Here is a 143,636-nt window from a genome sequence, read left to right as displayed (position 1 = left end):
GGACCCTCCCTTTGAACATCCAGCCCAGCACCAGCAGTCGGGGTGCCAGGAGGAGCTGTGCTTCAGTACCAACCACTTCCGAAGCAGCTCGAACCCCCTCATATGCTGCCAATATCTCTTTTTCAGTTGGAGTATAGTGGGCCTTGGATCCTCTGTATCCCCGACTCCAAAACCCTAGGGGTCAACCTGAGTCTCCCCTGGTGCTTTCTGCCAGAGGCTCCAGGTAAGGCCATTCTCCCCCACTGCAGTGTAGAGCACATTTTTTACATCTTCCTCTGCCTGGACTGGCCCAAGGGCTACTGCATGAACTACCTCCCATTTAATTTGTTCAAAGGCTTGTTGTTGCTCAGGGCCACATCTGAAATTGTTCTTCTTCCAGGTCACTTGATAGAGAAGGCTTACGATCAGACTGTAATTTGGAATATGCATTCTCCAAAAACCCACAATGCCTAAGAAAGCTTGTGTTTCCTTTTTGCTAGTTGGTGGCTGTTATTTTGTTAACCACATCCATTGGGATCTGACGACGTCCATCTTACCATTTTATTTCTAAAATCTGGATCTCCTGTGCAGGTCCCTTGACCTTACTTTGTTTTATGGCAAAACCGGCTTTCAGGAGGATCTGGACTCTTTTCTTCCCTTTCTCAAAAACTTCTTCTGCTGTATTGCTCCACATGATAATGTCATCAAGGTATTGCAGGTGTTCTGGAGCTTCCCCCTGTTCCAGTGCCGTCTGGATCAGTCCATGGCAAATGGTGGGGCTGCATTTCCACCCCTGGGGCAATCAGTTCCAAGTGTACTGAATGTCCCTCCAAGTGAAAGCAAACTGTGGCCTGCACAAAGGGATTGAGAAAAACGCATTAGCGATATCAGTTGTAGCATACCATCTGGCTGCTTTTGACTCCAGTTCATATTGAAGTTCCAGCATGTCTGGCACGGCAGCACTCAGCGGTGGCGTGACTTCATTCAGGCCACGATAGTCTACTGTTAGTCTCCACTCTCCATTAGACTTTTGCACTGGCCATATAGGACTGTTAAAAGGTGAACGAGTCTTACTGATCACTCCTTGGCTCTCCAGTCGACGAATCAGCTTATGGGTGGGAATCAGGGAGTCTCAGTTGGTACGATATTGCCTCCGGTGCACCGTTGTGGTAGCGATCGGCACCTGTTGTTCTTCGACCCTCAGCAACCCCACAATAGAAGGGTCCTCTGAGAGACCAGGCAAGGTAGACAGCTGTTTCATTTCCTCCGTCTCCAAGGCAGCTATACCAAAAGCCCACAATGGGGTGCTTTTGCCATTCATTCCCAGTTAGGCTCACCTCGGCCTCCAGTACAGTTAGCTGTTGGGATCCCGCTGTGACTCCAGAAATACAGATGGATTCTGCCCCTTTATAGCTTGATGGCATTAGGGTATGCTGTGCACCGGTGTCTACAAGACCCTTATACTCCTGTGGGTCTGATGCGCCAGGCCATCGAATCCACACAGTCCAGTAAACCCGGTTGTCCCTTTCCTCCTCCTGGCTGGAGGTAGGGCCCCCCTAGTTCTGGTCATAGCATTCATTTTTACTTCTTGTACATATGAGTCAGGAGCTCCTTCATTAAAATAAGGAGTGAGATCAGCCCTTTTACTCTGTCTGGGGAACTGTCCACTGGAAACTGGAGCAGCAATTTTCCTGGAAGAACCCCCTTTGGTCATTGTTTTTCCTTGCAATTCATGTACCCGTGCCTCTAGGGTTGAGGTAGGTTTTCCATCCCACTTCCTCATGTCCTCTCCGTGGTCACGCAGGTAAAACCATAGGGTGCCCGTGGTGTGTAGCCTCTATATCCTCTCTCTTGAGCAGAGAAACGCTGACTCCTAATAGCTGAGATACTGGTCCATGCAGATGGGAAGTAGGACTGATCCTCTTCGAGTTGCTGGACCTTCTGGGACTGTTTCTCCACAGCCAAGACAAGGGAGGAACAGATACTTTTTTCGTGTTCTGGGAGCTGGCTAGCCACTTCATCCACTGTTGGACCCTCTCCATCTTTCCAGGTCAGTACTGCCAATGTGTTGGCACACAACGATGGTGCATTCCGTACCAACTTCCGCCACATGGGTTGTGTGCACCAGACTTCATCTGGATCTTTGGATAACTGCTCATTGTTCAGGTCACCATAAATCACCTCCAGCATGGCTAATTCGCTCAGGTACTGGATACCTTTCTCCATGGGGGTCCACTTCCCGGGGCGATATACAACATCTTCCTTGAAGGGGTATCTTTCCTTCACACCTGACAGGAGTCACCTCCAGACGCTGAGGGCTGGTGCCCCTTTTCCAATTGCTTTGTCAATGCCCCCTTCCCTAGAAAGAGATCCCAGCTGTTTGGCTTCCTTACCCTGTAATTCCAGGCTACTGGCCCTGCTGTCCCAGCATTGGAGCAGCCAGGTGACAACCTGTTTGCCTGGACGACGGCTGAAATCTTTTAGCATATCTCGCAGCTCACTCAGGGATAGGGATCGAGTGGTTTCCGTCTCATCCACAAGTTCTTCCTCTTCCTCTCCTTGTGATGGCCCTGCTCTTTCATCTTCCCTTTCTAAATGAGCTGACTTTTGCTTCCAGGATTTCTTCTTGTGTATAGGGGCGACTGATACCAGCATGGGTTGGTTCCCTGGTTGAACCACAGTGCCTGTCGCAGGGGGGCTGGAGTGACCGCGGTGCCTGTCGCAGCAGGGGCCAGAGCAGCCGCAGCATCTGTCGTTTTGTCACCAAATCCTTGAGGGTTCTGAATAGTGTTGAACAGGGCTCGGTAGGCATGGGCCAGGCCCCAGCACATTGCAATGATTTGTATCTCCTTAGAATTGACAGGGTGACAACATACTTTTTCCAAATATTCTACTAATTTTTCAGGATTCTGCACTTGTTCAGGGGTGAAGTTCCAAAACACTGGAGGTGCCCACCGTCCTAGGCATTTGCCCATGCTATCCCACACACCCTGCCACTCATAACTATCCAGCCTTGGGGCAGATCTCCGGATGATATTCTTAAATTGCTTACTAATCTTGGACAAAATCGAAACAGTATTCCCAAGCAATACCAATAGATGTATCTTAACTACCCAAGGATGTTCAAGATACTGAAAGGTTATTATAACAAAGGAGGAAACATTGTAGAAGAAAGTAGCGAAGGTGCCATTCTGCATTTCCTCCATAAAAAGCCTGTCAGAGGAAGAAGAATAATTGCTAATTGTCTCCATAAGGTGGTACCCGACATACGGTAATGGCTTCAGTACAGCACTTAGATACCAAAATAAACCCAAGGTCACTGTTTTAATAACAAATCTCACAGGCAAAAAAACCATCACCAATCATAGCAGAGCACAGCAAACTGCAAAAACCAACACTGATCTTTAACATGTACAGCAAAGAAAGGAGCATGGTGCAGATCAGGTAAACCAATATCAAGAACAGATTAATCAATATTGTGGCCTGCAACTACTAACAGATCTAAATTCCTTAATATGCTCTGGTTAATCTGTTACTATCTCAAACCTTTCAAGCCCCACGTTGGGCACCAAAAAGGACTGTCATGGTTTAGCCCCAGTTGGCAACTAAGCACCACAGAGCCGCTCGCTCACCCTCCCCCACCCCAAGTGGGTTGGGGGAGAGAATTGGAAGAGCAAGAGTAAGAAAACTCGTGGGTTGAGATAAGAACAGTTTAATAATTGGAACAACAACAACAAAATAATAATAATAACAAATTGTAATGAGAAGGAAAACAACAAGAGAGCGAGACAGGAACAAAACCCAAGGGAAAAAAAAACAGTGATACAACCGCTCACCACTCGCCCGCTGATCGACGCCCAGCCCATCCCTGAGCAGCAATCGCTGCGCCCCCGCCAACTCCCCCCAGCTTTATATACTGAGCATGACTTCATATGGTGTGGAGTAGCCAGTTTGGATCAGCTGTCCTGGCTGTGTCCCCTCCCAGCTTCTTGTGCACCTGGCAGAGCATGGGAAGCTGAAAAAGTCCTTGACCAGTGTAAACACCGCTTAGCAACAGCCAAAACATCAGTGTGTTATCAACATTGTTCTCATACTAAAACCCAAACCACAGCACTATACCAGCTACTAGGAAGAAAATTCACTCTACCCCAGCCAAAACCAGGACACACACTGAAAAACCACAAATCACTCAAATAACACAAAATCACTCTTTATTCTGAAGATGTTTTAAAGCTGCATTGCTTTCCTTATTCAGCTTACAATGTGGCTTCACACCCTCAGTTCAGCTGAAGGATTGAGATGCTACAGCACAGGACAGCAGATACGGTGTTATCTCAAGCCAACATTGTTGCCATTTACAACATTTTCAAGACTTATTCTAGACTTCCTGTTTTTTGAGGGCTACATACCATCACTTTGTTGATAGTTGCCACTCTGCCAGTCTTTATAGACTTCCTCATACCACTGTCATTTGCTGGTCCATGCTTTTCAAGGAAAGACTTTTCCTAGATTTGGTGAGAAAGAAGGACATGGTAAGAAGCATCTTCCTTTCTTCTGTGACTCAATGTGCTGGTTTTGGCTGGAATAGAGTTAATTTTCTTCACAGTAGCTAGTATGGGTCTCTGTTTTGGATTTATGCTGGAAACAGTGTTGATAATACAGGGATGTTTTAGTTATTGCTGAGCAGTGCTTACACAGAGTCAAGGCCTTTTCTGCTTCTCACCCCACCCCACCAGCGAGGAGGCTGGGGGTGCACAAGAAGTTGGGAGGGGACACAGCTGGGACAGCTGACCCCAACTGACCAAAGGGACATTCCATACCATATGGCGTCATGCTCAGCATATAAAGGTGGGAAAGAAGAAGGAAGGGGGGGACGTTCAGAGTGATGGCGTTTGTCTTCCCAAGTAACCATTACGCGTGATGGAGCCCTGCTTTCCTGGAGATGGCTGAACACCTGCCTGCCCATGGGAAGTAGTGAGTGAATTCCTTGTTTTGCTTTGCTTGCATGTGTGGCTTTTGCTTTCCCTATTAAACTGTCTTTATCTCAGGCCACGAGTTTTCTCACTTTTACTCTTCTGATTCTCTTCCCCATCCCACCAGGGAGGAGTGAACAAGCGGCTGTGTGGGGCTTAGTTGCCGTCTGGGGTTAAACCACAACACAGCCATGATTGAAAAATATTGTGGGCATAGCAGAAAACCAAATCAGATAAAATTAATATTTTTTATTGCTAAAATCAAAGGAACAACATATTTCAAGTACTTAGTTGCACTCGTAGCTGTGGTCTAGTGAAAAAAAGGGTAAGTGATATGCATTGCAATTCATACTAGGGAAACTGGTTCCTAAGAACTTGCCTTTAAATTCTTTTCTCTTTCCACATCATCTGTTTTTCATGTGTGTTAAGAAACAAAGTTGTTTTATGTAAGCCCATAGTAAACTCAGGACATTGTGTTGTATTTTTGCAGTGTTGCTTTATTTACATTCAAATTTTATTAATGTTATTATATAGTTGTGGGAATATGTGATGATAGCAATATCAGTATATACATCTGAATTCAAGAAAAGTAATCATTTTTTTGATTTTTAGACAATTTAATCTAAACAAGGTCAGATCCTATAAAAGTAATTCATCACAGGGTTTATGTTCTTCCCTACATAACAGTAGTCGGCAGCCTCAGAGTTCAGGTAAAAGTGTTTTGTATCAAATCTGAAAAATTCCAGATCTCTAAGCCTTTCAGCACATCAGTATTAATGTAAGTAGTAAAACTGAATAAATAGATGTAGTCCTTAGTGCAGAAATGAGGGAAAAGTTTCCAATACTTCTTTTTTTTATTGATGATTGGATTATAGGTGCTTTTGCTTATTTTCTTCTATAGGGCTAAACCACAGAAATGCACAAGAACTGCTTTCTACCCCAAAACCAGAAAAATAGAATTTGGTGAGATTTCCAGAAAGGCAATAACGGTAAATATGTTTGATAATTGATTTCCTCTTAATTGCAAATACCCTGTATTTGCTAATAACTCCAGTTTCTCTGAGCTTTAAGTTCTTAAAATTGTAGATTGTCTACACAAAGGTTGGAACATTGTGAATATGCTTGCTTTTTTTTTTCTTCTTTTTCTCTTTTTCCTTTTTTTAAGAGGATTTTTTGAACACTCAAGTTTGTAGCTTTTTAAATAATTTTATTAACAATTTTAATAGTGTTCTAAAATAATTTTGTTTAATAATTTGTAAATATTCTTTAATTTTTCTCTTTAATAATGCATGGGGCTTTCAGCAACCTAATTTGGAACTAGATGATCTTTAAAGGTTCCTTCCAACCCAGAACATTCTATGATTGTATGATTCTAATTTTAGGAAAAGAAAGTCTTTAACATCTGTGGATTGTGTGATGGTAGTTCCTTCCACAGCAGTGATTATTTTGTCTGCCCTCTAGCAGCCAAAGAGTGACAAACCGGTCTGGCCAAGGCTTTGGCATCACTATTCCATCTCTACGATGAGAGCAGCCTGGTTCCTCATACTCAGGGCAGCAAAATCAGTTTTGTGTGGGCTCTGAGAACTACTTGGAACTAACCGAGGATACATAGCTGCTGTTGTACAATGTCTTAGGAACTGTCAGTCTCTTGCCTATTTCTTAATCCTCTGGGGTTGCCCTTATTGTGTTCCCAGATTTCCCCGGTAGACTTTAAAAAGGTAACATAACATTGAGATGTGACTGTTTTGGGTTTTTGTAAGGAAACAAAAATACCTTGCTGTAAGAAGCAACTTGTGTTAACTATTCAGATGACATTCATGCTTTAATGGTAAGATTATATACCTGGCTATTGGTTTTCTGTTTTGAAGTATATCTTTGTTACCTGTAATATCTGTCATGACAACTCTTTGTTTAATTTTCTCCCTGTTGTAAAAGGTTTTTTTTTTGCTATACGGTCACAAAGGGCCAAATTCTGCTGAGAATGAGACACATGACACAGAGCAGGTATTTGCCTGAAGGCTAGCAGAAAGCAATGCCAGTAAATACTTGTTTATGCTGGAAAGAAATTAGCATTGTATAAGTTCAACATGTAATTTTGTAGTAAATCAGTCATGTATAAAGATAAAAAGGATGTGGAGTCCTTGTTGAATCAGGTGTTACATATCAGGTTGAATTGCATGGGTAAGTACAGAGTTAGTAACGATGGATGAATTTGTGCTTAATTTGCAGCAGTTAAGCAGTGAGCTGATGTTACATACCACCCAAATCAACATCTGCAGCTCATGCCTTGTCTTATTATATACTTGCAGAAGCCAGTGCCAGTCTCCCTATTGTCCACAATGGGAGATGGAAGCTCTTTGCATATTTTCTAGAAGTGAAGATTCATTGTGCCTGGAGAGCAGGCAGAACCAAAAGAGTTCCTCTGGCAGTACAGACAATATAGAGACAGTACAGTGGACTATATTGTATTAAAAAAATTAGCTTGAGCTTTTTCATAGTCATAATATGTAAACATAAACTGCTGCTCAGGTGCAGGTTTTGAGTGAGCTTAAGACCTTCTGAGGAGTAGGGAGTCCTTCAGGTATGTTTGGGCCTACACTTAGCCCAGATGTTTACCACTTTCCATGACTGGCTTTGTGAGAGTATTATGAGGCTTATGATGGCTTGACGAGTGCCTTGGGATCTTTTTTAGAGAGCACTCTAATGCTGTATGGCTCAAAGGCAGGTGGGATCTGTGTGTTGCCTAGATTTGGGCTGTCTTTATAAGTGTGTACCTATATGTGAATAATCTGGGCATCCTGCATCTGCTAAGGTGAACATGTCTTCTCTTCTGCCAGCATTAACTGCTCTGCACTCCAGAATGAGTGCCCCATATACCAGACCTCTTAAGGTATGTTATAAAAACAGTCTAATATTCCATGGAAAAACATGTTCTTCTGACTAAGTGATTGCAGTAGTTCATCCTTTCTGTGACTTTATACAGAAATAGCGTGTAAAACTTTTTCCAGTCTAATATTGATATACTTAGTAATTTCCAAGGGTTTTAGTCTATATGATGATAGCACAAATTCTCTTTTTATATCAGTCTGGAATGGTAAGAAATGAAGATGTCTGTTCTTGACTGTAAGAAAGGATGCTAGTAGCTGCTACACTTGCATTATAATCAGATGTTGAACTATTATGGAGAAACTGGCTCCTTCACAGCTAAAGTAAGTAGGTTGCTGAAATCACATGGTCTCCAAGTTGCAGATGGCAATTACTGGTGCTGCTAGGTTTCATAGAGAAGGATCCAAGTTCTTTGTAAACTTGATCACCAGTAAGTGACATAAGAAGTTAAAAGTCATAAGAGAAATATCAATATATTCAGCTTTACTATGCAGGGCCCCAGTCAGCAGTCAGATCTTTACATCAGTATGGAGCCCATGCACATAAAATTATTAATAAGGTCCATATGAATCTTCACATTTTGCTAAGCTCATGACGTATTCAAAATTAATCTTTGGAAAGAGGGGAGAGATGGAAAGAAAGTTATCTGCTTATTTATAGCTGTAATTGTCAAAGGCACAAGGGTTTTTTTCAAATACTTATACCATCTTTTTGTATTCGAACATGAATGTAAATATTGCAGACTTGTCCCAAATGTTCCTAAATTAGATTCCCAATTACATGAAAATGTTTTTGCACAATGCAAAGTATGTTAACGTGTATGGTGAGATTTCAAGTAGCTTATTTGGATTTGGCTTCAGAATTCAAAGTTGGCTCTATTGTTGGCTTCAGATAGAAGATGATAATTTAGGTGCTTGAGAAGTAATTTGCAATTTTAATGTCTCAATAACTGTTTAAGTAACAATGGCAGAGGAGTAAGGACAAGAGGAAGAGAGCAGCTATAAATAATGGAATTCTAGGGGTTAGATTTTGTTTTGCTTTAAATATTTTCTTGGCTTAGGACCTGTTTTTTTGAGAAAGCATGCCAACATTCAGCCAAACTGCTGTATGTACAAAGTGCTTGAACTGATTCTCCTGCACTGTGTAAGTGGCAGTAAGTGGCAGGAGGCTGAGGTCTCCCAGCTCTGGGACTTTCCTCAGCTCCATGTTACGGCTTTTGGTCATATTGTCAGACTCGTTGGGTTACTTCCATTTTAGTACCCAGGTTTGGAAATTAGGCTCTGTGTCTAGGTGGTGAAGTGGGAGAAAAGGATTTCAGAGGGCTTCAGATTTTATCTTTCTCTGTTCACTAGGGACAGAGTCAAAGGAGATCAGCTACATACTGAGGCTGTATTTCATGAGATGGTTTGAACTGAGTTAACTGCTGGACTAAAATTTAAAGCTGTATTCTACCTGACGTCCTCCCCTTCCCCAGCTTCCATTCCCTACCCTACACCACAGCCATTTGTTTACCTTGAGTCAACTTAGGTACTCATTTCATTACAGAGTAGGTTTGCTTAACTCACTAATGCAGCAAATAGATTTGTTTTTCTTCTTGGATTAATTTAATTCATTCATATCTGATGAAAATGAGTGCCAGAGTCTGTGCAAAGGCAGAGGGAAGAGTGAAATTGTGCAACTGAATACGAAGGGGAAAGAGCCAGGAAGGAAGGAGGGAGTAGAAATAAGCTGTTATTTTGGTTCAGGCATAATGTGAATCCTCAGCCCGTAATCTTAAAGTTAGGTGAGAGGAGTCCATACTACAAGTGATTTATTATTGAATAATAAAAGCATTCATGTTAACAATTAGAAGGCAGTAGGTGTTAAATACTTAGCTAAATTAACTGGATCCTTTTCTGAATTAAAACTGGTTGACTGTGCATAGGAAAAGGATCATTTGAATAAGGAAAGTATTAAGTAGTAGGATAAGGAAGGGACTATCTTTTAATAAACTGCTCTGTCTCTTAGGAATGCCTGTTATCCTGGAGAATCTTGCGGTTGCCAGTTTTAATTGTTGTATGTGAATCAGGCTCTCATGGAAAAAGCAGTTTCAATCCTTCCTTACCTCTCACATGCTTGGTTCCAGACATGCATTCCTGTCTTCTCCTGTAGGCTCTTGTGTATCTGAGCTAACTCGCTAGCTGACCCAAAGGAAGCTGTTCAGCTTATTGGGATGGATTAGTTTTCTGATAGGTCAACAAATTGAATCACGTTGACAGGTAGTCTGATGAGCAAGGCTGAGATTGAAGGAAGTAGGGTTAGCAGGACTATGACTTTCTTTTGCAGCAGTAAGCAGCTAGAATTGGCTAATGATTGTATCATATCATCAGAGCATGAAATAAGATCCTTTTAGTAGAACTGCATGCTTTATAAAAATACACATTTCAATTCTTGTATGTCAGTGTTCTATATTCTGTCTCATTCTGGGTACTGTGACATGGTGGTGAAGTCAGAGCAAATGTATATATATGTATATGTGTGTGTGTGTATTTTTTTTTTAAAGATTGGACTCTGTTTAAATTTGAGAAATTTACACTGATATGCTCAAGCAAATCCTCTACCCTCTTTCCCCACTCTTAGGGTATTTGCATGGAAGACGAAAAGTGAGATTTTTATGGGTAAGTCTTTTCATCCTTTGACTGTTTAACCAGGAATATTTTTATGTACCTACAACTTAATGCAGGAAAGTACTGAACACTTGCCCATATCTAATAAAGTGCCTTAGTATGTACCATATAAAACATGCGTAGCTCTATTGAAGTAATTAAACCGTTACCATTAAACCATGTGCTAAAATACTGAGTTGAGTTGGGTTCAGAAAACTCAACACCTTGCAACATCAAATATAGTCAGACACTTTCTGCTGTTTCACTGTGTATCTTCACTCCTGCAAGAAGATATGTATAAGCAAAATCTACTGTTTTAGATATGCTGGTGAAATCCAGAGTAATGCTCTTATCATGGTATTGGAGAAAACAAAAATGTTAATCTTCAAAATACCTTATTTACCCTCAGAATCTTTCAGAAACATGACGTAGATTCGTTAGTCATTCAGCTATCTAATGCTAGCGTTCCAGCATAATTTGTGTAACTAAAGAGTTTGGCCTTAAAGAGGCAAACTTTTCTTTCTGTCGTGTGAGAGAAAAGAATGAAATGTTCTAGCTTTTCAAAGTGAGCTTCTTTTATCAAGTTGCACAAGTTCCATGCCTGTTGTAATTTTTAAAATGTCTTTGAGATAGATCAGCTAGTGGGTCTTAGTCATAGCCTATCATTTATTTGAGAAGTGCATGCATATTTTTTTCTTACTTTCTTAAAAGCTATTCTGCCCACGTGTACTAAAGCTGCAAATAGCTTAATCCTCTGAAGACAACGCCTTCCTTTTTTAAATCTTCAGGATAAGAGATTCCCTGCCACTGAAGTGTATTGCTCGCATGACAGATACTTCAAGCACAGCAAATAATTGTCATTGCAGGGAAAAAAAGTATTTTGGTTTTATAATGGAGGAGCTAATTTGAAATAGTCTTGTCTTACTGATATCATGTGCTAAGGAAGATCCATAATACTTGACTATGAGTAAGCAGTACACAGAGCAGTTATAAGGTCAAAGAGTTTGAAGGGGCATGTACTGCACTGAATGCTTAATTTACAGAGTACATACTATTGCCTTAGACTTCTCCAAAGCTCCATCGATCAGCCAGCTGGATTGGTAGAGCAGCTGAAGTTTTTTAAAACCTTGGCCAGAGTCACCAGTGCTGATTTTGCACCACTAAAAGGCTTAGGGGATACATATTACTTCTAAATTTTCACTGTTGTTGAAGTGGAAAATGGCCACAGTGAATAGGATGATCTTAGGAGGTGTATACAGTCTCTAAAAAAAATTCCTCCCTTTTTTTACTTCCACCCAGAATAATGGGTTGTTTCACTGGACTTCCCCAGCGTCTAATTTCCTTTTCATTAGGAGGATTGTTGTTAAGTATAAAACCAAAGAGATTATGCAACAGTTCAGAAAGTATGGACACAGATTTACTGTCTTCCAAATGTGTAAGCCCACGCATACGGAACTTTTAAAGTGAATGTTAAAGTTTTTTAAGTGGCATGTGAATAGCATTCTGTCTCTTAAAATGTATTTCAAATAAATGAATGTTTTGCTGACATAAGGAAGAGGGATTTGGAAGGCTTTTAATTTTAGAGCTAGATATAGTTCAGAGAAATGCCTCAGAGTAAGGAGGCTGGTGCCAGTCCACTGCCCAAACTGAATATCTTTTTCTATACTAGATTGAGGGTTAGTCAAAGGATTGATTTACCAGTGTTTCATTTCCAGAGGGCAAAGAGGCAGTGGAATTCCTTTACAATTATTGATGGATTGATTAGATTTAGTGAAACAGAAATTACAATAATGTGATTTATTTTAGAGGACTTCTGGAATACAGCAGCTTCTGTATTCTCCTTCAAGTGAGTTGTTTAAGTGCCAGCAGTAGAATACCACAGGAGGCCGAAGAAAAAATCAACAAGAGAGATGTAGACACAGATAAAGATATTTCTTGAGTAATGTTATATTTTGTTTTGTTTTTAAAAGTAGCCAAGGATTAGCTTGTAGTGAATACGTTTTTTTAAGGGACAAATACTGTGTGTTTTGGTTTTTTGGGTTTTTTTCCCACTGATGTAACCAAAATGGTTGCAATTTAAACTTATTGTCATGGCAGCCTCTTACACAGTTGTACACATTTACTTATAATAGTTACCCTATAACTATAGTGATGGAGGAAGAAGTATTAGAAAAGCATAGTAAAGGTCCCAAATTCCTATTGTAATTAAAATCTCATTTTTAAAACAAAAAGGTTGATTATACCATGAAGATGGCTCAAGGTATTTTTGAATCCAGGAAGAACAGTTTTGAGTCAAATGGGGCAGATTTTATTCTTGGGCAGGACTTTAAGCCATGGGTGACTGAAGTCAACACCAGCTTAACCAAATTTCCTTCAGCACCAGTCACAGCAAAATTATGGATGCAGGTACAAGAAGATACAAACAAGGTTGTTCTCAGTAGTAAAAAAAATTGAAAAACAAGGACACAGAAAAATTTTAATTTATCTGGAAACGGATATGGAGGATATAACATTACGTTCTGGTTAAGGAGACCTCATTCTGGAAATTGCTTTATAGTCTAAGAAATGTTTTATTGCTATAGAAGCTTCAGTTTAAAATGGAGCACTTAAGTCAATTGTGTATGTAAGAGAATATTCCTATGATTTCATGTGAAACTTGACAAATACCTTCTTCCAGTATCATACAGGTCTCATTACAATGACTTCAAGTGAATCAGTTATTTGGGAACTCTGTAGTGTGTAGTTCCATCCAAAAATCTTTGTTACAATGGAAGAAATAAAATATTTTTTCTGTGCTTTTGAATCTTCCTGAGGATATTATTAATTTTATTACATTTTTGGTATTTGTTCTATGTCTGCCTTCATTTAATTTACTTAAAAGTAGAATTTAGTTGTGTTCAGTTTGTACAACTGAGTATACTGTACATAGACAAGAGTTGTTTTTACTATTTTCGTTACAGTTGTGTTTGGGAAGCTAAATAAAAGATCTAAGTCATGTTGTGCTGGACACACTACCAGACCAATACCAAATATAACAACCACTTGCTGAAAATTTACCTACTAGGTGTAAGAAAAGATGCAACAGACAGACAAATATATCCAGAGAGGCTGGTAGGATTAGTTAGCAATAGTTTATCAAGAAAGCCGATACCTTACAGGGTTTTTTGTCTCATTTTATGTTTATTATATACTTATGTTCTTAACATTTGTAGGTTTTCCATATTGTCTGTTATGCATTTAGAGTTAGTACATGAGACTGTACAGTATTTAACATTTTGAATCTGTCACTGATCTGTCTCTTTGTCTCCAGACTACTTTCAAGCCACCTTCACAATGTTACAGATCTCAAGACAGAAAGCTGTTCCCACCAGCTTTATTATTAATGTTACAGAATCAAGGATATCTAAGAGTCTTTCAACTAGCTGCTGAAAGCAAAGAGAATCAATGGTACCTTTAGACTATGACAAAAAAAATGTCGATATGGAAAAATTAAAAAATGTTCATTGTAATGTACAAGAGTTCTCAACTAGGGAAAAGTGTAAAGTAACAGACGTGCAGACAAAATCCTTTGGGCACACCAATTTCCCTAGCTGTCCTTTACAACCTACAGGATCCAAAACTTTTCCCATTTATTAATAAAAGCAAAGCAGAAAAAGATGCAAATTTCTGGAAAATAGATCATGCATGTCTTCTTCCCTTTAAAGAATGCATTCTTTTAACTGGCCTTTACATCAGTTTTCTAAAATACCAGCTAGTATTCATTTAGCAAATATTTAACTGTAAGTGTAATGAACAGCGTTTTCATGAGTATAATGCTAATAACACAGTATAAGTCTCAAGTTGATTTGTGTAGTTTATTGTACATCTGTATCATATCCACCCTTCTTTGCTTCCTTTCTTTTCTAGCTGGCTCCAGTCTTTCCAGCTTTTTCTTTTAAGGCAGTCTCCTAATACCAGCTGAAAGTTAGGTTTCCTCAAGAGTCTAGGAAGAACTAGGTGGTGGTCTATCGAAAAGCCTTGTTCTAGAAGCATATTTAATGCACTGTTTCAATCAGGTCCCATTTAAAAAGTGGCTGTGACTGCTTTAAATAAAGTGCTGATGCCCATGTTTTATGTACTAGCCTGGGGATCAGAGCACTCACCTGAGGGGATGAGCACTTTGAGCCAGTGTTGTTCTCAGCTTGGAGGGGTTTTAAACTTGTATCTCCTGTCTCTGAACTGTCAGTTCGTAGATGACTAGGCTGAAATAGATGAATCATGTAAAAATGGAAGCCACCGTGGATTGTATATGTATCTAGTCTTTGCTTTGATATCATTTGTGCATGATTTGGTTTTAATCCAGTCACTATTAACGCAAAATGCCCTGCTTTATTTTTCTTTGCAATGTTTAAGTGCCTTAAGAGAAGGTATAATTGCCTTTTAAGAGAAGAACTGTGGCATTTGCAAAGTGAACAAAGGTGTATCTTTGCAGTCATGAACTCTTGAGGGGGCAGAGGGTTTAAGCACAGCCTCTTATTAGCATTTCCCAATAGTCTAGCGCTAGGCAGTTCTGCTCAGGATGCTTGCAGTTCTGGACCCTCTTCTCAACCTCCGCACACTCTCCATGCACCATATAGAGAGCCCTAGTATCTAACTTGGCTCCAGATTTCTTTCTGAGGAAAAAGTGCCTAATTTGCAGCTTAAGCAGCTACAGCCATTGAAAGTCTAAGAGCACTCGCTTATACTTGGATGATGATGGCCTATATGTACTGTGCATCTCTATAACAAGTATTTTCAAGCTGAATTTCAAGTAGAATTCAACTGAAATGGGGTTTCATAACTTCTTTGTTCCTCTCTGAAGGTATATGGAATAATCAGAATAAATGTATCTGGAAACATTTTCAAGTGGGAGAAAATAAGTAAATGCTGCAGCTCGTTTTGCTCAGCTATATTGCAAATACATAGGTAAATATAAAAAATATTTATTTATGAATGCCTGCCCCAATCCAGAAAAGACGGACAACAAGGTGATAAATGATAGAACTGTTTTCTGTCCATACATCTGAAGTCTTTCAGAGCACTTTGGTCTTTGAAAAAAATGTGGGTTTTGTTTATTTCTGGGTTGTTTGTTTTGTTTTTTTTTTTTTTTTTAATAAATAGAACTGTGCAAGACTTGAGTAAAATGATGTTGAAGAAGATGATTTGTCATTAACAACTCACTTGCAATATTTTAAACAGAACCCTTAAATATTTAGCAGCATTATTAGTGCAAAAACTGAGCGTTGCTGACTGGCACAGAAGGTGCTAGATCAATGAGTCAGTAATTTGTAGCCAATTTTCCGTGTATGGAAAGCTCAGAATACAGGCAGTTGCACTTTTTTGCAGGCTTAAGGAGTTCAATCATCTTACTGAAGTGTCAGACTAGTGCCGCGGGAGTGTGCAGAGGAAGAGCAGCACTGCCCCTTCAGTTGCAAGAGTTGCTCAGCTTGTCTTACCCCGCTTATACCTGAGGCTGTTTCTAGAAACAGATCTGGATGAAAAAGAATGGTAACAGTTCACAGATTCTGTGTGGATGAGAAAGACCACCAACTGGTGATCCCTTAGTAAGTCAAAAACTTAATGTAGATAATCGTATACATATCAATTAAAACTACTGACTGTGCTAAATGTTTGTTAAGGGATGTATTATAAGGGGCTGTCCCTCCAGCAGCTCTGGGGATGGAGGTACCTCGTGCCTGGCTGCTGGAGCCCAGCCTGGGCTGTCCTGAGGCCTGGAGGTCTCTGCCCCAGGATGGGCGCAGCTGCTGCTTTTCTCTTTGCAGGTTCCACCAGCAGCAAGGCTGAGCATGTGTCCCAGAGACACACACAGAGGACGCTGACATGGCTGGCTACACACGCTGCCATGAGGAGACACTGCCTTCAACAGCACCCCTATATAGTACTGCCGGGACTCACGTAAGTGCCGACAGCCAAGTCCCTTCATCCTCTTCAGCTTGTCAGGATTGAAGCTCACTAGTGAAAACACACACACCTACCACTCACTCTATTCCCATAGACATTCACATAGACATTCACAGATCCCTCGAGCATCAGCATGGCTTCTCTGTCCACTACCCCTGCCCCTGGCTTGTATCAGAAATAGCGTGGCCAGCAGGACTAGGGAAGTGATCGTGCCCCTGTACTCAGTACTGGTGAGGTCGCACCTCGAATACTGTGTTCAGTTTTGGGCCCCCCACTACAAGAGAGACATTGAGGTGCTGGAGCATGTCCAGAGAAGGGCAACGAAGCTGGTGAAGGGTCTAGAGCACAAGTCTTATGAGGAGCGGCTGAGGGAACTGGGGTTGTTTAGCCTGGAGAAAAGGAGGCTGAGGGGAGACCTTATTGCTCTCTACAGCTACCTGAAAGGAGGTTGTAGAGAGGTGGGGGTTGGTCTCTTCTCCCAAGTAACTAGCAATAGGACGAGAGGAAATGGCCTGAAGTTGTGCCAGGGGAGGTTTAGACTGGATATTAGGAAATTTTACTTCACTGAAAGGGTTATCAAGCATTGGAACAGGCTGCCCAGGGAAGTGGTGAGTCACCATCCCTGGAGGTATTTAAAAGACATTTGGATGAGGTGCTTAGGGACATCGTTTACTGGTGGTCTTGGTACTGTTAGGTTAATGGTTGGACTCGATGATCTTAAAGGTCTTTTCCAACCTATACGATTCTGTGACTCTGTGATTCTGTGATCCCAAGCCCTCTTACCTGCTCCACAGGTCTCCTACTCTCCAGCTGGTCCAGCTTGATGTGTGCTAACAAATACACACACACTCATCTCACAGGCACCCTACGCTTGTGGGTCCTCTCAAATACCAGCATGGAATCCTTGCCTGTCTGATACCTGTGGTGGGTTAACTTTAGCTAAAGGCCAAACTCCAGCTGCTCACTCCCCTCCTCAGTGGGACAGGGGGATAAAATAGGACAAGAAAGCTCTTGGGTCACAATAAAGACAGGGAGGTTCCTTACCAGTTACTGTCACAGGAAAAACATAGTTGACTTGGAGAAAATTAATTTATTGCCAATTAAACTAGATTCAGGTAGTGAGAAACAAACCTTAAAACAACACCTTTCCTCCCCTCCTGTCCCAAGCTGAACTTCACTCTTTCAGTCCCAATTCCTCTACCCAATCCTAAGCGGTGCAGGGAGGATGGCAGGTGTATCGTTGGTACACAGTAGTTCCTCTCTCTTCTCCTTCCCTTTCCATGAGCTGCAGGGAAATAGCTGCTCCGCCATGGTCCTCTCCATGGGCTGCAGTGTGGTCCACTGCTCTGCTGTGGTCTCTCTACAGGCTGCAGGGGAGTCTCTGCTCCGGTGCCTGGAGCACCTCTTCCCTTCCTTCTCTGACCCTGATGGGGTTGCTGTTTCTCACACTTCTGTCCTCAGTCCTCATTGCCAAGCAGCGTTTTGACCTTTCTTCAATACATTTTCCCAGAGGTGCCACCGCTCATGCATGTGCATCCCCCCCAGTAGCTGTTTTTTGGGACACACACTGTTCCCACCCCAGTGGCTGTGGCCAAGACCTCCACCCGCTCCAGCTGCTGATGCCACCAGCCAGGGTTGCCTGCATCCTGGAGCTGACTCCGGTTCCTGGCATTGAGTGCAGTCCTGCCTGCTCCTCCAAGTGCTGACACCTCATCCTCATGGTGCTCCCACATGCAGGGTAGAGTGAGATGACGGAGAGATGGTTAAGAAAGGATTCAATAAGAAGATAGGACAGACTGGGCTCATGAAGCTCAGAGCTTGGTCACATCCGTACTGACCGGACAGTGTTTAGATGCAACTGGCTCCTTTCTGTCTATTCCCTCTTTGTTCCTCCCTGATCCCCTGATCCAGGTGAAATAGCAGCCTTCTCGCATCCCACTGAGCACTTCATTCACCCCTTGTACTGCAGACTTGTGCATGAATGACATTTCCAGCCTCTACATGCAGTTCTGGGTGTGTTTTGACTGCTTCTACAGATTGCAGGCAATGCTCCTAAGGTGCTACCTACTGTAACGTTTGCCATCGTTGCTGAATACTTGTCACTCTTGTAGAAAAGGGATGGGGTGGGGGAAGAGAGTGAGGGTCCCCTTGGATCATGTAGATGAAATAAGGAGCGATTGTTTTTGGACAATGAAACAGTAACATGCTGGATACAGGAGCACTTCGGCAGCTCCTGTTTCACCAACCTGTCTTGTGGCTCTGTGGGAATTATGTGCTCTGCTGGTATTCTCCGCTGAGTAACCGCCCTGTCTGCGCAGCCTCACTCTGGACAGGAGATGTAGGCACACTCCTCGAAAAGTGCAGCTCCCAAGTAGTTCTGAATCATTGTGAATATTTTTTTGTGATGACAGTAGCACCCCACATGGCTCCACTCCAGAGCTTGCCCAACATGACAAGAAGCTGTTAAGTTATAAACACTTAGCTGTCTTGTGGTTGATGTGAGTGGCACAGAGACAAGATGTCTGTTGCCTGGTGCAGGCAGTATGACTGCACACTAAGTTAAAAGAGGAGCCATGGGACTATGCTGGCCATCGCCCTTCATCTCAAGACAGCTGGAATAATAGTAATAAGATATGTGTAAGATATGTGTTGGTGAGACATGAAAGTATGTACCACAGGATACTCTTGCAAAATGCAGCGTGAATGTGGCTATTGTGCTCCAAAGAAGGCTGGCACTTCTCCAGTATGGATGTGACAGGGACATGCCTTCCAGCCCAAGCATTGACAAGTTCATCTCAACAAAGTCAGTAAATGTGTAGCCAAGGTAAACATCTGTGTGGAGTTCTGTGCCTAAACTCGTAAACAACAAGTCACAAAATCCGTGTCTGCCCGCTTAGGTATGTCTGGTGATATGCCTGTCCTAACTTTTATTTCCGCATAATGCTCCTTGAACACACTTGAGCAATGATGGAATTATATTAGTGGTGTCTCTTGAAACGGGCCAAGTGTGTAGCCAAGCATGCAAAATTTGTAAAGCCAGAGAGCGATTAAGAAGAAGGGACCTGGGCTGATGGTCCAGAGATCAGGCTTGACCCAAGAGAAAATGGAGAATGGGAAATACTGGATTTTGCTCTGTACCCTAAGGTCTACCTCTGCATTTTATTAAAAATACCTGAGCAGCCAGGCTACCATCCTGAAATGTGCAAGATTTGGACTCAAACCTTCCTGGACTGAGAAATGTTTAGATTTTGGCTTCTCTGTATCTTTGACTAGTGGTCTAATAAAGCTTTAGGGCACAAAGTGTCTATATTACCAAAGTGCAAAAGGAGGCACTTCTTATTGAGCGTTTTTTTAAGAGTCTTTATTCTTAAGATGGAGGGAACGTTGGTAGAAGCAAGACAGTATATAATTTGCTGTCATCTGTTCTTCAGGGATGAAGTAATAAAAATGTCAAACACAAGACAAATGTTGATCAAAATATAGGTAAGGTGTAGTGAGGAACAAGGAATGAAAGAAATCTGTTATCAAGAAATTATTTTCAATAATTATTATCAAGAATTAGAGTCCCATTTGAGCAGGGAGCCTAAGAGCTAGTGCCCATATAAATTTCACATGCATAGATGCGTCTACATAAACAATAGTTTTCAAAAAACGTGGCATGGATTTATAATACTGCCCAGCTTTTATTTGGAATATTAGCCTAATGGGGATTCCGTAACCTGACGTAATAAAAACAATGGATGAATACTGTAATTCCAGGATACAAATTATGTAGGCATGGTAAAGTAGATTGTGCTAGTTTAGATATGATTTACAAAAAAACCTTACTGTCAAATAAAGTAAATAACAATAAGGTTATTGCCTGCTGAACTTAATAACAGGTATTACAGAAGCTGCCTGGACTGAAACACTGTTCCTGCACAGTATACTGTTAGAGCAGTGCTACTAACCACTTTATTTGGAAGGTGACAGAGGTGTGCTAAGAAATACCAGAAACAGTAAGAGATACCGGAAACAGTAAGAGAGAAGAAAACTTAATAAGTGAGTGACATCAGTCATTTCTATGGAAACTGAAGGAGTGTTACCTCAGGGCTTGATGCAGAGACTAAATTTGTAAACACTACAAATAACTGTTGCTTGGAGCAAGTAATCACAGACCCCATAGGAAGAGAAAGAACTCTTGATCCCTTTCCAAGCAGCCACTCAAAAAGCTGCTCTTCAATAGTGGCACAAGTTCAACATCCAAAAAAATGTGCTGTGCTAATGTATAAATAAAAAAGGAACTATATAAAATTAATAAGTCTCCAAAAGGAAATTAAAAGGAGCAGTTGAAAGGGTAGAATCTTTCCAGGCACAAGGAGCTTCTTTAAAAGTAACGTAGGGAAAATTCAGAACAGTACATATTGTGGGATAATAGCTGGAGGTGACTTAGAAATTAAACTTATATTCACACTTTTAGGTAAGGTACAGCATTGAAGAAGATTCCTGGGTGGAATGCAGCTGACATGCAAGGCCATTCCATGGAAGTTCCCTAGGCCTGTAACCTTAGACGTCGGTGACACCAGGGGAGCTTGGTGTACTGACTCTAAGAAGGTACTGTTCGGAGGGTGGAGCGGTGTGGAGACGCCGCGGCCAGGCTCTGCAATTAAATGGGAACTCAAAGGTATTGTGTGTGACCAGTAAGCTGCACATTTGCTACCCTGGGCCAACAGTCTGTCATGCTTCTGACAAAATGCTGTCCTTTGATGAACTTTGCTCATTATAACATTATTATAATACCAAAACACACCTCCATCCCAAAAGCTACCCGCCTCCAAGGTGCGACCACTCTTCACTGAGCTTGTGCTTTGAATTTTTCCTAGCCTATACCTTTAAAGCGAAGCGAGAAAACTTTACACCAATCCTAAACAAAGGTATGTATGACTAGAGTCACTCAAGCTCCACCCAAAAGGTAAAAGATAGTATAAAATGGCTTAAGAGAAAGCGAATGTTAGGGAAGACACCATCGCGTACCACTCTGACGTTTGGGATCAGTCGACAGGCTGAGCCTCTCTTCCCCCCCATCGGGACGCCTTTGGGTAAGAGTCGAACACTTGGTTATTCCAAGTGCCTCCGCGGAAAACTTAGAAATCTCTCTAGAGTTGCTTTATCATCTCTAACACGTTTATAGCTGGCAGTGTCACTGATACTTTTGGTATTTGCACGTGCTTTGCAGACAGTAAATTTATCACCGGTAATCCAAAGAATCTGTGTATCTGTTGCTCTAATAAACTGCACTCTTTATTAATGTGGCCGTGATAGTTCATGCAACACGACTAGACTGGGGGGTGCAGCGCGTTTAAATTAACGCTGTCGCCTTTACTCTCATGAATGGCTGCATATACAGTCCTTAGAAAATAACCGTTGACCAAGTCTGAGACTAGGACTGGACTTAGCCACCCCTAGACTCCTCTCTGAGAAGGAGTTTAGAAAGCAAGGGGGTCCTGTCTGAACCTCGTGACTCAACGGGAGGGTTCCCCCCCCAGCCACTCCTCAGACTCCTACACGACAGTAACTCTTAACGCAACACATATATAAGATATCCCGCAAAATGCCAACTGTAAGAAAACATCTTTTTGCAGCTCCCAATGCAATATTTTTAAGAAAGGTCAATACCAACCTTTTTTAACCAAACATGAGAAGGAAGCCTCCTAAAAAGTCTATGGAGCTGACTAGTAATGGGGATGTGAAAGGACATATTTTGCTCAAGGAATCTAATGACAGTAAAAAAATGAAATGCTTGCTTGCTTGCAGTGGAGTTCATTACAGGGGAACCTACTAAAGGGTGAGTTGGAGGAATTGTCTCAGATCTAAGTTTAAAACAAATAATCCGAAAGAATAAGACTAATATCTGCAACAGTAATCAAACAGTATTCTACAGGGTCCCATAAATTGTAATTGAAATTGAAGTTGCAAAACTACTAACTGTGGTGTGTGCTGAACTGGCTTGCTTGCAGTAGACATACTGGTAAATGATACACTAAGGAGAGTCAAAAGGGCTTTTTGGTAGAGGGACATCATGCTTCTGATTATTCGGTCAACATCACTATGCTATTGTGTAAAAGATCCTTGATCTGCTCACTCCTGACTATTGTGTGCAGGAGCCCCTGTCTTACAAAAGGGTATAGTAAAAATAAAGAGGCATATTCTTAATCTTAGAAAAAATAGGAGAGATATGCTAGAAATCAATAAAATTGTGACTATTTTGGCAAAGGTGAGATGAGAATGGATATTCTCTATTTCTTCTAAAACAAGAACAAGGTGGAAACCCAAATGAACTATTTGCAAGCAGTTTTAAAATCAAAACAAAGCAAATAAACATAGTTTAATTGTGTAACTCACCACAAGAAGTTTTGAAAACCAAAAGGATAAATAGATGCAAAGAGTTGTACAAATTAATGTAAGAAAGGTCCAGAAACAGTTATTAAAAACAGTGATGTGCACATGGCTTTCAGTTCAGGAAATCCGTAAGATCCAGGTCATTGGAACTTGGCAGCATATTGGTTAAAATAATCCATGGAAGTAACATATCTAACTTCTTTCTTATTTTTCCTAAGCATCTGCTACTGATCCTGTTAGACACAGGAGAGTGGACTGGGCAGATCTTTGATCTGGTGTATTTTTATGTATAGATGACAAAATTTAATTGTTATTTTTTAACCAGAATAATTACATAACAATTTGTTCAGTACTGTGATTGATACTGCTCTTTATCTTCCAAAAATAAAGTCTTATTGGAAAATTGACAAACTGGACTCACATGAAAGTATCTAAAATACAAGTATAGTAGATACATTGGCAGAGTAGACATTGTCTTTTACCTGGTTATTAAAAAAATATTGGTAAAGCCAGATCCTAGCAGATGGTGTTAATTGTGTATTCCCTACTTTAAGTGATGTAAAAGGTTTTGCAAGAGCACTGAGTACTTGGGTTCTGGCACTGTCCTACTGAAAGATACTACTATTAGTGGTGAGCAAGCCCTCTCTATGGAGGAGTAACTCCCTGTTCCACCTATGGGCATAACATACCACATATAGCCTCCATATAAACCAGAGAGTGTGTTTTTTGGAATACTTATTCCTTGTGATGGGTAGTGGGACTATGTAAGGTAGCACCCGGCAAGGCATTCCTGGGCATTTTGTTATGAACTGAAAGCCAACAGGTGTTGAGGTGTTGTGACTCACTCGTACCCTGCTTTCAGAGCTGGTGGTGTGGAGCTTCTTTGGCAAAGCATGCATAATTCCCGAGCGTGTTGAAAATCCAAAAACTGGAGATAGGCTATAGAACAAGAGGCTTCTGTTGATACAATTAGATAATAAGTAAGTGAAATAAGTTCAAGGCACAGATTTCTAGGGTAAAAGAATGTTTTTCCTGCTGATGAAAAACAAGAAACCCGTCTTCCAAGACTATTCTCCTCAGCAAAGCAGTTTTTCTTTTTATTCAATGGATTAGAAAACCAGGGAAATAAGTAGACATAAGAATGCATTTGGATTCCAGTGAACCTGCCTGGTACATCACTCTAGAAACAAAATTCCCATTTATACATAGAATTTACAGAAAATAAATTTGCTAAAACTAATCTAAAGCTGACATGATGAAATCCAGAAGGAAAAGGCTTTTGCTGTGATTGTCAGAAATTCATGTTTCCCATTTTTCACTGTGGAACATAAGAAATGAGTCGAACATGCTTTATATTTCCCACAACTAGCAATTTTCTGTCTTTGGAAAGTTTTAGAGGGAGGAGCTCAGAGGTGCTGTGGGAGGGACTAAAATTCATATTAAAGTTTTAGCATGAGAGGGAGAATTGTCAGAGTAGAAGGTTTCTTCTGAGGTTTTGCTTTTTTTTTTCAATTTAGGATGATAAGTATTCATGTTCAGATTCTTCTAATAATTCTTTTTTGGAACTCTGATTGTCAGATTATTCCCAGGATTGAAGAATGTGGACTTTCATGTTCTCAGGTAATCTCTTACTTGTTCCTATTTGCTGCCTATTAATATAGTAGTTGTATGCTGCCAAAATAATTGTAAGAAAAGCAAGAAAGCAAAAATGGAAAAATATTTCAGCTGTCCTGAACATTCACTTTATATTCCTGTCATTCTGAATTAAGTATCTGAAGTGCCAAAGATGACTGTTAGGAAGGGAGTAAGAAAATGCATCTTACGCTATTTCCAACTGCTGTTGTTGGTACCTTTTTTAAATCTGTCTTTTCTATTTGGAAAAAAAAAAAAAAGATTTAGTTCATATTCATTACTTTGGAGAGTCAGTTTTTATAATAGCAGTGGTGCCAAAGAGATGAGGGAGGGAGGAGCGGGAGGTTTCAGAAATTGCTAATTATGTGAGGAATATAAGAAACACTGACTTTCCTGTGAATAAATGAATTAAGTTTGAGAAAGAGTAAAACCTGCTTTTCATTTTGTGGGATGAATGTAACTGCAGTATTGAATTTAATGACTTATGTATGTGCATAAAAGTGGAGTGTGAACTATACCATCTCTTAAATAGCTTTGAATTTTGTATGTTTCCAAATATCCCCACAAAGGGGCAGTATGGAGATATTCTGCTTCTGCTGGCATTCTGAAACTGTAAGAATAGAGTAAACTGAAAGATAAATGAAAAAAAGATAAAATAATAGGGAATCTGACTTTCAGTCTTGGTAGAGGATGATAACTATGTACTTGCTACAGAGAAGTGGAATTGATGGCATGAAAGAATTTGGCTGTCTGTACAGACTTCTGCTTGAAGATGTCAGTGTTTTAGGACAGGCAATGAAACATACTAAAGATTGTCTAAATGTGGTGGCACTACCCAGATATTAAGTTAGTACATGTAGCAGCAATTTATTCTATGTTTTATACGCATATCCTAGAAAATATCAGGAATAAAGATGCTTATAAAATACTAGATTGAGGGAAAAAGAACCTCTCTATATTTAAAGTTTTTTAATATTCCTGCATTCAAATTCTGTAGTCTCTATCCACTCAGATAACGTTTTTAGAATAATAAAATATATTCATAAGAGATTAATCTCTAGAGGTACCTAAGCACTTTTCAAGAATTTTTATGTACTTATGTTTATGAATGCAAATATACATGTATTTTAAATAATTTATGCTCCTTGGTCTGCTGCAATGAGAGTTTAAAATAGAAAAGATTTACTGTTCTAATTTATCCCTCCAAAGAGTGTATGACTATCAGACTCAGTATGTAAAAAACAACAGCAATCTTTTTCAGTGGGATTGATTCAGGCTAGGGGATAAGATTTACCTCTGGGGACCTTAAAGGGCATCTTTCTCCATCGTATCTTAGGTATGTATGTTAAGAAGACTGATTCACTAGATGCCTAAGGTATAGACACAACCCTGAGGTCTGGTAGATTGGATCACTTTCTTTGCCTTCAAGAGTTTGTCTTACAACTTTTCCAATACTGAAGGTTGGATAACTGAGATAGGTGTATTCTTTTTAATTTACAGGGGAAATACATTGTTTCCAGTATAATGGAATCAATCAATCATTTGTGATGTTAAAGACAGGATTTAGTTCATGTTCTCTATGTAATGTTTCTGCTAGTTGTATTTCGTAGAATCTTGAATGCATTAATGACTTTTTAAGACAAAAATGTTTTCTCACTGGGAACAATCATGATCTTAACAGGACAAATTACTGTCAGCATAGTATTTTCAATCTAGTGCAAAGCATTTTAGCTACATGAACTTTAGAGTCTCATGACTAGCTTGTTAGAGAAAACTCCTTCTTCCTTTTCCTTTGGACGTAACTTCAATTTCCCTATATAACTGACCACAGTTTGTTGTCTCAATCCCATTCCTACCTGAGCAACTTTAAAAGTGAGCAGTTTATCTTCTCCATAATTTATAACTCAACGGTCTTTATAGGGGCACTAACCAGGGGTTACAATTTGTCTTTGTCTATGTGCAATATATGTGTGCTGCCTTCTGCTATAGCACATCGGATCACAAAGTAGAGAATTGATGCTATTTTTTCTAGCGATTTTCTTAACGTGATAATGAGATACTGTAATTTTAAAACTATCAGAAGTTTTCTGTAGCTGATATTGCTACAACTGAGTATTATAGAAAATTGTTTCTTTCTTTATGATGTTTTCCCATAAGTTTGTATAGCGGATTTCTCTTCTGCAGAGGTAACCCTGAGGTTGTGTTGTTCTTCATAAAGCAATAGGGGAATGAAAAGCAATTAATTTGCATTTTTCTGCATTTTTCAAACTGTGAGTATTGTCAGAAGGTTTTGAGCAGGTTTAATAACTGAAACTGTTGAGTTTGACCAGCAGACTGGATTTTAAGGTGGCTATGTCCCTTGAATATTTGTAAGCAGTTTTGACCTCCTTGGGTACTCCTTATCAGAGTAAAGCATTGGTTGTACTTAAGAGGGAAATAGTGACCTAACTGTTTTGAGGTATGTGACTTAAAAACCCTTCACACTGAACTGCTGAGATTTTGGATCTTATTACAACTTTATGAATTATTCTTAGTTTACCATGAGTATTCAGCAAGACATCCTTGCATTGCCTTGTATAAGGCAATATCCAGGTTTCATCACTATATCACAAACTGTACTTCTGTTCAGTACAGGAAAGGAAAAAACCAAAAGAACATTGGATGTTTATGCAAGTATTACATGGAAATTTAAACAGCATGAAAATATACAATTGTGGGTTGAGTGATGGCAAAGGAACAACCAAGCTTTTATTATGTATTATGATTTATTTCTCCTTCCTTATTTTAATGGCTTGGCTTTAGAGCTCATGTGACATTCTGGTATTCAAAGGTTAAATACAATGGGTTTGGTCTCCATGCCTCACCCAATAGCAAACACAGTTATCAACCAAGTTTCCCTGTAAAAGCATAGGGGAATCCCAGCCTGCAATTGAAATTGGGTTTGCGCCCTACTCATTTTACAATCCACATTGTTTGCAGGCCGTACACAAAGAAACAGGCTTACACCAAATTTGACTCAACAGCTGGTAAAGATCAAGAGCACTACATTTAAAAAAAACTCTCCAGAAAACTATGAAATAATATTTGTATTGTCTGCCATTAAATGTAGTAATGTTTCCAAAGTCCACGGATAAAGAAGGAAACCCTAAACTGAATCTGGGATTTCCCTGCAATTATAAAGGTTATTGGCAGCAAATTCTTGATATAGCTGCTGCCTGTTCATGCTATTCATAGTTGAAGTATGTGGTGTTTCTTTACTGGATATTTATGCCATGGATCAGTCCATTCTTGCTGCATACTACACACTGCAAAACCTGTGATATAATACAGCCCTTAGGCCACTAACTCAGCTGACATAAATTGCATTCTTTGTTCATTATTAAGGTAAGGAATTCGTATTTTAAAAGTGATCCCAAGCCTCTAAAAAACGGACGTGATAATCTAGGTGACATAATTCAGCTGTTCTCTAAAATCTGTTTGAAAAACTAGTTTTAGACATGGAAAATGTCTAGAGAGACTGATCAGAGACCTGGCTTCCTCAGAGTGAGTGAGAGAGAGAGACACACAGCATGAAGTCCCAGCACAGGACGATGATTCACCACAGACTTTTATGGGTATGCATCGATATACCTGATGATTGGAGGAGATGCTTAAAAATATAAAACATATCATCTGCTAATATTTGGTGAGGCGCAGTACAATCCACGAGAGCATGCCCTAGACAGAAAGCCTGGGTTTTGCATCCCTACCTGTCATTGACTAACTTGTGTGGCCTTATTCAAGTAATTTTCTTTATCCAGTTTTCACAAGTACAAAATAGCACTGACCTTTCTGTGTGATGTGTCTTAATTATGTGTTTTAATTAAGTGCTTTGAATACTACAATTACTCAGTACTCAGTACTCAGTAGTCAAAGCAGTCATACTTAAGGGGCTCAGTCATGTTGACTCACTGTATTAGAGTGATATTAACCCATTTGCTTAGCTATCCCTGCTTGCCTTCTCTGCTGGTAGTCAGGAGAGCTGCAGTTTAGCAAGTTTAGGTGACTTATCTCTTGGACTGTGTTTTACATTCGCTCTTAGGGTCAAAAATAGCTTGGCAATGACATGAGACACTTAGCTTCCATGTTTCCTGCTGTGTCCTATGCTGCTGGTTGGGTGCCATCCCATTTCCTCACCCCCTGAGAAGAAAACAGCCCGTGACAGGTACAAGCAGGGAGTTATGAAATTCTCCAGTGTTCCTCATTATTAGAGCATCTACCACCACTTCTTTCAGGAGAGGTGGAGATGGAGAAAGTGCTGCAATTCAGAACTTGCAAATAATGCAACGGTAGCTCTGGGTTATTTTCTTTCTCTCTTCTCCTTTCCTCAAGAACTCTGGAAAAAGGTTACAAGGTCTCAAAGAGATAAGCCACCAGAGTAACAAGAGCAGAGGCACTACAGACAGTCATGAAAGTTGGGGGCACAAAATTAACAGATGTTGGAACTGGACCTGACAACGTGTCCTAAAACTGAAACACAAGGCAGTGCTAGAAGCTTTACCACTGTAAGACGTCAACATAAGTATGTGCAATCAGTACTTGTAGCAGGAGGTGGATATTAAAAACAAAAAAAAGAGATATATAAGCAAGCTCAGCAGGAGATGGGAGCAGCTGACCTTTATTATTGGCAGCAAATTTTGGCTCACAAATCTATCTCAGCCCTGATCTTAGGGAGGGAAGATATCCTTCAGCTCCACTGAGACCCAAAGATCAGTGGTGAATATTGAGATCTGGCAGTAGGTGCTTTCCACAGCTGCAGACTATTGCTGTCTGACTCACTACTTTGCAGTTGGGAAGCTACTTGTAATTTGATCAAACCTAGGCAGGACAAATTTTTTAGGAGTGGTAACAGCTTTAACAAGACCATGTGGTGTGACCTAGCTGGTATTCTTGCAGTAAGGTCTAGGGTTAGCTTAATTTGTACATTTGCTGGAGCTGGCAAGGCTGTACCTGTTACTTTGTCATGTTTGTTTATACTGTCCCGTTCTTCCTCTCTTGCCAGAATGTCTGTGCATGGGAGAGAACCAGGGATGATCAAAAATGAGAAGGACCAAAAAGAGGTTTTAAAAGACTTCTTTCTAAGGATAGCTTTGGATACTCTCCTGGCTTTTTGGCTCAGCATTGAGAAGCTAGGTCTCACTCCCACATAGGTAGGTAATTTGGACCTAAGAAAGGAGTTTCCTCCTATCTCTGACTGAAAATAATTTGATTTCTGGGAGCTATGAATTCCTGTGCACCATGCTGTGGCTATCAGGCTGTTCAAACCAGGAACCCACATTTGAAGTTCTATGCTTCACGTTACCATCATCCCCACAAGAGATCCCTAGGCTTCATATATCAACATCTGGCACAGAAGTTTTCATAGTAGTTTTCATACTGCCAGGAAAGTATTTTTCCTTGTAAAACCTTTTTTTTCTGATTTTGTTAACACTTATTGGCTGTTTTTTGAAAGCCAGGAAGTTATTTGCCATCTTAAAAACACAAAACAGAAAATATGCCCTGAACAGCAGTGTGTTTCTGAGGAAGTTCCAGACCAGCTCTGAACTACTTGGCTAGGAATGATCGCAGAACTGGTAAATTCATGCATACTCAGATGTGATACGGACACATCACAGCCCTGACCCTACCTTCACAACTGTAGGAATGCACTGGGCCAGAATTTTCTGGGGTCATGAATAAGCTGGAAAGTCACAGTAACTAATGATGCTGAGCACTGGAATAGATTGCCTGTGGAGCTTATAGAGATACCCACACATGCTAAGGAAATATCTCTCAGATATGTCTCAGATAAAGGTCATTCTTCCTAATGCAGAAATGCAGAGTAGATGGCATCTTGAGTTATTTTCTAACCCTAATATCTGTGCTTTCATTCATCATTTTCTCTTTTGTGGGGTCTGAAAATGGTCTTTCAAGTCATATTTAACTTATGCCTTTGGAACAGTCAACAGAGCCTGTCTTGCTGTATTGCATATTCTGCCCTTTCAGCACGCAAAATATGGGACTCACCATGAAAACTGTATGGGACATACAATCTCATTCAGGAAAAGTCTATGCAGAAATGAAGAGAGTTTTAGTTCTACTTTGCAAATGATATGTGGCTCTTTCTCTTGCAAGAAAATGTTTCAACTTAGTTGCTTTGAATATGTGTGGTAAATTTCAATCATTTCTGGAAAGCTGATTGTCTTGGAGTTGCCTCTACTTGCCTGCATATTTTCAGAACGTATGAATCATCTAAACAACATTGTACAGTACTAGATGTGCATTCATTGTCTTTTCTTGGAAAAACTTTGAGGAAATATAATTTATTGCAGTTAATACATTTCACTGTCTCCAGTTCTATTTTTCCCTTTCATCCCTACATATGCAAACTTCCTTGATCTTCTTCCCATTTCCTCATCTCCCTGACCTGCTGTTCTTCCTTCCATGACTGCAATGACAATTTTCTCCATTACTTTTCAAATTTTGATATCTTTGTATTAGAATTTTTCCCCATTTGTGGTTTGGGGATTTTTTAAATTTATTTTTGCAGTTCTCATTATAGTATCATGTTTCATGCTTGGTTTTGGTCAGTAGTATGTGTTCTTTTAATTTTTTCCCCTCATTTTCAGTATATTATATTTATAAATAATAGAATAATTTTTAGAGCATGGTCACATCTGTGTTACCATTCAATCTGCCTTTGTAGTTTATTTTCTCTTCCACTTAGGGGGAAAAAACCACATACACTTTTTAGGCAAATGTGTGGCATAGATGGTTTTCAGTGAGTAAGGGCTATCATTAAAAATGAGACATAGGGTGAAGCAACATATGAAGGTACTGAACACTGATGGTTGTATTAAACTGAGGCCATGTCCAGGAATTATTGCTGCCTCTAGGGACAGCAGCGTGACCAGGAGAGTCAGGTAGAACAATGCTGCTGTTGTAAAGTTAGTAGAATCCTGCCTCTTTGGAATTCCTTCTTTTGGACCTCTGCCTCCTTTAATTGGACTGTGCTAACTGTAGCAACGACAGTATGTGGAAGATACACAAGATAAAGCCAAGCTATATTATTATTCTATAGTTTGTTTTTTTTTCCTTCCCCCCCGCCCCAAACCCCCCCAAAATTATGAGTTAACAGTAAAAAGAGAAATAGACTATGTAATGACTTTTTGAGTAATTATTTTTTATTTTGTATTTTATATGATTTATTCTTCCTTAGCATTTCCAAATTTATTCATAACTAGCTTCTGTATCAGTTATCTCTAACTTCAAATGTTTCAGCTGGAATGCACAGTACAGATATTTTCAGTAGGGTTTTTCTACATGGCAAATTTTGAATGTTTTTTACTTTTTCATGTACTCACACTGCTAGCTCTTTCAGGAAAATGTGTTTTTGGCTTTTGTTGCTCTTGATAGGAGAGGAAAGGCATGTATGCAGGGATTCTGGTATAAGATTTCTGATGTAGGATTAAAACTTTCAGATGCCATAATAATACAAATATGAATAGTTAGGAAATAATCCTCTCTCAAAAATTTTCAAGTATACAGCTGCAAAAAAAGGTTTTTCACCTACATGTACTAAGAAGATTTTCCTCATTTTGCTGTGGCTAGAGTGTTTCTGTAACTCAAGCAAGCACAATTAGAGCTAGTCAGGCATCTTTATCATTAAGTCCTTAATGGAAGGAGTTCCTTAACTGATACTGTGGCACCAGGAAGCAATGCAGTGTCCTGTTGGGACTGTCATCCGAGACTACTCTACCACTGCATTTAGCATGGCCTGAGGGATCATTCGTACGGCCTTACATCCTCACACAAAAACATAACAAGCTAAGGTTAGAATAAAACCCAAGTCAGCATTTAAAAATATTTCTCAGCAGGAAGAGCTATAATCAGGGGTAGTTCCAAGTTTATTTAGGTTTGAAATTTTTCTCTGTTTAAGAAAAAGAGGGAGAAACACCATTTTTATGGCAGCTACAAAACCTAGAAACATGTGCTCCTGCATTTCTCTCCATGGCTTTGAAGGGTGTCTCAGCCCTGACACGTGGCCTCCAAAGTCTTGAAACTGTTATAAGGAATTATCACCATATGTGCTTTCTTGTTCTAAATTTTAGTATGACTTTGTGATCCACGCTGGCAAGGTTGGGATTAGCAAGTTCATTTTTGTTTTTAAGTCCCTCCGCCTCCAACATTTCAGGATAGTATCTGTGCCACATTCATCCATTCTATGACCCTGCTCTTTTCCTATGGTTCCATGTTATTAAATACAGATTAAATAGAGATCATGAGAAAGCATTAGCAACTTGTCAGGGCAGTATGAGAAACCTGCATGCTCAGCATGGTGCTGCCTCAAGTTAGGCAAGGGAAAAAGTTAAGCACAGGATTAGTCTGAACTCCACTCCCTAGAGCCCAGGCATCTGAGTTATGAGCCAGAGTTTGATGTTCTGTCTTCAGGGTAGCTGCTGAGAGCCACTCTTCCAAAGTTTCAGTTTCTGTTTTTTTTCTGATGACTGCTTAAAATATAATGTAAGTGGCCTTTGAAGTAGGAAACAGGTCTCCCATTTGAATATTGAAAGCACTCAGCTTTAAAAGTTACACTGCATCTTGCCTATCCTTCTCTCAGACCATCGTTCTTTCATTTCCTCTCTATACAATATCACTGCTTTGACAGGAGGCCTGGGAAACCCTCTCATTTACTGGGCAGCATGGCAAACAGACAACTTAGAGTTAGAACTGCTTGAGATTAAGGAGGATGTTGAACCTAGCTGTCCCTTGAGGTAAGGACTTGAAAGCTAGAGTATAAAAGCTGGAACATGCCCATATTCTGCTTTCCTCTTCTAATATTTCTGGTTTGAAAGAAGCTAGGCTTGAGCTTTGTTAGTTTGACCTCTGTTACTATTATATCTCCTCCAGCCACCTGCTATGCTGGAGGACGTGGGTGTCTCACAAGGGAGTGTATGCTATCCCAAAGAGCTCTGGCATGAGCTAGATGCCATTCCAGCTTTGTTCTGGTCATCATCTAGACACCAAACTACATGCATCCAGGGAGCTTTCAGATCAGAAGGGGAGGTGCCTAATAAGCTTAGATGCCTCTAGTGTTAGGTGGCAATTAATAGGGTATTATGGATCATGGTGTTTGGCTGAGATTACCATAGTTTGCTTAAATCATGTTTCAGGTACCTAAACCCTCTTTTAGATTTGGCCGACTTAATCTTATTTTGCAAATGACTGCAAACTTTGGCTTCATTTCACTACCAGCAGTAATGCAAAATCTGCACAGAGAAATTGCCTTACTTGGAAATGATATGACCCTTTTCTCATGGGCAAAGCTGAAGTTTGTATAGGTGTATTGGGTTTGCGAGGCAAGGGTTTGGTAGCAGGGGGGCTACAGGGGTGGCTTCTGTGAGAAGCTGCTAGGAGCTTCCCCCATGTCCGATAGAGCCAATGCCAGCTGGCTACAAGATGGCCTCACTGCTGGCCAAGGCTGAGCCTGTCAGTGATGGTGGTAGCACCTCTGGGATAACATATTTAAGAAGGGGAAAAAGTTGCTGCGCAACAGCAACTGCAGCCAGAGAGAGGAATGAGAATATGTGAGAGGAACAGCTCTGCAGACACTGAAGTCAGTGAAGAAGGAGGGGGAGGAGGTGCTCCAGGCACCGGAGCAGAGATTCCCCTGCAGCCTGTGGTGAAGACCATGGTGAGGCAGGCTGTCCCACTGCAGCCCATGGAGGTTAACGGTGGAGCGGATATCCACCCTGCAGCCTGTGGAGGACCCCACGCTGGAGCAGGTGGATGCCCGAAGGAGGCTGTGACCCCATGGGAAGCCCACGCTGGAGCAGGCTCCTGGCAGGACCTGTGGACCGGTGCAGAGAACAGCCCATGCTGGAGCAGGTTTGCTGGCAGGACGTGTGACGCCGTGGGGAATCCATGCTGGAGCAGTCTGTCCTGAAGGACTGCATGCTGTGGAAGGGACCCACACTGGCGCAGTTTGTGATGTGCAGACCGTGGGAAGGACTCATGCTGGAGAAGTTCATGGAGGACTGTCTCCTGTGGGAGGGACCCCACGCTGGAGCAGGGGAAGAGTGTGAGGAGGAAGGAGCGGCAGAGACAATGTGTGATGAACTGACTGCAACCCCCATTCCCTGTCCCCCTGTGCTGCTCTGGGGGAGGAGGTAGAGAATTTTGGAGTGAAGTTGAGCCTGGGAAGAAGGGAGGGGTGGGGACAAGGTGTTTTAAGATTTAGTTTTTATTTTCTTATTACCCTATGCTGATTTTGATTGGTAATAAATTGAATTAATTTTCCCCAAGTTGAGTCTATTTTGCCCATGACGGTAATTGGTGAGTGATCTCTCCCTGTCCTTATCTCGACCCACGAGCCTTTCATTATATTTTTTCTCTCCCCTGTCCAGCTGAGGAGGGGAAGTGATAGAGTGGCTTTGGTAGGCACCTGGCATCCAGCCAGCGTCAACCCACCACAATAGGCAAAAAGTTTTTCCCCACTTGGATCTAATTCAAAGTTCATTCAAATCAGTGGAAAGAGTTTCACTCAACCATAGTCCTCCACAGTTTGTGAATGTGAGCAGGATGGCATTTACCATTTATAAAGGTCACAGTGTACAGCAGAGCACTGGTCTGCTCCTGGGACAGAGTCTAAACATAAACAAAATGAGGAGTTGCCTAGAGCAAAATGGTGAGGGCTTTGTTGTGTGTGCCAGAGCACTGGAGAGCCAGGCCTGCAACATATTCCCTCTTTTGCTGAGCAATAGTGTTAGGATATATGAGAATACAGTAACTGGAATAGAAAAAGATCTTCAGGCCAAAAGAAAAATAAGTATTTCCAAAAGAAATAACCAGTGCCTCCAGCAGCAGCAGGAGGAACAATTCTATCCTGAAGGGTCTCTTCTTATAATCTTCAATTCTTGCCATTTTTTTTCTTTTTCCTTTTCTGTGGCAATCTCACTGCCCACTGGTTCCAGTCACCTGTGAGATTGCAAGTCTCAGTGCTGTCAGTGCTGCTGAGGGATCTTGACTAAGTTTTTCTTGTAGTCTCTTCTGTGCTACAGAGATTATTATACCATCCTAACCTCAAAGCATGGGACATCCATGGTTGTCTGGAGAGCTTGTGGAACCTGTGTCCTCCTGTTTGTCAAGAAATAGCCAAAGTAATGGCTGACTTGATCTGGTGTTGGTTACAGTACTGCTTCTAGCAGGAGGCTGGACTTGGTGACTTCCAGAGATCCCTTCCACCCAAAATTTCTTTGATTCCGTTTTATCATTCTCTGTATGAGATCTCCAGTCATTCACTGAAATAACCATTAATGCTGTGTTACAATGTCCCTGTCTCATTGTTAGACTAGAAGTGCTGATTTGGTAGATTAATTGTCCTTTCAAGTAGCTGAGTGGTCTGAAATTTTTGACACTATATGTATGGGGTGGTGCTGATTTATACCAGCTGAGGGTATGGCATTCAAAGTGCATTTTAATTTTACTTTGTCTATTGTACGCAATTCTGTTTTGTTAACAACTTGTATTAATATTTTAGGAAACACGACATCAAAATGATTGACAATTTTTTTGTTTTATTTTTTCTTTTTTTTGGTTTTATTTCTAAAAAAAAAACTAGAGCATACTGTTGCTTCAGGCAAATTCTGCTTCTAGTCCTGGAGTTGAAGCACACAATAGAACAGGCAGCTTTTATTTCAGATTGTCATAGCTCCCTTTGGTCCAATAAATTTAAAAGCAAGTGGTTTCTATGTAGGTCTTTTTTGTATCACAGCATTATTTTTACATACAATTCACTTAAAAAAAATACAAGGGGGGAATATTCTTCCCAGTTGTGAGACCTCAAAGCAATATTGTTTTGACTGGACACTCACTTATAGGATAAATGCATGTCACTGCAAAGAGTTCCCAGAAATATAATTACTGTGCTGCCGACTCTTTCACTTGTTCTGCTCTGTAAAAGGGATACAGCCGTGCAGCCACAGTAATGGTCAGAAGACGTTATATGGCACATACAGTCCAGCTAAAATATGGGACAGTCCAATTAAAATATGGGAACAGGATTCCTCTGCATCAATACAGTGGAGGAGGAAATACATACTGACTTGAAGACAGAAATGTCTGTTATACCTGAATAGTAGCAGGTAAACGGAAGGACAAAAATCTAAGGGGCCTGAGGGTCTTGTGTCAGTAGTGTGCTCCTGCATTACTGGAGTACTGCTAGACTGTAATGGAAGTGTTGGCCTTGCAACAAACAGCAGGTTGTGGAGGACAGGGTCCGTACATTTGCACATACATGTGAAATGGCAAGTGGTGCAGGAAACAAAAATTGATAAAAGACTATGCTTTAGACCACTGTGAAGCCTTACTGAAGGTTGTCCAATAATCTTCAATAAACCCAATAATCTCCTCCCTGTTTGTTCACTGTCAGTTCACTGTTTAGTGGAGAGCACATCAACATGGGGTTAACACAGGCAGATGTTACCTTGCTCTGTTGGACACAAGCCAGCTCTCATCTAAAAAGTGTGTGACCTCGTTAGCACTGTACTGAGCCTGAGCTTAATATCCTAGTTCTCAGTAGCACTTATCCTCCCAGGTCCAGCGCTGCACTAATGTGATGGGATGGTTTTTGTTCAGCTTGGAACACATGCAGAGAGTCTTGGAGCTGGATAACGCATAGGCATGACTCAGATATTTTCTTTTTAGCATTCTGTAAAAAAATCCAGCAACATCCGGGTGCTCTTGTAGAAGCAGTAGTTCAAAGTAGTCCAAAATAATGCTTTGGCATAAGTTCAGGTGCTTATTTGTTTTCTGCATCGATAACAGTCCAAATGTTTCCTTCTATGATTGCTTAGCTGATCCCATTGCACACTGTTCACATGTATCTGATCACCACATTGTCAGTAAAAGTTGAAGAACAACCTCATGGTTTGCCAAAAATTAAAAAGGATCACCAGTAAGATAGTCTTACCTTGGCAATGAAAGTAATTACACATGACGTCAAAACAAATACAGATGCTCCTCTTGAGAAAAGGTCTTTTGGGGACACTGTATCAGCGGTACTAACTATGAATTTTTAACAGTTCTAACTTTTCATATTATGTGTATTAATCATTATAATTCCTCTGGTTCTCAGTAAATATAACCACAATTTTATTCAATTGCCAAGTGTGTTCTGTAGGCCTATTATTTTTCCTTTTCACTCATTTCCAGTAACATGCTTTTTTGTATAAATACTTGACCATAATATAGTTAAGACTTTTTTTAGTGGGACAGGAATCATTATGTTATCCCTGTGCTTTCTCTTACTGTAAAGAATTATGTTTCCTTACATTTGGTAAGATAAATACAGTGGTGACCTTTATAAGAATAGAATGAGAAAAGTCCTGTGAGGTTCCAATCCCCACCAGTATCAAGGACAGGTAAAGTGCAAAGCTATTATCTCCTTCGCCTGTGAAAATAGCTCTGGAAAAAGGTAAAGCATACTCAGTTGTTTCCATTTGTGAAGTTCTCCCTAAATAGTTTCTGGGGCTGAATGTCTCTATGAAAGAAATTACTGTCATTTTTTGATAGTCTGAGGAGCTTATGATACAGCTCTGAATCCTCTCTCTCTCCATCCAAAGTTCCTGAATTGTATACATCCATATCACTTTGTCTGTGGTTGTCTACTGCTCAAAGACATATTTCTTTATGGAGGTGATTGAGATCACATTAGCATTGTCAGGTTTTACACTAGAGGCCGTTAGAAATCATTTAGGACTCCTATGGCGCAGCATCTGTAGGCTCTTCCCTCCATGAACTGAATGAGGTGAGCAGATGGAGAAAAGAAGGCTGCTGCTGGATTGCTTACATAGAAAGGGCTAAGTAACTCCCTCTCTGTATTGGAGGATAACTACTGATATGACATGGTTGTGGTGCTCCCAATTGAGACAAAGAATATTACCACTTTACAAGGCAGCAAATACACCCTAGTGGGAAACTGCCTTCAGAACAGTGCATGGTTCTGGTCACTCCATTTGGACAGATGCATTAAAGTAGAAATAGCTGCTGAGAAGGGTCATGGTAAGAAGGAAAGCCTGTGTTATTAGAGAGGAATAAAAGAGCTTGGCTTTTATAGTCTTGCAAACAAGCTGAGAAGAGGTATATTACTGGTTGTAGATAAATCAAAAGTAAACTCCAGGGTGGAAAGCATCTATTTTAGCAAAAAGATAATGGGCACAATCAGAAGTCAATATAAGCTAACCATTATTGTGTTTATGTTAGAAATTACAAGATCTGGTGCCAGCAGAGAGCAGGGCTTCTGGAATAGCCTTGGCTATTGGAGCAGTGCACACGAAAGCTCGACTGATTTTAAAATGAAGCTTCACCAGTTTTTAAAAGGGATTAGATGATGTGGTACCTGTGGTTATCAGGGGACTAGACCCAATGATCTGGGAGATCCTTTCTAATTGTGTGCAGAATAAGATGGATTTGTGCAGAGCATCCCCTCTCGACTGGAAATAAAAAACCCCCATGATTAAATTAATCATCTTTATCAGCCTTTTGGCTACAATTTGAGCATCAGTTATTGCAAGACCACACTTTCCCTGTGTTGCAAGAATACGTACAGTCCCATGCTTACTTTTAATGGTGGTCAAACAACAGAAATTGCTGGAAGAGAGGGAAACAGCAGAATATGGTAATGTTCCTTTTTCTCTGCCCTCTCTGACAGTTGAACCTAAAGTAGGAATGTAGGTAATAGCTTTGCCACTGAGGATCTCTCAAAAGGGGGAAAAACTGTTCACTCTACATTCACTGACTTTAATGTAGGCACCTTAATGAATGAATGTTAAGTGTCTGACAACCTGGTCCCAATTAAAGAATACATTTTAAGGCATTTTCAGGCATATTACTATTCCTTATAGAGTTGTGGAAGAACTGCCACCAACTCGTCTATGAACAAGGTACGACAGAGCTAACATGTAGACTGTGAAACCAAATTTGCCTCAGAATCGTTCCTGCATGACAGAAGATTCAGGAAAGAATTTCCACAATTCTGCACTTGATTCAGTGCCTGAAGATATGAGAGGAAATGGGAAGCAGGCCTAATCTTTGTTTCTTTTCCTTGGCAATTTTAATTCATGAAAATACTCTCTGTGCCCCCAAATCCAAGTCTTCCTCTGCTGATCTCACTTTCTTCTCTACAGTCTTTAAACAAAACAATGTGATATTACAAATGGCTTAGATTGAGGGGAAGTTGCTGTTCTAGCTAAAAAGTTGGCACCACACGTTCTATTCAGAATGCTGCATGTTGGTGGTGTCTGTTCAGATAACCTCTAGCTACAGTTGAGTAATACCACAAATGGGGAAAACCCTAGAGAAATAGGAAAATCCCTAACTGTTTGTGCATTGTGTAAGTATATTTTACTTAGGCTCTTTGCCAAAGCAGATATGAATCAAAGATGCTCTCTGTATAGGAGTAAAATGTACTATCATGTTCAGGATCTTATTTTTGCATAAAAGACACCCACGGCATTTGTGAAAGAGGAAGAAAATTTCCATTCTGGTTTTAGTGTCTTGTGTTTTTCTATTGCATTCGTCACTGAAAATTCCTGAACACAAAGGATATAGAAAGTGGGAGATGAACTTGGTTAGTTTATTTGAGTTCTTCTTTTAGACAAATGGTCTCTTTGACTATTTTGCTAAATGATCATAAAAGAAAATACCACTCCCACCCCCCCTTGGTATTGTACAATAAAAAGAAACACTTATTAAAAAAAGGAATTGAGCTGTGACCAAATGCTCACTGTAACTGGCAAGTGTTTGTGCAAATATTTGATTATTTATGTAAACCTTCCCAGCAACTCCTCACCCAGAACAAAACCACGTGCCCAAGAACGACAAAACATCTCCCTACCAGAACAAAAATCACTGATGGATATGTTTCTTTTTTTTCCATGGAGAAGATGAGAAAATAAATGCAAGATGGCACTGGAAAGTGCTCAGATGGTAGGATTCATCTGAGCAAAAGTGAAAAACAATGACTAATTAGGATAGTCTAGAAGGTATAGGAGGATTTCTGCATTGTCCCACAGCCCCCCAGAAGTGCGTGGTTTTTTTTTTCATGTGTGTAACTTAAGATAATTTATTTACATATAATTTGCATTTTTCAGGTGTCATAACAGAGGCTCCAAAGCACTGGCCTTCTTTAAGTAAAAGGCTGAATCCTCTGAGTTTTGTGAGATTTTTGTTGTTTACTTCAATGGGATCTTGCTTTTTTTCTAATGTATTTTTGCACCATGATTGTAACCAGAAAGAACGGTTAGAGAAGTTAGTTCAAAGATGGTGTTCTAAGAAATTTTGACTGGCAATTGGGAACTCTCTCAAGCCACCTAACCAAAATATTTTCAACAGCGTGGCTGCAAAATGGGAAGTTAAAAATACAGAAGTAATTTGCTAAATTATCAACCTCATGAGAGATTAATTTCTTCCAGTAAGCAGTGTCTCAGCAATTAGTTGATCCAACAGTTAGGTTTTCTCACCAAGAAAGCTAGCTCCCTAACTCACTCACTCGATTTTTTGCAGTCATTTTGTATATTTGTCTATTCCATTCCCTAAGGCCATGGAGAACCTCAATTAAAGAGACTGAATTCAAATTGTCCTTCTGCATGGACAGAAGGACAATTGATTAGAAATAATTCAAAATTAGGGCTCTGAAACAGCAGTTAAAATGCCAGTAGTTTCAAATGAGCTGGCATGTTCCACTTTTATTGGTTTAGTGTTGCAGTGAATTATTCAGAAAGCTATGGTCTTCTTTCTGTTGATGAATGTGCATTGGGAGAATCAGCAAACTAGCAATGAAGCTTTTTTTGGGGGCAGAAATAATTCATAAATGACAAATATTTCTATGAACCTGTTACAGCAGAAATGAGGTTGCATCAGTTACATTTTTCAGTCCTTTAGGGGGATTTGAGGAATTTATGAAACCATTGAAATAGAAGTACCCCAGTTTTAGAACAGTTATGTAAAGGAGTTTGATTTTCTTTATAGAATCATGGAATCATAGAATAATTTGGGTTGGAAGGGACCTTTAAAGGTCATCTAGTCCAACACCCCTGCAATGAGCAGAGACATCTTCAACAAGATCAGGCTGCTCAGAGCCCCGTCCAACCTGACCTTGAATGTTTCCAGGGGCATCTACAACCTCTATTGGGCAACCTGTTCCAGTGTTTCACCACCCTCATCGTAAAAAATGTCTTCCTTATGTCCAATCTAAATCTGCCCTCTTTTAGTTTAAAACCATTACCCCTTGTCCTAACGCAACAGGCCCTACTTCTTTGAGTGTTGATGTAATATTGTGTAAAGCAGCCAAAGTAATACCTTTAACAACGTCACAAGTAATTTTTATAATCTTCAGTCTATGAAAGTGTATGACCATCTCTGTCTTATTATAAAAACTGATTTAAAATACCACCTTTTATGCATCTGCACTTTTATGAGTCATAGTGACAAACTGCCAATTGTAAAAGATGAAAGCTTATCTCCAGAAGTGATTATTAAAAATAAAAGTGCCAAAAGGACAAAGGAATGAGAGCTAATACAGGTTAGTTACCGGTCACTGGTTTTCTAAAGCCCTTCTTTAAAAATAAGCTTATCTAGCTAAAAACTTAAAAGCAGCGATGAAGGACAGAAAACACACTTCTCAGGTGCTCTAGGCAGCTGTCACAGGGTAGCTAACATGCTGTCATTTCTCACTTGCAGCAATAATATGATTTTGGTCTACAGCTGTGTTTATGAGGACAGCATTACCTGTGGATGAAAGCCTCATGGAAGACCAAGAAAGAGTTATTTTATGACGTGCTAATGCTTACTCAGGCTGCAGTCTCTGCATTTGCCTACAAGTTGAGAACTTCCAAATGTCCACTGAGAGACTTTTGCTGGCTCTGAAACTCACAGATTGTTGGCTTATTGACAAGATCCTAAAATGTTTTAAAAGGACTGAGAGCTGCCAGTCCGTTTGAGAGCAGAGGAGACAAGGTGGTGCCTGCTCCTTTTGTGGGTGTGACAAAAGTGTCTCTGTGAATGAGACACTGATTTTAAAGGAAAGTAGAGGGGAACATATATGCTGTATACAAAGGAATACTGGTATAAGTGCTATGTCAGAAACTTGCATGCCAGAAGAGCAGAAAACAGTATTTGCTGGCTAAGTAATAGCCTTTCTTTAGAATGTCATGCATAGTAGTCACAATAAGTTTTGTTATTTTCATACTCTACAGAATTTTTGTGTGTGGTTAAGTGTTTATTTTACTGGGAAAATGGATGTAGTCTGTCTGAAAGATAGCTGGAAACTTGTTAAAATCTCAGTGTCAGGTTCACTTTGCCTCTTACAAAAATACTTTCCCACTTGAACACGGTAAGTACTGTGCCTGAGTAATTTCATTTTCAGGATTTTAAGTCAGATAGTTCTCAGAAATAAAAAGGCAAGTCTTATTTCTAAACTTCATTTGCAATTACCGTAATACTTCCTTCCATTGGCCTAGTCTGATCTTCTAAAAATCGTATAATATTCAATAGTGTCCTAGATATCTTCCATTAAAAAATTGCTTGGTTTCTTTGCCCTGATATGAAGCAGTCCATTGTAAAGTTTGACAGAACAATAAATAAGCTATTGGTCAGTGTGAATGGCAGTACCTGATAAAATGTTGTCTGTATTTGATGGAACTGTTACACTTGTTATAACAATTACACCTCAGTAGAAATACATGAAAATAAGCATAATGCTGATCTTGTGCCCCCATACGTATCAGGCTGCCATATGCAGTAGGGATGTGCATTTTCACTGTATTTGAAAATCCTTTTTTTAATCTTGAAAATGATTTCTGTTGTGGACTGTGAATATGTTTACTTGTTTAAGGTATGTTTATATTTGTGTACAATGATTAAGCAATATTTATTTTTATTGTTACCTCAGCTTTTATTTTTTTCTGTTTGCAGGGGATTCATTGTAAAAGCAAACCTTCCAGTGAGTATACATAATTCACATTTTTACTACTTTTGTTTTTGAAAGATAAAGATAATTTATTGCAGATAATAAATCCGCTTTACTGGTGACATCAGATCACTGTCGTGACAGGGTATTTACCACCAGTTTCCTTGTATAAACCATTGGAAATTGGTAGGCTCTGATAAATAATAGGTTAATAATGACTGTGCGTTGTTGCTTTATAATTTTCCTTACCATAAACGGTCATTGGGAGAATTTGCTTAGTCATTTCACATGTTTTTATTGCTTCTACTTATTATTATTGCCTACAGTAATAATACAGGCTCTTGAACTACCTGAGCACTCCTCCAGCGCACACAGTAACTTGATAGGGAGGTACGAGGCAGCTGCCTTGCAGGCAGTCCTCTCTGGGAGGGCAGTCCTAGCTGGACGCCTGGCTCTGAGCACTGCTTGTCTCCACCGTGCTTTTCCTGGATCCATAGACAGGGAGAAGCTGCAATGCTGAGCCACAAGCGTGCGAGGTGCTGATGCTATGGTGTGGGGTGTGAGCCAAACGTCAGCTATCATGAGTCTTACTCTGAAAGCGTGGCATTTATGGGACACGTGTTGAGGTGGAAAGAAAGAACATGGCTGCGGAAGGGATGCAGTTAAAAGTCCCACCTGAAAAAGTCTCTAGTCTTCTGCCGGCGAGGAGAGTGAGCCATTGGTGGCTGGTTCAGGGATTGTGAATGAATCTTTTTAGGGCTGGGCAGCTGAGCTGCTAGTTACACAAACTACGTGGAAGGTAGAAGAAGAAACAGGGGCGTCGACCTTTGCTCTGCCTAGCTGAAGCATGCCTTCGTGCCCTTGAGCAGCACAGGCTGAGGAAACCAAACCCTTCAACCCTGGTCTCAAAGGGAAGGACACCTGCAATACTGTTGGTTATGAGTTAAAATCTGTGCTGGGTATTACACAAATGCAGATCTAGATAGTGGAGACTCACTACAGGTACCACAAGGTGGTGATTCATTCCACCCATCTTAGGACAAGGTGATTTATGTGCTGGGAGGGAGGCAAGAGGGGTTCTCCCTCTCTGTTGACTGCCAGAGGTGCTTAGATGATGCACATAAGCTTAAACTAGATGTTTAGCTCTTAGCTGGATATAGACTTTGGGCGCTGAAGAGTTTGTAAACTAAAGATCCTTATCTTTCAAGATGATGTACATGAAGCAAAGCTGGTTGTAGGTTTTCAGTGCTGCCTGAAAATGACTTATCAGCTATCTTTAATACAAGTAACATGTAGGATGACTCAGCCTTATAGGGGTGATGAAAAAACATTTTTTTAGTCTTCATCCTAATTCACTTGTGCAACAGTGGGTGTATACTCATCTCCATATTTCCTTTTCTATAGTCATTCTTTTTATTATTTATTTTTTGAGGTAAAATTACCTTAAAAGACCTTAACTGTATAATAGAGCACCTTTGCAGTAGTCATTGCTTTTAGCTGCAACAAAAATATGACTTTATTTCCTAGAATTTGCAGCTATCATCTCAGTAGTATTTGGCAATGTAGCTTTGACTCTGCCTTCTCCCTCCTGCTCTTCTAGGCTATTAGTAGTACATAAGGGCTACCGTAGTATTTGCAATTCACTGTAATATATCCAGACATTGATATCAATAAATCAATGATTTTTAAAAAGCCTTACATTCTCAGAAAATGTATTTGGCACAGTATATCACCCTGTTGTCCAATATCCTTGAAAGTTTGAAATATTTTCTGAATGTACAACTGTGAAACCCTTCTAATTTACTGTGCATTGAAATCTATTTTGAAAGAGAGGCTGTCAGTCTGAAATTTAATCCATTTTATAATTCAAGTAAGTACTTTTAAGTAGTGAATTTTGGTATTTATTAACTGAAGTGCACCATGTGGTTGTCTTAGGAGAGCATATCTAATTTGTTTATGAATTTTTTTGAATCATCCTAATGCACAGATGCAGCAGATATTGTGGTAAATCATATGCAACTAGGTTTGAAATGCTACTGTAATCTGTACTCATGGAATGATGCTCCAGTGAAGCAATTTTAGTGTGCTTTAGATATACTTACAGATTTAGCACTGTCAGTATCCTAAGTAGTTCAGATTCTTACAATTCTTGTAGGAAAGAAATATCAGACAAAAAACCAGTTAGGGTTTTCTATTGGGTGTTGGCCTGGACCTGTTATTAATGGGTTTTCTCTGCAATTTTTTTGCTGTTCTCCAATCTAATCTTCTTGCCTGAGGCTTCAAATTATCCATCTAATCATTTCTATTGCGTATTCATTGCTCAGCTCTGGCTTCTATTATCCAAGTGTACATAAGGTGTGTTTTGCTGTCATGACAGTTCTGGGTTGATTGCTGCATCATCAGATAAAAAAATAATCTTCCGTGGTTGAGCCGATGGCAAAAGTACAAGGAAAGTGCCTACATGCTGAATAATAAGCCTTGGCTTCTTTATGCCTGGGCTTATATGTGTCCATAATTAAGGAATCTTCCATTGCAGCAACAATCCCTCTCTCATGTAGGGCTAATTACAGTTATAATTCATAAACATAACATTTAGGCAAGGTTTACTCAGCAGATGGTTTGTATAGCAGGATGTATCGTTATGTCTTCTGGGGTGTAGATCAAACTACTCATGAGAAAACGAAAGAGGTGTGTGTTCCAGAGGAAACTATCTAAGGGGAGGATTGAAAGATGATAAGGTAAGAGTTTACTGAAGAATTAGTCAGAAATGAGTCTCATACTGTGATGATTTATAGAATGAAAATTATTTTCTGTCAGCTCTTCCTTGTATCATATATTTATTGTTATCAAAAATTAATATCCTCATGCATAATATCATCCATTTAAATTATTATTAATGAGTTTTGCAGCATCTTTTGCAATTAACAAAATGTATCATAAAATGAATGGAAAAAAATCCAAAGTGGAAGAGTAATTTAATTTTATCCAGTGTATTACTTATTTGTTCTCAGTTTGAAGGTAGAAACTGTGATCAAGGAGGACAGTGTCCCTGCTTACGGACAGACAGTAGTCCCTGAAACTGTGTTTGTGCATCTGCCTGGTACTGATTCAATGTCAGTAATGCACCTTGGTGTGATTTAGGATTCTCCTGACATAGTTTCAAGCCTGTGACATCTGAAAATACCATACCTCAGGCAGTAATAACTAAGGACTGAATTCAATTAAGTCATGGCAGTCTCCTCTCCTAAAAACAAGTAGGGTCAAATAATATGGTCAAATTCACCCAAACAGAATACTTTTTAAAGAACTGTCAGCTTTGACAATGTACATATATATACATTGCTCTTCCCTTAAATCATTTCTACACAGACATGGGAATGGGCAAGGTTATGGGCCTGGATCAAGAAATTTACACTAACAACCAAGGAATTAATTAGAAACAGTTGCTCCTGGATACCATTTGGTATCCACAACTGCATGTCATACGATGCAGCCAAAAAAATATCTTTTTGAGCAAAGAGACAGAGTTAAAACTAATAATCATTTATCACATTATTAGTAATAATTATCAGGTAGTTCTGCAATATAATAACCTCCCAATTAAGTGTGGGTGGATTGATTGGGTGTTGTACAATAGCTCTCCATCCTGAGATACCTTCAGGATTATTACACCACCCATTCTTGGAACATGGAATATAGTGTTCACAGCTGGCTGCTGTGCACTGTACTTCTTAAGGCTGCCTCATCTCTGTGGAAACATGTTTACAAATTCTTCAAAAGTCAATGTACTCCACTGCTCTTAAAGCCTAATTTGTATATTTTGAATGATCTCTGTTTTTTCTTTGGCTGCACAAATTGTCTTCTCTCATTGCCAATATTACCTTGGTTAATAGAGAGTTGATTCTACTGTCAGTTGAGGTAAAGTGTCCTTGTTTTTCCATTCTTTTCCACTTGGTTCATATCAGCATATCCTGTTGCCTTCAAAAGATGCTTAATGGCACAAAATCAGGATAATGGAGTGGAAATTCAGGTGTGACGCATTTGTCTTTTCTGACTTTTGATATGTATCACGCAGGACTTATTTCTCCTGATACCAAGTGTGAGGGCACCTTAAGGCCTGACAGATTCAACCCAAGGTACCACATTTATGTCAGTCTATCTTCATGTCCTGCATGTATCAGTATCCGATCCTTGACAGTGGGCTTCAGCTGCAGCTGGACACTGTGAAAGTGAGGATCTCATAATACAGAAAGCGGTACTGTATAGGTTAATACACTTTCAGTCTGTAAATTTAGAGCCTTTTCTTTCATTGGAGGGGTTGGAGGGGTAAGTAAGGATAACCTTTGCCCTTCCTCCTCCTCCACATCCTACCTTTCCTCTGGGAGAACTGTGGATGTGTCTTCCATATCAGTCAACGGGCACCCACACTTGATGACAATTCTTGGCTAGACATTGAGGGATGCATCCTTTCCTGATGATCTAAGTTAAGACTGTTATCCTGCATTTTATGGCAAGCACAGTATCATGGCACTGCTCTTTCATACTATGCTCCTCACCATACTAGTTGAACTCCTTCTAGGAGTATGTTAAACAATATGACAATAAATATAAATTCAAATGTTTTTTTGTTCTTCCAGCCTCTACCCAGGGGGAGGAGAACGTGCAGTAAAATACTTTGTTTTACTTGTGTGCCTTTTAACTTTCAAACTATGTACTGAAGTGAGAAGAGTAAGAAGTATTTCAAAGAAATTGCTATGATGTAGTTACAGCTTAAAATGAGGTGTGCTGCATTGTATACCACAAAGCCAATGGACAAAACCCAATTCCCTGGCTATTTGTTCTGATAGTTTCTTGAACTCTTAATTTTTGGGACTATGAACAATGTATGTGAGGTAGAGAAGCTCAAGGAATGCATCGGGGATTAAATCCACTGTACCAACATAAATTCATAAATAAATAACTAATTTCTGTGCAGGGGAGTCTAAGAAGTAGAAAGAGATTAAATAGAGCTAACTGATGAGATCTGGGGCCTTAAGACTGGTTTTTTTCTTTTACATTAGCCTACAGAAGGTGGCTGTGCAAACTGATGTCCTAAGGCTTTGGGATGAGTAAATTTCCATAGGAAAATAAGATGAGACATAATAGCTGTGTTCTGTGTCTACTGTTTAGACCTTGAAGAAGGCCTGGATAATATTTATTCTGCTCTTGCTGTTCTGGTCTAAAGCAGAAGGAAATCCTGTAGGTGTGAGGGATTTTTCCGTGACTAGGAATGCAATGGTGCCCTCTTGTGTGAAAGTGATACTTTAACAGCAGTTGAGACCATCAGCCAATCCTAAAATTAAAATACTACCTATGAAAGTGCTCACAATATACAGGTAATGGTTTTGAAAAAAAGTTTAAAGTAACTTAGTCTAGGCACGATCTAGCAGATCTGATTATTTAAAAACACTATTAGTCTAGGTGTGCTCTGCTAGAGCACACTGTTAGAAGTGTGATGGACTAACTGTGAAGTGTGATGGACTAACTGTGTTAGAAGTTAACTTCTAACACAGTTAGAAGTTAACTGTTAGAAGTGTGATTCCTTCCTCTTGTGGGTTAACTTTTTCCTAAGCCAGGAAATTTATTGTCAAACCCCATCTGTAATGTAGTTCTTTCCACACACCCCCTCCCCCCCCCCCCCCCCATTGCTAGTGAAGCCAACTAGCTATGTTGGCCATGTGAAAAGTCTTTCTTAGGTAGAATACTGGCTTTGCTGAAGTCAATGGTGAGTTTCCTACTGATTTCAATACAGCTGGAGCTTCACCTTTGGTTCTTTCTCTCCCCTAGATATCCTGTGCACAATGAGATTTCTCTGTCTTTGTGTTTGCACTTGCAGGTGGCATTTTTAACAGCTTCTGCCATGATGCTCCTGCATCTTTGTCTTCTGTGGTACTGAAAAGTATGAAGATCTCAACAGTGATGAAATGTGGCCAAGGGAGCCCATGTTCTCTTCATTTAAACATTAAAGGAACTCTGAGTCTGGATGGTAGGAAGCAGATTTGCTACTGAATCATTTCTGTTTACTTTTTGTTTATAGCTGTTCAGCCAAATTTTGTTCCATATTGCAATATTTGTGTCCAAGCTGTTTTCATGTAATTATATCAGAAAGATATTTTTTGTGAAACCATTTTACTACAAACCAGGATAAAGTCGTGACCCTTCTCAAGGGAATGAGAACTGAGATAATGAATTCAAGACAACTGAATTTTTACTTCCAACATAATACACTTAACTGTCCTCTGCCAGCGCCCCAAGCATACTGCTGCCCTTTTCCTTCTTGCTCTGACACGCGTGCATGCACACACACACACGCACACACACTAATTCTGTCTGCCCTGCTAACTCAGACATGAGCGACTGCCCCAACAGAAGGAGAAACAGTTTATGTTTCTGAAGTTACAATTCTGCACTAAAATAAAATGAAAGCACTCAAAGTTTTTGGGCATAGTCAATTTTTACTAACACCTTGCCATTCATGTGCTTAGTGTGTTACCATTTAGATATTTCCTGGTGTGCTTCACTTGGAGTTAATAGGTTCATTTTAAAAACTTGCATAAGATTTTGCATAATTAAAGCTTTAATTTATAGCAATCTGTATTAAATCCTTGCTCCTACCCCCATGTGTCTGTTATTTATAATGCCCCCTTTTTTTAACAGAGATAAAATACATGTGCCTTTCACTTAGAAGGAAAGCTTACGATATGGTATATTTTAATTTATTTTTTGTTTTTCTTAAAGATGCTCAAATTATATTTTTGCAATCTATTCCTAACTCCTTTCAGAAAATATCCGTGGGCTGGAAATATGTGCTCTATCACTGGACACACAGCAATCTCAGTGCACAAATGTGAGATTTGCTAGGAAAAAAAGCAAGATGCTTAATGGAAAGAAGGTAGACTATTTTTTGGGTTGTTTTTCATTAAATGTTTATGAGCCTTTGGAAAAAAAATATATATTTTGTATCTCTCTTATTTTCTTCTCTTATTGAATTTGTGGAAAACTGCAATGGAATGTATGCTTCAGCATTGTCAAATGAAACTCCATAACAAAATGTCCTTTTATAACCTATAAATTAAATTCTCCACCATTTTCGTACTTCTTTCACTTACCTTTTTGCAAGAGAAGATGCCTCTGCAAAGCCTAATTTTCATATCAATCTTGCTAGCTTTCTTTTTCTGCCCACCAAATTGTGGGGAAGCTTTTGTTACTCCAATTGCTAGGAAGCACAATGCCACAGGGTTTTTAAGTGCATACATATGATTTATTTAAGTCCAACCATGTCAATGGAATTTACACATCCAGAAGACAGCCAAGTGCCTAAGCACTTGTGCACATCTGTCCTAAACTCATGGTAATAATTGCAACAGCAGATATGATTTTTTACTAAACTAAACCCAGAAGTATTTGTTACTAAAATTTGCAACTGGGAAAAAAAAAAAGAACCATCCTTGACCAACTGTTTAAAAGACATGAAATTTTGCTTTCAATTACTGGTGGATAACTGTTATTAATCGCATACAAAATGCGTTACTTCATGTGCTTTGTAAATGTTATATTGATTGCACATGTGAAACAAAGTTCTCCCAAACTGCAATTGTAGTTTACGCTCTGTATCACTTGATGATCAAATGTACCCATGGGCAATGCAGGGCCTGCAGTGAACAACTGGTAGCTTTTAGAGTAAGGTAAGTTTATAGGCAAGACTCAACAAGCATATTCAAAGAAATTTTCTTAGTTTCAGTTCAGTGACTACAATGGTGACATAAGGTGCCTTTTACCCTCCGAATGCCTTGTACCCAATAGGAGTATATCCAACATGAAAGCCTATATGGAATTTATTAGTTACTGCTATCAGTGAGGGAATGATCTGCTATAACTGGACCTCAACTTCTGTCTCCTAAATTACTTTCTCTCTCACAGACTATTACTGGAATGAATACATTTGCTGAAGTTGCCATTAAATGCTTAAACAGACATTTTTTCCTATTCTGCAAGTGTTTGTGCTTGTAAAATGCCTACAAACTGGGACTTTTGGTAGTATGAAAAACCTTTTTGCTTTTGAAGCTCAATAAGCATTGGGTACCTGTATTTCTATGCTTTTAGGATTATTTGATAGCTTGTAGATATTTGGATTTCTGGAAGTGAAGAAGATAGCAACATCCTGGATTAGAAGTAATGATACTCTTTGAAATCCTTTCATTAAGTGCTATCTGCTTCTTTTACATTCTTAATGCTACAATATCTGAGACTGCTTAATGGTCCTTGTAAATATAAATAAATCTGAACAAAGAATATTGCTTGCTTAACTCTGATAACCAGTGGTTTTCATGTATTCTGGAAGTCACACACAAACTTGATTTTATAAATGTTTTAAACAGGTACAGGTACAATTCAATTGCATTGAAGTCAATGTAGCACAACACATCTATGTGACCATGAAAACACTACCAAATTACTGTGAAGTCAAGCTGAGTCAGGAATACTATGTTGAAGGTAGGAAAACATCTTAAACCAGATGTTTTTCAAGAAACATCTTTTCAAAGAAAAAAACCAAACCAAACCAAACCCAAAAGACCCAAATGCAAAGCCAAATCACGTTCTGCGATACACTGATCTAACTGATGGTAGATCATGTATTCCAGGACCAGTCTTATTCTACATTTCAATGATTTATTTTGTGCATATAAATGTCTGACTTGCTATAAAAAACAGAGACCAGAGTTTATATCTAAAAGTACATGGAAAACTGAACTACACTATGCATTTGTCCTAACTGGCCTTCTTGTGATTGGCATGTGCTCTTTCTCTGCCTGCAGGTTCAGTCCTGTGTGCTCTCTGTGCATGAGATGGAGCCTCTGCTTCTCTTCATAGTTAGGCCACAGGTGGTTTCAGAGATTGAAGAAAGCTTAATAAGAAAGTGTAAAGAAATTTATTTTTAGTTTCATTAGCTAGCTATTCTATCGCCTGTTTTCATGTACCTGGGTAAGAATAAGGTAGCATTTTTCCATGTTCTTGGTGTAAAGTGCCTACCATATGCATATAAAAATAGATTCAGCACTGTGGTCCAACCGAGAGCTGGTGTGGCTAATGAAGACAAGTGCAACAAATGGTGGGGCAAAAAATGAAATGAGACCCCTTGTTCGGTCTGGTGCCTGGGCTTGTCCTGCCTTCCCATCTCCAGAGCCTGTGGGTGGGCGGCTCTTGCCCTTGCCCCTTGGTACAGTATCATCCCTTGCACACAGTATCAGACACGTTGTGGCAGTTTCACGCTTTCATAGAAGTAAAGCCTTTTTGTATTTAAAAAGCCTTTCTTTTTCTTGATAAATCGCGATTCACTATTGAAGTAGATATGTACTTTGTGAATAAAGAGGGGGGAAAATAAGGTTTTATAAAGTTTTAAGACACTTTACAAGGGTGAGTAAACAAATGAAAACAGGAAATATTTCTCTGGGGAAAAGAACTGTGTGGGGAAAGGAGAGCAAATTGCTGCTCTAATACTGAGTTAAGCAAGGAGAGGTGAAAACAGTAGGCTGCACATTATGAGCTGATTTAGTGTTCTTGAATCAAGATTTAAGTTTTGGAGATACAAATATTAGATATTAGTTCTGAAAGTGTCGCCTGGCCTCTAATTCTGGTAAGCTCCCTGGGAGCTAAATAGGGTGTTTCTTTGTAAGCCTGAAGTAGAGTCAGAATAGCAAAAATACACAGTTCTTTATAACAGAGGAATAAGCCTGGTAAACAACAGGAGTGGCTTTCAAGGAAAGAATAACTGAAATAATAATAATATTAATAATAATAATAATAATAATAATAATTACTTAAATTATTGTTAGGTACTAGGTAAAAAAGTGCAGTGTTATATCCTAGATTGCCACCTTAAAGTGCTGATGAGGTTTTCCAGTAGAAACCCCACACTGATGAGATAGCTCCTTAAGGCAAGTTGTGATATAATCTCTGTATGTGGTAAGGGTACTGTTCTTTTTTCTGTTTATCTAGAAGTGGATGTGAATCTGCCTTTAAAAAGGGGTATAAGAGATAGGTTTCCTGTTGGGAAGCTATTGGATAATTTGGCAGTTTATTTACACAGTTATACAAATAAAGCAGCACTAAAGAAAACTCTGGCTTCTGTTTTGCAGATTGTGGAAACACTGATGTGGGAAAATATATTTCAGCTTGTTCGGGTGAGCTGATCTTCTATACAACTTAAAGCTGTGAGATATTTCTGGTGACCTATACAATGATATGTTTTCATAGCTGACTAAGCAGGGAAAAAAATGGTGATTTACGACTACCACTACTTATAATTACCACGTAGTTGATAGGTAATGTCCTGGAAAATGTGTTTCTTTATATCGACTTGGAAATGCTAGATAGCAGATAAAGATATTGACAACCTATTCGATACTTAAACTTTTGGAAGTAGGTTTGTGTCCTTTTCATGCACTTTGGATTGCTAGTTTTATATTTTGTCTATAGACAGACCTCATAAATATGTTGAAATTGATTTGCCAAACTGCTAGCCTGATTTTGGCATACCCATGAATACAAAAAAAAAACCCATCCCCCCACATATTGTATTTGTCTAATATAGTTGCACATATTCTCTACGTAATGAAATTGGAACCTTGGGATAATCAGCTTTTGTAGTAGTATTAGTGTGTATATTTCAAGTATTTGTACATCCACTACATAACATTTCGAGTACTAAGGTTGAGGTACAATTGGTAGGTGTCCTGGCCTCTCAGTATTGCCAGTGCTAATTTAAAACTGAATAATATTGATATTTATTCTCACAAAAATTATTATATCACATAAAATAAAAATACCTTTAGGAATATCAGGATATGAAAAGAATTAATTCAAACATCCTAGGTAAGAATCTATAGATTTTTAATTTCATCTCTATCAAGTTATGAAATATATTCTGTACCTTTTATAAAGAAATAACAAAATCAGAAATAACGAAGCAATAAAGAAACAGATGTGATACGTTGAATTTTCTTGAATTTTCTTTTTCAGCTGGAAAGTTTGATTATAATGTAGACAGGGCAAGGAAAATTATATCAGTGAATGTATCCAACTTTCTTCGAGATCAAGATTACTACGTTCGCCTGTGCCACAAATGGTTTACCTGTGAAGATGTAGGGGCATTTGCTGTGGTGAGTTAAAGCTCAAAGCAGTTTGTTGAACTGATGGGGGGTGACTTGTAGGTAGAAATGCTCATTGAGTTAATAGTTATAGGAAATGCCCTTCTATATCTTTATTTACTTTGTTAAAAGTCATTTACTGTCCTGGATTCATTACCATCTTTTTCATTACAGATAAAAGGGAAGGAATCTTTAAAATCAGTTTCTCTGAAATATTCTCAGCTACTCCCTTGTCTTTGCATTGAGGTAATACAGTCTGGAATTTGGTATATACTTGTGTTTCTGATTAAAGAAATTTTATCTGGGATTTGTGCTAAGAAAGGAGGAAAAATCTGTAGAAAAAGGCACTAGACCTAAGTTTTTGACTAAGACTTGTCTGACCTTATGATTATGTAAATGTAGAAGAGATTTTTTAGGAAACACTAATTAAAACATGGAGATAAGAAGAAAATGGGATACAATTTACATTAATTTATGGAAAGTATTGTGTAAGATTAATTTGACTGATTTTTTTATAAGCAATGAAAAGACAGAAAATTTAATCTGACTGAATTTCAGCATAGCATTTGATATAGTATTGCATGAGAAACTAAAAGAGGAATTGAGGAAGCTGGGGGTGAGAACAAGATTTGTATGGTAGATAATATCTAGCTGGAGGGCTAACTCAACTACTGTTGAACGGGGCTCTGCTAGTAGGAAGGTTATTTAAGGAACACAATTAGACTAGTGCTTATATAAATGTTTTCATCAATGACAGGGGCACAAAAGGAGGGAATGTGTTAATGAGATTTGCTGATAATACAGTTGAGAGGTGTAATCAAAAAATGGAAGAGGGTCAGGATAACTGGAAGAGACTACAGATCTTCATACATGAAATAACTAAAGGAGGATGAAGTGCAAGTTCATGCACTTGCTCTAATAAAAAGAATTCTTGCTGTAAGATGCGAGTCCTCATTTAGAAATAACACTGAAGGAGAAAAGGTCTGGGTGTAATAGTTCATCACAGGATGATTAAACTAACATGCTTACATGACGTAAACGTGAACAAAGGTCTGGTGAGTTAGATTATTCCAAGCTAACAGGAAAGTATGGGCAAGGCCTTATTTGAAGTACTGTAAGCAATTCTTGTATCCATATTCAAGAAAGATTAATTCAAATGGAAGATGTACATGAGAAATCTAGAATGGTTGGGGAATGGGGAGACTGTCTTACAAAGGAGATTCAAAGAACATGTTTTCATTAGCCTGGTAAAACACAAGAAAAGATAAAATATGTTTGTTGTCTAAGCACACATTAGAAGGGTCACTTATAAGGAAAAATAAAAAAATTTTTTTAAGCTAAAGCCATTCCCATTCTTACCACAAGAATGAAGGGGGATAAAGTTAATTCCATGAATATATTTAGGATAGCTACAGCTTTTTTTCTGATAATCTGAAAAGTGAGATTTTGGAATATCTTTCATAAAAAGGAATAAAAGGTCACCAAACCAATTTAAAATGACCTTGGTAAGATATAAAGATACTATGTGACCTAGTTTCTCAGTGAATTTTGGGGTAGGACTTACCTTGTGAATTAAGATACCTAAATGTAGGTGTCCAGATGTAGATATCTGCATTTGAATTAGATGTCCAAACTCTTACAGTCAATGGAGATCTAGTTAATGCAGTCAGTTACTCAATTGACCAAATGTAGATGGCTATTTTGGGATGTGCTGGATAGCACTGTAGACTCTACTGCTTGCATTGGCTAGGTCTTCATATGGCTACTGTAATAGCAACTTGGGCACTTTAGTGACACTCAGATGTGTATGTTGTAGGCACCTAAAATCACATACCTTAATATGCGAGTTGAACCACAAGGTCTCTTCCAAGCCTAGGGATTTTTTGTATTCCACTCTGAAAGGTATGAGGTCATTGGAAGGATATTATTCCTCTCAGCATATACACAGAGAATTCCACAATACAATTGCTGAGCAAACAGGTGGGAACTGTGAGTAACAGAAACATTTGCACATGAATCTAAGTACTCAGGGTATAGTAACAGCCATGCACATATACTTGCCGATTGGGTTAAGTGTTAGTCCTCAGTTTTTAAGGATACATCCTTTACCATAACAAAGGCCAGGACATCTGATATAATGATTCTTGAATATCTGTTGATACACCTAGAAAGTAATGACACTGCAAGAAATGTAATGAAGATCAAACTGGAAGACTTTCTAAATGAAATTGGGCTAAATATATGAGTTAGAAATAGTAGGAATATAGTGCTAGAAGGGATCACCTTAGTTCATCAGCTCCAATCTCCTAATGATGAACAATAAAATAGATATCTAGTGCAAACCATCCTTTAAAAAAAGTACTTCCAAAGCTTTCTAATAAACATAGCTTCTTTATATTTGGCAGAAAGGTTTTCTGTCACATTCTGTTTGAAATGTTAAAAACTAGTGTATCTGAGAATCTGTAGCTAATGGCCACTTTTTGGGTTGTAGGGTTGGCTGGCAATTCCAGATGCAAGGAGGATACAACTTTGCCCCTTTGAAAATGGCAAGTATTGTGTGATTACTCTTTATATGAGTGATTTTCAGCAGCTCCAGTAGTATGTCACAATTTGAAATTCATCTAAGGTGAAAACCATACATTGCAAAACTTCAAGGAAATTGTTATATTGTTTTGTTATACTGTGGGTAGATGAAATAACTCACTTTCAGACCAAATTGTTCACCAAGTTTATGCCAATATAAACACTAAGTAACTTTCTAGTCATTTCCCACATTTTCTTAAGTCACATGCAAACTGCCCGGAACGAATAAAAGCCACTGAGGTCAGCTTTGAAATGCTGATGTGAGAAGAGGGCTTCAAGGAGAGATTTGAAGAAGTTGTCTGATACCCAACTTAAAGGAGGGAATGGGGAGTTGAAAAAGAAGACAGTTAACTGCATATGGGAGTTCCCATACTTTATGAGAAATTATTCACACAAAGTGTTCTAGCAAAGTCAGAATTTGATCTGAGATGACAGCTGAAAAATAAATTGTTATATTACATAAGTCTTTAGTGAAACTTTTACCAGGCAGATAGAAAAAAGCATAGCCTGAAAAAGTGTTTTGTTGTGTTAAGTCCAACATAAGTACAACAATATTTTTTCCCCAGGCTATGCTAAGAAGCCCATTAAGGGATTTTAGTATTTGATTTAAAAGAAAAAAACCAAACCATGAGAGAGAATAAAAACACCAACCCATAACAGCACATCCAAACTCCATAAAACTGCATAGACATTCACTGCAATCCTTTCACATTCTTGCAGGGCCGATACATTTGTGTTAAAATGGAAGCAATTTCCTCTTTAGTTAGCCCAGCCTTCATTTCTGATTTATTTTATTGTGGCAGAATATAGTGTTTGTGACACTACAATTCCTTTGTAGCAATGGAGTGCAGTTTGACTAAATAAAAAGGGATTCTTTTTTCTCTGTTTATGCAATAGAGAGCACTTATAGGAATGTTCAAGCTCTGTCTGTAGCTATGTCTATGCCATGTAGTCAGATCTGGCTTTCAGGTCATCAAAACAAAGCCTGTTGGACATCTGCAGTATGAAGTCCTAACCTCTATTCTTAGTAGCTGTTCAGCCTGAAGCTGGGTGTCATCGAGCACAGGTTGTTTTCTTCCAGATTTTCTCCTATCTCTATCTATTTCCTGTGCTTGGAATGGTTATGCTTTGCAAGTGCAGGAAACTGGGCTCATGAATCCCATGATTCCTTCCTTCCTTCTGTATTTTGCTTCTTTTCCTTCCCCTCCTACTGCAGTCATTCTCCTCTCTGATGCCATTGAATCAGGACTATGGGGATAGCTGAAGCATAGGTTACAAAGCTTATTTAGTCAGAGAAAAGGCAGTATGTGCTTTGCACACTGAAGCTCCTGAAGCTTATTTCTGTCCATTTAGGAAGTTCCAATGTACAATTACAATTGAAAACTTAACTTATAGCTTTGATATTGATAAGGAAGTGAATATGGGAAATACTGTTTTACAGCTATACTTTTTGTTTACTCGACTATCCTTGCAGGAATCTCAAACAAATTTTTCAGACTCTAGCACCCAGCTATTTAAGTATATAAGGAGTTCCAGCTTTTAAGCCACATTGTTTTCATTTTAAATCTTTCTTTTTCCTAACTGACAGCTCTGTTTGCTGGAATATCTAAAGTAGATTGGTTCTTTTTTTGTCTCATTTATCATTGATGTAATAAAGTTGGGATTATAGATTTAGTTCTGTGGTAGGTGGTAATTAACAGTTGTGTATCAGAAAGAAGCTCCCCTGTGTAATGACTCTTTTGGGTTAATGTAACTAAGAGAAGAAAAAAAGAGGAGAAAACGATGTCTGTTGGTTACTAAACAGTGTAATTATATGAGACTGAAGATGAATGAGCATCTTTATTAGGACGTAAATAAGTAGATGCCACAAAGGAGTAAAAGAGAAGGAAACTCAGGTAATAAGTCAATGAGCAGGCCTGGAAACAAACCTGAGAAGTCTTAATTGTGGTGCTATTCTCTTAGCTGCTAGGATTACACTTATATTATATCTACATTATTACAGACTCCTATAACATTCAAAACATAGCTGTGAAAACTGTCATAACTGTTAGGACCCAGGACTTCGCAGTCAGGTTAAATATTTTCTAAACATTTGCTTCATAGTACATGTCCATTTATTAAAACCAGCATTTTTTTACAAGAATAAACATTTCCAGCAGTTTTTTAAAACAGAATAAAAATTTCCCCCGGTGACTGATGGGCAGAGAATGCACTTGCAGTGCAGCCTACTTAAGAGCTGAGGCGTCATTCCCTGGTGATGCCTATCTATCACCGTAGTGGGATACTGGTAAGACTAAGCTCTCAGGTTGAGTACCTCTGGTAAATGCCAACACTTTGGTGAGATGAATTCAAGTTTTACACTGTTACAATGTGAAACACTGCAGTTCTGATTGGTGAAAATGACAAGGAAATGGAAAAGAGATGCTTTTGGTTTTAAGCACATGTATAGGTACCAGATTTATTAACAATTTTGATTCATTTTTAGACATCTTGAATAATGTTTCCACTCTTTGTGCACAGAAACGAAAGTGCTATGGGATAATATTGTTTACAACCCAGCGACACAAACCCTAGCTTGGGAGCCAGCCTGTCCTGTGCTTGTCATGGTTAACCTATGCAGGTTAATGAAGTCTAACGACCAATGTGAAGATATACAAAACTCTTCCAGAAATTCTCCTGAGAAAGTAAGAGCTATGCAGATTTATTCAAACCGTGAGATTGAAGGCCATGGCCAAAGGCATGTGAAGAGCTAAACTTTGGAATAAGAGCAGTTGCAAATTCCTCTCTTCTCTGATACTTAAAACTACTCATAATCACAGTCTGTTCTTGTACACTAACCACATGATTTATTCAAATACCTCCTATTGACTGACTCACTATTAAGAAATAAAAAGTGGAGATGACTGTGAAGCTAGTAATGTTTGCTAAATTTTTTTGTGTAAATAGGGTCTGCTTTTCATTTATAGTAAAGGCATGATTCATCTGCCCTGACTTTGCTGTCTAAAAGATAGGTGTTCAAGTCTACGCTATTTGTCTCAGATTCCCTTTAAAGTAAGTAAATGAAACAGACATATTGAGAACAACTCTTTCATCTGAAGACAGGCATATAAGAAAGGTCGGAAGGATTTCTCTCTGAAGGTACCTCTTTCTTTTCACTGACTATGATAAGAGTCTATTGTCATTAGATCACATCTGGATGTTTAACATTTAGACACCTAAAATGTAAGTGAGATGAAGCTAAATCTCTTTAAATCTTACTGGAAACATAATGGTACCTTGGTAGGGCATGATTGTTTTATACTCTATTCAGATCTCTCTGAAGTGCCTTCCTCAAACTGGTCCAAAGTCTTGAAATCGTGGGTGTAGAAATATAGATTTCCTCAATTCTTCCAGCACTTACGTTCTAAAGTTGAAAAGAATTTTCATTGCATGTATCTTGAACTGCTTAATACTTCAATCTAAGTCTCATGATGCTGAATGCACTGGACTTATGAGGTTGGTTAGAATTCTGGTTTTCATCTTGAAAAGTAGGTTTCAGGCTTTCCTGATTGTGGAGAGAAGCCAGTAAACTTGGGGTAACAACTGAAAAGGCAAATAAAATCAAATACAAATTCTTAATTTTTGAAACTTTATGAGTATTATTCTGATGACATGATTTGGTGGGGGGGGGCTGACTCAAGACTGTTGAGCGCTTTTTTGATTAGGAACTCCTGGCCAAGTGTTTAGCGGTTGTTCAGATTCACCGTTTTATGGGTTTCAACAAAGCTTTGATCTTGCAAAAACAAATATATTTACTTTTACACATGCGAGTGGTCCCTATGGGATTCATCATCTGCTGACAACAAGTACAGCTCATTGCTTGCAGGAAAGACAAAGAAAAGAAAAAAAAAAACAGAAAGAAAAAAAAAGAAAGAAGCCTAAAATGAGGTTTGGCTGGTAATGGTCATATCTATTACCCAGAACACAATCCAAGATTAGTTTATTACAGATGATGAATGTTTTCCTGTATTTATTAATATTCATGGACAGGATGAATTTTCTCTTTTTTCTAATTCATCCTAAACAGTTTGATATTGAATTTCTTCTATTTCTTGTACTGTAACCCTGAAGAACATCTCTATAGTGTGCTGGAGACTACTGCAGAGATTCCTCACATAGTGCCAGCTCCCCCAGTAAATCCACACAATGCCACACACTCTAATACCATGCACATGTACCGACTTAGGCCCAAAAGCTACATAACTCTTCTCTCTAATTAGGGTGGGGCTTTCTCTGTCGATGGCAATGCTGCCTCCATATCTGAGTGGACTGTTACAGAACTATCTTCTGTGACCCTGTTGTAGACATACCTGAGGACATCCATTATGTTCTTCTCAAAAAAGTTACAGGAAAGAGGTGCTACTTTGGTCACGATGCCATGTGTTGTGTGTAGGGTCCATTGTGCTCAGTCACTTGAGCAACAGTGTTTATTTAAGTAAGATCACTTACACGGGTAGTAATTGTTTGTATGAGACAAGGCTTTTTATGCTGAAGCCCTTGGCGGATAAACAGTTGTTAATCAAGAAAGCAGCATTTTGTAGGTCACTTCAGTGGATGTCTAAAATTCAGTCTACATTTAAGTCTTTTCTGGAACAGGGATATGGAAAATTGAAAAATTTCTGAACTGAAGGCAGAACAACACTTTTGGGTGTATGTTTAAATGTTCTGCTGAGTTGTTGATGAGTGGTAAATAAGGGACTGAAACAAGATGACTGTGTAATCAGAATTTTGCACACAAGCCACCATAGAATCAATTAATTTAGCTCTAATGGGTCAGACTGACTATAAAAATTCTACATTACAGATAAAAAAAAGCAAATTATTCAGTAATCCAAAGTAGCAGTTGTTTCTATACTTACTATTTTATGTGATTAACTTCCTAGGATGTTTATAAAGTAAACAAACCAGTTCCTTTCTCAGTAATCAAACCATGAAAATTTTGGGTAATTGATTTTGTGAAATTAGTTAATGAAACTAGCTAATGCTGAGTGCTCTCTTTTCAAGCAGGTTAAATATTCTCGTGTGGACACTCACCCGAGACTCTGCATGAAGGTAAAGGGATTTCTTTGTAAAACACCTATTAACTGCCCTCTTTCTGTCAGCTCTAAAAAAATGAGTCACTAATGTTCTTTAGGATCAATATGTTGTTTCATAGCTCTGATGAATGGAAAGTATGAATGAAGGAAATCTGAAAGATTAGATTAAAAGGAGGTTCTTTGGAAGTGCAGCAGCAATGATAGGAAACAGGTCAGATTGTGCCTTCCGTTTTCTCTGCTTAAGAAAAGCAGGGAAAAATGTTTTAGGTCAATGCAAACTCTGAAGCATGCACTAAACTTAATGTATAAAGTTTTCCGTATTAAATATTTGGTAATAAAAATGATCGATACACTACATTTACTGGAGTACCTTTTTAAAATTCTAGTTGAGAAAAGAATGCCACGTAAGGTTAATATAGGCATATTATTGTTTTCTTTTAGATTACTTTTAAGTCAGTGGAACTACATGTTTCTGTAAAATCAGCATGTGCATAAATATCTGAAGAATTGAGGGACCTAATTTAAATCAAGGGTTGGAAGATACCATAGACCAGGAAAGCTGTGAATTCACTTTCTGCAACTCTCTGGAATGCACTGGTCATCTCTAGTTGAATCTGTAGCCACAGATTGAAATGGAAAAATCAGTTTTCCTAACAAATTTCTCTGCTTTCAGTTTACAACCAAGCAAGGCTCTTGGGTTAAATGTCCATTTGCTCATGGAGAATTTCCAGGTAAATATATTTTTTAAATTACATAATATGAAATTGTGAAAAATCAGTCACTAGATATGAGCCTTCCTCCAGTAAGCAAGTGAGATATATTCACATCACTGTAGCTTGTAAATTATGGCAAAGAGATTTGTCAGCTTCCTACTTCTATGTATTCCCAGTAGGTTAAGTGTTTATCGGTGCAAAAAGTAACTTGTGGGAACCAAAATAATTACTTGTATATCATTTGGTGGCACTTAACTAATTAAAAAGACATTTATTTTAAGTATAACTATTTAGAATATAATACATGGTCCTTGTACATCTAAAAGTAAGTCTTTCCCCCTAATATCAGCTTGGAAAATGAGAACTGCTGCAGCTGCAGAACAAATACAAGTTTTCTTCACATCCCAAACCAAGGCACAGTTCTCAGTGCTTGTGTGTAACAGGACGCAGCTGGCCTCATGTGAATCTGTTGGGATGCACCATTCAGTCTCTGTGGTTTGTATATATTATTTCTTAAACATTGTAAGACTTTTAATCATATCTAACTGCATTCATTTATTATTCTATTCATCACTCTGCTTGAAAGCATTAATAAACCCACGCATGTACATATTGGAACAATTACTGGAACATTTTTAAAGCATGTAGTTCTAATTCTGATCTCACACTGAAGCAAGAAATAAATAAGGATCCTGAAGTCAAATGAGTCACATCAAAGGAAGTGACTCTTGAGTGGAACCTTAATATTCTTTTAATAATTTTTGTAGTGTAGTATTTCTATTATGTATATAGCAGATGTAGTGTTAGTATTCATATATGGGTCACTAATACAGCTGACCTGGCAAATCTTACATCATGAAATGTAAGACTTGAGGCATAAATCCATGATGATCTTAAGCCACGCTAAATCTCACAGCTGCCAAAACAAACTCAACACACAAAAAAGGTAAGTTTTCAGCCAAATTAGCTTTCTGAGCTGGCTGACTGTGTGACTACACAACTGCTTCTTCCAGCAAAGCGGGGGAGAGAGGGAAAAGATTATGGGAGAATGAGATTTCTGTTTCAGGCAGCAGCTAGTCATGAAATAGGAGCCTCATTCCTCTCTTGCAACTAAGCCTGTATTTTTCAGTGAAGCACTGTGGCTTGCCCTTGCCCTTCAACCCTGCCTACCAGAGTTACCTTGTTGGCTTGACCTGTGATCTGCTGAGAGGTACAGCTGGAAAGTGGGGTCAAAGAGCAGAAGAGTGGCCATAGCATTATTTTTCAAATAGGGTAATATTAGCAGGATAGGTCCTAGGAGATACTAGGACCACCATGCTGAAAGGCATCCTGCTGGTTCAGCAGCCAGCTCCTCGGTAGTCTTATGTCCACCCCTAAATGTGTGCTCCTGCTGTCTGCTCCACTAAGCAGGTATATGAAATGTCATATGATGGATTTTGAGACAGCTGAGAAGTCCAGATGTTGTGATTTCTACTGTTATTCCTGACTGTGCCCACTGACTTCACTCTGCTGTAGGGGGATGTGCTTTAGAAGACACAAGCATGCTGTAGCTCCTACACCTGTCCTCTTTTTAGGATATATTCCAGCTGTACTTCTTTCTTTGCCACTGTATGCGGGTAAATGCTGCGACTGTGACTTTTTCAAGTACCTCTGATACTTTCAGTGTACAGGTTGCACATACCAGGGGGTAGCTGACAAGCAGGCAGCTATGAATAAGGACATCTTAAACTCAAAGGGGTGGACACCAAAAGCTGAATTTATTTTCCAGTGAATCATTTTAGGTCTTTATTACACCTCTGGTGCTGAATGTAACAGAGCAGCTGTTCAAAGCAGAGTTTCCCAACTCAGCTTTGCTGCTCAAGCTGAGGACATGCTTAAGTGGAACATGATAACTGCTCCTGCAGGAGATCCCAGAACTGAATAATCATGGGGAAAGGCCTGGGAAAAAACAGCTATCCTGATTAGGATACACCTTGTGTGATTAACACAGACCACAGAGGGCATTGGTGGTGCTATCAAGAGTCTGTCCTAATGGGGCAAGGTATCTGGGGAAATGCTGTATTACCGGCAGAGATGGAGATCTGTATGGTAGAAGAGTTGTCAGGCACCATGTTCAGTGAACACTTACAGTGGCACTTCCCTTCAACTGGCTTATTTCACAAGAAATCTGTGGAGTTTAGACTTTCTGGTTTTAAAGGTTCCCTGTGTGAATTGCTAAGTGAGAAGAGTAATGGTGGAGCACCAATAAAGCACAGCTAGGTATTGAAGTGTGTGTTTCACAAAGGGCACCGATGCATTTGAAAATGCTGTTTTCTTCCCTGCAGTACAAAGCTGTTATGTCCCCTGCTACTGTGACAGAATGGGAGCCCACATAAATTACATACAGTTCCTGTCTCAACACCATGAGCAATATACACAAAGTTTTCAGCAAGACTTAGCTCTGTGTTCCCAGAAACCAAGGTTCATTCTCCACCTAGTAATCCCTGTTCAGTCATGCTCGAAAAAGAACATAGTCCCCTAATTTGCCCCAAATTATTTTAGGAGTTTGCCACACTAAAAGCAAACTCATGCCATGTAGGATTCATAGCTTTTAGTGAAGTAACTAACATTATTTTGAGGACAAACAATAAACAATCAAATGTTAAGTGTCAGAACAGTCATTTAGGACAATTTTACCCTAAGGCTGAACTTGTTCTCAGCATACAATGTGATGGGAAATCCAAAAGAAATGTAAAGAAAGGGTCATTCCTTCAACTCATGTACACCAGGGAAAAGAAGTGAAGATGCTCATTGGCTAACATGGTGCGAGCAGCCACGGTGGGGAGGGTGTCCTGCCTTATGATGCTTCATAAAATGCAGGAATATTAGCCCTCTTCCTGTGCTGCCCAAACTGTGCTTTGCAAAACTACACTAGCTGCTTATGGTCATTGAGATCCGGGCATATCGCTGAAAATAAATAACCTTCCACAATGAATATATACTTTATTAGTTTTCTGACACAGTAGAACATGTAGCATTACTGGCAAACAAACCAAAGAGCTGGAGAGACACAATACGTTTTCATTGTTCCAGGGTATGGAAAATAATAGTTTTCAATTTTTTTCTTTTCATTAGGGAGATCCTGTATCAATCACTATGTCACGGGAAATCTGTGGGTCAACAATTTGCATTCAGGTATGTGTCTTGATTTTGCCAGGTAATCTGTACAAAATAAACAAATCATCAAAAAAAAAAAAAAAAAAAAAAGAAACCCAGCAGGCACTCTCGCTGTTTTCTCCTCCCAGCCAAATCTGATTACTGTGCAAGTGGAGTTGGCAAAGAGCATTATTTATAGCTTGTCGTGCTGCCACCACCTCTTGTTGCGATGACATTAATTAACAGAGAAGTTGCTCTCCATGATCTTGCTCCTTTGTGAGTGGCAGATAAAAGGATATCATGAGGAAATTGCTAATCCTGTCTTTATATGTTCCTTTGTAATAAAAAGTTCCAAGGTATCAAAAGATCCAAGTAAATCACAGATGAATTTTTTAAAAATTGACATTAACTAGAAAAGGTTAGGCATATAGCAAACAGCACAGTAAATGCATAGTATGCTAGAATTAGCACTCCTGAAAGCAGAGCTGAGCAAATTATTTCTGACATTTTTGCACACTATTTCCATAGCTGAACTTCATTAAGGCAACATTAATAGACAATGAGCATGAAGCTGATAGGTTTATTCCTCTCTGGAGTTAATGTTCTCAGCAGACACCAGGACAAGAGAGACTGACAGCCGGAGCTCTGAGGCTCCAGAAGCTGCCCTGGACGACCCTTGTCAGCTTCACTTTCTGCTGCTAGGAAGAAAGGGGCAAGATGAAAGTGAGATTGACAAGAGTCTTCTGGGTAATGAGACTTGTTCTTTCTCTAGTGAAAAATCAGATTTGGTGGTAAAATTGATGTTTTCCTGCATAAATCGTTTATTTTGTAAACAAGACATTATCTGTCAGAATACAGTTCTTCCCCCCCAAAAAAAATCTGATTAGCTTTATCATTTAGAAACCTAAAAGTGATTGCAACTCACTAAATACACTAGACCAGCACTCTCCATATGCATTTATTTAAAACCGGATTTAAAAATATAGTCACTTGAGTAAACTAATAAAGCAATCTCATTTTGTCAACACAAGTGTTTAGTAACAGTTCTGCTGAAAGGGGAATAAGCCTCAATTCTTTCTTTTAAAAGGGCTGGAGGACAGATGTAGATTATTCGGTTCCACTGCAGATCTGTGATATCCACTGTGGTAAGTATGAATGACAACAAAGGAAGAATTAGGTCTTGACTGTATAGAAGAGAGCATCTCAGGTGAAGTGTGTTTTCATTGGGAAACTGAGGTGGGATTCACCTGACTGAATGTAGGTGTCTGCATGTGAGCTAGATATGCTCAGCTTCCTTTATAGACAATGGACTCATATACCTCAACTAGCTTTTAATTAGCTACTGCAAGGGCAACTTGTGTGGCTGTCGGTTTTCTCTGCTTCCTGGGTGAATTTTCCATCCTGTGCCAAGTTCTGCATGCTATACCTATATTTACCTTGCTGTTGGTACATGAGGTAACTAGTTAAAAACAGTCCTTGGCAAGTAGGCACACAGTGCTGTCATTGTAGTGATTGTAGCACAGCCCTACTGTTAATTCCCCACCTCTGCAAATGGGACAGTAGTATTTCCCTCCACTGCAGAAGTATGGTGAGGATATTATTATGATTTGAGGTACACTCAGATATGCTTATGGACTCAGAATATTCTGAAATCTCCAAGCCCTGAAAGTAAGGCGTTGTAGAAGTTAGTGAGTTCAGAGTGAACTAAGGCTGTGGGGTTTATGGTGAAGAGCACAGGAGTGGATTGACTAGTTTAGAACTAAAAAGTCTAAAAGGAGTCAAGCTGAGAGAACAGTCAATGTGAGCATTGCCAAAAACACCTCCCCTAACCCACCCTAACAAACAACCTCCCCTCCCAGTTCATTGTAAACATACTGATTCCTATGACAGAGTTTCTCTGTTTAAAAATACCTGTCAGTTAACTATAGCTTCAGATTTGGAAGCCTGATACTAAAAAGGAGTGGGCTTGAATTTGTAGTCTGAATGTAGATCTCTCTGCAAGCACTTGCATAATGCTAGTTCAGGTTTCTTCTCCACTTAAAAACTCATAACAAGCCCACTCAAGGTGAATCAATTAAATAGAATGTTGTGATTCATGTAGTCTGGATGCATTTTCCTTATTCATATTTTCCTTTTAATAAATGTGAAGGGTATGATGAAAGCATGTGAAATAATGAAAAGCTCTAGAGATTGCAGTCTGGGAATTTCCCTCTGCCTTATAGTAGGAGAGAATGGGTCTGTGTATTAAATGAAAATGGTGGAACACTGAAAACTGAGTAAAGAACTTTTTGGGTACAGGATTTGATTTAAACGTGGAACTTTTTGTCACAAGTTTTTGTTCTGATCAAGGATTTGTGGAGATTCAGAAAAAAAATCTGAGAAACTGTGTGCATATCAAGAATACCAGAACTGTAATATGTGATCACTACGTTTGTTGTATAGAGAATATTAACCTCATGCTTCATGGATTCTGCCATACTTTATATTTTTGGGATAATACGGTCCACATTAGCAGGTGGATAATTCCATCTCTGCTTGCTGACCAGGAGGGGGTTCCCAAAACCTCCCTCTGAGGCAGATGGTACAGGTCAGTGTCAGAGATGGGACACTGAACTAGGTGGGTTCAACTAATGGCTGTAATTGCTGTGTTCTTAATGACTTGTCAGGAGCCGTCAACTGCTTGTCATGTGTAAGATTTTTAATGTAACAGTAATAGCGTTACTACTAAGGACTTCTGTATTCTTAAATGCTCATTTTCTATAACAAAGATATTTTCTCAAGCACGAGCTTCTCCAAATCAGGAGATGATGAAAGTTTCCTAAAGACAATGTCATCGAGAGTGATAATTCTTACACTTGGATGCTGTTGTGTTTGAACCTAAGATGTTAAGAAAAAAAATCCACATAAAGCTGAAGGAAGTATTAAACCTAATATTTGTCCATAATTTGTGACAATTTGGATTATACAAAATGTCAGACTAAATGAGAAATAATCTTATAATGGCATAGTGAAAGTAGTGAAAATATTTACTGCATACATCTTTGTAAAATAGAAATTTACATTAAGTATCACTGTTAAAGATACCAAACAGTGTCAGTGTGTCTGAAAGAGCCATGATGTTATTAACATGTATTTTGTTATTTAAAACCAAGATTCCAGTTATTACGATATCTACTTCAAAAAAAATCAGTGTAGCTAACCATCATGAAGGCTACTCTCTTTCCAGCTGCAAGAAGAGTTTTCTGGCATGTAGAATGCATTATACCGCAATGCATTGCATTTTTCTATCAGTAGCTGTGCTTTGGAATTAGAATGGCTTAGCCTTATTTGCTCTACAGAGGATGGAAATGGGAAAATCCTTATTTTTTTGCATTTAATAGCATTGACCTAGAGACAAAACTTGGTGTTCTTTTTAAATTTTATTTTTCCTTTGGCCACTTTTCTGGATTCCGTTTAATATAGCCAAACATTTTGAGACATTATTTCACCTATTAAAAAAGAAACTTATCTATTCTGAATGCAACAATAACCCAAATCAGTTAATTTGAGAATAAATATGTGAACCATAATGAAAACAAAATGGCAACCTATATTTGAACTTGTTTCTTCAGATTTTCGTGGTCAGACATATGGTGATGGAAACCCAGCAAAGGCCATGACCCACAGGTATCCATCCAATGTATAGTTTAAAACATCTTTGAGAGTTGATAGAGTTGTTAATCCTGAAAACATATCATTGGCCTCCCTAAAGAACAGGAGCAATGTCTGAGTGAATTGTGTACTAGCCAGCAGGAATATCAGGTTCCTCTCTCTCCCCTTTCCTCGTCCCCACTGAGGACTCCTCTTGCTCTCTCTCTATTGCATCACAGTGCAGTCTGACATCAGAAGTAACTGCCTTGCTGCCAAAGAAGGACAAAGGGAGACGAATAACCAGTGGAAGTGAGAATTTTGTAAAGTAACAAGAAAACCTTCAAGAGCCCTGGAACAATCTCAGATTCGCTGAGCATGACATTCACATTATTAGCACCTGGCCCCTGCTTTCTCCCTGACATTTGCAGGCAGATCAGTCCCCTCTGTGCTCTCACGCATTAGACGTGTCTGCTCAGCTGTTCCAGTGCTTCTTTTCATTCCCACAGCCCTTTGCAAAACACCTGTTCCTAGGTTGTAAACCAATCAGTAATTAATGCAGCCCATGGATGTATGATTTGGTAGACCCTGAGCTCTTAAAAAAGCTCTTCCTTTAAGGATACCCTTTCAGAGGCAACCTAGAATAGTGGGAGCAACCTAGAACTCTGGAGAGAGTAGAGATGCTCTGAAAAGCCCTTGTTCAAAGATGGGAAAAATATGCAGCCTTGCAGAATTTATACAAGTCATGTGGTTGAGAAGGGGCTACCATCTTTGCTTTGAGGCAGTCTTTGGCTTTTCCCCTTGTCAGAAGATACCATTCAAAATAAAGTATCTTGGTTTTGTTCATTTGTTCATGTGAGTGCTGTTTGGACTGTGACAGTCAAGTCCACAAGCTGTAGACAAATGGTCAGATTTGTTATGTAACTCCAACTCTATATGAATGCAATGAACTCTCTCACACAGAGAGAAAAAAAGCCAATCTTCTTTCCTCTTCTGTTTTTCCCCTAGAGTGAAGAGTGTGCATTCCTTGCATTGAATTTAACAACACATTTTCAAGGTCCTTAGTATCTTCTCAACATCAAGCTGTATTTTGGTGTAACTTCTAAATCTTGTCTAACTGGTAATCTCTCATGTTAGTAGTTTCTGCTAATTACTGTGAGATTATTCTTATGAGTGAAGAATTTAGCAAGTTAAGCCTATTCTAACATGTCCAAAAGAAGCTGGATTATGATTTCTCAGTTCCCAGTATTTCAAAACAAAAAATGTCTTAGATCACTTAGAGAATTAGGTTCACATTTTCCTTCTAAATTAATATTTTATATACAATATGCTATAAATTACTACTTTCATAGTACCTTGTGTGCCTATAGAACAAATATTTCAGATTTTCTTACTTGTAACCTTCGTTTTTAAACCATAAGCAAAAGTTTTTGAGACATGAAGAATGGAGGAAGTTTTCTCAGCTTTGTTACATTATCCTTCTTTGTAATTTCCTTTGTTTTCTGATGCCATTCTGATGATCTTACCGTGACAGACCATAATCCTTAAATATATCTAACAACTGCTTTCAGTGTTTGCATTTGTATTTGACTTGGAGATAACTTTCCTATGTGTCTGAGGAGGTACAAGTCTTTGGTTTGATAGCTATTTAAAACTGTCATGTGGAAATCCAGCCTAGAAGGAAACAGTTTAGTGGAAATAATTGAAGTATTTTTTTTCCATTATATCAGTATTTATACTCGATTGTTGAGAATAATATTACACACTGTACTGATTATCAAACATTTGGCCTTTATTTCATGGGATACTCCTGTCAAACACCTTACTTCCTGTTGTGTAACAAGGAAATAAATTTGACTAAAAGATGATTAATAGCAAATCCTAAAACCATGTGGAATTGCTCATGTGGGATCAGCAATATGGGTGGGGACTTAGGGTCTGGAACAAGAAGTTGATAAATAAAAAAATATTTTCCATCTGCATGTGTTTTTTTTGTTTCAAGACTTTCAAAGAGCAATTTACAGGAGACAAATATGGTGTAAGAGACATATCTGCTGTGTTGAAACACAAGATTTTTGAGGTGCCCTGAAGAAGACAAATTCTGCTTGGCTCCTTTGATATCAAAGCTTCATTGTGCAGACTGCACATCTATTAGACATATTCTTATTCCAAGCAGTGCTAAGCTCCAAAAGCGGAGGCGGCAAGGCAGCTTTCCTAAAGCATTTAGTTACTTGCTTTGGCTGAAATAGAAGCACTGATCTATTCAGACATCTGCTTTTCCTTTAATACCCTCCAGACTGCAGCCAGAAACAAGACATTCAGCCATTCAATTGAGAGAGCATCATAACATTACTCTCTTCACTTTCCTCCAGTGGAAATGTCTTTTCTGTAGGAAAGGTTGATTTGTACCATGTGCTTTTTATTGCAGCAAAGTCTTAAGATCAACTTTTTGAATATGTCCTCAGACTGAAAATGAATATACGGGTGTGGCAGGATCTGAAAACTTAAGTGTAGCTAAGACAAAACGCCACCTCCAATGACAAGTTCATATGAGTTCCTGAAGCAACAATAACTGTACTGAAGCTGGATGCTTTCAATGAAAAGATGCTGTTTCAGCTGCACAGACGCTAAATCTCTTGCAGTGTATCTTCTCTTGTTGGCTGCAGCAATGGAAATACCAAAGAGAATGTGACCAGCCATGGTCCTGATCACTTTGGTGCTGTTTTACAGGAAAGCTTCAATGCTGAACATAGCAGATGTCACTTAAATTAACTCTGAAAGTAAAGTATCCATTCAAAGGTAGTAGTCTAGGCTCCCATGATGGCCACTGCAGAGAGACAGGTACTTCCCAAGCATACTTCATTCTGCTCGGATACTTGTTTTAGAGGGAGCCTAGACAATTTAGCCTAAATGCTTAGCATTAAGACATTCCTGCTTATGGCAATGTTTGCAAATAATCCCTAATAGTATTTCCATACTTTGGCTCAGGTCTGCCTGTTTGCATTTGTGTAGTGAGAAAATTGCTGGTAGCTTTTCTGATTGACTCCCAAGCTGATCTTTGAGAGTCCTGTTTCTAATACACTACTTCAGGTAAACATTGTCTCTTCTGATTACAAAGTTCGTGCTCCACTTGAGACCAGCTCTTCCCACTCTCTCAAATAGCAACTGGACCACCCTATACATGTAACGCACTGGAAGGAGTTCCCCTCAGATGGTGACTTGTCTAGAGAAGTTAGAGTTCTGCATTACTAACCTACCAGACACTACTGTCCTTGAGACAGTACAGCTGCAAAAATAAAGTTTTTTTTCCTTTTTCACAAGGTATTTTAAACATTGGTAGGTCAATCCTGAAAGAGGAAGGTATGAGAATCTTTCCCAGCTCTAAAAGTATTCATTTCACTCTGATGACCACTGAAATATTTTCTTTTTCTCACCCAAATGATGCAATAGTTTTGCAATATCGACCAATGCACAAGTAAACGTGCTGTAATAACAGTCAAATGCAAAAATCCCCTATGTGATAGCCTATAGACTTTGCTAATTCTGTAGAGCCTCCATTCTTTTGTTGAAGGAAATTCCCTTCTTGCTTATTGTGGGCCCAGTCCAATCACCCTCTTTTGAGACAACCTACGGTTATTCTGTTTTTATTTCATACGTACATTCTTACTATTATCACAGAGCATCAATGTCCCAATTCTTCCCAGATATTAGCATATATCAGAATATCATTGAGGTATAGCAAAAGCACTGATAGATGCTTTGCAGTAATCTCTTCAAAAGACTTTCAGTTGTGTCTAGTACATTGCACAAACCTGAAACTAACATTTAAAGGTACCACATAAATTAAAGCAGTTTTCCTCCACTTATTTAGGCACTTATTTTCACTTGCCACACCCACACTGGGTCTGGTGTGGGAAACCAGACTGATGCTGCTGCAGTATTTTGGATGTCTTTATTTGCAGTAGTGGATACATTTCCTTGATAGCAAGTGATAGTTGAGTGGCATGCTTGAATTGCCACATTCTAATGAGTAGCTGTGTATTCACTAACAGCCACAGCAGATCTAGTCCAGTGCTCTGCAGGCTGTGTTCCTGACCCATCTCTTTTCTGGACTTCTGATGAACTACTTCAGAGAAATAAATGGGAAGAGAAATAATGACTACTTTTGTAGGGTTAGTTTACTGCTGATTTCACTTCCTGAACTACAAAGTCAGGCATGTGTGAGCCAGCAGAAGGGAAGCAGCCCAGCTATAGGGGAGTGGAAACAGTGCTGCTCCTGTTAGTTCCTTAGATAGCAGATTGACTGAACTGTAATGTAACACTGCAACCTGTGCTTAGCAAACAGAAGAAAATGTATTTGCTTCAATTTACTGTGAAAAGTTGCAATGAGTAAATTCCCCTTGCTCATGTCCTGTAACAGCTGGCCTTAAAAAATGGTGACTTTATCTTATATCTCATATCCCCTGTAAGATTTTTATTGTACACAGAAATATCTTTCCTGGACTAAGAAAACAGTTTCTCTCTTATTCAGAACGCTCTGTAGTGCAAACATGTAATGCTACTGTGTTTAGTGCAGTACTGGAACAAGTCCAGTAGCAATGGTGGGAGCTATTATTCCCATCCCTCTTCTGGTTTTCTACCTCTCCAAGACATTGTCAATATCACTGACTCACATTTTGCAGGAATAGGCCCTTTTATGTGGCACTAAGTGCCATTTTTTAAAAACTTTAACTAAATGTGCAAGGGTCAGTTCCTGTGTTGGATTCACAAGAACTCTAGAAATTATGATTTCCTAGGAACCATCAGTGTCAAGACAGATCTCATCTACTGTTCATCTTACTAAATGACTCCTTAATATATAGCTGATACAATAAAAACAGGACAGCTTCTCTACTGGAAAGCAGATGATAATTTCTCTAGACTGCATCTTTCAACAGGTGGAATTTGTAAGATATGTTTCCTGCCATTGACTACATGCTGACTAATGACACCTAAACCACCCTCTTCTAAAGCTGTGTAAGTTCCTATCTAACTTCTAAAGGTCCAATTTTCAAAATCAGCTTGGGATGAGATCATGTTCCACATTGCTGTCTCCACATGAGTGCTGTAAGGTTTTGGACCTTTTCATGCAGTAGCCAATATAATAAAAAAAGTCTTTCCTTTGAGCCAATAGCCACTATTCTCACATATTTCGCAGCTTCTAGTACATGCTCCGTGGCTGAATACCCACTCCAGAGGTTTGCAAGCTTTGCTCTCACAGCTTATATGCATTCTGAAGCTGGGTTTGTGCTCGGCCAACAGTTTTTGCATGACAGGTTTTCTGATGGGATGTGTCTGGAAGAAGAAAGGATGCAAGGCAAAAGAAGGCCCAGAGACAGGATGACTAGATAAAAGACGGGGAGAATGTACTTTGAGCAATCTATGGGCACAGGCAGGGAGAAGCACTCAGCAGGAAACACTGTATATGAAGCCTGCAGAAGGAAGCCCATAAAGGGTGAAGGATGAAGTGGACATGCAGAAGTGGAGGCAGGGATGCCTGGAGGTGGGGCAGGGGAGATGGACTAGAGGGGACAAAGAGTGTGAGGCAGGAGCGGGAAGGAGGAGGTGAAGCCAGCCAGCCCAGGTGTGATTCACATTGCTGGCTCAGATCTACTCCTCACTCAGAACCTCCAGGTAAAATGGGAATGCGAGTGGAGAGGAACCAGGCATGTACTGCTCTACATGCAGTGCATACATTTGCCCTACCTGGTTGCTTATTACTTTCATCCCTGCCCTATGCTATCTTGTCCCCTCCTTCATGCAGCACAGCGTCATGGTGAGTGGGAGACAAACAGACCCAGAACCTCCTTGTCTGACAGTGAGTCCTCTTCAGTGTGCCTGAAGAGGCTTCTTACCCATAGGACTTCCCACTTTGTTGGGTCCTCAGCAAGTCATCTTATGCCTCAGCTTCTAAATCCAGAGCATGAGTTTGAAAGGGTGTGGAAACAGCCTGTCATTTTTTTTCTTGTTCAATAATAACAGTCCTAACAGTGGGGAGAGAAAGCAAAGGTGTGATTCAAATGAGCGGAGAAACACTGAGTCACACAACAGCCATATACGTTTAATAGTCCCTTCATGACCATTTTCCACCTTAAAAGTACTGGCACTTGACAGGGCTATTTCTTTCATTTTTTTGCATTACTGTCAGTTTCCCTTTATTTGGAGAAGTAGAACTTTCACTTTCTCTGGTTACTTAATATTATTATGAATCTCTTCCTCTTGCAGTGTTGGGCTTCTGTGGCAGTCTGCTTCCACTCTGGTGGCTCTTCCTCTTCTGCTCTCAATTCACATTCTTTGGGAAATCCAGAATCTCTTCCTACATCTGTAGTTTCTACTCATTGATTTTTTTACCTGCAAGACCCTGGCCAGCTGAGTGCCTTCATATTTGGCTGTTGCCAGCTCACCCTGGAAGACATGGTTCACTGTATGTCTGCAGATACCAATATCATAATAACCCTTAAATGTTCTGCTGGTTCCATTGATGTGTCCTTTTATCTACCCAGTTTCTTAATCTGTGCCCTAACCAGGTTACACTGATGAACCTTGCAGCCATGAGTGTCTGAATATCTCAGAATATTTCTAGACCATGCAAGCTTTTTCTGCCTGTGCTCTAAGACGGTGTGTATCTGAGTCCTGGAAGTCAACTGCAGTTGTGTGGGAATATGCCTAAACTAACAACGTTTACTGAAAGGCAGGATAGATCATTTTGACCACAGCACTAATGTGGTTCCCAGACTGAGGATAACTTGCTCTGGCCAAGTCAGAGCACAGACAGCAATCTGGTATCTGTCCTCACCTTGCTATAGAAACAAAACTTCAGTCTTTTTCCTGGATATATGTTCTGTAGTGTTATTTGAGCTGTGTTTCCCAAATTTGCTCTTTCTGTCTTGGCTTATTTAAGGTATGAGACTGAGCCGAGCCAAATGATCTACCTCATTTGGGCTCCCTTTCTTCAGAGACTGTGGGGTTTTTTTATGATTCAAACTGAGGCATCCTTCCTATGTTCCTTTAAGTTTCTGTGAGTTAATGATGAGCAGAAAACTGTCATCAATATCTAGCCTGACTCAGCTCCTTTGGCCTGTTTTCAGGCAGCTGACTTCCATGGTGTTTTGTGACCCTCAAGTTTCTTTCTAGAGGCACATTTCTAGCTCTTTAAGGGTGTGTTACAGATCACCTTTATTTCTAAGCTCCAAGGTGATCAGACTTCATCTGCTTCTACTGCCAGGAGAATATTCACCAAATAGCTAGTTGTTGCTGGCCAGCTCACCAGACGTCATCCTCACTTTCAAAAAGAAGTGGTGCAACAGGGCTTCCCAGTCTGTCAGTAAAAACTGCAGTCAAATCCAGCCAACATTTTTCTTCTGCTTGTCCTTCATTATGTCTTTCAACTGTTGCTGCAAAACCTTCAGATGCTGTCTTAGTGCATTGCTTTTTCATTTTGTTTGCTAATTTTCATTCCTGGGAGCTGCCCCACTGCAGCTCCATCTGGCCTCCACATGAAGATGAGCTCACAAGTTCTTGAATTGGATACCTTGGGGGGATTTAGGCCTTTGTGGCATGCCCAAAGTTCAACAAAGGCTAGGGGCAAATCAAGAACCTATGCCTTCACAGCTGAAGTAACACAGGCATGTGTTACTTCCTCGCTGACAAGAAATCTTCTGTCTTCTGTGAGCAGAGCTCTTGGAGTTCAGAGTGAGAGCTTTGTTCCTCTGCCTTTCTCTAGTCCAGAAATGGCTTTGGAGATCTGTTCTTGCATAAATGGAATTATTAATGAGTTTATCTCTGTCTCTTTTGTCCTCCTATTTTTCCTTGTGTCCCATGAGGTGGAATGCCTTGAGGAGGCAGCGCTTTCAATCACAGCCAGCTGGAACTAACTTAAACGAATACTTTGGAGAGACAAACACCAACAAGATGCTGAGGTAAATGTGTTCCAGTTGCTACAAAGCTCTTATCAGGCACTTAAAAGTGATACAGGGCCAACTTTCAGGAAACTGGATCTGAAGGGGCATTGTGAAATGACCCTCGGTCTTTGGGGAATAAAAAGCTCTCTGATATTTTTGTTATTTTCTTTGTCTAAGAAATAATTTGTAGTCCCTAGGGTGAAACTTTATTGTTCCAGTTTACTTCAGGGTTCTGATCATCCACATTACATATATATTAGTTCACTCCAGGGTTTTCATTTGGAACAAACCAACTTTTCCCATCTGAGACAAAGCATGGGCACAGCTTAGGCTCCAGGGTATTTACCCTCCCTTTGGGGGGTGTGGATATAGCCAGTCTGCTCTTCAAAGAGCCCTGGAACAGTATATATATACAACCTAGTCTGCACAAGTTGATATTGCAGACTAAGATTTACTCCATGGAAAAGATCACAAAGATAATGTAAATGTACTTGTGAGGGCTGTTTATCACTTGTCATTATCTGCCTGGTGCAGAGACATTGGTCATCATGGAAAATAGCTGTACAAAAATTGCTGCCGTTGTGTCACTGCCTCAGATGAAAGAGGACTCTCTGATTCCTTAATGGGTGCTCTACTGTACTCCAGCTTAGCAATGCTCTGTCATAATTATGAGAGAAAAGTAGTGACTGTGTTTGAAGAATGTAAGCCACCATCTATGTTTCTTGTATTTTATAAGACTCAAAGACTACAGGGTAATTTGGTTTAGATTTTCACAAGGTTTCATTCTCTTTCTCCATTAAATACTCCAATATTTTGGTGCCAGCTCACAGAAATGAAGAACCATTGCATCAAGTCTTTCCTGGAGATAGGTTTGGGTAGACTCAGCATACAGGGTAGCAGCATTCTCTTATCTATATTTTAAGGTCTGTAAAGACACTGCTTTTAAATGTAATAGGCAATTTTATGGAATTCTGAAAAACTCCAGCAAAGTGTGAGGGGCACCTAAAGAATGTTCTTTGCAATATAGTTCACAACCACAATTCCCATCCCACGTCTAATCTGACAGTTGTGAATTTTTGTGAAGGTTGTGTGTATGTTCATGTGTGTGAAGTGTGAGACAAAGGGAGACAAAGAATGAACTTAATTGCGAGAAACTTTCTCTTGCATATTATCTGCCCTGTGAACCACTGCTTGACAGCAACAATTGCTGTGCCTGCCAGAAACCACATCGTTCACTGCTCACTTAGTATTGTCACGAAGAAAACAGACTTCGTCCCACCCAAGGAAAGTACGCCTCTGATCTGTAAGTCATCTGTAGTAATTAGTAGTAAATCCCAGTCAAATATAGATTCCACTTGACTTTTGTGCTACTTTTTGCTTGGCAATATAAGCAAACTACTGAGTTTCATTTCCCAGAAGCACAAAAGCTCTTAATTCTCCTGTGAAGTCCAGTGATTCATTTCCAGGTAAGTGGAAAGCAAGTTTTTAGACTATGAGACATACGGAACAGCTTTTGAAATGTGGGTAATTATAGGTTTTGTCCAGAGAGTACAAAAGAGATGTATGGTATAGAAGCATGAGAAATTAAAGTCTTTTTCTCACTAGGAAAATTATGATGGGCTCGGATCAGGACATTATAAGATTCCATGCTTGTGCTGCCATCCTTGCTAGTTCCCCTAAAGGCTTGACTTTAGGTGCCCATCGATATAAGTCAGGGCAGGATGCAGTCCTGATATTTTGTGGGGGTAGCTACTTTTTCACAGTTGCCAGAACTGTGTCCTGTGACAACTTCCTTCAGCCATGTTGTGTCACATGATGAGACAAGCCCCTTCCCTTTATGCCATCTCCAAATCAAGTCCATCCTGGGGGAGGATTGTGGGGCTGGAGCTAGAGACACACATTCCCTTTTTGCCATACAACACTGCATTTTCTCACCTGTTCTTGGAGCCCAGCTGGTTGGCATCTGGGAAACTGGGGCTGAGGAGCTGGAAGAAGCAAAAAGTACTGTCTGGGTGTGGGATAATTGCTGAGGTGACTTAGAAATTAGAACTTATATTCACACTTTTAGGTAAGGCACAGCATTGAAGAAGCTCCCCAGGTGGAATGTGGCTGACATGTAAGGAATCCATTCCATGGGAGTTCCCTCGGCCTGCAACCTTAGATGTTGGTAACGCCAGGGGAACTTGGTGTGCTGACTCTAAGAGGTGCTGCCCAGAGGGTGGAGCGGTGTGGTGATGCTGCGGCCAGGCTCTGCAATACTATGGGAACTTAAAGGTGTCATGGAACTGATAAGCTGCATATTTACTACCCTGGGCCAACAGCCTGTGATGTTTTTGACAAAATGCTGTCCTTTTGGTGAACTTTGCTCATTATAACAACATTATAATAGCAAAACACACCTCCATCCCAAAAGCTACCCGCCTCCAAGGTGCGACCACCCCTCACTGAGCTTGCGCTCTGAATTTTCCTAGCTTATACCTTTAAAAGCGAAGCAAGAAAACTTTACACCAATCCTAAACAAAGGTATGTATGACTAGAGTCACTCAAGCTCCACCTGAAAGGTGAAAAATAGTATAAAATAGCTTAAGAGAGAGAGAATGTTAGGGAAGACACCATCGTGTACCACTCTGACGTTTGGGATCAGTCGACAGGCTGAGCCTCTCTTCCCCCCCATCGGGACGCCTTTGGGTAAGAGTCGAACACTTGGTTATATCAAGTGCCTCCGCGGAAAACTTAGAAATCTCTATATATAGAGTCGCTTTATTATCTTTTAACGTGTTTGCGTCCAGCCGTGTTACTCATATTCTTGATATATGCGTTGTGTCCAGCCGTGTTATATACATGTTTGTGTCCGGCCATGTTATTCATACTCATATTCTTGGTATTTGCATGTGCTTTGCAGACAGTGAATTTATCACCAGTAATCCAAAGAATCTGTGTGTCTGTTGCTCTAATAAACTGCACTCTTCACTGCTCTGGCCATGATAGTTCCTTCAATACGACCAGACTGGGGGGTGTAAAAATTAATGCTGTCGCCTTAGCGAAAGCCCTGAACTAATAAGTGGCTATACACACAGTCCTTAGAAAATAAACTGTTGACCAAGTCTCAGACTAAGACTGGACCTAGCCACTCCTAGACTCCTCTCTGAGGAGGAGTTTAGAAAGCAAGGGGGTCCTGTCTGAACCTCGTGACTCAACGGGAGGGTTCCCCCCCCAGCCACTCCTCAGACTCCTATTTGTATGCGACAGTAACTCTTAACGCAACACTGGGGAATGTAGGGAATCACAGACAGGGGTAGGAAACATTACATCTTTTCTCCTGTAAATCCCATCCTTCCTTACCTGCTGCAGAGCACTCCAAGAACAATCTTGATGAGTTAGCCAGGATTTCAATGCACACTGTCAGCAGAGCTTCTCTGCACCACTACATTTTTCGCATTTCTATCCAGTCACTTCAGGCTTCCCTGACTTTGTAATAAGGACATATAAGAGTTTGTACTGAGTCAAATCAAAGGTTCATCTAACTTGTACTCTGTCTTCAACAGGTACGTCTCCAGATAGCCAGGACAAGCATAGGGTGATATTCCCCAACCTCAACACCCATGTCTTAAGAACTTGAAGAATGAAATTTTTTTTGTGTTTAGTATCTCTGGAAGGGTTTTTCTTATAGGAATTTGCCTAAGTCGTTTTTTGAACTAATGTAAACTTCTCAAATTTTCTATTTCTTTTGGCAAGGGACTCCATGGTTTAAGCAGGTGATGTGTGAAGTATCTGTCTTTGCTTTAAACCTGTCACCAGCCACTATGCCATCCACCTAGCTCTATCTGTCCTCTAGCACTTGTTTCATAAGGGAAAATGAACAGTTTATCTGTACTTATTTTCTCACACTCCTTATGCTTTATCGATCTCTATGTTATCCCCTCCTGATCTTTTTGTCATTCTGAAGAATTCAGGTCTATTTAATCGGTCTTTATATGGAAATCACTTGAACTCTATACAGTTGTCGTGGTTTAAACCCAGCCAGCAACTCAGCCCCGCACAGCTTCTCACTCACTCCCCCCCGGTGGGATGGGGGAGAGAATCAGAAGAGTAAAAGTGAGAAAATTCATGGATTGAGATAGACAGTTTAATAGGTAAAGCAAAAGCCGCGCACGCAAGCAAAGCAAAACAAGGAACTCATTCACTACTTCCCATGGGCAGGCAGGTGTTCAGCTATCCCCAGGAAAGCAGGGCTCCATCATGCGTACGGTTACTTGGGAAGACAAACGCCATCACTCTGAACATTTCCCCCTTCCTCCTCCTTCTTCCCCAGCTTTATATGCTGAGCATGATGTCATATGGTATGGAATGTCCCTTTGGTCAGTTGGGGTCAGCTGTCCCAGCTGTGTCCCCTCCCAACTTCTTGTGCACCCCCAGCCTCCTCGCTGGTGGGGTGGGGTGAGAAGCAGAAAAGGCCTTGACTCTGTGTAAGCACTGCTCAGCAATAACTAAAACATCCCTGTATTATCAACACTGTTTCCAGCATAAATCCAAAACATAGCCCCATACTAGCTACTATGAAGAAAATTAACTCTATCCCAGCCAAAACCAGCATAACAGTATTCAAAATATGAGTGCTTCATGAACTTATACAGTGGCATAGTGATGTTCTGTCCTGTTCTCTGTTCCCTACGTAATAAAGCTGACAACTACATGCCTGTTTTTAACCAGTACTACTAAGTACTGAACTGTTGACAACATGGAACTGTGAGAAATCCAAGATCTCATTCCCTAGTGCTTATGGCTAAATCAGAGTTTAGCACTATATTACAAAAAAACGCATCTTTATTCTCTGTGCAGACCCTGCTTCTTATAGACTGGACAGAAGAGAGAGGCTTTGTTATTACTTCTTTAACTAAGCAAAATCAGAAGGAAAACAAAGACAACTGCTGGCACTTCCCATGTATTGGACAGTTTTTGGTAACACTTCCATGCATGTTAATATGCCTCTGTGCCAATCTGCAGGGAAGACCCAGCCAGAGGATGTTCAGTCTGTACCTGGATCTTTGTATGGTAAGTAAGTTGTCATATATGGTGGCACCCATGCACTGTTATAACTCTGTGCTCTTTATATAGTCAGGTATTAAGGGAAAACGGTCCTGATCCTCCAGTCCAAATCACTTCTATCTCGAGGAGGCTGTATGTGACTATATCATACACGGACTATAATAATTTTCTGCAAGACAGGTAGCTTTAGAAAAGTTTTGCAACCTACTCATTATGGTAGCTTTTGTTTTCATGAGTCTACTGAGTTAGTGTAAGCCAGGACAGGATACATTCTGCATGTAGTTAAGGTTTCATGGTAGAGGCGCTGACGGTGGTGTAGCGTCAATGGTGTTTTCTGTAGCTGTGAAGTTAGGATTGTTTTTTCCCACACACATCACTTTATTTATCAGCATTGAATATCACCTACCATTTTATCACCAGCTGCTCACTGTTGTGAAACCCATTTGCAATTTGTCATATTCAGCTTGAATACCTTAGGATCATCAGCAAATGGTTTATATCAGTATCTAAATAATTTACAATCATGTGGAACAGTTGAGAAACCAACATGTGCTCCCTCTACAACAGGAAAAATTTACATCAATATTTCTTCTTAAATTGCTGGATACCTTTTCCATTCCCTATCCTTGTTTCAGCTGGGATAGAGTTAATTTTCTTCCTAGTAGCTGGTATAGTGCTGTGTTTTGGATTCAGTATGAGAATAATGTTGATAACACACTGATGTTTTAGTTGTTGCTAAGTAATGTTTACACTGGTCAAGGACTTTTCAGCTTCCCATGCTCTGCCAGGTGCACAAGAAGCTGGGAGGGGGCACAGCCAGGACAGTTGATCCAAACTGGCCAAAGGGATATTCCATACCATATGACAGTATGGAATGCTCAGTATATAAACTGGGGGGACTTGGCTGGGGAGCAGTGATTGCTGCTCAGGGACGGGCTGGCCATTGGTCAGCGAGTGGTGAGCAATTGCATTGTGCATCACTTGTTTTGTACATCATTTTATTATTATTATTATTATTATTATTATTATTATTATTATTATTATATTTTTTTTCTCTTCCTCTGCTGTCCTATTAAACTTTCTTTATCTCAACCCACAGGTTTTACTTTTTTTTTCTGATTCTCTCCCCCATGCCACCGGGGAGGGGAGGGTGAGTGAACGGCTGTGTGGTGTTTAGTTGCCAACTGGGGTTAAACCACGACATGCCCTCTTTCTCATCCTCAGTTTTTTGTCACTAGAAGACACCATTGTCTTCAGATAGATTGCTTAATAGCACAGCTGGGGCCAAAAATGAAAACTGCAGAATGGAATTGCACTGACTTGCAATTAGCCAGGGAGTGCTCCAAAGGGAAGTGCTCTGCAATGAATAATATATCTCCCTATATTTATTTCTTAATTTATGCAAAGTACTGTTTGCTTTGGATTAGTCATTCTCCTTCACCTTCTCAGCTGTGATTTTTATCAAGCGTTTCTTAACAGCTGCGTAGGTTTAGCATTTATTTGATTAATTGTGAAAAACTGAACACAGCGTTCAAACCGTAATGACTGGTAAGGAAAGAATAGACTACCTGTTTGGCCTAGGTTCAAGTCTTGCTGCATTTGGGAGTCTGATATGGGGAATTTCAACCTGTGTGGAAATGTACTTCCAGAATTGCATTGTTCCTCTGAAACTGCGTAGCGAAATTCTCCATGCAATATCCAGGACACTTAGTTATCTGCTTGTTTGTTCATTCATTTCTTTATTCATTCCTTGACATCTGTCAGTCTCTTTGATTTTCAAGATAGACCCTTTGGAAAACTCTTTGGACACCATTGCTCTATGTGTTTTCAAGGCCCAGTGGGACTCCTCAGCAGCAACTCAGCCTCTCTTTCCTCTTAAAAGTGACACAGAGAAGAAGAAACAGAGGCCTTCCCTCTCTTGGTGCACTTGAGTACTGAAGGTTATGGTATGATGGTTTGGAAGTTAGCTTATCCAGTAGTTTATTCAGTAGGATGTGAAGCCAGGTGATTGCTAACCCCATGTGTGTCCGAGCTCTGGTATTGACTTTTTGTACTGCCCCATCTCCAGAATTTGGGAATTGCACAAAACACCTTTTGGGTCTGACAGAAAATAGGATAGGGAAGAGGGACTCCCATCCACCTATGCAATAATAAATGCAAAGCAGGGGCTTGAGGTAGTGAGGAGAACAAACAAGGCTGGAAATTCCCTCTGGGGACTGATGAGACTGAACCTCAACACAAACTTGTTACGATCAACACCCCAACACTGATGTGTTTCTGAGCTGCCTTTGCCTGACGTCTCAGCAACTCATGGGAAGGAACGGGAGTCTCTCTGCCAGAGCCCAAGAGCTGGCCCCTGTATACATGGCTGCGCTGTGGGGCCTGTAAAGGCAGGACTGCAGCTTTGGTGGGAGTGACTCTTGGGCAGGTGGGGAGTGCAATGTTTTTGCTGAGCGTGCTGAAAACAGACTGCAAAACCTGGGGCCTGGGCCAGCTTGCAGACCGGGAGAACCTACTGTGTGCCAGGAAAACATCTCCGAAGCATTTATTTGGAAAAGAGGATAGATAATAGGTACATGAAATGCTCTACTTTCCTGTTCTAACATGCATTTCATAAAGCAAACACATACGTATGCAATGTCGATTAACACATAAGGTACAGGGAGCACGTCCAGGTGAGGCTCTTTATTTGGGCTGTTGCTTATTCCACAGGAGAGCTGTTCACTCTGAGATGGAGGAATTACTCTGGAGGTCACTTCCCTGCTGCTCCACTGGAAAAGAAATATGGGTTCATAAAAGCAAATGAAAACTAATTACAGATTAATCAGTTATATTGTGGTGCTTCATGACATTTTTTACTGGGAATTATTTTCCTCATGAAAAGCAGCAGTGGCTTCGCCATGATGGCTGCAGGGCTTGGTTGCACTCTCCATAGATGTGGCTCCTCTGGTTTCCCTAGAGTTACTCCACATATAGCTTTCAGAGGAAAAATGGGCATATGGTGGTGAATCATCATAAAACTTTTTGCAAAGCTCAAAATCCACAGTTCCCTAATATTTTTCTGTCAAGGCAGTAAAATTTACTTAGCAGTAAATTTTTCAAATCCCTTTTGTTTCTCATCTCTCTTCAGATACCCATTTCCTACCTACTTCTATCTACTGTCGATCACCCTCAGCAGTTTGCTTTTCCTGATGCTTCTGTTTCAGCTCCAGAGTTCCCAAGACATTCTTCCAATCTGAACATGAAACCACAGTCAGAACAGCAAATGCTGCCATTTTTACCTCACAGCTTTTTAACTCTGAATTTTTTACTAAGTTTAGTTTATTTATTCATATAGCAACATCAGACCCTGCGGGAGGTCCTTCCACTTTGCAAAGACAAGAATGGGGAAGTGAATACAAGTCTGCAAATGCTTTTCTTTCCTATAAAAATCTCAATTCCACTTAGATGCAAGGGGAACAAAAGGAGAAGAATGCTAAAATGATCTATAAAAGAGAGGAATGTGCAGGAGAGGAATGTGCAACCTATGACTAATGCAGTACCTCCTGAAAAAAAATACAAAGGATATATCTGCTGTCAAATTATCCCTTCCTATGAGGTAATGACCGAGGTATGAATTGCAGAGCCAAGTCTTCAGGGACCACACATGCACACACTAAGAGGTAATTTCTAAGGAGAGGGAATTGCTTGATTGTGAATCCTGACTTTGAAAGTCACTTGGCTTTACTGCCTTGGTTTTTGTTATTACAGAAGTATTATTTTGTATTAATACTTCTCCCAGTATTGCACAAAGAATTATCTCCTGGTCTGTTTATAGTGTCCTTGGATCCAGCCATGCAGACCAAAGATTGGCTTCCACCTCTGCACCCTCTCTAGCCCTTCTGTTCTCTTAGCTTCCATTGGGAAAAAAAACCCCACAGACATAAGATTGTTTTATCGCATTGTGATGACACAATCTTTTTCCTACTTTATTTTGCCATAGATATTCAAATGTTTATTTTGCTCTACACGTTCCTTGTGGTGGGAAACTGGCTTCAGAAGTAGTTTCTGCGTTTTCTTCTTATCAGTCATCTATTTTACTTTAGTAATTTGTTATCTGTTTTACTTTAGTCATTTACATCCTCCAACTGTTTATGTGGACAGACATAATTTGTCATTGGGTAGGAAGAGGGACATAGTATCAGTGTTTGTCTTTCAGGTAAATTTTAATTTATTCAAAGTTGTCTTTCAGAATTGCTTCACTATCATTCAGGAATCTAAAAGCTGAAATCAGGCATCTTTTCTTACCTCTTTCATTATCTCTTTCCTAATTTATTTTTTTCTAGGCATCCCTGAAAATTGTTCCAGTCCTTAAACTGTGTTAACTTCAGGCTGAATTCATGGACTGATTTTTAACTGGAGCTTCACCACCAATAACAACCATTTCAATGTAAATTCTCATTCCAGAATTTGATTTTTAGCTTCAGCCAATTGCATAACAGGATGCTTTGGGGTGATTCCAGGTGCTCTTTCAAGCAGACAATATGAGCAAGAAAATTATGCCAGAGATTTCAGAGGGAGAATTCATATGGTCAATGCCTGTGCCATGGTGGCTGTGCCACCGCAGGGAACAGCCTGTTGCTGTGTCCAGGTAATTATGATACTTCTTTGGCTCCAATGGCTGCATGCTGTGTTGGGGAGCTGAGCCTTGACATGGAAATGACAATAACCAAGGGTATATTCTGACACACAACCCCTTACAAAACTGCTTATCCTTGGCCACTTCCCAGTTATAACACAGCTTCTTTTCATTTTCAGAAGAGGGTAACTCAGAGAAAGTAAACCAGCTGGTTCTAAAAGCACAACCTGTCCCCTGTTTCCTATAAGGAAACTAGGCAAATGTAATATAGACTGTAATCTGTGTAAGTTTGTTCAAAGTTGGGAATTTCCACTTGACAAGCACTTCTGAAAACTGGTGCAATAATAATGAATGATGAATCCTGTGAAGAATAACAACAGGAACGGCAGTTTCCAGTAAGGCTGTCATGATAAGACCAAGTCACCCAGTGCTGGGAACCCCTGACAGAACTAGGGAGTAACACGGTGTGACAAAGGGAGAAACTACTGCAATATAGCAAATGCCATTAGTGTCAATCATCTTTCATGTGAATGTGTGAGGAAGTGTGACTTCTTCTTCTCTGCTGGTTATGGGTTATTTCGGATGAGAAAACCCCTTGGAATTTGCATAGATAACACCGAGCAGACTCTGGCCTTTGTGGACTGGGATCTTTCTGTGCTCCTTGAGGGACTGTTGCTGCTCAGGCTGAGCTCATCTGAATGGTCTTAACTGGTTTGTTGTAGAACTGAAAAAAAAAAATCACTCCACCTAAGGAGGGCACAGGTCAGTCGGGAAGCTCTAAGTCACTGTTTTTTTGCCATGCTAACCAATCCTGTTCTCAACCAGTTAGCAGCTACTCAAATTGCAAGGTTAATGAAATGAAATTAAAAAACATTTTAAAACTCTAAAGATTTTATTTTTGTTAATACTGTCCCATGAAGGGAGCAAGATAAGGAACCTCCAGAGGAGGTCAAGGATACAGTATCCCAACTCCCCGGATATTTGGGACATCTGGAAGAAGAGGAGGAGGCTTTCACTGTAGCACCATCTAGCCTATACCATGCTGTTGGAAACTACCCCTTCCAGTAGGCTGCTTTCTGCAGGAGGTAGGTGGAAGGCTTTGCAGCGGCTGGGCTGATGGTTACCCACTCGCATTTTACACTGCTGGGATTTTGAATTGGAAATTTAGGGTTTGCCAGGGGATCAGTAACACATGGAGTTGCTGCTCTTAAGCTGCAGTTGGGAGATGATACTGTAATAGTTTCATTTTCCATAGAGCTCCAGGGGTCTCAGAGATGTGGCCTGCTGAGCACAGTCATGCTGAACTCAGTCCAAGCTGTGTGGTTTATCACTGCTCCTCTCCACATGGGTGTTGAGGGAATGAACCAGCATCTTGACTTTTAATGAGGCATATTAAGTATGAAAGTTGAGAAAGAGATCAATCACAGACTGGATATGCTCCTTTTGCTGTAGAACTTTGCTCTTTTGCAGGCTAGCTCATGCCAGATTGTTGGATGATGACACACCAATCTGAATTATGAAAATACTTAACAGGAATTTATTGCTGCTATGTAGTAAGCCACAGGAAGGTAAGCAAATCAAAGGTGATAAGAAACGGCTACTTCCTCTTTTGGGTGAACTCAGCTTTCATGTGTGTGCTGAACTAATTATGGAGTCCTAGGCATTAAAACGTTATTCCTTGGCTAATGTACTGTGTAATGACAGTACATTTTGGGAAAATAATTACCTATGACTACATCAGTCTGATTAGACCTATCTGAAACATCAGTGACAAATTTATGCTAAACAGAAAAGGGTTGCAATTTTTTTCCAGCTTTTGATTCATGACAGAATTGATCACAATTATAATATAAATTTCAGATTTGGTATAGAAAGGGAAAATAGGATTTTTTTCCCAACTAAAAACTCATTTGGGGTGTACTTTCTGATCAGTTGTTCTGGTCAGGAGTCCTCTCTGAGCCAAAAAGATTTCTAGTAGGTCGACTCATAAAGGACTGTGCCCCTTAATGTAATTTGTTATATAGGGTTAAATAGGAAGGAGTGTGTCTTGTGAGCTTCTTTTTGAAGCAGCAGCAGACCCAGCTCAGGAGCACAAGAAACTTTGCAATTTCTGTGCAGATACAAGCAGTGAAAAGTCCTCTGGGGACCGGGAAATAAAAATAGAGGATAAGGCCATATTAGTATCATTAACCAGGCTCTTTAAGATCTAAGTACAACTTGTTGGTGTTGTAGTATAGCTAGAAGTGCCCATGAAGCAAGGAAACACATGCCTCTCTGACAAGGTTTCTGTAGAGTGAACGTGGATTTATAGAGCAGGGATAGACAGGCACAGTCTTGAGGACCGGAGTGTGGGTATCACCATGTTGTCACCCCGGGGAACATTCCCTTCTGGCAACACCAGCCATGTGCTGTCCAAAGGGTTTTTAAGGGAGGCGTCAGGCAGCCAGTCGTTTGGCATGTTGTATCCGTGCTCTGGGTTCATCTCTCTCCCTGCAGCTAATTCCAGTAAGGAGCTGCCTCCTGCAGCTGGCATTTTCTCACCAAATGACAAGGCTGTTTACAGAAATTCTTCCTTCTGCTCTCTCAGGAGCAGAATATCTCCACTTCCTTGTCTACTTTTACTCCCTTTCTTTCCATGGAGTTAAAAGAAAGATGATCAATTTTTGCCTCCTGCACAGAAAACTGTCTTTTTTTTTTTTAAAAATGGGAAGGCTAGGTTTAAAAAAAACAAAACAAAACAAAAAACTGCTTTCATTCTGAAAACTGAATTGCAGGAAAACCTGAGACATTACAAGCCACTCTAGCTAGTAACTGTGATTTAGTTTAAATAATAGGAGTGGGAGATATGTGGACTCAGGGGTGATAAAACTGTATTACAGAGACACAGTCTTGTGGGATTGATAAAAAAAAAGTTTGCATGTATGGGGTTTATGGGGATGAGGACAAGGCATAGACAAGTTATTTGACAGCATGCTTGTTACCTATACAATATAAAGAACAAATCTTACAGCCTGTGTTTAGCCACATGCCTCTCATGTTTGGTTTCATGTAGCTCATGGTTGTTCCCCTGCCAGCAGAGCTACATCCTAGTCAGTCACTTTCCTTTCTTATTAGCTTTTTAAAAAAGCCTAGATTCAATTCCTTTCCAGTAGTACAGGGATGATCTAACATATGAGCTCATGTGGGTCACTCCTAGTTTTATCTTACTCCCAACATTTTTGCATTATCACTTCTTCCTAGAGACCAAAATACTTCTGTGTTACCTAATTCCTAGTGTGAGCTTTCCCAAGGTTGTTTTCAGTTATATCATCAAGTCAGTGCACCTCTTGAAATTTATTTCTGTGTATTTCTTTCTGGTTGCCCTCTTTGCCATGCCACACTGACTGAAAAGCGGACCTTGAGGTCAAAACACACAGAGTGTAACAACAGTGGCCAACGCATGGTGGGTGTCCTGGGGTGGTCTTGCTGCACAGCTCCTTGTTGGCTCTACAGCCCCGTGGCTCTGTAGCTAGCAATCACGTGGCTTTGCTGATGAGTGCCGCATATCTGGCAGCAGATAAGGGATTTACAGTGAGGGATTATACATGGGCCCGGGCACTGAGCAGCTGATGATAGGTGGGAGGCAGCGTCTGTGGTGCTGAGCGCAGGTGGCAGTAGGAGGGCCCAGGATTAATAGGCATTTTGGGTGATGTATAAGAGAGGGTGATGCACTGGTACACCGGGGATTTTGGAGGTAGACTGCAGGTGCAGCTGTTTGGTATTGAAGAAGTCTGGGGAAATAGAGGCTTGTTGCTGGATGTGAACACCTATGTGTGCCTGGCCTGGCATGTAGAGTCCCTGCCCCACCACCTCCCAGCCCAGGGGACGGGGTTATTCCCTGCTGTGCAAGAAAAAAGAAGAACTCTTCTTCATTTAATTGACAGAAGATGCTATCATATAGATCTGAAATGATTTCACATTTATTACATTGTTTATTGCTATTGCTCTGAACCATGGTTCTCTGTGAGGAATCATCAGTCAGTCAGGCTAAGCTTTAAACATAAAAGTGCATAAAAAAAAGTGATTCCTCAAGGTGTTTCCCAGTAGATTACAAACCTGTATCAGCAAGATTTTGTACAGAGTCTTGGTTATAGTAATTAGTGTTCCTTCAAAACCAATGAAAATAACATGCTTGTACAGAGCTGGAATTTTGCTGTGAGATACCAGTCCATCTCACAGATTTATTGGTCCATAAAAATTACAGGCGTAAAACCAGCCTTCTCTTGGGCTTTTATGAAATCTGTTAAAAAAAGTCTAACACTATAAAAATGTGATATAATTTGTGACATCCCTTAAGTTACCAAGAAAAGACTGAACCAGGGCAAACCAACTCAAATTTAAACATACTGTCTATGCTGCTGCCAGAAATATAAAATCATGCTTGAGTGCCACAGCCTTATTTTATAGCACATGCCTGAACATAAATTTTATGGTTTAGATAAAGCCTTTTGAAAATAGACATTTATGAATCTTTTATTATAGAAGACTCTTCACTGGGCACCACTGTAATAAAATCGTATCTCTGCAAAACAGATCATAGTGTCACTTTGACTGTTACCATGCAACAGAGTGTTGTTTCAAAGCCTGACCACAAACCATATGCCAAAATGCTCCAGTTTGGAGCAGCAAAGGTTTAAGTTATCCTTTGTGAAGAAATGGTACATTCCCTTGAAGTCCAGTTGTTCTAAAATTGAAAATGAAATGTTGACATTGGAAAGCTTTGGCTTTAGAGAACCTGCGAGCTAAGCATGGTTTGACTCTAGAGTCCAGTTCTCCAGTCCACGGGGAGTTCCCAAAGGTGATGATGGACCATTGTTAAACATTTTATTAGAACCTGAAGGTGCTACTGCTGCTAAATGCACAAGGGCAAAGGAGCGAGACTTAGATCATCCACTCTAGTTGTAGTTTCACTCCATGGCTCTGGTTTGGCCCTCTCCAGTCTGCTTTAGCTAGGACAAAGCCCCCTGGGGACAGTTCACTCCAGGCTCTTTTCTCAAAAGGTAGTATGTATGAGACTATCCTGGCTTTGGCTCTCTTCCCCTGTACAGTCTTTCCACAATATATCAGCATCTTTTGCCCTCTCACACACCTCCACACGCTCCTATAGCATATCCCTGGACACACAATACACGCCCTACATCGCTTGCTATGAAAACATCCTAATGGACTGCAAAACACCTCTTAACGTTATTTTAAACCTTTTGAACTGAAAGCAGCAGACAGAATAGTAGCAGTATCTTAGAACCACTGGTGTACCACATGAGGCATGAGGAGATCTGCTGTGTGGAATGGGCATGAACCAGCCCATGCTACTTAGAGTCTTTACTTGGCAGTAGTAAACTAAAAGCAAACTGCAAGCAAGCTAAACAGGGTCAAGGCATTGGCTTGAGAAGTAGCGTCTATCATTCGTACTGTTTGGTGTTTACTACCGCTCTCCCTGGCCCAGTTTTGGCCTGACCATTAACTAGCACTCCCTCAGATGATGGCCAGGAGTGGCTTGAGGGATAACATGAGGCCAGGGGCTGGTTGCAATACATGGTATGGAGAAGGCCTTGCTGTTCTGGAGGGGAAGAGGCTCTAGCTATGCTGGAGCAAGCAAGCCAGGCTGTCCTATTCGTTTGCATGGTCAGAAAACATACCCCAGTTGTCCAGCTTACCAATATAGATGTGGCCAGTATTTCATAAAAATCAGCATTATAGTTTGCTAGAGCAAATGTAAAAGGAAAACACTACAACGCTGTTTAAATATGGTAGGTTCCTCTTTACTGTAATGTCCTTTTGTAACTTCATGACCTAATTGGCTGAACTCAGTATGTTTTTAGTGCAGTTAAACAGAACCCAGTTTCAATCCCAAGCAAAATTCCAACATTTCAACATTTGTTTTTGTTACACATAAAGAAAAAATGTGAGCACGTAGTTCTTCATAGATGTTCCCACAAAAGGTTAATTAAAAATCTAGAAGTTTTTCTGCTGTTTTTAAAATCTAAATGAAATGTTATCATAGTCCACAATCAAAAGAATCCATTTTGGTTTACTGAAGTGAGCCCAAATGATTCATTTTCAGGTCTTCACCTCCCATCATACACCCAGCATAATGAAGTAATATGACTATGCAGAGTGATCAAAAGAAAACATGTATTCACAATGAAAAATGTAGGGAATGAGAAGCCTCTAATCTAGTAGCTGGGGCAATGATTTGGCCGACGATGGGATTAATCTGATCAGGTGTAGACATCTACCGCTGAGCTGGTTGTCTGCTCTCTTATTATAGTCACTGGAAAGAAATAGGCACTGTCTGGAAAATGAACAAGGTTCAGTTTCTGAATGTAACTTAACCACACAGACAGAGCTAATGATCTAATTCTAGGTAATTTTAATGAGTAGAAACAGGCCTTTTGGGGTGAAATCCTTTGCCAATATTTACTTCAGAGACAGACAGAAAAGGACCCAGAGGCAGGCACAAAACAAATTCAACTTGCATTTTGTATTTTATCATATGCAGGTAAATTTCTGTCAGGTTTTTACTGCCCGTATTCCCGAGAGACAGGCATTCTGCAAAATCCTCCAGCACTGGAGTCTGAAGCAGCCCAGAAAGCCTGTGAATGATCTCTGTAGCATATCTCAGGATAATCTGTATAAGCAATGATAGACAATGACAATGAAGTGAGAAGCAATAAGAGCTTTTCTGAATGCCAGGAGGTATTCAAGCTTTTGAACTCATGCATCTGGCATCAGATCACTCTGTGCTGCAGTTATTAGGACAGTCTGGTGGATAACTTAATCAGGATGACTTAATCAGGCACAACTTTAAACACCACAAGTGAATAGTCATAGATTCTGAACAACAAGGATTTTTTTTGTACTTACTGCAGGTTTGACTTGTTTACAGGACTAACCAAAAAGAAACGTAAATGTTTCCATTTCTGAAAAGCTCAGAGTTAGGAATGCCTTGCTGGTGTCTCCTGGACAATGGAGGAATCTCTGTAGGCTTGCTCTCAGCTCCTTCTGATTGCTACATCTCTTTCCAAAATCAGAGGGAAATCCTGTGCCTCCACCCAACCCAAATATTCTGTACCCCGTTCTATTGTCACAGAATGGAGGTGGGAGGAAAAGCATCCCATCACCCCTCAGCTTAAATCTAGATGGTTGCTGTGATGAGCAACAATCTCTTCTTGACTAATCTTTATTACCTTAATTGTCATCAGCAAAACCTTGATAGGCAGGATCACCAGGCTTTATGATGAGTTTTCCCGTCTGAGAGAGATTATCTAACACTGTGTGACCTATTGCAACTGTATACCCCAAAGTACTGTCTGGAGATCCAACGAGCAGTGAAACAGCCTACTCCTACATTTGATCATGCTATGTTAGCAGATCCTGACTACATTGTTTCTACCTCACAAGGTATTTCTTAAAAATCCACTCTGCTGAGAGTGACTGGAGAATCTTTGCTAAAGTAAAGAAGTTCAATTATGTTCTTCCCCAGAGCTCACAAAACCCATCTAGGAATAGTGACCTAAAATCTAAGTGCCAGACAATATCCTATTCTTTGTCTTTTGGACCATATATTTCGGCTGTCTCCTTGTGTGTTGCTATGGCCATAATGGAGGCAGAGGATACGTCAAGCTCTAACCATTTAGGAACTCTCCAAAAGGATGGCAGATTGCATGAAGAACTCTTACAAGATGGTCAAGAGGGACTTAGTTGTGAATGTAAGAGTATTTGTAGCATTTTTAATGGACCATTTTCTTTTGATGTTATGCTATTTACATTTTTTTTTTTCATATGCAGTGAAACAGAACACCGGAGATGTCTCAGCAGTGTCAGTGAAAAAAAGGCATTTGAAAGACCAAACCTAAATCTCTGGTGACACATGAATTTACAGAAGCCTCTGGATTTAACAGCTGGCAAAGCACTCCTGTAATCACTGCTCTCCTTCACTTCTGCACATTATGAGTTTGGTGTTGCCCACAGCAGAAAACCCCTCAAAGGGCTTCCCTTTTGAGGGATTTTCTCAAGGTAACTTATGTTACGGTAACTGGAGTTTTTCAGACTGTGCTGCTCACTCTGATCTGTCCTCTTTTCCTCATCAAGGGAACTGCTATGTTATAGGCACAGGCTGTCCTTTGTGCCCCCATCATGAACTGTGAACCACCACAGAGTGCATGCCCGCTACATATCTATATAGACAGGTGTATATATATATATATATATATAAAAAAATATTCACACTTGTCTCTCGAATATACACAGCAAAGAGACCGCAAGGCCATGTACAAGCGCCATGCATATGCCAAGAGCTCTTACACAGTTCCACACGCTGGCAGCTAAAATGAGTTCTCAGTTCTAAGACTGGTTTTCTTTTATAATCTCATTGCTGTCTTGCAGCCCAGGGTGATGGTAGCTCTGGTATCTTCACTCATGTAACTTTTCTGCCATGGATTGACTGGCAGAAAGGAAGGCATGATTCAGTCTCTTGGCCAAGCTCAGCCCCTGGGGATCCCTAATAAATAAACACAGGCACACACTGTTTTGCACTCCCATGCAGAACTGTGGGGAAATAAATTAAATTGAGGCAATTAAACCAAGCTCTCTAGGCTTTGAAGAAAAGGTTTTTCCTCAGTCATAAGCAATGCACTGTACAAACAGGTGTAAACAAAGGGAACACGGGGAGAGAGAAACAAAATACGTCATGAATATCCCCAAAGGCAAACTACCACCCCCAGAATATACTAGTGCCATGCTAAATCCAAGTTTTTCCCCTGTGAGGGTGGAAGCAGCATGTAGTGGCTCACCTCAGACAACCACAACAGCTTGTGTGCTCATTGATCTGGAAGACTGTGACCTCTGCTCCAGAAGCTTATTTTTCAGGTCATGGCTGAAAATGAAGGTCTGGATTTTCTTGGAGAACTGCCTGAAATCCTTTTTCTCTAAGCCAGTTGCCAGTGGATAAGCAAAGCCATCCTCACCTGTAGCTGTGCTGGGTGACATGACACGTGAATGGAGAGCAAGTCGCTTGAGCAAATTATTAATATTTTATATGACAAAGACGATGAAAAAAAATAATGCAGCAAGAAGAGCAAAAACGTATGTTTGACGTATGAATCAGCTTCCCAATCCAACTTTTTTCACTGCAAATTAAAAAAGATAACTCCCTTTGTACAAGCTATTAACCAGTAATTTTTCCATGGTAAAGGTTTTGTAATGTTGCTGTGTCCTCTGTCCAATACAGAAGTAATGGGGCATCTTTGCTGGGTTCCCAGGAACGGGTAATTAATTTAAACTGTGGCTTTGTTAGCTCACGTCCAGGAATTTTAGTAGTAGGGGAACCCTCTTTCAGACTTTTCATTTTACATGGTGACTAGAAATTACCTGGCCAACTTCATAATCAACCCAGAAAGGATTTAAATTTGGGAGTTCCTCTTTTGCATTTCGGCGGCAGCAGCAGTTTCTCTCTGTACCTTCACAGAATCACAGAATCACAGAATCACAGAATCGTATAGGTTGGAAAAGACCTTTAAGATCATCGAGTCCAACCGTAAACCTAACACTACCAAGACCACCACTATACCATGTCCCTAAGCACCTCATCCAAACGTCTTTTAAATACTTCCAGGGATGGCGACTCAACCACTTCCCTGGGCAGCCTGTTCCAATGCTTGACAACCCTTTCAGTGAAGTAAAATTTCCTAATATCCAGTGTAAACCTCCCCTGGTGCAACTTGAAGCCATTTCCTCTTGTCCTATCACTTGTTACCTGGGAGAAGAGACTGACCCCCACCTCTCTACAACCTCCTTTCAGGTAGCTGTAGAGAGCGATAAGGTCTCCCCTCTGCCTCCTTTTCTCCAGGCTAAACAACCCCAGTTCCCTCAGCCACTCGTCATAAGACTTGTGCTCTAGACCCTTCACCACCTTCGTTGCCCTTCTCTGGACACACTCCAGCACCTCAATGTCTCTCTTGTAGTGGGGGGTCCAAACCTGAACACAGTATTTGAGGTGCGGCCTCACCAGTGCCGAGTACAGGGGCACGATCACTTCCCTAGTCCTGCTGGCCACACTATTTTTGATACAAGCCAGGATGCTATTGGCTTTCTTGGCCACCTGGGCACACTGCTGGCTCATATTCAGGCAGCCGTCAACCAACACTCCCAGGTCCTTCTCTGCCAGGCAGCCTTCCAGCCACTCTTCCCCAAGCCTGTAGCGTTGCATGGGGTTGCTGTGGCCCAAGTGCAGGACCTTGCACTTGGCCTTGTTAAACCTCATACAATTGACCTCGGCCCATTGATCCAGCCTGTCCAGGTCCCTCCGCAGAGCCTTCCTCCCCTCAAGCAGATCAACACTCCCGCATAACTTGGTGTCATCTGCAAACTTACTGAGGGTGCACTCGATCCCTTCATCCAGATCATTGATAAAGATATTAAACAGAACTGGCCCCAACACAGAGCCCTGGGGAACACCGCTTGTGACTGGCTGCCAACTGGAGTAAACTCCATTCACCACCACTCTTTGGGCCCAGCCATCCAGCCAGTTCTTTACCCAGTGAAGAGTACTCCTGTCCAAGCCATGAGCAGCCTTGAGCAGTTTCTCCAGGAGAATGCTGTGGGAAACCATGTCAAAGGCTTTACTGAAGTCTAGGTAGACAACATCCACAGCCTTTCACTCATCTACTAGGCGGGTCACCTTGTCGTAGAAGGAGATCAGATTGGTCAAGCAGGACCTGCCTTTCCTGAACCCATGCTGGCTGGGCTTGATCCCTTGGTTATTCTCTACATGCTGTGTGATAGCACTCAGGATGATCTGCTCAAACCTTCCCGCATAGGGGATGTTTTGAAACATCTTGTGTGCCACGAGTTGCTCATATGGTTTGGGAATCCCTGACCAGAGGCTAGTCTGAGCTGCCTCCCCCACTTCTCCCAGCCTCTCACAGATATTCCAAGGCTCTGCTCAGAACAGGTATTTTTGGCTATTTCAGAAAGCTGTGTTGTTTATTCCAAGAACCCATCTGAAGAATTTACACATCAAAGCCCATGCTGCCAAGAATATGGAAATTATAACTGCAATACAAAGGATGTTTAAGAAAACCAAGACTTGATCCTAATGAAATAAATGCTTATTGCATCCACTATAGCAAGCAGGGGATCTTTGTGTGAAGGTATAGGACAAAATACTTGCTGCTTGAAATGGTGGTATAATTATTTTAATAGGCTAATAACCAGGTGAAGACACATTCAGGTCATGTCAATGAGGTCTGTCTTTTACAAGCAGAAGTGCAGAAATTGCACCTGTGAATGGGAAGATGGTGTTCCTGTGACTCATCCGTAAACCGTGGACATGGTCCCACAGCAGCTGAAGGGCAGGGACCTGCACTTTCCTCTCTGCTGGTATCATCTGTTGCTCATCTGAGCTGAGATGTGCCTGAACTTGCTGCCTTCACTCTTCAGCCTGCATTGCCGATATTCCCACTGTTTCTGCAGATCCCCTCTGACTGTTTGATATTGTCTTTTTAAGTATATGTCAGATCTTGATGAACAGTCAGTGGTCTTGACAAATGATAGTCCCATGTGCAGTCATATAGCAATGCAGAAGCAAACTGTCCTCCTCCTCCTGGTACCTGATTGGCACTGCCGTTGAAGCAAATGGAAATGTCACCCAAGCAGGTGTCCATGTGTGTGGAGGATGTAGCACTGAGCTCTTCTGGAGGTAATGGTCATCACCACGAGAATCCACAGCAATTACTAAGACTGTTGCTCTTCTGGAGGACATGGTCACCACCATGAGAATCCACAGCAATGGCCAAGCGTACTACTGTCCTCCAGTGAGGTGTGAGAAAGTTTTGGTAGAAACCCAAAGGATTTCTCAAGAATGGTTAAGAAAAAAGTAAAGGCAAAAGCAGGAGTGGTATGTGCTGCCCTTCCTGTGCAAGTACAATTCTGAGGAACTGGGAAAAAAACAAAAATAGGAAGTTACATTGCAACACGAGGCTACTTCATCCAGGAGCAGTGAGTGCTTCCATTTTTTTGAGAAGATGATTCAATCAACACTGTTTTGCTGTCATGTTAGGGGGGAGAATGTGTGCTTAAAGTGAGGACAATTTCACGCACTTGAGACACAGGGAGGTTTTATTTGCGCATGAACTCTGTCTTTTAATAGAACTTGTTGAGAAAAGCCCCTGTGAGAGGACTGAAAGCTGTGTTCTCTTTTTTTTCTTCTGGCAACATCATGGATACTTTTAAGCTAAGGTCACCTACAGGAGAAAAGGAGTCCAGATGTGACAAGCTGCAAAGCTAATCTTCTTTCAGGGAGGAGGGGTTGGTGTATATGGTTTTTCAGCTACTGGTGGTGAAGTTGATGGCTTAAGATGGCTTGGGCCGGTCATCAGAGCTGAAGGAGTGAGGTCCTTCATCCTACATTTGTCTCCCCTTGCTCTCAGTTGCATGATTTCCCTATTCATCTTGCACCAATTTGCACTTGTCAGACCCTGAGCTGATTTAACTCCCTTACTTGGCAGAAAACTGACCTAGGAAAAAAATGGTCTTATGCTTGATTAGAGATAGGTTAGGGCTTCATGGAGAGAGAGGTAGAGATAGCAGGAAGAACACCTCGTTTACAGACCATATCTCTTTGGCCATTCTGTTTAAATTTAACCCTGGCTTCAGAGGGGATTTGATCCCTGTGCTGAGAAAAGGATCTAGTCCCAGCAGTACTGAACTAAATGTTTTAATGCTCTTAGTGTTTCACACAGAGAATTAATTCCTGCCCCCTCCGAAATGGCAGGAATTGGCTTTCATAGAACCATGATACTACCTCTATTTGTGGAAATTTGTTGAGACTGCAAATGAGAATTACTATCCCAAGCTGATAATGGTTCTTTTGTGCCTTTGCAAGACATGTTTTCAGGGTTGATATCTTGCCAAAGTTGCAATGAAATTAAAGCTGTGCAAGAATAGTACAATGAAAAGCATCGAGCTACATGATGTGGAGGGGTGTAAATCGCTGCACAAGTATGGTACTAGAGTTTTGTGCTGGATAGGGAGGTGGACTGGAATTCGGAGAATCTGAATTCTGGCCTGTGCTTTGCCCATGACTTAGTTTATCACCTAAAATGAGGCACTCAACCCTGCTGTGATTTTGCTACCTCATGTACAAATTACACCGAGTTGATACTCACTTCTTGCTTTAACATCAAAGAATTAAAAAAACCCCTTATGTAAATTATAAGTAGTAAAGTTTCACAACACAGGACACTCCTGGAGATTGTTTCTTATGTGGAAATGTACCCCTTCATAAGTTAGCTGCTTTACCGAACCCACCCCCACTTTTTTCAAACCACAGAAATTCTGTTTGCTGAAATGGACAAAGTTTTGCATTGTCCCGGATTGTCCCGGAGACAATCCTCTACTGTTGCAACTTATTACCACATTCTGATTTGCTCAGTATCATTTGGCAACAATCTGAAATGGCATTTCTGGGATTTCATCTGCTCTTGACCAGGAAAATAAACAGAAAGTCTCCGTGCCCCGACGAGGCTCACTGCTTTTCCCTCCTCCCCTCTCCAGCTCTCCAGCTACTGCTTTTTATTCGAAGGAACAGGGCTCTGACTGTCACCGCAGCGTAGCGAAGCTACATGAACTTCTCTCCCCAGTGACATCGATCCTGCTACGGAGAGCAAACCGCCTGGGAAGCGCTCCTGCTGGCAGAGCTGCCAGCCCTCCTGCGCAGCCCCGCTGCCCGCGCCCGCCCGCCGCGCTGCCCGCGCCCGCCCGCCGCGCTGCCCGCGCCCGCCCGCCGCGCTGCCCGCGCCCGCCCGCCGCGCTGCCCGCGCCCGCCCGCCGCGCTGCCCGCGCCCGCCCGCCGCGCTGCCCGCGCCGCGGCCCTCGGGCGCCCCCTGCCGGCGGCGGGGCGCCGGGCGGCGCTGCCCGCGGTGCGCCCTGGTGCCGGGTAGTGGTGGGGCAGCGGGGGGCACGGCGGCCCCCGGGCTGCCCGGACACCCGGCGGGGGCAAGGACCCGGGGCACAGGGCACCGAGTTAGCACCGGAGCAAAACCCGCTTTAGTCTGCCGTGCGGATAGCGACCCTCCAGAAGCGCTGCTGCACGCCAGCGGGCAGGGTGATCAATCTTACGCCTGCTGCTGGCGATTGCTCTCCCGTCTCGCATCCCCGAGGGGACCTCCTGCCCACATGCATGGCGCTGCCTTCGCTCCGCAGCCTGAGCGAGACATGTGGTAAACAACTGCAGAGAATGAAGATGGATCGCTGAGTGTATACCATCCCTTGCAGATGTACCATGAATTAACGAAGAAGATTGAACAGAAAGTACTCTGAAGTCTCACAGTGTTCAGCAGAGAGTTATATTTTCTATGAATTGTTAAGTAAAGTGGAGTTGTATGACAGGAATATAGCGGCTTTCCTATGTATTCTGACATTGCATGTATCTTTCATGGTGCAGCACAGGCTGGTGGCTCCCATGGGCTGGGGGCCAGGAGTGGTGAGGGCTGCCCATGGGGTGTGTCAGGGCAAGGCCTGACTCCTGAAAAAATAGAAGAAGTTTCCATGCTGGGCTTTCAGATGATTACTAGCTACATTTGTCTGTCTTAGTGGTGGTAAGGCCCCAAACAGACAGTGGGAGAAAACTTTGGTGGCAGAATTTTTGCCTGCCACGTGGGACACCCAGGTCCCCCTGCACCTGCGCAGCCTGGGGGCTGACTGGCTGGGTGGCAGTGCTGCCAAAAAAGACCTGGGACACAACAAAAATTATTAGCCAGAAATGCACCCTTGTGCAAAGGTGGCCAGTAGCATCAGGCAGCGGCACCAGCAGGTTGAGAGCGGTGATCCTTCCCCCCCCGACTCATCCCTAGTGAGACCACAGCTGGAGTGCTCTGTCCAGGCCGGTGCTCCCCAGGGCAAGAAGGACGTGGACTCACTGGAGTGAGTCCTGCAGAGGACCACTGAGATGATTAAGGGATTAGAGCCAATCCTGATGTCAGGGAGAAGCTGAGAGAGATGGGATTGTTTAGACTGCAGAAGAGAAAGCTCAGAGGGATATTATCAGTGTGTGCAAATATCTGATGGGGGATAGTAAAGAAGACAGAGCCAGACTCTGCTAAGTGGTATCCAGTGAAAGAACAAGAGGGAATTGTCACAAACTGAAGTATGGGAATTTCCATTTGAACATAAGGAAAACCTTTTCACCATGAGGGTGGTCAAACACAGGCACAGGTTGCACAGAGAGGCTGTGGATTCTCTGTCCTTGTGGATATTCAAAACTCGGCTGGACATGGTCCACAGGAACCTGCTCTAGGTGATCCTCCTTTGAGCAGGGAGGTTGGACTAGATGATCTCCAGACGTCCCTCCCAACCTCAGCCATTGTGATCCTGTGATTCCAGGAAAAGTGTTTTTAAAACAAGATATGTGTCCTCTTTTTAAAAGAAATGAGAAGAAGAAAAAGGTAGTGGGAGAGGAGAAGGTTTCCCTTGCTCTCTGGATCCTAAAGACTGAAACAGATAAGTGTTGTTTTTTTCTTTTTCTCCTCTGTTGTTGAATTGAGTTGGGTGGAAATATGAATAAGGATGGGAAGGGCACTGGTAGACATAATACTTTTATTATTACTCAGTCAAAAGGATTGCAAGCCTGAGATGGGGATTTTTTTTTTGCTGGCCTGTAAATCTGTTGGGAATAACCTTGTGTTTTGTCTGGCTGCCTTTTTCAGCAATGAGATTAGCAGTAGGTTTATTGCTCACCTTCAGGCTGGTATAACCCACCTTCCCCATTTGAATGTTTGTGTGGGCTTGTTCACTGCAACCTTATAGAAATTAATTTTAACTATGTATTTTGAATGTCACAGGAATAAAAATTAACTTTTAAACTGTAGTTCTCAACTTGGATTTAGAACATCTAGCAATACAGAGTGCAGCAATTTGCTCCTGCAGTCCAATTGTCCAAATGGATGCTCCCTGAAATTAACTGGGACATACCAATCAGCCTCTCGCTGTTAAATTGCACATTGCAAGATACTTACCTAAGGAAAACCTCAGCTTCAGTTTTTGGGTAACTATTAATCCTCTTCATACCTTTTCCATAAATACTACTTAGCTAGCAAATGCACAGAGCTAACTTTTGATCCTGTCTAGCTTTCAGGAGATGTCCTTTACATGTTCTAATTAGAAAATCCATTGGCCAAATTCAGGGCAAAATGTGGAAAAAAAAAAAAAGGAATGGAAATCTAGCCAGTTTTCCCTGTGTTTTGTTTTTTTTTTTTTTTTTTTTTAATGAGATTGTTTTCAGTTTTATGTGCATATTTCAGAACCTTTGCTTTCATGTTTGGATTCAAGCAAATTTGGGAACCTAAAAGAGAATTTAGTCAAAATGTCGACAAAAGCAAGTGCCTTGCTCAATAATCTGTATTTGCATCTCAGAGCTTGCTGTGGATGAATGCTGTCTACTTATGAAACCATACTTTCTGCACTCTTGTAGTCTATAAAATGTTGGCCCATATTAGGCAACATGGCACTAGAAGTTGCAATGTTCCTGTATCAGTGCAACAGGAAACATATGTTTCTTTTATGGATTGTGCAGACTGCTGTTTCAGAAAGCCAGTCTTCTGAAGATTTGGCTTTCTTCTTGTACAGAGTTTACACACTGTAGATGAACTTTGCCTAGGGATGCATGATGAACTACCTGAGAGCTTATGGGTTAGAGTTAGTGGGTGACCAACATGGGCATTGTGGCAGGTGTCTCCTAAAGACAGGAATAAGAAGTAGATGAGGTTTCCTGACTAAAAAACATAATAAAGGAACATAGAAGTAGAAGCAGGGTCAGGTCATTCCTCCAAACCTTGGAGGAACAGAGACACTGTCTGAGTGTGCAGGGATTCGATTAGGAAAGTGAAAGCCCACCTACAGTTGAATCTACTGAGGGATGTGAAGGGCATTAGGTGCATTAGGATGTGTAGCAACATGTGCTTGGATTACAAATGTCCATGTTATTAATGCATGGCAAAATAACCTGAAATGAGCATTTTTCATAAGGAACACATTCAAACAGAAAGAGTATACTTTCTTGAAGGAGGGTATCTTCTTTGACATGTGAATTCACAATTACTTGAAGATTAGATTGATCCCAGCCTCCTATTTGTGTATAATGCATTCTGTATTTGTACTCCTATAGCACATCAATGTTGTGGCACCAAATATTTATTCTGTATGAAACAACCAACAATGTAGTAAAATTTCCAAGTGTGATTTTCCTGTTTGCATGTCTACCTTCTGTCACATTGATTCTATTCACTTATCACTTTGTAGCCAAAATATATGATTCTAGAAAAGGAGAAAATTGCCCTTGCAAGGTCAGAAACTTCTGAGAGAAATCCTAGTGATTTTTTTACAAAGCCAACTCCAAGAACTCTGGGCCGCAGGGTGGAGTTAAAAGTGCAGATGTTTGAAAAACTAATTGTTTTCTAAAAGTAGTGTTTTCCATTGTATTTTAATTAATGTGATGAAAAATTACCATTATTTAGATAAAGATCTTCTGATCTTTCTTGTGGCATGTACTGCTACGACAGGACAGACTGTCCTTTAGAAACTGATCAGAGTCTGGTCAGTCTCTGTCCCAAGGTCTGGCCCTTCAATCACAGCATTTTGGGTCTCCTATCTTTGTGTCCCAGCATAGAGCTGGGGCAGCCAGCTGGAAGTTAGCCTATGCGACGTGAATTTTATGCTCAGACTAGGACAAGAGTAATATCTTTGATCACTGGATGCAAGCAACCCTCCCTCTTCTGGGCAGCATCATGAACACCTGGGAGACACCAGAGTTAAGCCTGTGAGAACTGGAGGAAAAGGAAGATTCCCACCAGGGACTGTACCTTAACCAGGCACTTGTAGAGTTTTTTATTATTCAGTGTAGGGTTGCTGTGTTTCTGTCTTGTGTTCCAGACTGAAATATGGGTGTGGATAGTGAGCAAGCTACTCACAACAGATCCGAGGCACGCAGATTGGCATGAAGTGCATGAACAAAATAGGATCTACTGAATCCCATCTGTGTCAGGATGACTATATTTCAGCTGTTGAGTTGGAACTGGATGACCACCAGCTTGACTGAGATTCCTGAAGTCCTCACAGGCTGCCTGGACAAAACTTGCAGATGGAAACAGATGACAGATCTGAGAACTCAAATGGATGATAGCTTGGTTTCCAGGCAGTTCCAGGCTGTACCTGTAGGCCCTTCATTGTCAGGGACTGAAGAGCCATCTGCTAAGTTCCAGAAAAATCACGAGACAGACACATGAGTTTTTTTTTTTTATTTTAAATAAAGATTTCTTCTTCCCCCCTACGTGTTTTATTCCTAGTCTTTGTTTCCATTGCCCTGAGACATTCATGCTTTTCAAGAGCTGTGGTTTTAGTATAACTCTGCATATTGGGAAGGCTCAATAAATTAAGAAGTTTATATCTGAGAGAAGTTGGGCTTTTCCTTTCAGCTATTAGCTTCTTCAACAGAACTGATTTTCGTTCTACTTTTAAAAATTGGCCTAGTTTGATATTGGCCCATCAGGCTGGCACAATGTGTATTATACATATTTATAGTTAAAATGCCTCAGGTCTGTATTTTAAACATGTAGTTCTGAACTAATAGTGTCAGTAAGCTGTAGATGGGCTTTAAATTCTATCTTGGTTTGGATATGAGAATCGGACTACAGATCTAGAGTTGATGACAGTGTGTTTTATAGCTGGCTGCCTGTTTTGCATGGCATGGATTTTAGTACTGTTCTGGCATTTCATATGCTCATTTAGTGGAAAGACCAACATGAACACCTCTGATGTGGAGCAGTGCAGTAAAAAGTTAGCACAAAGGCCTTCCTACTTGTAAACAAGTCCACTAGATGTCCCTCCAGCTCTTTGTGATGGTAATACATGGCTGATTTACTCAGACCAAATGCATGTAAAATGAAGAGCACTGCATTTTATGTCCCATATCTTGCATACGTACCTCTTCCTGAGTTCCTACAGAAGTTATGAGTACAACAAATCCAGTTTCAGAAGGTGAAGGTAGGCATCTTCCTTCCATATGTGTATACATGTGGTTTTGATCTCTCAAATTATTTTTGTCCTTCTAACTTTCCTTTTTAACAGAATTTTTGCAATAATTCGAATGGAAGAAAAATGCGATCTCTCAGTGTATGGATAGTAGGCAGATATAACACTGGGGTGGAAACGTGAATGTATTTGTAGGTTTTGGCTGGCTTTTTACAGGAAAAAGACAACTTCGCTCAGTCTCAACATTTCTACTCTGCAGGTGAAGACTAGTCTAGGAGTTAACCTAACATGGCAGTCTAGTTAGGTGGCCTGATCAGCCATTCAGTCTTACTATGAAAGTGGCCAGCTCAGATACCTCAGGAAAGTTAAGACACTTTTTCACTACACCCTGAAACATGAAGATTAATCTCCTCTGAAATGCTGTTAGTTCTCTTCCATATTTTCTTCTGCTACCTCTGAACATGTAATCTTTTCCATCTTGCTACTGTCCTGATGCTTGTGACATCTGGAAATGTAGTTCCAAAGTTTGAGTAAATATCATGTGAGTTGATATTCTATTTTGATTGAATATCCTTTTACTTTTGTGCTTTGACACAGAGAAAATGAATCTCTCAGTCTTGTTCTTTGTATTTTTTAATCCCATAGCCATTTATGGACCTGCTTTCTAAGGAAAATAGTACTCATATTTTTATTCTATCAGATTTCTACTGATATCCCTACTCTTTCTCATCACATTTTCCTTGAATTTTCTCCCTCAATTTCTCTATGTTATGTTTTTCTTGGTGAAGTGACTAGTGTGGCATAAATTTCTTTAGATGACAAAACCACAGGAGATGGAGCTAATATATTGCTAACTTCTTAACAAGGTCACCAATTCATACGTACCTGTATGGAACAGTATGTCCATATTTCTGTTGGCAAGATAATATACGAGGAATATTAGATGTAGGCAAAATAAATTAGTTAAGATACAGAAAAAAATAGCCCTTTGGGTGGCTTCATCTGCAGCACTACTCATATAATGATTACACAGACTGATAGTTCTTTTTAATAGAGATAAAATTATGTTGAAAATAAGGGATATTGCTTTATACTTATGAGGAGCTTCTGTTGTTAAATTTAATGTGACCATTCTGTTATCTTCTGCTTGCTGTGCATCCTGTCTCTTGACGCACATCTCCTGTACAGTGACATTGTAGGTGTATCTAGATACAGAGTTAATAGAGAGTTAGTAAGTGCTCTGTAGAAACCTTTGTTAGACGTCAGGGATGTAAATACTGTAGGGCAGACTCTTGCATTTTAATCTTCTGCTGTAGGTTTGTACTGTAATCTCAGAGAGAAGAGATGCTTGGTTATGATGTGATGTGATAACTAAAAGCAAGGAGACCTCAGACAAAAAACCTGGTGATTCAGAGAGACAAGAACAGTGCATTGAGAACCAGAGCAATAGTTCCTCAAATACTCTAGGTTCCTTCTGCTGCAGCTGTGATTGGATTAGCCCAGTTATGAAATTTAATATTATTGAGCTGAAGATGTGGGTAAGACATGGTGGAAAGGATCTGCATGGAGATGCCAAATGCCCTGAACATATCTAGCAATGACAGTGGGCTGGAGTGAGGATGGGGGGAAAAGAGAGTAATTAAAGAGGCAGCAATGTTGCTGTGCTGATTTACATTAGTAGATCAGAGCACTGGACTCTGAATCAGCTCTGGCACAGAAGTGCACTACTTCAAGCCCTTATCAATAAAACAGGCTAACCTATATCCAAAACAGAAAGTGGTAACACTGCATCTCTATTAAAAGCAAAGATCAAATTCTGTTTTTCTCTGTTGAGAATTTGACACAGATCATGTAAGACATTTTTCTCTGACCACAGGCACACAGGAAGTTTAGAAAACTGCAAGTTAATTCACTGTGGGAGAAATATTCCCCGTTATGTATTTAAAAAAAAAATAATGAGGGAAAATTAGAATGGCCAGTCAGAGAAGTTAGCCCTATGCTTGTAGGATTTCCCTGAGTAAGCAGAAGTGGGGAAGCTAGTGATAATGCCCTGTATTGGGAATTTGGAAGCCAGGACTGAAATGTGGAAGGATCTGTATAGAATTGTTACAAAGGAATAGGATAGGTTTTACCTTGAATATTTAGCAGTGTCAGGGACACAACCAAATATTTTGATGATGGTAAAGTCTATGTTTATATGCAGACTGGGTTGCTAAGGAGTTTCTCAGGGCCTAGCAATAATAAGGGATCTGGTGATCCCTTGTATCCCCATGACACCTCCCTCTTGGTCCTTCTAGCCTACTTTGATCCTTTGTACCTGCTGTTGTTTTTTGTTACTGTTCCTGTGGTATTGCGTGTTGCGGATAGGAAGGAGCAGGGGAAGAAATTAGCAACATGTTTTCCCCTTTCTCTTCTGCTTACCTTTTCTTCTAACCCTCCTCTCCTCCTCTCTCCTTAGATCATGGGAAACCAGACAAGGGAAGGAAGATTAGGGAGGCTGATGGGAAATTCCTTTCCTATCTCTGTTCCCCTTCTGAATGAAAAACAGGTGCCTGTACTAGTCCTCTAACTCCTTCTAGTCCTGAAGTTGTCACTTTATGTCCATCTCTCACCCAACCACTTGAGTCTGTTTTCCTATCCAGTTCCCCTGTTTGCCAGCTGCTATTTTTAGGGATTATTAAATAGAAAGGATCATTGTTGATTAGTTAGTCATATCCATGATAGAAGTCTGCAGAAGGGCAATACTCCTTAAATTCTTTGCTGCTGAAGTTAATAGTTCATATTTTTACAAGTATCTCATTGGCAATGTTGAGAGTCTACATGAAGATAGATTTCAGGATCAAGTAATTGTTACAGAAATTGGCTTATGTCGTTCAAGTAGTAAATAGCATCATCTGCACCAAATTTTTCACTTTGCGTCAGGGATGCAAACTGATGCATTTGTAATACATTGAGGGTGCTATTTGCCGTCTCAGACACATAAAGATGCATGCATGAACTTCTGACCTTGCTTTACTTTGTAAGAAAAGCCATACTACTGATCCCTGCCTGGACAGATGGTCATCATTTATCATGTAAAAAGAAACATCAAACTATGTAGGATTCTTCATGTAATATTCTTCAGGGTGGTTGCCACAGGGAAATAATTCACTTTTATTCATTTATAAAATGGCTTTTACTAAATCCCTGCCTGTTACACCTCAAGTCTTCCTCACAAAACATAAGACAGAGAACAAATCAATCAAGCTATACATACATACATATGATATGTTTTCCTGTTGGACAAAAATGTCCTATTTTGGATTGACTGACAAGGATAATATCTTATTTTCCTTATTTATTAGTATTTTAAAAATTAGGTAATATTAATATGATAATGGAAAATGAAGAGATAAACATTACTTGTTAAACACTGAAATCTCTTCTGTAGTTCAGGCAATCATAACAGATAGATAATTCATGACAATAAAGCCAAACAAGAACACTATTAATTGTTTTAGATGGAAATATTTCCATGATAAAAATTTCAATAAGGATTTTCTGTATGTGTCTGTTTGTTTATCTTTTAGAAAATCTGTTATTTGAGAAGTCAACTCTATATAGTAACTCACAGCAACTGCAATTTTAGTACTTTGAAAGACATAGGTTCATAATTGCCAAAATCCTCCACAAATATGTCTATATGGAGTTTTTTACAGGCCAAAAGATAGTCATGAATAGGCTGTTAATGATTTCAGATTCCAGACCTGCAATCTACTAAATATTAGTCTGATACAGGGCTATCACCAAGCGCTACTTCCCTCTGATGATTCTATTTTAAATAACACAACTGAAACAAAGCTCACTTGTTAAGGATGATAAGACTTAGTCCCATCCTGGAGAACTGGACTCCTGGAGTCCCATCCCATGGAGAAATCAGTTTGCATCTAGGTTGTGTCTTTGGGATTGTCTGTCTGTGGCAATTGAATTTGTGCTTATAAAGTTCAAACAGAGGCTATGCTCATGGTTACATGGTGTAGTTTTTTAGGAATACAGCTTGGTGAGATCATTTGTATGCACTCAGCTTTCACCAGAACGGACAGGTTCATGTTTTAACAGGGGTAAATTCTCAACCCATAACTTAATTACCTTGTCATGAGGATGAGAGAGGCCATTTCAAGATCTGGATTTATCTTCCTTCTTCACTCTCCCATCCCTTTTTGATTGTTAGTTCTCAGGAGAAGAAATACATGACTGGAGTGAGCCCAAACCTCTCCTCACTGCTCTTGGAGAACTTGTCAACCTGAGTGTTTAATGATACCATTTCTTGCCTTTAATAAATTATCAGAAAAAAGAATCTACAATTTGAGTTGTCACAGCTTGCATGGAATTTAAGGGTTTATAGTACAGTTGGTGACACTATTAATAAGTTACTTGGTTTAGGAACAACCTTAGATATTGTAACAAAACATGCTGGTTTCTTAAAAATAACTGCAAGCAAAATTTCACCACTGTTCTCTGACCTGAATTGTCTTCTCTTCACAGTAGAATCTGTGCACATTAATGGATAATTGCTACAGACAGTCCTGGGCACCAAGTGCATGTCTTGGCTGTGTCTAACTCTACCTTGGAGTAAGATGTGGGTGGCCCCCTTCTCCGATCCTCCATAGGCAGCAAACCCAGGCAGGGAGGGCAGGCAGGGAAGGAGGGAGGTGTGACATATTCTGACAGCTCCCCCAGGGCAGAAGATCGGGACAGCAGGGTTAATGACGATTCTGACACTCTCTTATCAAATTTAGGAAAAAAATGTGCCAATACAATGGGTTTATTTGTAATAAAATGCATATTGACCTTTGCTCTTCTGCACCCTACTCTACCAGCTATATTTTACGCTAATAAGAGTTTAAATTGAAAGTGTGGGGCATCTCCTGAGATGAACTGGTACTTGTGCCCCTTGTGAAGTGATGAAAATGACAGTACCAATTATGTAGGAACGGATCACCTTTACCCTAATTTCATCAGATCAAAAGCCATCTCTTCACAGTTTTATGTATGTGTGGTGTTAGCAAAAGCCATATTACTTTGGTTATTAATGGGCATAAAGGATGTTTATTGAAAGATGTAGTTCATTGAATACTCTCTGAATTGAGTTTCTCAGAAGTCAAAGATTTGTATTCTGTGCTGAATGTCATGGAAAACACTTTCTTTTTCCATTTTAGTCATCCTATTTACTATGTGCTGCTTCTCAAATCTCTCATCATGCTGTTGTTCTTGCCTCATGTTTTCATTCTTTCCTTTCTGTACATTAGGTTATTTTGATCCAGGCTTTTATTTTCTTTCAGCTGGGTAATTAATAGAGCTGGCTTCACTCCTTTTATGCCCATGCTGAATTTGCCTCATTTCTATTTTGCTTTTCAATTCATACGTCAGCAGAGATCTCTAGTTACAATAGCTTCATGTTTCCTGGAAGTTCTGTGTCACGGGGCCAAATTTATCCCTGGTGTATTTTCCATTGACACAGAAATTACACCAAGAATGAATCATCCTCTGGTGTTTATATTCATCTGGTCTTATTTTTTTCTTCAGACATTGTTTGTTTATATTAATCATGTAATACTGGTAGTCATTCAAATGATATGAAATCAAATTATGTTGTTGTGGGGACTTGGCAAAGACAAGAACAATGAAATAAAATTATGGAGGTCACAGATCCAAGCTAGACCTGTTTGTTTCACATAACGTACATAGTACTCATGGTCACGCTAAGTACTAAATCTTATTGCAGTCTGTTTTTCACTGTTCTGAACAAAAGAAATGTAAGATGGGAAAATAGATTTTAGACATAATCTTGCATTTGGGAGTACAAAAGCTGCAGATACCTCTGACCCCTATACAGAACAAAAAGAGGGCTAGCAGTCAACTAGCTTTAAAGTAATGCATGCTTAAAAACCTGTAAAGCAACCCTTCTTAGGTCTGATATGGGTACTTAATATGGAATTAAATGATGGAGCTTTACATCATGTTTGTTAATAATCCTAGAAAACTACATACGTAAAAGGTAAAAATAAATCCAAAGTTTATTATTTAAAAAATTTAAATCTAGTGCTTTCCTCCTCAACGCTGTCTGGTTGCCAGCAGTGGGGAGAGACAAGCATAAGAAAAATGAGATTTTTTTTATTCTCAGTTCAGTGCCTGTCTTCATTCTGGTCCTAAACAGCTGATAAAGAAATAGGCTACATCCCTGCATCTCTTGGCTGCAGTACATTGAGTGAGTCTGTGGGGATGGTTCCTGCACTGCTGACATACCAGGAGGAGCTGTAAGAGGGCAGAACCATTTCTGAAGCCGTTTCATTGATTTTCCCCTGAGCTGAGAGGCAGCAGTACCTAGCCAGTTATCATAACTCATTGCCAGCTGGCCAAAATATCAGCACATGGTGGTGGGATCTGGGTGTGAAACCCTTCCCTGCCCAGCCCGCCGCTAGCCAGGGAGGGCAAAGGAATTCTGGAAAGTAATCTGGATTTTATCTGGATCATCATGATGACAAGCACTGTTGTCTCCCACCATACTAAGGTTGAATTTCAACCCACCATGAGGAGCCTTCTCTTTCGTGCCTTGCAGGGAGCACTCTGCAAAGGAAAAACAAGTTGTAGAATGTAATAGTTTGATTGATGAAAGAGAAAATCTTCACACATTAATAAAATATATTCTGCAAGTCTACCTTCCCACATCTGCTCTTCAATGATGCATACTGTTCAGCACCCAGTTGTTTCTTGTGAAGTCTATTTAGATTGGCGGTAATAGGTGGGGCAGGCTCTATTTACAGAAGATGAAATTATGGGATCTCTGAAGCCTGCTTGCTGCATTTTAAACTCACTCTGAGGCTGCTTCTGCCTCAGTCCTATAGCAGAACTCTGAGCTGGGGAGCAGGAATGAGCCCTAACTTCTGTATCTTCTGCACTCCAGTGCTGTGATGGCTGGAATATTACTCTTTTAGCTCTGGCATTGAAGTGAAGCAGAATGGGGCCAGGATAAATACACATGCGGGTGCTGGAGTGTGTCAGTAGGTCTTCCTAGCAAAGATGGCTGACAAAAGGGGTCCCAAACTGTGACGCAGCAAAGTAAGAAAGAGATGCAAGGAGAGCTGGGGAGGGAGTCAAGGTGAGAGTCTTTTGTCATGCACGTGTTCAGTGTCCTTGCCTTCCTACATATTTTTGTGGAAGTAAAACTTGAGATATCTAATCCTTGCATGCTCTCTTTTTTTAAACTATAAATGAAACCAGGAAAAATATTTTGGGGGTTTATTACAGTTGTCAAAACTATCAGCAAATTTAATCCTAAACTCACCAAAACATTGTATCCAAAAGAAAAAGACAAGCTTTGACAACTGTATTTTTTCAAATTTGTGGTAAAAGCATGAAGAAGTGACACACATTATTCACTAAACAGCCAGACAGAAAAATTACTCTTTTCTTACTTCTCCCTACCCAGCCATTCTGGACTGGAATTTCTGAAGATGTGAGAAACCCAGATTCAATTCTCTTGCAATTCAAGGGGATTTGAACCCATATCTCACATCAAAGTTCAGTAACCACTATTGTATGTGTTACACCAGAGTGGATTTCTCTCAAGTACTCTTCTTAATGATGTTCAGCATTGCATAGAATACTAAACTTTTTGGTGGAGAAGGGATAGGAACTTAGTTGTCTTGCCTGTTTTTTCTGTCTTTACCCTGGTGGATATTTCATGTAAAGTGGACCTACTCTAATAGGAGAGATTAAGAACAACCCTCAAGTATACCTTGGAGTGGTTCACACTCTTCCTAGGAGGTGGGAGACAAGAGTTTAACTGCCCCTACAAAGTGGAGAGGTCCAGTATCCTCCAAATAATCTTAACTCCAAATATCCCACATCTTTCAAATACTCTAACACTGCACTGTTAGTGTGTGTGATATGGGGAGGAGGTGCCTATTATTTATTTCCTCGAATGTGCCTCCTCTTGTATGGCAAGTACAAAACCCCAAATACTTTCCTTGATGGTTCCTTCAAGGATGTTCACCTGTGAGACTACTAGAGTGAAAGATGTAAAACCTCATTGTGAAAGATGTAAGACCACACTCACGAAAGCCTTTAGGGAACAGACACAAGTGCCCATCACAACCTTCTGGTAGCAACAAAACAGGAGTGAACAAGCTGTTTAAAGTAATCTCACTCAGCCTTAACAGGTCCTGCAGGCATATCAGCAGCACCTCTACATCAGAGAATGATGAGAGATCAAGTAAAATTGGCAGGAATACTTACTGTTTTGAATGATAAGTAATTATAATGGAGAAAAGTAAAAGAAAGCAGGAGTAATGCTCAAAACTACAAAGACTAATGTGGGCATTTGCACATGAATGTGACTTTAGAGTTCTTTATCTCCCAGTATGTGATCTTGAGCAAATTCAGACCAAGTACGGTCTTTATTCACTGCTTTAATAGCTACAAACCTCCTTAAAGGAAAGATGCTTTTACTTTTATCATCTTATCAACTTCATGTGAAATAGAACCTGGCTGTCTAAAACAGCCTTGTGTCTCAAGGTGCTCTACAAAGTAGGAGCTTTGTAGAGACTGATTGTGCACCGACATATAAGCAAATGGAACGGACAGGTGTGTTTGACAATAACTTTTACACAGTTTTTTCTTTGAAAGCCTGGGAGAGCTGTCCAGCTGTGCAGCATAATCTTGTTACATTTTTTTCATGTCATAAAGTCAGTCTGACAGAACTAGGATGTGTTGAAAAGAAACGGCTCTTATACACATTTAAGTGGACCTCTAGCTTATCAGGCTGTTGCTAAACAATGGTAACTTGGATTATGTGCAGATGGTTGCCATGTGGTGGTAGGCCTGTCTTTGTGTGGTTCTGACATGGGAATGCCATTTTCAATATGAATTAATGTATAACAAACTGTTCATAGGTTGATTAAAGATTTATGTCTTGCAAGACAAGTTCTCTGGTGTTTTAAACTATTATTGACACAATGATGGCAGTTCCCAGATGTGAATATTCCTCCACATCAGCTCATATCAATGTTATTTAGCTGTTGTTTAAATATTTAAAACTCAATTCTAGTTTAAAAATACAGACATCATAAAAGATAATATGTAGTTGTTTTTAAAAAACTGAAAAGGCAGGAGAGGACTGAAAGTACAGTTATTCTTAGACTCAATTTGAAGTGGCTTACTGATTAGGGTAGTGCATTTAATTTCAGAGTAATATCTTTGTTCTCCTTGCAGGTTTTGGAACAACATGCCCATAATATGAATTCACTCTGATAAGTATTTCTTGCCTCTCTCTTTCAAACAGAGATCCAATGCGCAGCATGAGCAAATGCGAATCTCGTATTTGGAGAATCATGATTAACATTTCAAAATTCAGCCCAAATATCATCAAATATATTCCTCATTGGAAAGAGAGACTATAATTAACCTACTAAGGCTTTTCACCATGGATGATCACAGTTGTTTTCATTTCTTTCAGGAGCACATCCTTGGAACTACGTGGTATTTTAAACTATGGATAAAACCTCATGGTTTGTGTTTTACTTTGAGAAGACAGATTTATTGCCAGATTCAAGAGTGTGCATTCTGAGATACCTCTTTGTAGGGAACTGATATTCTTTTATTAAAAACTAGGGACCTACATTCTTCCAAATTTGCACTCCAATGACAGCACGTAGCTGCATATGTAGAACAACATGAATCCTGGCTTTCTTGGCTCTCTGACTAGGTATAAGCATGTCAGAGTTTTCTCAAAAGTTTTGAAACTTCTGCCTGTGCTACTGGGGTTCTTACATCTTCATGGATTCTCATAGAGATTTAATAAGCACAGCTTTCACTGCATCTAGAGATCAATAATCACCTGGTAGCAGAGTGTGACATTCCCTCGCACTGGGTTTTTGTGATCAGCCTAACCCACACTAACTCTAACTGCGACTTTGAGACTTTTTTCAAGTGACCTGGAGCCTCCCAGCAGAGAGGGGATGATGATATGGTTTATTGATTTTATCAGTCTTTTGTTTCACTGAGAGATCTGTGTTACCGGTCTAGGAAACATGCCTTGCTTAGCATGTCTGCCATTGGCTATGACTTCACAGCACCTTATTTTCCATTTCCAGTGCTGCAGTTGTTCTCTGGGCTTAGTGGCTTTATCAGGACAGTTTCTCATGGCTTGTGATTAGGTTGCATTCCCACTGATGCTCAAAGGTGATTAAGCTATTCCTTTCCAAAGAGCACAGCCAATAGATGATAGCCCCTGGTGCTGATACTGTAATTTTACCCAGTAATTGTTCCATGCAAAAGCAGCTATGCTGGGAAGGAATGGCAGAACCTCAAGTTCTTTTAGAGCAGGTGAACAATGGGTCTGTACTGTTAGGGTCCTCCTTGATCTCTTCTGGACTTACAAATCATGAATTCTGTTCTTTAGGGAGCAACTGTTTCAACAGCAGGGTTAGAGTGTGCTATTTGCTTCATTGTAGTCTCAAGTTTGGTTTTGAGGACAATCTTTAGAGAAAGCAAAGCATCTGAGAAATGCCTTGGATCCAGTTTTCCTACATGGGGTACAGTAAGATGACAACTCACTCCACAACATTTGTCAAACCATGGGGGTTAAAGTGGATTTCTGAGCCACAGTTGGCAGCATGTGCCATCTCATTAGAAACTCCTTGAGATGTGGGGCTTCAGGTGAGCATAATTTCTCCTCCAACATAGAGAGGACTGAATTTTAACTGTTGCAATGTCATGCCCCATTTACATGGGTAACTGACTTGCTCTTTTCTGTTTGCTTATGGGAATGATGCAGATTCCAGGAAAGTTGGATTGTCCATGCAGTTTCACACAGCATGCATGTTGTGCTGGAGGAAGATCCCTCTAATTCTGGGAGAAGTGGGATTCCATTTATTAGCATTTTCTACTCACTAATGTAGATAATTTCCTCATTATTTCTCTTCCATATTTTTCTGTAGTGCTGCAAGTTATATATGGTCTGAGATTTACTCTTACCAGTAGTCAACTATTTCCCTGTCCTGGGGAATGAAAGTGTCCTCACCTGTGTTTTATCAGAGTAAATGTGTGCTCTATTTATGCCCTAAATACTCTACTTGGAGTAATGTGTAATGTTTCTTTTCCACAGAGAAATGTAATCCAAGTCACAATCCTGCTCAAAGTAAATGTTGCTCTACAGCCTGACGTCTTAATCTATGCATACAAACTCTAATTACATGAACTATTACCTCTCATGTAATAGTATATCATAAGGCCAAAATGAGTGTTTCTGGATATTCAGTTTTGATTTAACTCACAGGTTGTGACTTCTGGCAAAACATGAACCGGGTTCAGGTTCCTTGGAGCTGATGCTGTTGTGGATCTAGGTTTACGGGTGCTCTGATTCCACTGAAGATAGCAGGGGACATATCATACTTCACATCATGTTGTAGTTTCAGGGGAGTTTTTGTTACAGGCATTCCAATGATATTCTTATTCAGAGCACATATCTAATTTCAAACAGGCTCTGCTAGTCTAGTGCCATTAGACATATTGTTTGCACAGTTGGTAGAATTTTGAGGAGTGTTGAAAGTAACAAGTGGATTCACTTGTATCTTTAAATTGCCAGGGAAACGCAACCGTGCAATCAATTTTTCCTGTGACATTGCCATCCTCAGCCAGCTTTGTTGAAAATATGTAGCTTCAACATATGAAGCATTGATGACTTTAGTTATTCTCTATCACATTTAGAGTGAATAAGAGCTCACCATTTGTGTTTTACAGCAACTGAAACAATTCAGTGTACAGTGAATTGCAATCATTGAAGTCAAAGGGAGTTTTCTGTCTACCTGAGCAGTAACAGCACCTTCAGCAAGGCAGAAGGATTGGCTGTGGGACTTGGAATATCCCAGGAGGAAAGGAAGATGAAACAGTGAGGTGGTCATGGGGAAGGAGCAACAGCATTGAGTGGGCATTTGAAAAGTGCATGCCCCATCTTTATAAGCAGAGGATTCTGACTGTTGTTCCTAATCTGGCTAGAAGGACTTGGGCAAGTAGCTCTATGCAGCAATTTGGGAATGCTCCATCAAGGCAACTGAGCATACATGCTCAGGAGGGAGTTTAACTTCTGAATCGTCAATGAGCGATTCAGGAAAAACAGTAAGTCATCTTACCGGCAGTAAGAGTAAGCCTGATTTCTGTCTTCTTTTAATTGTATTTGTTTAATTTTTTTATCTTGTTGCCAGTAGCCAAATTCTCTGCAATATGCTGAATGCATATCAGGGGTTTTTTTATTTCAGCACATCTCAGGATTTGAGTAAATGGTCCAAGGACGGATCTCACTGATACTGTCCCCTGAAAAATAGTCTGTTTCTGCTGCTACATTTCCTTGATCTGTTACAGAGGAGATTGTGAAGAAATTTTGAACCAACTATATCTTTTGTTTGTATTTAGCTTTTGTCTATTTTTATCATTTCTTTGTCCTACAAATTGCATTAGCCTATCTGTGTTACAACTGTCAAGAGGAAGGATCAAAAATATCCCATCTTCCAGTGTAAGGAGAGCACTGGGGGAGAGTGGAAATACTGAATATTCTGTTCACAATTTTGTTCCTACACTTGCCCTGTTATTGCCATCTAGAGCTTTAACTGTTTCTCAGTACCTCAGTCAGTAACTTGTTGCTCCTTACATTTAATATAAGAGCACAGCCCATAGTTTGACATTTGTCAAACTATGAAGGATAAAATGGAGCTTTTAACCATAGCTAATGCCATGTATGTCTCATTCATAACTTTTGGAGGTGCTGGAATCCAGGCAATCATATTTGCTTTTGCAGTATGGGGAGAATTGATTCTTTTCTCTATTCCCTTTTCTCACACATTGTAGTTTGTGTTTAGAAAGGTTTCCTGATCCTCACTAGGTGATTTGTGTTTCCAGACCTGTGCTCAATGACTGCTATGAGCCTAACAGCTATACTAGGTACTGAAAAGACATGTAAAAAGCTTGGAAACCTGAAGCACTGGTTCAGAACATGGCACAATCTGTCTTTCAATGAGTTACAGTTTTCAGAGGCTTTAATCCAACTAGCTGAGAATTTCAGTGGCATGGTTACACAAAGGAATTGAGAACTGGTCATCTACAAAGCAACCTTAATATATGTGTTTTTAAACAGGTTAGCTCATCTCTGTAAATGCCAAAAATTACGTGATTTTTGCAGTGCCTCGGGAAACTCGGATGCTTTTCCAGCTTACCGTTATTTCATATATTTTCTTTTGCCACCAAAAAGGCTGAGAAATCATAGTGTCTCCTTTACAAAAAGCTTTGTTTAGGGGATAAAAATTCAAAACCAGCCTGCAGGAGCCTCTTCTTTTTCAGCATCTTTTGAGGCTGACTCATGGTTTAGCTTTTTGTTTTTCCTCCACACACCGCAATCCCTCTAAGCGAGTTTATTCCACTTGCTCTGAATTATCTGACCAGCACAACTCTGTTATACAAAGCTTCATACAGAGCAAGAATTTTCTGTCCTGGAAACCTCTGATCAGTCAAGAAGCCAGAATGAATGTATACATCTTCTTCTGTTCTGCAATTTCAAGGGAATAGGTTTGGGTAAGAATATGCTTTTAAATGCACAGTCTCACTCCAGCTGCCTTAAGTTACAGCTTGCTGTCCACAGCCTTTGTGTTCCATAAGAATATTAGAATATGCTGTGGCTTCTGTGGCCCACCTTCCTATTGTGAATCTCACACTGAAACCCTCGATCATCTGAACTGCTGTAAACACAAGGTATTTATAAAGAGAGAAGGATATGGTGGCATCCCTCTTATCACAGCAGAGAAGTCTGCTTCATTGCACGCAGGAAGGAGTGTTACTGTAGATGCTTTTAAGGATAAATCAGATGCAAGTTCGATGTTGAAACCACAGTCCTGTGGGTCACTAACAAATAGCTGACATCTGCTTAAATGTATGGGTACTACATACATTTCCTTTTAGTTCCACAAACCTTCTCTTATTTCCCTGCAAAAGGCTAAATTTCAGCTCTTATGTATTTCCCTTTGCCTGTATATCCTCTCAATTATTAGTGTTGTGCCTATTTCAAACTGAGGCTTTTACCTATATATCAGGTCTTAGTAAAAGGAAGGCGTAATTGCCTAAAGGGGTCTTTTGGCATAGTGGCTACTTAATATATTTAACATTTAATGAGGAAGTAATCATTAAAACTAAGTCAAAGTTTTGATCACAGTCAAAATCTCCATTCATGAACTTAGGAATTGAAAATATTTATGTGGACACCTGTATAAATCACCTGTGTGTTTGTAGGTACTGTATTTAAAGGGCCTGGGTCACCTGCTGCTCCAGCTGCTGTGAATCTAATGTTGTCAAAACCAGAGCTGATTCCTAAAAAAATTTCTGAAACAAGTAGTAGGTAGCAAAACTGTTTTCCTTTAGAAATGTTTAACTTCCCACCTGCAATATCTGAGTATGTTATACAACAGCAGGTCAGATTTAGGCATACAGTATTTGCATAATTGAAAGAGATAGTATTGATTAATGAAGTCCACCTGATATATAAATTACCTTTAGTTTTTTTTTTTTTTAAATAGTTTATTTGTATCAGCTATGGGCCTTGCAAATCACATTCAAGGAAAATTTAAAGCGTGAACACAAAGGTGTGCCACTTCCAAGTTTCCAAGATCTGTTGGTTTGCATGAGTGCATTAGTATTTTCAGAATAAGAATATTTACAACTGTGTTTATGTATTAAATTAAGGAACAGCCAAAAATCAAATGCAACACTGATTCAACTAAAATTAGTGTTATACTTTTATATTGGATTTTGGGATTTGAATGGTCTACTTGCCTGGCTTTTTTTTTAAAGTTGCTGTGTCTCTGCAGAAAGACACTTACAGTCAATGAACATAGTGTTTTCAATAATAATAATGATGAATTAGTCCATTTTTGAAGGAAAGAATAGAGTCTGTAAAAGAGTAAATCCATTTATTTATAGGCTAAATGGCTGGTAGGCCAGAATGTCAAAGCAGAAATGTTTGAAAGTGCACTTTTCCCTTCTCCTTTAATACCGCATTGATATATGCTTAGCCTTTTATTCCATATGCTTTATATTGATGAAATTTTATGAAGTCATTCCAGTGGTCACTAGGAATGTAAGATTATGGGTTATTTCACATGTATTGAGCTCAGAAGAATGAATTAAAATAAATGAGACAATTATGTGGAATATCTTGGCAATAGTTTGTCTGAATACTTTAAGATGAACTATAGGTTTAATCTGCATAGATTCCATTCTGGTGTAAATAAATATTGCTAAAAGAGAATCTGTGCGCCTGTTTCTCAGAAATATTTGTATTTGTTGGAAGTTTTTAGACTAGAGATGATGTATTGACTAAAGAGGGTGACAGTTTTATGTTGTTGAGTAAAGAGAGAAAAATATTTGATAAAATTAAATAGATGCTGTGTCTAACTGCTTATATTTATAATGGAAGTTTTTCTTTTTACATTTAAGCAGTAGAAATAATTTTAAAGCAAAAATATCTGCTTTTTGTTCATGTTATTGCTGTGAACATACATGTTGTTGGGATGTACAGTCCTGGTTAACTGAAAACATTTGGAGACGTGTTTTCACAAAGATGTGGCCAAAGATTTGCTGCAGTTATGAATGGTAGAATTTGTGGATGGCAATGTGACATTGTCATTGTTTTGAAACATGTTTTCTGCAGAGATGGCAGAACTTTAGACAATAAATGTTAAATGGGGATACCCCTTGCTAGCTTAAAATACCTGATTAAGCCTGTGAAAGGTCTGCATAACTGACATTGAGATTGTTCTTGGCTAAGAAATTCTGCAGTAAAAAATGGAGTAAAAAAACTTGTTTGTTTCAAAGACATTGCTAGAGAAGACAGACTTTCAGAATCTTTTCTTCCACACACATGTATTGGCTTTGGATAGCTGTGATCTATGGTAAAATAGGATCAAGTTTTCAGGTTTTACTAAAGGAGAAAGAGGGAAATGTGGATCCTAAATGTGAATATTGTGCCCCACTTTTCCAACTGGGTGAACGGAAATCAGAACATTTTTTTCTCCTAGCTCTGCATCCATTTCTGTGAATCATGTACTGTATCCAACTTAACAGCTTCCTACTGTTTTTGCATTTTTTTACCTGTTTCTTAGTTTACAGTTTATGGTTTATATTTTATATAGTTGTTAATGTCTTCCTCTCTCCTACCATTCTATTTTAGGGAAAGACAATAAAAGAACATATTATATTTTATGTCACATTGTTCACTAAGTTTTAGGAGAAGGAAAAGTATTTTAATTTTAAATTGACCCTTCCTGAAACAAACCATTCTATTTTTCTTAAAATGTGTGTCATGATTTTTATGTAGACAAACTTTCAGGCTCTAAAGGTCTGGATTGATGTTTTTGAGTACAAGTAATTATTTTTAAGATTTTCTTCGTATTAATAATATTTACCAGGGCATATGTTCATCTATTCTGAATGTTAATTGATGGCAGAGTTCAATTTTCCTGTCATCGCATGGGGTTTGTCAAGGACAGACAATAAGAACTCAGAGCTGGGAGACCGCAAAACATGTGTCTTAGCTGAGGAAACATTGTCTTCCATCACAGCAGGCTTTCTAGTGTATTAGAAAAAAAGTTAATATTAGGAAACTCCTTTCAATATTTTTGGTAATTCGAAACAGTGACACTCTTGCTACAAATGTGTATGGTACAATGTTGCTGAGGTACTGTCATTCAAGCCCCGCAACCCCTTTTTTTTTTAATCCTGAGCATTAAAGTCTGTACTCCTACAAGCCGTGGGAAATGTTTCTGAAAGTTCATGGAACATTTCATAGATGGGTAATGCTCTTGGAAATGAAGCATTGGTGGGCCGGGTACTACTGTTATTCAACAGGACTGAAAAGTCCCAAGAATTGCCTGCTTTCTGCACTCCTCTGCCACCAGAAGGAAAACAGCTGAGTCACGAGGGAGCTTCTGCTGTCTCCAACCCCTTAAAAAGAGGAATCTTCTGAAAAAGAAAGAAATACAGAAATTTGCTTATTTCTCTGAGGAGAACAGTGAAGTGAACAGAAATGGTCCAGAACCTGGGGAAAATCAGCTCCCATATTCTCACGCAAAAAATAAGTTGGAATTAAGCTGTTGTTACTTACTTCTTTCTTGTTTCGCCTTTCTTACAGTTGCAGATCTGAAAAGTGAGAGTGGAGAACTCTCTTGGACCTACAGATCTCCCCAGGCAGAAGAAGCAGGAGGGCCTGAGGAATGGTAGTGTCAGGCAGGCACGCCTGCCCCAGGGCTAGCAGAGGTGCATGGGGTACCCCCATCCTTGACCAGCACAACCACTGCTATAGGAAGAAGAGTGAGCATACTGGGGACCCAAAGGCAGATGTGGGGCTTGGGAAGAAACTAGTGCTGGGGAGCAGAAGACAACCTCTTGTTTCCCATTTTAAGCTGTGTGAGATAGTAACTGCACTGGAGGTGGGAAGGGAGAAGCCAAAATCTCAGTGAGACAAGTGAAGCTTACATCCACTCACAAGTTTAACCTGTAAGTTGAAAGGTTTCTGATTAAAGTATTGGTATTAGGCAATAATGAAATACTATTCCAGTCTACAAAATACTTGCTCTGAACTACTTACTATCTGGTTTAAAAGCAGGAAAAAAACCAAGCTCAGTTCTCCATCAGCATGTCACTTTTTTCCTTTTTTTTTGGGGGGGGGGGGAAGCTGCATGGTTTCTGAGGCACTCTGGGAGAGCAAATGTCAACACTGTGTGGAAGATTTATGTCCATTTAAAAACAAGGCCTGTTGAATCAATTATGTGTGCACATATAAAAATCACTCCAAATCTGGGTATGTTGCTTTTCCATGCAAAATTCAGGTTCTTGCACAGTGCTTCCAATTTCAATGTATTGTGTTGCAGTTCTGTATTCTGGAAGTCCATAGTTGCTGTTATCTGATATTTATACAATGGAGACTGTAGGCAGCCAGATATGTGGGACTGGCAGCAATTTTTAGGTAAACTTTCTTAAAGGAGTTTGAGTTGCTGTGTAGTCTTGAAGGGCTGATTCTTCCTTTTTCCCTCCTATGAGGAGTTATATACATGCACTGCCCTGACCATGGCCCAGGGCTCCATTTTAGCCCCCTGGGGCTCTCCCCACCCTGGCTATGGGCCAGGACCCCATTCCAGCCCCCCCGGGGCCGTCAGCCCCTGCCCCAGGGATGCCGCAGCAGGGCCGGTCTCCAGCTCCCCACAGCCCTGCCCTGCCCAGACGTGGGCCCGCCGAGCCAGGCCCACCTGCAGGCCCACGTTCCGGCCGACCGCAGCCCATCCCCAGGGAGGTGCCTGATGCCCAGGGCTGGGCTGCCCCTGGCCTCCCTGCTCCTGGCTGGGGTGGGACATGCCCTGGCTGCCAGACCCAGCCCAGCCGGGTCTCCTGCGGAGCCCTCACCACTCCCAGTGTCTGACCCCGAGGGACCCACCAGCCTTCACGGTGCCTTGGCAGGGGGAGTGTTTATTAACAACACATTCATAAAAAGAAATTCAAGTAGGCTTTTTCCCAACTTAAACATTTCCCAGAAAGAAACCTTTTCGTCCAGTTCAAAGCTCACATTCACAAGGCTTTTGTCCTCTCTGGCGATTTGCATTGAATTCAATAGTGCAAAGTGAGTTGTGAGTCAGCCGCCACACTCTGAATCATGAAAATACTTCTGTATTATTAGCAGACATTAAAACCGACATCTTGTTCAAGTGGGAAGAGCAATGCAAGTTTAAAGCACCCTCGTAACTCAGTGGTGTGTGTAGGAGGCACCGTGGCGTTGTGTAACGGGAAGAGCAGCCTGGAATTGATCCTGCCAGTTTTTCCCGGGGAAAACCGCCAGAGACTTGAGCTGTTAAGTCAATGTTGCGTTTTAATGAAATTCCTGGCACATCTAATGCTAAAAGTCCCCTGAAGGGAAAATATTGTAAATCTGGCTGGTAGTGCTAGAAGTGAGGCTCGTAGGTTGGGAAGGAGGTTGTTGCCTCTAGCGTTTGTTGGGAGCTGGGGAGAGGTGCTGCTTGCCATCCCGCGGGGTTGGCCCCAGGGAAGCGCGGCCAGGAGCTGCCACCCAGTCGCTCGCTGCCAGGGGGTGTTTGCTGTCACTGCTGGCACTGAGCCCTGGATGTGAGCAGGGACACAAGGGTGCCCGATGGAACCACTGCGTGGAAACTTGTGTCAATGGATAGTACAATAAATGAAATGAACCATGAGTAGATAAGGGGAATATACAGGCCAGGTGGCTTGTGAGACTCGTGTGTTTCAATTCGGGGCAATATGTGGTGAACTTCATGACTGTGTGCATAAGTGACAAAGGAAGCTGACAAAATGTTTATACTGAAAGATAGAATTTGACTTCAAAGACTGCTCATAGGCATCAGTCAGGTAGGGAATACACTATTTTTACTTTCCTTACAAAATTCAGAAGTTGGGTTTCAAAGATGATTTCAGGGTACTTGCACTTGGGAAATGTAGGCAAATGCACTAGTGCAGTATCTATTGCATGTATTTAATAATAATGTGGTTATCACTTGAGACTGATGCATACTATAACATTAAGGACATAACGTAATGTGTGTGTGTGTGTGCGGGCTGGGTTTTTGGCTTGATAAAATCTTGGCTCCTCACTTGGGCAGTCCAGAGAACTGAGCTGGATCTGCCACAGTCTGTTTTGGTGTATCTCCCAGTCTTCGTTCCTGATGCTTCTGTGAAATTCTCCTGCTCTGAAGGAATACATTGTTTTTAGTTAAAATTGTTTTTTTCAGAGAATGAGGTGCAGTTAATTAGGAGTGGGCTTTCTCTGTAATCATACTTATCCCATCACTGCCTACTGCACAGCTTGGGCTGAAGCAACAGGATAATCATTTGTCTGTTATACATAACTTGATGAAGTGCACCAGTGGTCTTAGGATGAGCAGCATGTTCGACATTTCTACTTTTCATAATGTATGAAGCTGATTCCACTAAGAATTATTTGTTTTGGTCTAATAGATAAATACATATTTAAGAAATTCAGAAGAAAATTGTGAATGCATGTAATAAGCCATAATCGTAGCTTAGAATCTTTTCTGCATGTACAGCAAGGTCATTCCTTACTATATGCATTGCAAAATCACTTTAAAGACCTCTTATTTTAAGCAGACATCTTGATTGGTTATATAAGACCACATTTGCTAGATATTTTATTCAGTTTCTAAAATGCAGTGTCTTTTTGAAGCTGGTGTCATTGTTAGCATATATTTAGGCTCCCCATTGTGAAATGATTATGTGAGTTCTTGAAAGTCTTTTCTGTGGAGTAGTTGAACTTCAGATTATTGGGAATTCCTAGTGTGCACTAGTATGCACTAGTATTACATGCAATTACATAATTTAAGACTGTGCACTAAAGTGCAACTTTAGAAAAGTTTGGAAGTGAGTTTTTCATTAGAGCTGAACGAATATTGCAAAAGAACTTCCACAAATATTTCAATCTTTCAGTAATTTCACCATATCACTTTTTGTAATCACTGTCTGTAAATATTTCCTTTGAATTCTCAAAAAACATGAGGAAGATCAGTTTCTTTGTAGGCACTTACAAAGCAGTCAGGTTATCTCAATCGAATTCTGAATTAATCATTCTACTATAAGCACCATTCTCTTAAAACTGTGTGCAGTCTGTGGCTGAGGCTGTTGCAACCGAACGGTTCGAACCCTTTTTCTAATTAAAAGTGTTTTTCCTCAAGAAACAGTGTACAGTCTGTCTTTTAGAAAAAGAAAGGAGAAACAAAATGGCATTCCTAAAAGCTTTCAGTCTTCTCATTTTTGGGATGATCCTAACTTTCAAAACAACTGTCAGTTCTATAAAACTTTATAGGACTGACTTATCTGATAAGCCAGCAGAGGAATGATTACTTTAGATAGCATATAAAACAGACCCCATGTCTTCAAAATTCTCAGTATCTATGAGGTTGGGAAAGCCACAGAGATGGATATTTACATCAGTGAATTTCTCAGTCTTTAAGGTAGCTGGCTCTTCTCTGCACTTTCCTTCTATAGTCAGTGCAGGAAGTGAGGAAGAAGGAGTCAGCTCCAGGGACAGTTTAGATCAAGGAATCTCTTTTTTTCCCCTTGGAAAAAGCCATCTTTCTCTTCCTGTTGGCTGTAAGTGAGAGTAAGTGGTTAAATTAGGTGCCTAAAATTGGAAAGTGTTAATAATCTCCATGCTACGTATGTATATCTTTGTGTATTGCACAGGTTGTAGCCTATGTAGTATTACCACTTCTCTGCTGGGTTCTCTCTCTGCTGTTTAACTTTTGTGCAGGATTCCACTGCAAGGAAACAAAAGTACTTCTGTCCCTCCCAGATTGGAACCCAGATACAATCCCACTTCTGTTAACTCCTTGTTATGGAACTGGGTCAGCTCAGCTACATTTCTCTCCTTCCAGAGTATGCAACCAAATAGTTTTACTAAAAGTAGGGGGTTATTAAGCCAGCGGAACAAAAGATCACTTAGAGAGATGATTTTATAATCTTAAGTGTATATTTTTCTCCTCTAATGTTATACATCATCAAAAGCTAATGGGATGGGATTCTTCTTCTGGGATAAAGGAAAGGAGCAGACCCAGTCTGCAGTCCTCTGGCAAGCCCAGAATTCCTTGAGGCTTGGTGTGGGCTTTGTCTTCCAAAGAACATGCTCTAAGTGTGTTTTTCTTAGTTTTTGATTGTTTTCATTTTATGGGTTGTTGTTTTTTGTCATCCACACTCCAAAATAAGAGTTGATTCTCAAATTGCACCTTCTTTTCTAGAGGTTTAAAGATAAAACACAGAGAGGTTGTCTTGCAAAGAACACCTACATACATGTTGGCCATCCTGTAGTGTATTGAGAAGTCCCTCTTTAGACAAGTAGAGCAACTCAAGTGAGAACAAACCATTTAGGAGTGGGAAAGGCTGTGAGGGAGCACAGTTGATCACATCAGTATGGAAGCTTATGAGATCTCAAAAAACATTCCAGGCAAAACATTTTATGTGGAATTGGAGTTCAGACACTCTGAGACTGCTCTGTACTGTGAATCAAAGGGGATTTGATTTGTAAATGGGGATGATTAGGAAATTCCCTCCATTCTCGTCAAACTTAAAACAGTTGTGTAGACATATGCTTTAACGTTCCAGCTGCTGACCCTAAATCTGCAGCCTTTTGAACACTCCTGACTTAATGAAGTCAACAAAAACTGCTGACGTTTTTCACACAAAATAGGTGCTTGAGTCTTTGCAGCTTTGACTCATTAGTGAACTATTGTACCCTTTTGACACTTGCAAGAAGAACATTTGAGACAACGGCATCTTAATTGCAATCCAAAGTCTCTACATTGTGCTGCTGGAGGCAATCACTTAAAGAGCTTCAACATAAAACAATATATAAACCTGGAAACAGGACACAGGTTGATCATCAAGGCTGCTGTTTTTGATGGTCTTCTACAGTGAAGGAGAAATTAAATTCTAAATCTTGTTAAGCTGATGACTGATCTCTCTCTCCACATATTGAAACACTTTTGCAATACTTATGCTGAAGGCACACTTTAAAAAAATTCAAAGATGCCTTCTGAAGATCCCACAGGGCAGAACCTGTAAACATTTAAATGTGATTTCTAAGTTTGCCAAGACAAAACTGCAATGTATGTGAAAGAAGAACTCACATACTTCCTAACTCCTTTGCAGGACAAAAATGGGGTAAATGGACCTTATAGACCATCTCTATTGGAAAATAAGACTGTTTGCAGGAGCTTCAAGAGACCTGGCTGTGATGTTGTTCCATGATGCTGACTACACTAAAATTAGATTTTTTTTTTAAAATGTATTCTGACTGCATTTGTTTAACAGACTACAGGACAAACTCTCCAATTTGTGTACTTTAAGTTACCACACTTACATTTAGAAAGAAATCACTATTCTGAAGCCTATAGAACAGAATCTTAGTTTGTGGCCATAGTGCTAAATTATGAAGTACTCACGCAACTTCAATACCTCTACTGGACTCTTCCTCAATGTGGTTTGCTTATGCAAACAAAAGTTATGGATGTGAACCCCCTGTTCAAGGTATTTGTATGGAAGCAAGAGGGGGAAAGAAAGAGGGACTAAAGACACTTCAAAGTATTAGGTATTAAAAACCATAATCTTTTTAGTATTTTTTATAAAATAGTAAGCCACTTCTGAATTTTGTCTCTTAAGGCAACCAAAGAATTTGGCTTCCATTGCCAAAGTCACGCGGGACAGTTTGTAGTGCTTTTAGGGACATGACAATTAAAGATAAAACCATAATCTCAGAGATTCAATTATTTTTTCTCCTTTTGCATGAAAAAGGGACTGAAGTACTTTTATTGTCTAGATTAGGAGCAATTCCAATATAATAATGAATTCAGTAAAGATCTCTTTCAAGAGTTGGTTTAGTATATCCCAGGTGAGATTTTCAGTGAGACACCCAAATAAGACCTAAGGCTCTTAAAATAAACAACAAATCCAGATTTTATTAGAATAGAAAATGAATATTTAACTTTTCAATAGAGAAAACTCAAATTGGCAAGGCAAGTTAGTTCACAAGCCCTCTTTATTCTAGTTGTCTCCTGCCCATTGTAAGCCTTCCTGATTGGTTTCAGTCAGATCAGTAGCCTTCTTGGTTGCAGCAAACTTTGCACAAGCTTTCTGCAAAGTGGAGGGGTTTTTTTGTGCGTTGTTTTTTTTGTATGTGGGGTTTTTTTGCTTGTTTTTGTTTAGTGTTTTTTGGGGTTTTTTTTTGTTGTTTGTTTGGTTGGTTGGTTTTGTTGTTGTTCAATATTCTTACTATCAATTTCCTTGCTTGCTTCTAGAAGTGATTGGATTCAGACATATTAATGCTATGGTGTTAAGGATGCATTTGCTTCCTGTATTCAAGGAACTTTCTGTAACCTCCTGTTTTCAGAGATACACGGCATGGAGTAAAGCAGCTCTTCTGTAGTGCTTTGAATTCAAAATTCTACTGCAGTCCTTTCACTAGCTTAGCATCATGTTCAGGAAAACTTGCCTGTGTTGTCAGCTGTTCAAGTAGGTACACAAGAACTTGTTTTTAATATACAAATATGTTATTGTTTTCTAAATGGTCTTTTCCCCCCTTTTTTGCCTCTTTTTATGTTCTTTGAATGTAAACGTGTATTTTCTAAAATACAGGATGAAGGAAAACAGACGAGGAAAATTCTCAGACTTGCATTTCACAGTCCTTGGATATTTTGTTGCTAATGTTGTCTATTTTAAAACTGAAGTTTGTCTTTACTTACAAGTCTCCTGAAATTGCTTCAGTTTCCTTCGTATTTCAGTTAATAAATTAAGCATCCCTACTGTCTCCACCTATCTCTTATGATATTCTCCATATATAGCATCTCATAATATTCAATAGCAGTGCAAGCAATTTTGCTGTCTTGTACTGTTTGCTAAATGTATTCAGTGTTCGAATCAATATTGAGGTTTGCTATGTGCAGTTGTGGTCAAATCTATGATAAATTGTCTTTTCATCAGTGTTATTAAATGTAGCACTCAGACTATTTATCTATTAACATGCTGTCATCCTGGAGGAATTTGTAAGAAACTGGATTACACTTGCATAAAGAATTCCTGTAGTTTCTTCAGATTCTAGCAAATTACATTTAGAACTAATCTTCTTTCCTCTCCACTCCTTCCCCCTCCCCCCAACAACTTTTTTCCTTTCCCCTCCTTCTCTGTTGATATACTCATTATTTTCTGAATGAATGCCAACACCGTAGCAGATTTTTCAGACTCCCATCGTAGCAGACATTTTGAGCTGCGGCTTTGACAGATTGCACATTTTGAAAGTGCGATACTGTAGCAAGCTTTTTAGTAAATTTGGCAGACTACATACTGTCTTGAAATCCACTGATGAAAAGTGAAAAATCTATTAGTTGTAGGTTGGCAGAATACATGTGACCTGCTGACAGGCTGTGCACATATTTTATTCAATTCCAGGAGCAAAGAATCCAATTCTCAGAGGTATATGAAGAATTGCAGTAAATGTCACTTACAGAATGAAAAAAAGACAGTCTTGGAAGAATTAGATTGTAGAAGATGACTAAAAAAAGAGTTGCAAAAGTCTTTGTCTTATATATAGGGGTTTTACTGAAATTATGATTGGTAGAGAATAGATAGGAACCATGATAGTAGTGTATGTTATACTGCTAAAGAGCTGCTTTGATTATCCCCCCCTTCTTGGAGAAAGAATTTTCAAGTAGAGGAAACCCTTTCATTTTCCACTGCTCAAAATACAGGCTTACACTTGTGATTTTGACTCTCCTTTTTTGATGCTGGGGCTGGGACACTCAGCATCCTGTGATTGTTCTGCAGAAAAGAGCTCAGCTTCCAAAAGCAGAGGGAGCTTTACAACAGTTTACTTGCAGGCAGAATGCTGCTCTGAGGAATTTCCCTTGTGGCTTTAAAACCTGTTACCTTGCTTGGTGGTTCCTCAAAAGGTGTGTCTGTTACACACTGTCTTGTATGAGAGGGTATTGAAGCTAATATTCAGTGTGTATGGACACAAGAAGCACCCTGTGTGTTTCTGTGGCTAACCTGCAGCATCATGAGTTTAGTTTGAATACGCAGCTCATGATGCTGCCTAAAGGGGTGATAGGACCCTCCTCTCCATCCTTGACTACATATTTTCACCTTCACCTTTGTGTTGGCATTGGCTTTTGGCACCCTATGGTTAGTTGAGTCAAACTGCTGAGCTAACTGAAAACTAATTATAGCACAAAAGAAAAAAAAGTTAGTTCACAGCTGGATCAGGAGGCTTGATGGGCATATGGGTAACTAGTACTGATGCAAGGAGAGGAGGAAATATACTGTTAGGGCAGGTAAAGGGCAGAACTACACTTTTGGTAGTGACTTCACTTTGCAATTTTTTTAATTCAGTGATGTATACTCATCACAGAAATAAATGGCTTACCTAATTCTCTCCAAAACTGTGGTTAGACTTAGGAAGGTATTCAAACAATCACATGTAAAACTAGAGGCATCTACATTGCACCTCATTGCAGTGTAAGTGAATCTTAACAGTTGCTTTTGTACTCCCCTCATAACAGTCCTACATTAGATAATAATAGTGGAACATTAAAACAGATCTTACCAAAACAGATGAATTGGCTATCAGATTTTCTGTCTTTTATGGAAGTATACTTCATCACATGTTCATGCTCATTTCCATTTCTCAAGGGAAGTGGTTGTACTACTTGCGTGCTTGGGAATTTCACAGTTTTGCATTGCAAAAGAATATGCTGTTCTGATTTTTTAATATTCTGTATTTCCCCTGAAAACATGTAGCCTTAGCACTGACCATGTTGTGATGTACTGGTACAGAAACACATACAAAACATTACTTATTACTTTCTGATTAACATTTGCACAGGCAGGCCAAAGCAGGTGTATTTTTCATGTCTATTCCTTTCTTTGTAAGTTTTAGGGACATTAAACTGGGGAGAGGAAAGATAAAGAATGAAAGCGATGAAACAAATACTCTTTAACAAGGGAAAGGAATATAAAAATTTTTAAAAATCAAAACTACTGAGTTTGGAGTCTATAACTTTGGTTTTTAATATTTGAATCTGGTTCCTACTTCTAATACTACTTTCGTGTCTCAGAATATGAAATAATGAAAGTGTTTCTCAGATGAGAAACAGGATTGTGATCCATAGTGAATTCTCTAAGTTAAAGCCTTGAGTTCTTCTGTTTTAGACTTGACTAGAGACCTTAGACTGTTTTAGGGAGACCTATTCTGTTTTAGAAAGACCAACACTGGCACTGGAGACAGAGCGTAACAGACAGGATGCAAGGCAGAACAGGTGATATGGAAAGGTGATCAGATTGCCCAGTTAGTCACTGGCATGTGAAGTCCCCTTGCGAGTGCCTGTCTCCTCTCAGCTCACCCCAACCCTGCATCAGAAACTGCTTGACAAGCATGGGTTAGGCAGTCTGCTGCTGATGTCTGAAAACACTGGAGAAGGAAAATTAAAAATAGGTGATATAGAAATAAAAGGGATGTGGGCAAGGGGATGTATTTTGGGAAATAAAGGTGAGGAGATAGTGCTAGGAGGGAAGTTAGAGACACTGGGGTAAAGTGAAAGGGGTATGTATGGAAGAGTGGAAAAGGAGGTATTTGGGTTTTGACACCCTTGACCTTGAATACCGCAGTCTCTGAGTTGCAGATAACTGTGCCGAGGTTACAGAGATACTAAAGCTGTCACATTCATAAGGTTGGGTCTGACAGGATAAATGGTAATACATAATTAACTATAGAGATCAAGATGGCATTTGCTTGTATTATTTGTGTAAAGAGTTAAGATGATATTTTATGTGTTTGTTGTAAACAGCATAGTATTTTTCTCTGAGCTTTCAGTATATGCTATTGTGAGGGGCAGCATATCAGATAAAATACAACATTTTTTGTTTTGCTCCACTATGTCAGCTCCCAGTTTAAGTATTAATTTAGAATAATGTACCACCCATCAATCACAACTTCCATGTCTTCGTACTTTCCTTTGTTGTCATCTTCAATCTTGAACTGGCATGTTCCAAATATGTGTCAGTCTTTAATCGGTGTAGCCAGAATGGCATCCAACCTTTTGCAAGTTTCAGTGTACTTTTTCTGAACTGACATCTGATCTGTCAAATTCACACCTCTTGAAAATGTGAAGATGTAGGCAACAGGGTTAGTATAAGAATTATGTAATTGTGAGACAAAATGTATAAATGCTTTTCAATAAATTCTTTTTTAACACCATATATAAGAATACTGTAATTTCATCATTTGTATTAAATGTGTATTTAAAAAAAATAGTTCCCACAATTCAAATTATTATCCCAATATAAATACATGAAATCATCACTCTTAGAACTGAGGCACTATCTTCTGGGAACTTATAATTCCATTTATTGCATCTCCTTGCTTGTAAGGGACAAGATAATTGTGAACAGCAAGGATTGACTTCCAAAAGGAGAAAAAAGAAAATCTTCCACAGATTTCGTAACAGTGATCCTTTTTGCTTTTTTACTTTTGTTTTCGCTTTGGATGCACATGTTAATGTGTTTTACTGAGCTATGAAACTGCTTTCTTCGGATCACTGGGGAGGAATTGACATTCTTGCAGATGCATTTGATCTAACTACTTAGTTATAGAAAGAAGAATGGGAAATGCCTTACTAGTTGCGTGCATTTGTATTAAAAATCACATGTACAGTATCTTTGGACTAATCACTTTTGCACTTGTCTGACAGATACAGAAGCACTTGTGCAGACAGACTGCACTAAAATGTATTAGGGACCGAGATGAGAGCAGGCATACGGGGAGTACTTGAACCCACAAGTGACTAAGGGTTAAGTTGCCATGTGGACTGTTCGCTGGCTGTCATGTCACTGTTCAGAAATATGAAGTCCCCATCCAAGATCTGTTGTATCTCAGAGGCAGGAAGAGAAGTGTGTAAACTAAGCATAAGTTCTTGGAAGGACTTGATTTATTAAGCAAATGAATTACACACTGAGGATGCTGAGTTCAGTTCATAGTAAAGAAACACTGACCATCTCTTTTAAGTAACAGAATGGCTAGAGCACTTACTCAACAGTGGAAAACCTAGGACTGAATTCATAACTTTTGTTAACGAGAAAGGAATCCTGAACTCCCACTTCACAAAAGAATGCCATGGCCATCAGGGTACAAGCAAGTCTAAGCTGACAGAATGAACAATTTCTCCTGTGACAATATTAGTTCCTCTGTGCAGAAAGGAGCACTGGAATCATGGGCTAGAGACATCACAGAAGAGCAAGTAGAAACCTAGGTATGGACACTCATGTGGATGTTACTGGAGGAGAAGGGATGCTTCTGGGGTTGCCTATGTGTTTTGCGTTAAGGACTTTTTGGAAGGAGTACATCAGCAGCACTGGAAAGCAGGATCACACCCCAGAACAGCAAATTGACAAAGGAATGATTTGATTTTCTTATCAGCATAAAAATGCCACTTGAAACATTTACTTACTCATTTACATGACTCTTGTCCTAATCAGAAGCCCTCTGAATTTGATGAGCTTTTCCATTGATTTTGATAGTGTAGGCTTAGGCTGTAAATTTAAAATTTCTTGTGCCTCTGTCAAAGAAGTGTTGTATTACATTTCAAACAATGTTTACCACTGATGATATGAGTTGTCATTTTGATTACAAAAAAGGGCTCTGCAGGGAGTTGCTAATAGTAGCTCTAATAAAGAGTCAGACCATAAAAGACCAGAAGGACTTGATATAAATTATAATTGTGCTTTAATTTACAATTGTTGTCTTACAAAATGTTCTCTAAGGAATCTTTTCAAAATAAGTCATCCATACAGCCATTCTTAAAGGAAAAGGGATTCTGTGGCAGAATGAAGCATTGCATTTTACCTGCAGACAATAAAAAGTATTCAAATTATTTTCTTTTTATAATACATTGCAAAATAAAATATGTGAAATACCAAATAAGACATTTAGAATTCAAGAATTTGGATGGACTGTGAGTCTAATTCTCTTTCTCAGCAAAACATGGTCTCTTCCTTTATTGCATCTGGGAGCAATACCATATTAATCCCAGGCAGCATCAACCATAAAGTTAAAGTGACAGGACTATGTTCCTCAAGGGAGGACATGAGGATGTTTCTTACATTTGCATCAAAGATCAAAGCACGATTTGGGACGGGTGCTGACTGAATGTACAAAATTCAAAGGACATTTAAGGCTAATAGCTCTAATTAGTAGTTTACCAGACTGCTTTAATGGCAGAATAGGAATTTTACATAGCATAACATAAAGAAGGGAGCCTCTGTAGCTGAAACCAAATGAAAATCTAAATTCAGCCAAAAATCTACCTGCTAAACCAGCTTTTTTTGTTCTGCTATTTTTTTCTATTGTTTGCTTTCTACTGTGGAATAAGATTAAACCCAAGATTTTGTGGTTTTTTGTCAATGTATAACACCTCTCACCTTTCAAAACAGTAAGAACAACTTAAGACTATAAAAGTAGTTTTCAGAGTATGGCAAGGAGCCTTATGCGTTATCAGGTAAGTGATAAATTGTCATTAATTAAGTCCTCTTCTTTTCTGTATGGCAGGAATGGGCAAATCAAATCCTGGCCACAGCTCATTAATAGTGGTCCTACTCCCTGGGTGCTGAGCACCAGGAGTGTTTGCTGCAGTCTGCCATCCTGACTCCTCTCTTTCTCTCCATGCACTAGCACAGTAAACACAGAGGTATTAATATTTAGACTGCAATCAAGAGATCATGCTGTTTTAAATCATCCTATTATCATATTTATTTCTTCTTGTCTTTCTTTCCCGTGGTGAGTTTAACTATCTGCTGTTTTATGTAATTTCTTACATAAAGCCTCAATTTTAGAGGTTCTACAACTAGAAGTAAAACACTTAAAAACACACACACACTAGAATGGATAAAATGACCCTTTGTTCCCATCTGTTGCTTACACAATTTAAAATTATGTACGTTGAAAGTAAGGCTATTTAATACTTTGTGAATTTTCACAGAAGATCGACCCAAAGCAATATTATATTTTTCCTGTAATTGTAATGCATAAAGAAAAAAATGAGAGTTCAATGACTTCTTTGGTTTTGCTGCAGTTTAGAATTTGTCTTTTAAAATGTAAAAAAAAATTGGCTTAGAGAAATGAGGAGAAAAGAAATTAGTCATGACCACAGTGTAAGAACTGTAACATAATATATCTAAAAACTTATTTATGTCTTTCTCTATTGGCTGACATCTGATTTGCCTTTTTCTATCTGTAAGCTTTCCTAACCTCTGAGATCAAGCCAGGTAATACTTTGGGGATGGACAGATATGCCTAGAAAGGCAACCTGATACCAGATGGCCCTGGGGATGTTGTGAAATGAGTATATGTTTCAAAAGAGAAGCCACAAAGAAAATAAAAAGTGCATATTTAGCATTGGCCTTTGAATTGGCATAGCAGGACTGGCAGAACTGAGCTGCTTAGGCATTTTGAAGGTGGACTTACGAAGTTACACATCATGAGCTGGGATTCTTGGTCTAGAAGGTTTGCCTAATACCTCTTGAAACAGATGGGATATTTTGCATATCCAATCAACTGAAATAATGTGGATTTGTTTAATTTTCCCTGTAGAAACAATGAGCCCATGGTAAAATATGGGATTGGTGTGGAGTGGCAGCAGTATATAGCAACCTCTTCTTGATTTGAATACTCAGTAAAGGAGTTGTTCTGGGAGTCTTGGGATGTCCAACAGAGCAGTCCTCATATCTAGCTATTTCTCTGCATTTCTGTAACAGGCTATTTCCATATCTCAACCTAGTCTATGTGATAATTTGTAGCAGGTTTTGAGGCTTGTGCTTCACTGGATGCTAAATTTTCTTGTTAACACTGAAAATATGACCACAGAATAGAATAGTTTTTGGATCTCTCTTGCTCACCTCATTAAAAGCTGTACAGATATTGGAACATTGCTCTTATGGGAGATCTGAAGGTGTGCATTAATCTTTTAATTAATAATTTAAAAGAAAAAATCATTCTCTGTGCATATGAGCTTATTCTTAACAGGGTGATCAAAATGAAATGCAAGGGACAAAAAAAGCAGGTCTGAAATAGCTGGCACAGCATGTTATACCTGTGGTTAGATTTCAGACGTTTTCTGTATGCAATTAAAATTCATTATATCTTTGTACAAGAGCTTATTTAGGAAGTCTGACATGGAGAAATTACCTGAGCGATTTGACTTACCATGTTTTTATGCACATAGTAATCTTTGAAAGGTTTCCATTAGGCTGTCTTCAGAATTAACAATAGTTTTGCCTTTAATTTCCAACTGTAGCTGCAATAATAAAATCTAATGTATTTTTAAAGATAATTCTAAGCATTTTTTATCAATTCAATTCAGTCTAATGAATTCTTAAAATATGAATGTTATTTTTTAAATATTGCCTTTATAAAGACTATCAGAAAAGAAAGTATTGATGTAAAACTTGGGAACAGTGCCTCACTTTATTTATTGATGTGAGGTGTTCCAAGTTTTCTTATAAACCAATGTCTCTTTCCTGCTATACACACCTTGGATTTCAGACTCAGTTATCGTTTAGGAATGAACCAGCCACCCATTGCCCTGAGTGCACTTTTTTCTTTTATCCTTTCAGGGTGACTTTACTAGCTATGTGTCCAGACGCAGATGAGGCATGAGCAGAGGGAAACAGGGAGGGGAGAAGAATATTAGCCAGCCTGTAAATATCTAGGCCACAAGCACAAGTTGGTGTGTTACTACATGTTAACTGGTTGATACATTTTAGAAGGGCCAGTAGTTAATTTCACCCAGTTAATACATATTAGAACACATGGCCATGGAAATCAAGATGGTAATGCTTTTCTCCACACTGAGTACATTTATTCACATGAAATACAAATATCTTTGATCAAAGCCACCTAGACACTATATTAGGTATGTCTATTGAAGGTACCTTGCTTAATTGTAGCAGCTGTCATGAATTTTTAGGCTAAGAAAGTGACTGTGGAGAGCTTAACGTCCACAACTGCTGAATGCCTACTTGCTAGATTAAGAGGAGAGTTAAATTCACAGCTGTCACATACAGGCACATTGGGGTGATACCACAGTCCCTTGCTTTTTTCCCCTCTCCCTACTCCCCCTCGAAGTCTACAGACTTTTTATGAAGAAAATAAGAAGTAATAATGAGGAGCTGTCTTAGCACAAGAAATATGGGCCAAATATGCAGTAGGGCCTAGATCATTATTTTTAGTAAAGCACCCTGACTGGTTTTGTTCTGAAAACACTTATAACTAAGAATTGGCCTCTGTGTGAAGTAGAAAAGCCCTGCTGATACTGGATTGATGCTCTCCATAGGAATGTAGAGCTGCAGAGTTTTGGCCACAAAAGCAGCTGCCATTATGGGCTGCTTTTTTTTCCTCTGTGTGTGTGTGTCTCAAGAGGCTAGTTGCTAAATTAGAAGCTGTGATTTGTATTCAGAGTGGAGATGGAAGAATATCTACTAACTTTCAATATAATTGCTTATGTTGCTGAGTGGGTTGTGTTTGAGGTGTTTGTAGCATTGCAAAATGATGGTTCTGCAGCAGACTGACAGAAGACTGCTTGTACCAATTAGGCACTGCTTCTTTAGCTCAGAAGGGGAAAGCTGAATGTATTGATTTCTTCCTATGTTTAGGATACAATGAATGAAAACCATACCTTATGCATTCTGGGATCTATGCCTGAACTGAGAAGACTGAAGAAAACTATAACAAAAGCAAGAACAAAGCAGGATTCAGTTTAAAAGGGATTTGAAACATCTTTTTGTCACCTGACAGAAGTGTCTGAAGACTTAATGATATTAGTTTTGATTCCGTAGAAGAGTTATCTTACAAACAGCCAGTTTGTAAGAGCTTAGTTTGCCTGGCAAAGCTCTTGGCTTTCTTGACTTCTAAGGAAAAAATAGGCAAAAGGAAGAATTGAACCTGTTTGAAAAGCTGAATCAATTAAAATTGGTAGAATGGATACTTGTCTTATCAGAAGTGTATTTATAGCTCTTCTTCAAACAGGAAAAATGAGAAATTCTTAAAAAATGAAAATGAGGACTTGAACTGGTATAATCATGAGGGTGTTCCATTACACCTATAGTTAGAGCAGGATCCAGCACTGTTGACTGTCATTTAGTTGATCCTAGCCTGTATACCTCACTGTCTTAGGTTCATAAAAGCATTTATACGATGTGAGCAACTGAAGTGATGTTCAAGCCTACATTATTTTAAATTTAGGGGTGTTTAATATTATATATTTTCACTGTTTATGGAAATGAGACAGGAAAAACTCCTGTCTATGTTTTGCTCACCAAACTGAACTGGGCAATAGGCTGAAATCCACCTGTAAGTTCATTCTGCTGATTTTCATAAAGTTTGTGAATTCAGTAGAGAAGACACTGAATACAAGGCTTGTGGTGGTGTTCCACACACAAGTATGCATATGGCTTATACTACAGGTAGAAATGGATCTCTTCTCTGGGTTAACCACAATAATTCATGAAATGGAGGCAAACACTGGAGGAAACTACAGCCACAAGACTTCTTTACTGGCCCTTTCAAACTGTAGTATATGGATGTCCTTTTAGTCCTCCCCAGAGATTTGTAAGCACGTGCCAGAAATAAACAGCTGACCTAAGGAAGAGAATTCTCCCCTGTGCATCTGCTTGGGTTATAGGTTTATGGCAGTAACGAGCTGTGGAAATCAATCTTTTGTAATCTCTGCCCTTTATGCTTTACTCAGAGGGCTGCTGTCACATCTATAAATAATCCATTTGTGGATCTGTTTGAAGATAAAAGAGGCTGGCATGCAAAAAAGCTTTGCCACGCTCTCCAGTTACTTATCCAAAAATGAATGCACAAAACCTGGGATGTTTTGGGTTCACCTTATTGATTTAGATGTTCCTTCCTACAAAATCCTGTTAATGCAGATTGCATTTTCAAGACAGGTCTTACAGTACAGGCAAGACTTAAAAATTTATATTGCCTATAAAATTCTAACAGAATAAACCTGTCCAATTCTATCTTGTAAGCAAGGACCCAGTGAACAGAGGCAACACAAATGAAATATAACAACTTGCAGGTACAGCTGTTTATGTGCATGTACTATATTTCCTCAAAGCTGTGCAAGACAAAGGAGGAAGGAAGGGTGGAAACACTGTTTGTTATAATTCTTCTATCATTCTTAAGGTTTTATATAGCTCATTTATGCAGCTTCAACTGTGACTAATTGAAAACTAGCAATCCTAAATTGGAAAAAGAAAAAAAATCTGTTAACACAGATCCCTTTCCAGAAATGCTACGTTATATGATGAGCTCATTATCTTTTTTGCATTAGCAGCACATATTTTGAAGTCTGTTGCTCATCTGCCCCATTGTGCTCCCTCCTCCTTGTGCTCCAGTGGCAAAGTCACTTTCCTTTAGTAGTGGCCTGTCCAGTGAAAAAATAATCTGGTACGTAATAAACAGGCTTCGCAGGTGGGACTGCTTCTCCCTTGCTCTGTTCTCTTGGGAGAGCAGGAGTTTTCCATATGTACCTTGGTGACAAGCCATGGATGGAGGATATTATTTATGATTTAGCCACTCTTTATTGTCCTTTATTGTAGGGACAATAGTGTCCCATAGTCCGGCCTCCATGTCTTTGCAGTGAACCACAGAAAGCTGAAGAGCCCTATAACTACATATGGAGTGGGGGGAAGACTATTACACTCCAGAATTACAGCTCTCCCCTTGTGGGTGGTGAAAGGCAGGGAAGCCTTTATCTTGCATTATCACTGGTGATTGAACTGACCTTCTGATGAGTCTGTGTTTTCCCTTGTGTTGTTTTCGCTGTTCTGTGCATGCTGGATCTCTGTGGAGACAGCATTTGTCATTTTACTGAGGTGATAGGGAGTTCTAATGATGCAGAAATCCAACTCTTTCCACCATTTCCTTTGTGAATCTCAGCTTGCCTGTTTGACTATCCTCACAAAGCCTTGTGTTATTGTTTCCTGACTTAGGATCACTTAGGAAGACATCCTGAAACCTATGCTAATATAGGTTCTCTGATTTTATTATAGGTTGCTTTTGTGAGATATGAGCTTGCATTTAAACCCAAAAGCAAGAAACCAGACGATGGAGCTGCTAAATGCACCTCTTCCATTAGTGGGTAAGGGCTGGAAATGCCATGTAACCAAAGGTCGATGGCTTCTGTGAATCACGGCAGAGCTGAGAAGAGACTGAGTTTGAGCCACAAATGGTGCTGAGGTACCTCCTTCTGTTTCAGTTTGATTCTTATCTGTTGTTTTGGGTACCACTGTTGCTCCTGGCACAGTTAAGATCAGCACTTTTAATTAAGCGAATGTCCTCAAGTTTCACTGACTTTTGAGTTTGGGGGAGAGATTAATTTTTTGAGGATCTTTAGAAATGGAGTGATTGGTGTAGCAACAAGGAAAGTTCTTTACTGGAAAAGAAGGAAAAAAGAAACAAGGATGCCGTTAAGACTGACACAGTGAAAAAGATCATGTAGAAAAATGGGAAGTACAGTGCTGACTACAGTGATGATCCAAATTATTCAGGTTGATAAACTGGCTTAAACTACACTCTGTGCTCTGTGAAAGTGTACTGAAAGCATGCATTTCTTTCTATTACCTTAAATCCTAATGAGAGCTCCATAGAAGTAATTGGATTTGCTATTGTTAGGATGGCAGGAGCACTATCACCCTGCATAACTATTGTGTTTAGCTAATGTTGTGATTACCATCTTGTGAGGGTCGTCTTCACCCACAGCATTCTTCACAGCAGGCAACTTCAACCAAGCCTGATTTCAGCTTTCATTCCAGTTGGATTCCTGCCCCTCTTTAACCTTGTCAAAACCAAACCAGAGTGTCTGCCATACCGGCGCGGGTGGTTGCCTTCCAGAGAAGAGTATCACAGATGCATTCCAGACTTGGACAAAGCATTCCTGTTTGAGGAGAGGTCTGAAAATTAGAAGTATAACTTACAGAATTTTAAAGAAACATTTAGGAACTATGGTTTAAAAAATATTTGCTTTATTTCCTTGCTTGAGGTGGACTTGTTCCTTTTAACATTCTCTGGAAGTGCCAGAATGGCCACTGGTCACATGCCTCACCTGTAGCGCTCTGATGCAGTGAGCTATGCAATAGCAGTGAAACAAACATTGGGGTTCTCCAAAACCCCAGGAATCATATTTGACTGGAGCAGATGAAACAGTAATGAAACAGCTGAGAGAAACTGGGTAGTGCAGAAGGAATTTACAAAGAACATACTCTCCAAATCTTCCTTTGGTACAATGAATTGAAGGCCAATGTTAACACCATAACCAACTCCATATTGTAGAAACTATCTGTGAGTCTATTTGTGTGCAAGCATGAAACTGATAAGCAGGCAAATATCTGCTAAAAAGGAACTACTTGTAGGAGCTACAAAATAGCTTCATAAAACTCCTCCCCTTGATTAACCAGTTCATCATTCTTCCTTGCTAAATATGTATGGGTGGCTGTACCAGGTTTGCTAACTCTAGAGATACTTAAATATCAGACCTCTCTGAAATGCTGGAATTAGTGGGTTCTGCTGACCAC

General features: G+C 39.9%; 1 protein-coding gene and 1 long non-coding RNA gene across 4 annotated transcripts; both read left to right on the top strand.

Annotated features, from left to right (window-relative positions):
* Nucleotides 1-24,281: 24,281 nt before the first annotated feature.
* On the top strand, nt 24,282-71,692 carry IL17REL (interleukin 17 receptor E like). The gene is made up of 17 exons (XM_072868386.1): nt 24,282-24,421; nt 43,424-43,451; nt 49,294-49,443; nt 50,240-50,349; nt 51,836-51,950; nt 53,594-53,638; nt 54,477-54,616; nt 54,779-54,850; nt 57,096-57,150; nt 59,708-59,871; nt 62,231-62,278; nt 62,936-62,993; nt 63,325-63,470; nt 66,090-66,149; nt 67,198-67,255; nt 69,722-69,776; nt 70,746-71,692. The coding sequence occupies exons 1-17, from the start codon at nt 24,320-24,322 to the stop codon at nt 70,771-70,773; spliced, it is 1,434 nt and encodes a 477-aa protein (XP_072724487.1). The 5' UTR covers nt 24,282-24,319; the 3' UTR covers nt 70,774-71,692.
* A 15,515-nt stretch (nt 71,693-87,207) lies between these two features.
* On the top strand, nt 87,208-101,132 carry LOC140651259 (uncharacterized). Of its 3 annotated transcripts, XR_012042329.1 has the most exons (4): nt 88,007-88,103; nt 88,262-88,426; nt 95,172-95,399; nt 100,938-101,132. It is a non-coding gene; the product is annotated as an uncharacterized lncRNA (long non-coding RNA). The 3 variants fall into 3 exon arrangements; XR_012042328.1 differs by lacking the exons at nt 88,007-88,103; nt 100,938-101,132 and adding an exon at nt 87,208-87,353 and having other exon boundaries at nt 95,172-96,967; XR_012042327.1 differs by lacking the exon at nt 100,938-101,132 and having other exon boundaries at nt 95,172-96,967.
* Nucleotides 101,133-143,636: the final 42,504 nt, after the last annotated feature.

Source organism: Ciconia boyciana, chromosome 1 (assembly GCF_034638445.1).
Source record: "Ciconia boyciana chromosome 1, ASM3463844v1, whole genome shotgun sequence".
In the NCBI taxonomy this organism is placed as follows: Eukaryota; Metazoa; Chordata; class Aves; order Ciconiiformes; family Ciconiidae; genus Ciconia; species Ciconia boyciana.
The sequence above is the reverse complement of the archived record's forward strand: the minus strand, read 5'-3'. Positions and strand labels throughout refer to the sequence as shown.

Bases quoted from the DNA above. Each gene is read 5' to 3' on its own strand.
- IL17REL (XM_072868386.1), top strand. From the start codon at position 24,320: ATGATAAGTATTCATGTTCAGATTCTTCTAATAATTCTTTTTTGGAAC. The intron at 57,151-59,707 runs GCAAGTATTGTG...CTTTGTGCACAG, and splicing joins ACTTTGCCCCTTTGAAAATG to AAACGAAAGTGCTATGGGAT. The intron at 63,471-66,089 runs GTTTGTATATAT...TCTTTTCATTAG, and splicing joins TGCACCATTCAGTCTCTGTG to GGAGATCCTGTATCAATCAC.